This window comes from Chiloscyllium punctatum, chromosome 21 (genome assembly GCF_047496795.1).
Source record: "Chiloscyllium punctatum isolate Juve2018m chromosome 21, sChiPun1.3, whole genome shotgun sequence".
Classification (NCBI taxonomy): domain Eukaryota; kingdom Metazoa; phylum Chordata; class Chondrichthyes; order Orectolobiformes; family Hemiscylliidae; genus Chiloscyllium; species Chiloscyllium punctatum.
Window position 1 is genome coordinate 25,489,417 of NC_092759.1, and position 144,179 is coordinate 25,633,595.

At 47.3% G+C, this 144,179-nt stretch overlaps 4 protein-coding genes and 2 non-coding genes across 11 annotated transcripts in view; 3 read left to right on the forward strand and 3 right to left on the reverse strand.

Moving 5' to 3' along the window:
- The window catches only part of LOC140492664 (E3 ubiquitin-protein ligase RNF167-like), a 125,811-nt gene extending 123,819 nt beyond the window's left edge, over nt 1-1,992 (reverse strand). For 5 of the 6 annotated variants that reach the window (XM_072591707.1, XM_072591703.1, XM_072591706.1 and 2 more), the window contains exon 1: nt 1,936-1,992. The gene's annotated coding sequence lies outside the window, so the exon portion shown is untranslated. The other variant, XM_072591705.1, reaches the window with a different exon arrangement.
- A 22,809-nt stretch (nt 1,993-24,801) lies between these two features.
- Nucleotides 24,802-58,993, reverse strand: LOC140492487 (uncharacterized). Its single transcript, XM_072591376.1, has 6 exons — nt 58,988-58,993; nt 55,507-55,667; nt 46,364-46,440; nt 43,179-43,276; nt 41,140-41,289; nt 24,802-28,076 (listed from the first exon to the last, which is right to left on the reverse strand). The coding sequence occupies exons 1-6, from the start codon at nt 58,991-58,993 to the stop codon at nt 27,495-27,497; spliced, it is 1,074 nt and encodes a 357-aa protein (XP_072447477.1). The 3' UTR covers nt 24,802-27,494.
- A 5,039-nt stretch (nt 58,994-64,032) lies between these two features.
- On the forward strand, nt 64,033-98,968 carry LOC140492666 (uncharacterized). The gene is made up of 5 exons (XM_072591708.1): nt 64,033-64,433; nt 70,415-70,543; nt 72,548-72,801; nt 96,492-96,593; nt 98,105-98,968. The coding sequence occupies exons 1-5, from the start codon at nt 64,259-64,261 to the stop codon at nt 98,528-98,530; spliced, it is 1,086 nt and encodes a 361-aa protein (XP_072447809.1). The 5' UTR covers nt 64,033-64,258; the 3' UTR covers nt 98,531-98,968.
- Nucleotides 98,969-106,281: 7,313 nt separating this feature from the next.
- On the forward strand, nt 106,282-116,917 carry LOC140492488 (uncharacterized). The gene is made up of 4 exons (XM_072591377.1): nt 106,282-106,423; nt 106,873-107,066; nt 107,729-107,836; nt 115,646-116,917. Exons 1-4 carry the CDS (start codon nt 106,282-106,284, stop codon nt 116,294-116,296), a joined length of 1,095 nt encoding a protein of 364 aa, XP_072447478.1. The 3' UTR covers nt 116,297-116,917.
- Nucleotides 116,918-136,158: 19,241 nt separating this feature from the next.
- Nucleotides 136,159-136,240, forward strand: trnal-aag (transfer RNA leucine (anticodon AAG)). Its single transcript has one exon. It is a non-coding gene; the product is annotated as a tRNA-Leu (tRNA).
- A 1,713-nt stretch (nt 136,241-137,953) lies between these two features.
- On the reverse strand, nt 137,954-138,035 carry trnal-uag (transfer RNA leucine (anticodon UAG)). Its single transcript has one exon. It is a non-coding gene; the product is annotated as a tRNA-Leu (tRNA).
- Between the last annotated feature and the right edge of the window lie 6,144 nt (nt 138,036-144,179).

The following is a 144,179-nucleotide window of genomic DNA, read 5'->3' on the forward strand; positions in this document are numbered from 1 at the left end:
CCCCAACCCCCACACTCACCCCCCCCCACCCCCCACACTCACCCCCCCCCACCCTCACCTCCCCCCCACCCCCACACTCACCTCCCCCCACCCCCCACTCAATCCCCCACCCCCCCACCCCGCACACTCACCCCCCACACTCACCCCCCCCACCCCCCCCCCACCCCCCACACTCACCCCCCAAACCCCCCACCCACACTCACCCCCCCACCCCCCACTCACACTCACCCCCCCACCCCCCACTCAAACCCCCACCCCCCCCACCCCCCACACTCACCCCCCAAACCCCCCACTCACACTCACCCCCCCACCCCCCACTCAAACCCCCACCCCCCACACTTACCGCCCCACCCCCCACACTCACCCCCCACACACTCACCCCCCCCACCCCCGTTACAATCACCCCCCCACACTCACCCCCCACCCCCACCCCCCCCCCCCACCCCACCCCACCCCCCCCACCCCACCCACCCCCCACCCCACCCCCCACCCACCCACACCCCACCCCCCCCCACCCCCCACCCCACCCCCCACCCACCCACACCCCACCCCCCCCCCACCCCCCCCACCCACCCACCCCCACCCCCCCCCCCACCCCCCACCACCCCACACCCCCCACCACCCCACACCCCCCACCACCCCACACCCCCCACCCACCCCCACCCCCCCCCCCACCCACCACCCCACACCCCCCACCACCCCACACCCCCACCACCCCACACCCCCCACCACCCCACACACACCCCCCACCCACACCCCCCACACCCCCCACCACCCCACACCCCCCCACACCCCCCACCACCCCACACCCCCCACCACCCCACACCCCCCACCACCCCACACACACCCCCCACCCACCCCACCCACCCCCCCCACCCCCACCCCCCACCCACCCACACCCCCCACACCCCCCACCCCCCACCACCCCCCACCCCCCACCACCCCACACCCCCCACCACCACCCCCCCACCCACCCACACCCCCCACCACCCCACACCCCCCACCACCCCACACACACCCCCCCCCCCACAACCCCACACACACCCCCCCCCACAACCCTCACCCCCCCACCCACCCACCCCCACACCCACACCCCCTACCCACCCTACCCACACCCCCCAACCCCCCCACACCCACCCCCCCACCCGCACCTCCCCCCCACCCCCACCCTCACCCACACCCCCCACCCACCCCCACCCGCACCCCCCATCCACCCCACCCCGCACCCCCCACCTCCACCCCACCCACACCCCCCACCCGCCCCACCCCCCCACCCCACCCCTCCACCCCCCCCTCCCCCACCCACACCCCCCCACACAACCCCCACCGACCCCAACCCACCCCCCCACACCCCCCACCCACCCCACCCACACAACCCCCACCGACCCCAACCCACCCCCCCACACCCCCCACCCACACCTCCACACCCCCCCACCCACACCCCCACACCCCCCCCACCCACACCCCACCCCTCCTCACCCCCCCACCCTCCCCCACCCCACCCACACCCCCACACCCCACCCCCCCCCACCCACACCCCACCCTACCCACACCCCCCACCCACCCCCCACCCTAACCACACCCCCCCACCCACAACCCCCCCACACACACCCGCACCCCCCCATCCACACCCGCACCCCCCCACACCCGCACCCCCACCCCCCCACCCACCCACCCACACCCCCCACACCCCCCCACCCACACCCCCCACCCACCCCCAACCCACGTCCACCCTACCCCCACCCCCCACCACCCCCAGCCACATCCACCCTACACACACCCCACACCCCCCACCCTCAGATACCCCCCCAAATCCAGCCCCAGAAATCCCCCACGTCACCTTCACCCACCACATACCAACCATCCCCTCACCCCCCCATACCCCTCCCCCCTCCCCCTTCCCGGCCCCTCCCACCGTCCCCTCGCGGTGCTCACACGGTCACTCCGCTCACGACACGATCAAGATGGCGCCGCAATGGCCTCGGCTTCGGCCCCGCCCCTTAAGGTCGCTCACCGCCGCCTGCACGCAGGACACACCCACCGTTTCCCCAACCACGCCCATTGAGGTCAAGGTCACGCCCACAGATCACTGTCATTTTCTCCCCACCCCCGAGGCCGCCCATCGATCAAACGGACCGTCCCCTGGAGCAGACCGCCGCCATTTTAGATCCTGGGTTGGGGGTCAAAGGTGGGTGGTGCTGGAGGGTGTGGGTGGGGAGCTCGGGGATGGGTGGGGTTGGGTTGTTGGGGGTGGAGGGGGTGGGTGGGGAGCTGAGGGATGGGTGGGGTTGGGTTGTTGGGGGTGGAGGGTGTGGGTGGGGAGCTCAGGGATGGGTGGGGTTGGAGGGTGTGGGTGGGGAGCTCGGGGTTGGGTTGTTGGGGGTGGAGGGTGTGGGTGGGGAGCTGAGGGATGGGTGGGGTTGGGTTGTTGGGGGTGGAGGGTGTGGGTGGGGAGCTCGGGGTTGGGTTGTTGGGGGTGGAGGGGGTGGGTGGGGAGCTCGGGGATGGGTGGGGAGCTCGGGGTTGGGTTGTTGGGGGTGGAGGCTGTGGGTGGGGAGCTCGGGGTTGGGTTGTTGGGGGTGGAGGGTGTGGGTGGGGAGCTCGGGGTTGGGTGGGGTTGGGTTGTTGGGGGTGGAGGGTGTGGGTGGGGAGCTGAGGGATGGGTGGGGTTGGGTTGTTGGGGGTGGAGGGGATGGATGGGTGGGGTTGGGTTGTTGGGGGTGGAGGGGATGGATGGGTGGGGTTGGGTTGTTGGGGGTGGAGGGGATGGATGGGTGGGGTTGGGTTGTTGGGGGTGGAGGGTGTTGGTGGGGAGCTCGGGGTTGGGTTGTTGGGGGTGGAGGGTGTGGTTGGGGAGCTCGGGGATGGATGGGGTTGGGTTGTTGGGGGTGGAGGGGGTGGGTGGGGAGATGAGGGATGGGTGGGGTTGGGTTGTTGGGGGTGGAGTGTGTGGGTGGGGAGCTCGGGGTTGGGTTGTTGGGGGTGGAGGGGGTGGGTGGGGAGCTCGGGGATGGATGGGGTTGGGTTGTTGGGGGTGGAGGGGGTGGGTGGTGAGCTGAGGGATGGGTGGGGTTGGGTTGTTGGGGGTGGAGGGGGTGGGTGGGGAGCTCAGGGATGGGTGGGGTTGGGTTGTTGGGGGTGGAGGGTGTGGGTGGGGAGCTCGGGGTTGGGTTGTTGGGGGTGGAGGGGGTGGGTGGGGAGCTCGGGGATGGGTGGGGAGCTCGGGGTTGGGTTGTTGGGGGTGGAGGGTGTGGGTGGGGAGCTCGGGGTTGGGTTGTTGGGGGTGGAGGGTGTGGGTGGGGAGCTCGGGGTTGGGTGGGGTTGGGTTGTTGGGGGTGGAGGGTGTGGGTGGGGAGCTGAGGGATGGGTGGGGTTGGGTTGTTGGGGGTGGAGGGGATGGATGGGTGGGGTTGGGTTGTTGGGGGTGGAGGGGATGGATGGGTGGGGTTGGGTTGTTGGGGCTGGAGGGTGTTGGTGGGGAGCTCGGGGTTGGGTTGTTGGTGGTGGGTGTGGTTGGGGAGCTCGGGGATGGATGGGGTTGGGGGTGGAGGGGGTGGGTGGGGAGATGAGGGATGGGTGGGGTTGGGTTGTTGGGGGTGGAGGGTGTGGGTGGGGAGCTGAGGGATGGGTGGGGTTGGGTTGTTGGGGGTGGAGGGTGTGGGTGGGGAGCTCGTGGGGAGCTCGGGGTTGGGTTGTTGGGGGTGGAGGGGGTGGGTGGGGAGCTCGGGGATGGATGGGGTTGGGTTGTTGGGGGTGGAGGGGATGGATGGGTGGGGTTGGGTTGTTGGGGGTGGAGGGGATGGATGGGTGGGGTTGGAGGGTGTGGGTGGGGAGCTCGGGGTTGGGTTGTTGTGGGTGGAGGGTGTGGATGGGGAGCTCGGGGTTGGGTTGTTGGGGGTGGAGGGTGTGGGTGGGGGAGCTCGGGGTTGGGTGGGGTTGGGTTGTTGGGGGTGGAGGGTGTGGGGTGGGGAGCTCGGTGTTGGGTGGGGTTGGGTTGTTGGGGGTGGAGGGTGTGGGTGGGGAGCTGAGGGATGGGTGGGGTTGGGTTGTTGGGGGGTGGAGGGTGTGGGTGGGGAGCTCGGGGTTGGGTTGTTGGGGGTGGAGGGTGTGGGTGGGGAGCTCGGGGTTGGGTGGGGTTGGGTTGTTGGGGGTGGAGGGTGTGGGTGGGGAGCTCGGGGTTGGGTGGGGTTGGGTTGTTGGGGGTGGAGGGTGTGGGTGGGGAGCTGAGGGATGGGTGGGGTTGGGTTGTTGGGGGTGGAGGGGATGGATGGGTGGGGTTGGGTTGTTGGGGGTGGAGAGTGTTGGTGGGGAGCTCGGGGTTGGGTTGTTGGGGGTGGAGGGTGTGGTTGGGGAGCTCGGGGATGGATGGGGTTGGGTTGTTGGGGGTGGAGGGGGTGGGTGGGGAGATGAGGGATGGGTGGAGTTGGGTTGTTGGGGGTGGAGGGTGTGGGTGGGGAGCTGAGGGATGGGTGGGGTTGGGTTGTTGGGGGTGGAGGGTGTGGGTGGGGAGCTCGGGGTTGGGTTGTTGGGGGTGGAGGAGGTGGGTGGGGAGCTCGGGGATGGATGGGGTTGGGTTGTTGGGGGTGGAGGGGGTGGGTGGGGAGCTGAGGGATGGGTGGGGTTGGGTTGTTGGGGGTGCAGGGTGTGGGTGGGGAGCTGAGGGATGGGTGGGGTTGGGTTGTTGGGGGTGGAGGGGGTGGGTGGGAGCTCAGGGATGGGTGGGGTTGGAGGGTGTGGGTGGGGAGCTCGGGGTTGGGTTGTTGGGGGTGGAGGGTGTGGATGGGGAGCTCGGGGTTGGGTGGGGTTGGGTTGTTGGGGGTGGAGGGTGTGGGTGGGGAGCTCGGGGTTTGGTGGGGTTGGGTTGTTGGGGGTGGAGGGTGTGGGTGGGGAGCTGAGGGATGGGTGGGGGTTGGGTTGTTGGGGGGTGGAGGGTGTGGGTGGGGAGCTCGGGGTTGGGTTGTTGGGGGTGGAGGGTGTGGGTGGGGAGCTCGGGGATGGATGGGGTTGGGTTGTTGGGGGTGGAGGGGGTGGGTGGGGAGCTCGGGGATGGATGGGGTTGGGTTGTTGGGGGTGGAGGGGGTGGGTGGGGAGCTCGGGGATGGATGGGGTTGGGTTGTTGGGGGTATAGGGTGTGGGTGGGGAGCTGAGGGATGGGTGGGGTTGGGTTGTTGGGGGTGGAGGGGGTGGGTGGGGAGCTCGGGGATGGGTGGGGTTGGAGGGTGTGGGTGGGGAGCTCGGGGTTGGGTTGTTGGGGGTCGAGGGGGGTGGGTGGGGAGCTCGGGGATGGGTGGGGTTGGAGGGGTGTGGGTGGGGAGCTCGGGGTTGGGTTGTTGGGGGTGGAGGGTGTGGGTGGGGAGCTGAGGGATGGGTGGGGGTTGGTTTGTTGGGGGTGGAGGGTGTGGGTGGGGAGCTCGGGGTTGGGTGGGGTTGTGTTGTTGGGGGTGGAGGGTGTGGGTGGGGAGCTGAGGGATGGGTGGGGTTGGGTTGTTGGGGGTGGAGGGTGTGGGTGGGGAGCTCGGGGTTGGGTTGTTGTGGGTGGAGGGTGTGGGTGGGGAGCTCGGGGATGGATGGGGTTGGGTTGTTGGGGGTGGAGGGGGTGGGTGGGGAGCTCGGGGATGGATGAGGTTGGGTTGTTGGGGGTGGAGGGGGTGGGTGGGGGAGCTGAGGGATGGGTGGGGTTGGGTTGTTGGGGGTGGAGGGTGTGGGTGGGGAGCTCGGGGATGGGTGGGGTTGGGTTGTTGGGGGTGGAGGGTGTGGGTGGGGAGCTCGGGGATGGGTGGGGTTGGGTTGTTGGGGGTGGAGGGTGTGGGTGGGGAGCTGAGGGATGGGTGGGGTTGGGTTGTTGGGGGTGGAGGGGATGGATGGGTGGGGTTGGGTTGTTGGGGGTGGAGGGTGTGGGTGGGGAGCTCGGGATGGGTGGGGGTTAGTGTTATTGGAGGTGTTGGGTGTGAGAGGCCCTTGTGAAGGTTGTTGTTTCTGCAGAATTCACAAGACTGAGTCATGGGGTGGGGGTGTATGTTACGCTAGATATGCTTGCACAGACAGTTACAAGTAACTGTATCTTGATTCTGCAAAAATCGCAAGGTGGAATCATGACGGTATATACCAAGAAATAACTAAATGAAAACGGAGGGTGATCAACTGGTAGAAACAGAATTGATATAGTTAAAAAATCACACAACTCCAGGTTATAGTCCAACAGGTTTAATTGGAAGCACACTAGCTTTTGGAGCGACACTTCTTCATCAGGTAATAGTCACCTGATGAAGGAGCGTCACTCCGAAAGCTAGTGCTTCCAGTTAAACCTGTTGGACTATAACCTGGAGTTGTGTGATTTTTAACTTTGTAAACCCCAGTCCCAACACCGGCATCTCCAAATCATGTATTGATACGATAGTTGCAATTGTCACACAAATAGGGAGTTAGTATGAACCAGATAACCAAATAAGACCCAGTGTTTCATCAGCAAAAGTAATAAAACCCAGCTATCAAGGTGAGGGGGGTGGGGTGGGGGTAGGGGTGAGGGGGTGAGGGGTGGGGGTGGGGTGAGGGGGGTAGGGTGAGGGGGGTAGGGGTGGGGTAGGGGTGAGGGGGGTAGGGGTGGGGGTGAGGGGGATTGGGGGGGGTGGGGGGTGTTGGACGCCAACAACAGCCCGCACACAGATGTGGTAAGCCGATTAGATTAGCTGCTGCCCAGAGCAATACAACTATCAGATATGAAGTAAAAGGGGAGTACTGAGAGACTCAACTGAACTGTATAAATTGTAATATACAGGCCCTTCAGCCCTCCATGTAGTACTCACCTGTGAAACCAATCTGAAGCCTATTTATCCCACCCTATTCCATTATCATCCATATGTTTATCCAATGATCATTTAAATCCCCTTAAAGTTGCCGACTGTTACTGTTGCAGGCAGTGTGTTCCACGCCCTCCTACTCTCTGACGTCTGTCCTATATCTATCACTGTCAATTTAAAGCTGTGTCCCCTCGTGCTAGCCATCACCATCCGAGGATAAAGGGTCTCCCTGTCCACCCCATGTAATCCTCTGATTACATGGTGAGGACCAGTGGGAGGCGTGGTAGTAGTTTGGCGCACCGACCTTTACATCGCTGAGGCTAAACGCCAGCTCGCAGACACTTCCTCCTACTGCCCCCTTGACCATGACCCCAGCTCCCACCACCAAACCATCATCTCCCAGACCATCCCCAGGACAGAACCCCACTGGTCCTCACCTACCACCCCACCAACCTCCATGTCCAGCGTATCATCCGCCGTCATTTCTGCCACCTCCAAATGGACCCCACCACCAGGGACATATTTCCCTCCCTCCCCTATCAGCGTTCCGAAAAGACCACTCCCTCCGTGACTCCCTCGTCAGGTCCACACCCCCCACCAACCCAACCTCCACTCCCGGCACCTTCCCCTGCAACCGCAAGAAATGCAAAACTTGCGTCCACACCTCTCCACTTACCTCCCTCCAAGGCCCCAAGGGATCCTTCTATATCCGCCACAAATTCACCTGCACCTTCACACACATCTATTGCAACCGCTGCACCCGATGTGGCCTCCTCTATATTGGGGAGACAGGCTGCCTACTTGCGGAACGTTTCAGAGAACACCTCTGGGACACCCGGACCAACCAACCCAACCATCCCGTGGCTCAACACTTCAACTCCCCCTCCCACTTCGCCAAGGATATGCAGGTCCTTGGACTCCTCCATCGCCAGACCATGGCAACACGACGGTTGGAGGAAGAGCGCCTCATCTTCCGCCTGGGAACCCTCCAACCATAAGGGATGAACTCAGATTTCTCCAGTTTCCTCATTTCCCCTCCCCCCACCTTGTCCCAGTCAAATCCCTCGAACTCAGCACCGCCTTCCTAACCTGCAATCTTCTTCCTGACCTCTCCGCCCCCACCCCACTCTGGCCTATCACCCTCACCTTGACCTCCCTCCACCTATCGCATTCCCAACGCCCCTCCCCCAAGTCCCTCCTCCCTACCTTTTATCTTAGCCTGCTGGACACACTTTCCTCATTCCTGAAGAAGGGCTGATGCCCGAAATGTCGATTCTCCTGTTCCTTGGATGCTGCCTGACCTGCTGCGCTTTTCCAGCAACACATTTTCAGCTCTGATCTCCAGCATCTGCAGTCCTCACTTTCTCCTCTAACGAAAACAGTGTCAAGTTCCTCAGCCTTTCCTCAGAAGACTTACCCTCCTTACCAGGCAACATGCTGGTAAATCTCTTCTGCACCCTTTCCAATGCTTCCACATCTTATAATGCGTCAACTAGAACTGGATACAATACTCCACGTACAGCTGCACCAGAGTTTTGTACAGCTGCAACATAACCTCATGGTTACGAAACTCAATCCCTCTACTGATAAAAGCTAACCCACCGTATGCCTTCTTAACAACCCTATCAACTTGGGTGGCAACTTTAAGGGATCTATGTACATGGACACCTAGATCTCTCTGCTCATCCACACTACCAAGAATCTTAGCATTAGCCTAGTACTCTGTATTCCTGTTACTCCTTCCAACTGAATCACTGCACGTTTCCATATTAAACTCGATTTGCCACCTCTCAGCCCAGCTCCAAAGCTTATCTACGTCCCTCTGTAACCTGCAACATCCTTTGGCACTGTTCACAACTCCACAAACCTTCGAGTCATTTGTAAATTTACTAACCCATCCTTCTACACCCTCGTTCAGGTCATTTATAAAAATGACAAACAGCAGAGGCCCCAAAACGGATCCTTGCGGTACCCCACTAGTAACTGAACACCAGGATGAACCTTTCCCATTAACCACGACCCTCTATCTTCTTTCAGCTAGCCAATTTCTGATCCAAACTGCTAAATCATTCTCAATCCCATGCCTCCACATTTTCTGCAATAGCCTAACATGGGGAACCTGATCAAATGATTGCTGTGCCCCTTGCTGAGATATTTGTATCATCGATAGTCAGGTGAGGTGCCAGAAGACTGGAGGTTGGCTAACGTGTTACCAGTATTTAGGAAAGATGGTAAGGACAAGCCAGGGAACTGTAGACCAGTGAGCCTGATGTCAGTGGTGGGCATGTTGTTGGAGGGAATCCTGAGGGACAGTATTTGTACAACTTTGGAAAGTAAACATGGCTTTGTGCGTGGGAAATCAAGCCTCACAAACTCGATTGAATTTTTTTGAACAAGTAACAAAGAGGATTGATGAGGGCAGAGCGGTGGACGTGATCTCTATGGCATTTGACAAGGTTCCCCATGGGAAACTGGTTAGCAAAGTTAGATCTCATGGAATACGGGGAGAATTGACCATTTGGATGCAGAACTGGCTCGAAGGTAGAAGACAGAGGGTGGTGGTGGAGGGTTGTTTCTCAGACTGGAGGCCTGTGACCGGTGGAGTGCTGCAAGGATCGGTGCTGGGTCCACTACTTTTAATCATTAATATAAATGATTTGGATGTGAATATAGGTGGTATGGTTAGGAAGTTTGCAGATGATACCAAAATTGGAGGTATAGTGGACAGCAAAGAAGGTTACCCCAGATTATAACAGGATCTTGATCACATGGGCCAATGAGCTGAGGAGTGGCTTTTGGAAATTAATTTAGATAAATGCGAGGTGTTGCATTTTGGGAAAGCAAATCTTCGCAGGACTTGTACACAAGATCCTGAACAAAGAGACCTTGGAGTGCATGTTCATAGCTCATTGAAAGTAGAGTCGCTGGTAGATAGGATAGTGAAGAAGACGTTTGGTGTGCTTTCCTTTATTGGTCAGAGTATTGAGTACAGGAGTTGGTTTGGCTACCTTTGGAATATTGCGTGCAATTATGGTCTCCTTCCTATCCGGAGGATGTTGTGAAACTTGAAAGGGTTCAGGAAAGATTTCGAACATAGAACATAACAGCGCAGTACAGGCCCTTCAGCCCTTGATGTTGTGCCGACCTCTGAAAATAATCTGATGCCCATCTAACCTACACCATTACATCATTATCCATATGGATGTCCAATGACCATTAAACGCCCTTAACTTCGACAAGTCTACTGCTGTTGCAGGCAGGCAGTTCCACGTCCCTACTACCCTAATATCTGTCCTATATCCATCATCCCTCAATTTAAAGCTATGTCCCCTCGTGTTCACCTTCAACTACTGAGGAAAAAGGCTCTCACTGTCCACCCTATCTAATTCTCTGATTATCTTATACATCTTGATTAAGTCACCTCTTAATTTTCTTCTCTCTAATGAAAACAGCCTCAGTTCCCTCAGCCTTTCCTCGTAAGACCTTCCTTCTATACCAGGCAACATCCTAGTAAATCTCCTCTGAACCCTTTCCAAAGCTTCCACATTCTTCCTGTAATGCGGTGACCAGAACTGTACACAATACTCCAAGTGTGGCTGCAACAGAGTTTTGTACAGCTGAAGCATGACCTCATGGCTCCGAAAATCAATCCCCCTACCAATGAACGCCAACACATCATAAGCCTTCTTAACAACCTTATCAACCTGGGTGGCACCTTATAGGGATTTGTGCACCGAGATCTCTCTGTTCATCCACACTGCCAAGAACTTTAGCATTAGCCCAGTAGTCTGCATTCCTGTTACTTCTTCCGAAGTGAACTACCTCACACTTTTCTGCATTAAACTCCATTTGCCACTTCTCAGCCCAGCTCTGCATCTTATCTGCGTTCTTCTGTAACCCACAACATCTTTCAACACTATCCACAATTCTGCCTACCTTAGTGTCATCCAAAAATTTACTAACCCATCGTTCTACGCCCACATCCAGATCATTTAGAAAAATGACAAACAGCAGTGGCTCCAAAACACATCCTTGCGGCATACCACTGGTAACTGAGCTCCAGGTTGAACATATCCTAACAACCACCACCCTCTGTCTTCTTTCAGTTAGCCACTTTCTGATTCAAACTGCTAAATTACCTTCAATCCCAAAACTCCGTATTTTGTGCAATAGTCTACTGTGTGGAACCTTATCAAAGTCATAGAGGTGTACAGCATGGAAACAGACCCTTCAGTCCAACCCGTCCATGCCGACCAGATATCCCAACCCAATCTAGTCACACCTGCCAGCACCCGGCCCATATCCCTCCAAACCCTTCCTATTCATATACCCATCCAGATGCCTCTTAAATGCTGTCATTGTACCAGCCTCCACCACATCCTCTGGCAGCTCATTCCATACCCATACCACCCTCTGCGTGAAAATGTTGCCCCTTAGGTCTCTTTTATATCTTTCCCCTCTCACCCTAAACCTATGCACTCTAGTTCTGGACTCCCCGATCCCAGGGAAAAGACTTTGCCCATTTATCCTATCCATGCCCTTCATAATTTTGTAAACCTCTATTAGGTCACCCCTCAGCCTCCGACACTCCAGGGAAAACAACCCCAGCCTGTTTAGCCTCTCCCTGTAGCTCAGATCCTCCAACCCTGGCAACATCCTTGTAAATCTTTTCTGAACCCTTTCACGTTTCACAACATCTTTCCGATAGGAAGGAGACCAGAAATGCACGCAATATTCCAACAGTGGCCTAACCAATGTCCTGTACAGCCGCAACATGACCTCCCAACTCCTGTACTCAATACTCTGACCAATAAAGGAAAGCATACCAAACGCCACCTTCACTATCCTATCTACCTGCGACTCCACTTTCAAGGAGCTATGAACCTGCACTCCAAGGTCGCTTTGTTCAGCAACACTCCCTAGGACCTCACCATTAAGTGTATAAGTCCTGTGAAGATTTGCTTTCCCAAAATGCAGCACCTCGTGTTTATCTGAATGAAATTCCATCTGCTACTTCTCAGCCCATTGGCCCATCTGGTCCAGATCCTGTTGTAATCCGAGGTAACCCTCTTCGTTGTCCACTACACCTCCAATTTTGGTGTCATCTGCAAACTTACTAACTGTACCTGTTATGCTCGCATTCAAATCATTTATGTAAATGACAAAAAGTAGAGGGCCCAGCACTGATCCTTGTGGCACTCCACTGGTCACAGGCCTCCAGTCTGAAAAACAACTCTCCACCACCACCCTCTGTCTTCTACCTTTGAGTCGGTTCTGTATCCAAATGGCTGGTTCTCCCTGTATTCCATGAGATCTAACCTTGCTAATCAGTCTCCCATGGGGAACCTTGTTGAATGCCTTACTGAAGTCCATATAGATCACATCTACTGCTCTGCCCTCATCAATCTTCTTTGTTACTTCATCAAAAAACTCAATCAAGTTTGTGAGACATGATTTCCCATACACAAAGCTATGTTGACTATCCCGAATCAGTCCTTGCCTTTCCAAATACATGTACATCCTGTCCCTCAGGATTCCCTCCAACAACTTGCCCCCACCACTGAAGTCGGACTCACTGGTCTATAGTTCCCTGGCTTGTCCTTACCACCCTTCTTAAACAGTGGCACCATGTTTGCCAACCTCCAGTCTTCCGGCACCTCACCTGTGACTATCGATGATACAAATATCTCAGCAAAAGGCCCAGCAATCACTTCTCTAGCTTCCCACAAAGTTCTCGGGTACACCTGATCAGGTCCTGGGGATTTATCCACCTTTAACCGTTTCAAGACATCCAGCAGTTCCTCCTTTGTAATCTGGACATTTTGCAAGATGTCACATCTATTTCCCTACAGTCTATATCTTCCATATCCTTTTCCACAGTAAATACTGATGCAAACTATTCATTTAGTATCTCCCCCATTTTCTGTGGCTCCACACAAACGCCGTCTTGCTGATCTTTGAGGGGCTCTATTCTCTCCCTCGTTACCCTTTTGTCCTTAATATATTTGTAAAACCCCTTTGGATTCTCCTTAATTCTATTTGCCAAAGCTATCTCATGTTCCCTTTTTGCCCTCCTGATTTCCCTCTTAAGTATACTCCTACTTTCTCTATACTCTTCTAAGGATTCACTCGATCTATCCTGTCTATACCTGACATATGCTTCCTTCTTTTTCTTAACCAAACCCTCAATTTCTTTAGTCATCCAGCATTCCCTATACCTACCAGCCTTCCCTTTCATCCTGACAGGAATATACTTTCTCTGGATTCTTGTTATCTCATTTCTGAAGGCTTCCCATTTTCCAGCCGTCCCTTTACCTGCGAACATCTGCCTCTAATCAGCTTTTGAAAGTTCTTGCCTAATACCGTCAAAATTGGCCTTTCTCCAATTTAGAACTTCAACTTTTAGATCTGGTCTATCCTTTTCCATCACTATTTTAAAATGAATAGAATTATGGTCACTGGCCCCAAAGTGCTCCCCCACTGACACCTCAGTCACCTGCCCTGTCTTATTTCCCAAGAGTAGGTCAAGTTTTGCACCTTCTCTAGTAGGTACATCCACATACTGAATCAGAAAATTGTCTTGTGCACACTTAAGAAATTCATCTCCATCTAAACCTTTAACACAATGGCAGTCCCAGTTGATGTTTGGAAAGTTAAACTCCCCTATTATTCTTACAGATAGCTGAGATCTCCTTACAAGTTTGCTTCTCAATTTCCCTCTGACTATTGGGGATCTATAATACAATCCCAATAAGGTGATTATCCCTTTCTTATTTCTCAGTTCCACCCAAATAACTTCCCTGGATGTATTTCCGGGAATATCCTCCCTTAGCATAGGTGTAATACTATCCCTTATCAAAAATGCCACTCCCCTTCCTCTTCTGCCTCCCTTTCTATCCGTCCTGTAGCATTTGTATCCTGGAACATTCAGCTGCCAGTCCTGCCCATCCCTGAACCATGTTTCTGTAATTGCTATGATATCCCAGTCCCATGTTACGGGCTTAACTGAGTCCGTACACTCCACATCAACCGCTTTACCTTCATCCACCTGCTTTGTAACCTCCTCAATGAACTCAATAAGGTTGGTGAGGCACGACCTACCCTTCACAAAACCGTGTTGACAATCCCTAATCAAATTATTCCTTTCCAGATGATTATAAATCCTATCTCTTATTCCTTTCCAAACACCCTACTCACAACCGAAGTAAGGCTCAATGGCCTATAATACCAGGGTTGTCACGGTCCCCCTTCTTAAACAGGGGAACAACATTGGCTATCCTCCAGTCTTCTGGCATTACTCTTGTCAACAATAATGACATAAAGATCAAAGCCAAAGGCTCTGCAATCTCCGCCCTGGCTTCCTAGAGAATCAGAGGATAAATCCCATCTGGCCCGAGGTCTTATCTATTTTCAGATATTCCAAAATTGCTAAAACTTCCTCTTGTTAACCACAATCCCATCTAACCTTGTAGCCTGTACCTCTGTATTCTCACTAACATTGCCCTTTTCCAATGTGAATACTTAGGAAAAGTATTCAAAAAGTGCTTCCCCTATGTCCTCAGATTCCACACACAACTTTCCACTACTATCTTTGATTGGCCCTAATCTTACTCTAAGGAGCAGGAGAATCGATGTTTCAGGCATGAGCCCTTCTTCATCGATTCTTCTGCTCCTTGGATGCTGCCTGACCTGCTGCGCTTTTCCAGCAACACATTTTCAGCTCTGATCTCCAGCATCTACAGTCCTCACTTTCTCCTAATCTTACTCTAGTCATTCTTTTATTCCTGATATACCTATAGAAGGCCTTGGAGTTTTCCTTGATCCTATCTGCCAACAACTTCTCATGTCCCCTTTTGGCCCTCCTTAGTCCTCTCTTCAGATCTTTTCTGACTAACATATAACTCTCAATCCCCTTAACCTCATCCTCACATAAGCTGCCTTTTTCCTTTTGACAAGAGCATCAACTTCTTTAGTAAACCATGGCTCCCTCTCTTGACAACTACTTCCTTGCCTGATAGGTAGATACTTATCAAGGAGCCGTAGTTGCTGTTCGTTGAATAAGCTCCACATTTCAAGTGTATTCATCCTCTGCAGTTTCCTTCCCCATCCTCTACATCCTAAATCTTGCCTAGTCGCATCATAATTGCCTTTCCCCTAGTTATACCTCTTTCCCTCCGGTATATACCTATCCCTGCCCATTGCTATTGTAAACATAACTGAATTGTGGTCATTATCGCCAAAGTGCTCACCTACCTCCAAATTTAATCCCTTGCCGGGTTCATTCCCCAGTACCAAATCTAATGTGGCATCTCCCCTTGGCCTGTCTACATACTGTGTCAGAAAACTTCCTGCACACATTGAACAAAAACTGATCCATCTAAACTACTTAAACTAAAATATTCCCAGTCAATATTGGAGAAGTTAAAGTCCTCCATAACAACTACCCTGCTACTCTTGCTCCTATCGAGAAATCTTTGCTATCCTTTTCTGGAACAATTCGGAGGCCTATTAAAAAAAGAACTCCCAACAGGGTGACCCCCTTTCCTGTTTCTAACCTCAGCCAAAACTACCTCAGTGGATGAATCCTCGAATGTTCTGCCGTAATAACAATGCCACAGTTTCCATGCCCCTGTTTTACCATCTTCTCTGTTCTTGCTGTAACATCGAAATCCCAGGTACCAAGTCAAACTGCAAGTTCACCCACTTTATTCCGGATGCTCCTGTCATTGAAGTACACACATTTCAAACCAACACCTGATTGCCAGTGCCCTCTCATGACCTTGTAAACCTATCCCTGACCTCACTACCCTCCACCTCTTGTACACTGGAACGACCATTCAGGTTCCCATCCCCCTGCTGCATTCCCCCCACCCCAAGAGCATTCGCAAGTATTCCCCCCCCCCCCCCCCCCCCCCCCCCCCCAGGATATTGGTACCCTTCTGGTTCAGCACAGCAGGTCAGGCAGTATCCGAGGAGCAGGAGAATTGATGTTCCAGCATAAGCCTTTCATCAGGAATGAGGCTTGTGGGCCGGGGGCTGAGAGATAAAAGGTAGGTGGTGAGGTTGGGGGAAGGTAGCTGAGAAAGCAATAGGTGGATGAAGGTGAGGGAGAACTTGATAGGTCAGAGGAAACAATCCGCAAGAAGGCATCCTGTCTCCCTGATGTAGAGGAGACCACATCTGGTGCAACAAATGAAGTAGATGACATTGGTAGAGGTACAGGTAAGTTTCTGACTGATGTGGAAGTATCCCTTGGGGCCTTGGATGGAGGTGAGGAGAGTGGTGTGGGCGCAGGTTTTGCACTTCCTGCAGTGGCAGGGAAAGATGCCAGGTGTAGGGTGCGGGCTGTCGGGGGGCGTGGACCTGACGAGTGAATCATGGAGAGAATGGGTCCCTTTGGAATGCTGGTAGGGGTGGGGAGGGAAATATATCTGTAGTGATGGGGTCCGTTTGGAGGTGGCAGAAGTGGCGGAGGATGATGCAATGTATGCAGAGGTTTGTTGGGGGGTGGAAGGCGAGGACCAGGGGGTTTCTGTCCTTAATGGGAGGGTGGGGTTCAAGGGCGATGGTGCGGGAAGTAGAGGAGATACGCTGGAGGGCATCTAACCATGTGGGAAGGGAAGATGCGATCTTGGCAGAAGGAGACCATCTGGGATTTTCTGAGGTGGAATTGGTCATCCTGGAAACAGATGTGGTGGAATCGGAGGAATTGGGAATAAGGCTAGCATTTTTACAGGAGGTAGGGTGGGAAATGGTGTAGTCTAGATAGCTGTAGGACTCTATGGGCTTGTAGTAGATGTCCAATCAGTCACGGAGATGATGATGGAGAGGTCCAGGGAGGGGAGGGAGGTGTCCACAACTTTATCAATACCTTCCACCCCAACCTAAAATTGACCTGGACCATCTCGGACACGTCCCTCCCCTTCCTGGTCTCCTCTACCTTGGAGAGACAGGGCACCTTGTGTATCGTTTCAGAGAACATCTCTGGGACACCCACACCCACCAACTCCACCATCCCGTGGCTGAACACTTAAACTCCCCCTCCCATTCCATCAAGGACATGCGGGTCCTGGGCCTCCTCCACCGCCAAACCATTACCACCTGACACCTGGAGGAAGAACACCTCATATTCCACCTTGGGACCCTGCAACCATATGGGATAACTGTGGATTTCACCAGCTTCCTCAATTCCCCTCCCTCCACATTATCCCGGTCTCAAACCTCCAACTTGGTACCGCCCTCCTGAGCTGTCCATCACTCCTCCCTCTGACCTATCACCTTCTCTCTCACCTTCATTCACTTATTGCTTTCTCAGCTACCTTCCCCCCCCAACCCCACCCCCTTCCTTTTATCTCTCAGCCCCCGACCACAAGCCTCATTCCCAATGAAGAGCTTATGCCTGAAATGTCGATTCTCCTGCTCCTCGGATGCTGCATGACCTGCTGTGCTTTCCCAGCAACACACTCTCGACTCTGATTTCCAGCATCTGCAGTCCTCACTTTCTTCCACTTACCCCTGTGGTTCAGGTGAAGACCATCCTGTTTGTAGAGATCCCACCTTCCCAGAAAGAGCTCCAATTAACCAAAAATCCAAAACCCTTCCTCCCTGCACCATCCCTACAGCTATGTATTCAGCTCCACTCTCCCACTGTTCCTCGCTTCACTAGCGTGTGGCACGGGAAACAAACCAGAGATAAAAACTCTTTGTTCTAGCTCTAAACCTCCATCCTAGCTCCCTGAATTTCTGCCTTAGAGCCCCACCTTTCTTCCTGTGTATGTCATTGGTGCCTATTTGGACCACAACTTGGGACTGCTCCCCCCTCCAAGGATCCTGAAACACGATTAGAGACATCACGAACCCTGGCACCTGGGAGGCACACACCAATTGTGAGTCTCTCTCGTTCCCACAAAACCTCCTATCTGTCCCCCTTACTATGCAATCCCCAATGACCAAAGCTCTGCTTCTCTTCCCTCTTCCTTCTAAGCAACAGGGACAGACTCTGCACCAGAGACCTGTGCCGCATTGCTTATCCTGGTAAGTCCTCCTTCCCCCAATACTATCCAAAACAGTATACTTCTTGTTGAGAGGAACCACCACAGGAGAGTCCTGCACTGCCTGCCAGTTCCCTTTCCTACTCTTGACGATAACCAATCTACCTTCGTCATCTGGCTGTAGAGTAACTACCTCCCTGTAAGTCCTCTCAATAATCCTGTCCGCCTCCTGAATGATCCAAAGTTCATCCAGCTCCAGTTCCCTAACACAGTTCTCAAGGAGCTTGAGTTAGTTGCACTTCCCCCAGACACAGTCAGCAGGGACATGAGAGGTAACCGTTACCTCCCACATTCTGCAGGAGGAACATTCAACTGCCCTAACCTCCATTCCCACTATTCTAAATTCCCAAATAGACCACTGAAATAGTGAAACATGAAAGAAAACACTTATCACCTTACTGACGGACCTACAGAACTTTCTTTTTGGTTAGAGGAGGAGAATGTTGCCAGGGTTGGAGGGTTTGAGCTACAGGGAGAGGCTGAACAGGCTGGGGCTGTTTTCCCTGGAGCGTCAGAGGCTGAGGGGTGACCTTATAGAGGTTTACAAAATTATGAGGGGCATGGATAGGGTAAATAGACAAAGTCTTTTCCCTGGGGTGGGGGAGTCTGGAACTAGAGGGCATAGTTTTAGGGTGAGAGGGGAAAGATATCAAAGAGACCTAAGAGGCAACTGTTTCACACAGAGGGTGGTACATGTATGGAATGAGCTGCCAGAGGATGTGGTGGAGGCTGGTACAATTGCAACATTTAAAAGGCATCTGGATGGGTATATGAATAGGAAGGGTTTGGAGGGATATGGGACGGGTGCACGCAGGTGGGACTTGATTAAGTTGGAATATGTTGTCGGCATGGAAGAGTTGGACCGAAAAATCTGTTTCTGTGCTGTACATCTCTATGAGGCTCTGATGAAATGCTTTACTGAAATGCATATATTTCACATCAATCACGTTACCCTCATCCACGTGTTTAGTCATCCTACCAAAGAACTCAATAAAATTTGAGGCACAATCTAGAGAGAGAGCAAGGACCGGGGGTTGGGGGTGAATAGTGTGGGTGGTTTTGGGGTGTGGACGGTGGTGGGGATGGATAGTATGGTTGGTGTTGGGGGTGTGGGTGGTGTTGAGGGTGTTGGAGATCTGTAAGAGGTGTGGGTAGCGTGGGTGGTGGTGGGGGTGGGTAGCGTGGGTGGTGGTGGGGGTGGGTAGTGTGGGTGAGGGTGTGTAGTGTGGGTGGTGGTGGAGGTGGGTAGTGTGGGTGGTGGTGGAGGTGGGTAGTGTGGGTGGGGGTGGGGTGGGTAGTGTGGGTGGTGGTGAGGGTGTGTAGTGTGGGTGGTGGTGAGGGTGTGTAGTGTGGGTGGTGGTGGGGTGGGTAGTGTGGGTGGTGGTGGGGTGGGTAGTGTGGGTGGTGGTGGGGTGTGTAGTGTGGGTGGTGGTGAGGGTGTGTAGTGTGGGTGGGGGTGGGGTGGGTAGTGTGCGTGGTGGTGAGGGTGCGTAGTGTGGGTGGTGGTGAGGGTGCGTAGTGTGGGTGGTGGTGAGGGTGCGTAGTGTGGGTGGTGGTGAGGGTGTGTAGTGTGGGTGGTGGTGGGGTGGGTAGTGTGGGTGGTGGTGGGGTGTGTAGTGTGGGTGGTGGTGGGGTGGGTAGTGTGGGTGGTGGTGGGGTGGGTAGTGTGGGTGGTGGTGGGGTGGGTAGTGTGCGTGGTGGTGGGGTGTGTAGTGTGGGTGGTGGTGAGGGTGTGTAGTGTGGGTGGGGGTGGGGTGGGTAGTGTGCGTGGTGGTGAGGGTGCGTAGTGTGGGTGGTGGTGAGGGTGTGTAGTGTGGGTGGTGGTGGGGTGGGTAGTGTGGGTGGTGGTGGGGTGTGTAGTGTGGGTGGTGGTGGGGTGGGTAGTGTGGGTGGTGGTGAGGGTGTGTAGTGTGGGTGGTGGTGGGGTGGGTAGTGTGGGTGGGGGTGGGGTGGGTAGTGGTGAGGGTGTGTAGTGTGGGTGGTGGTGAGGGTGTGTAGTGTGGGGGGTAGTGGGGGTGGGGGTGAGGGTGGGTAGTGTGGGTGGGGGTGGGGTGGGTAGTATGGGTGGGGAGTGTGGGTGGTGGTGGGGAGTGTGGGTGGGGAGTGGGGGTGGGGGTGGGGAGGGTGGGTAGTGGGGGTGGGGAGTGGGGGTGGGGAGTGTGGGTGGTGGTGGTGGGGGTGGGGAGTGTGGGTGGGGGTGGGGAGTGTGGGTGGTGGGGGTGGGGAGTGTGGGTGGGGGTGGGGAGTGGGGGTGGGGAGTGTGGGTGGGGGTGGGGAGTGTGGGTGGTGGTGGTGGGGGTGGGGAGTGTGGGTGGGGGTGGGGTGTGAAGTGTGGTGGTGGGGGTGGGTAGTGTGGGTGGTGGGGGTGGGGAGTGTGGGTGGTGGGGGTGGGGAGTGTGGGTGGGGGTGGGGAGTGGGGGTGGGGAGTGTGGGTGGGGGTGGGGAGTGGGGGTGGGGGTGGGGAGTGTGGGTGGTGGGGGTGGGGGTGGGGAGTGTGGGTGGGGGTGGGGTGTGAAGTGTGGTGGTGGGGGTGGGTAGTGTGTCTGGTAGTGGGGGTGGATAGTGGGGGTGGATGGTGGTGGGTGTGGGTGGTGGTGGGGGTGGATAGTGAGGGTGGTGGGGGTGGGGGTGGATAGTGTGGGGGGTGGGTGGATGGTGGTGGGGGTGGGTAGTGTGTCTGGTGGTGGGGGTGGATAGTGTGGGTGGTGGGTGGGTGGATAGTGTGGGTGGTTGTGGGGGTGGATAGTGTGGGGGGTGGGTAGTGTGGGCGGTGGTGGGGGTGGACAGTGTGGGGGGTGGGTAGTGTGGGCGGGGGTGGGGGTGGATAGTGGTGGGGGTGGATAGTGGTGGGGGTGGACAGTGTGGGGGGTGGGTAGTGTGGGCGGGGGTGGGGGTGGACAGTGTGGGGGGTGGGTAGTGTGGGCGGGGGTGGGGGTGGATAGTGTGGGCGGTGGGTAGTGTGGGCGGTGGTGGAGGTGGACAGTGTGGGGGGTGGTGGGGGTGGACAGTGTGGGGGGTGGTGGGGGTGGACAGTGTGGGCGGTGGTGGGGGTGGACAGTGTGGGGGGTGGGTAGTGTGGGCGGGGGTGGGGGTGGACAGTGTGGGTGGTGGTGGGGGTGGACAGTGTGGGCGGTGGTGGGGGTGGATAGTGTGGGGGGTGGGTAGTGTGGGCGGGGGTGGGGGTGGATAGTGTGGGGGGTGGGTAGTGTGGGCGGGGGTGGGGGTGGATAGTGTGGGGGGTGGGTAGTGTGGGCGGGGGTGGGGGTGGATAGTGTGGGGGGTGGGTAGTGTGGGCGGTGGTGGAGGTGGACAGTGTGGGGGGTGGGTAGTGTGGGCGGGGGTGGGGGTGGATAGTGTGGGCGGTGGTGGAGGTGGACAGTGTGGGGGGTGGGTAGTGTGGGCGGGGGTGGGGGTGGATAGTGTGGGGGGTGGGTAGTGTGGGCGGTGGTGGAGGTGGACAGTGTGGGGGGTGGGTAGTGTGGGCGGGGGTGGGGGTGGATAGTGTGGGGGGTGGGTAGTGTGGGCGGTGGTGGAGGTGGACAGTGTGGGGGGTGGGTAGTGTGGGCGGGGGTGGGGGTGGATAGTGTGGGGGGTGGGTAGTGTGGGCGGTGGTGGAGGTGGACAGTGTAGGGGGTGGGTAGTGTGGGCGGGGGTGTGGGTGGATAGTGTGGGGGGTGGGTAGTGTGGGCGGTGGTGGGGGTGGACAGTGTGGGGGGTGGGTAGTGTGGGCGGGGGTGTGGGTGGATAGTGTGGGGGGTGGGTAGTGTGGGCGGTGGTGGGGGTGGACAGTGTGGGGGGTGGGTAGTGTGGGCGGTGGTGGGGGTGGATAGTGTGGGGGGTGGGTAGTGTGGGTGGTGCTGGTGGATAGAATGGGTGGTGGGTAGTGTGCGTGGTGGTGGGGTGGATAGTGTGGGTGGTTAGTAGTGTTGGTGGGGGTGGTGTGGGGTGGCTAGTGTGGGTGGTGGTGTGGGATCTGGGTAGTGTTGGGTTAGATAGTGTGGCTGGTGGTGGGTGTGTGTAGTGTTGAGGGTGGATAGTGTGGGTGGTGGGGTGTGGATAGTGTTGGGGGTGGAGGATGTGGGTGCTGGGGTGGGGTTAGTGTTGGGGGTGGAGAATGTGGGTGATGGAGTGTGGGTAGTGGTGGTGTGGTTAGTGTTGTGGGTGGAGGGTGTGGGTGGAAGGTGTGGGTGGGGGTGGAAGGTGTGGATGGTGGTGGGGTGTGAGTAGTGTTGGGGGTAGAGGGTGTGGATGGTCATGAGGTGTGGGTGGTGTTGGGGGTGGGTGTTGGTGGGGTGTATTGGGGGTGGAGGGTGTGGGTAGTGTTTGGGGTGAAGGGTGTGGGTGGTGGTGGGGTGTGGGTAGTGTTGGGGGTGCAGGATGTCGGTGGTAGTGGGGTGTGGGTGGTGTTGGGGGTGGAGAGTGTGGGGGTGGTGGGGTGTGGGTAGTGTTTGAGTATGGTTGATGGGGGGGTGTATGGTGTTCTGGGTGGATAGTATGGGTAGTGTTGGGGGTGGAGAGTGTGGGGGTTGTGGGGTGTGGGTAGTGTTGAGGGTGGATGGTATGGGTGGTGTTAGAGTGTGGCTGTTGTTTGGAGATGGGTGTTGGGTGTGTGTGGGGTGGTGTAGGTGGATAGTGTGGGTGGTGTTGAGGGTATGGTTGGTTTTGGAGATGTGTGTGGGGAGGGTGGATAATGTGGGTGGTGTGGGAAGATAGTGTGGGTGTTGTTGGAGATGTGTGTGGTGGGTTATGTTGAGAGTGTGGTTGGTGTTGGGTGTGTGTATGGTAGTGTAAGTGGATAGTGTGGGTGGTGTTGAGGGTGTGGTTGGTTTTGGAAATGTGTGTGGTGGGGTGGATAATGTGGGTGGTGTTGAGGGTGTGGATAGTATGGATGGTGTTGAAGATGTTGGATATGCGGTGGATAGTGTGGGTGGTGTTGAGGGTGTGGATAGTATGGATGGTGTTGAAGATGTTGGATATGGGGTGGATAATGTGGGTGGTGTTGAGGGTGTGGATAGTATGGATGGTGTTGAAGATGTTGGATATGGGGTGGATAGTGTGGGTGGTGTTGAGGGTGTGGATAGTATGGATGGTGTTGAAGATGTTGGATATGGGGTGGATAATGTGGGTGGTGTTGAGGGTGTGGATAGTATGGATGGTGTTGAAGATGTTGGATATGGGGTGGATAGTGTGGGTGGTGTTGAGGGTGTGGATAGTATGGATGGTGTTGAAGATGTTGGATATGGGGTGGATAGTGTGGGTGGTGTTGAGGGTGTGGATAGTATGGATGGTGTTGAAGATGTTGGATATGGGGTGGATAATGTGGGTGGTGTTGAGGGTGTGGATAGTATGGGTGGTGTTGAAGATGTTGGTTATGGGGTGGATAATGTGGGTGGTGTTGAGGGTGTGGATAGTATGGGTGGTGTTGAAGATGTTGGTTATGGGGTGGATAGTGTGGGTGGTGTTGGAGATGTGGGTGCTGGGGGTGAACAGTGTTTGGTCTCTGGATATTGAAGATACTGTGGCACTATATCTAAATCTTTCCCCTCTCACCTTAAACTTATGCCCTCTAGTTTTGGACTCACCCAACCTAAAAAAAACCTTGGCTATTCACTCTATTCATGTCCCTCATGATTTTATAAAACTATACGGTCATGCCTCAGGCTGTGATGCTTCAAGGAAAATACCCCAATTTATTCAACTTTTCCCTAGAACTCAACCCCCTGAGTCCTTGATCTTAACATCATTAACTCAAGGAAAAATCTTCGACTCAACCAGTGGTTGCTAAATGCATTATGTAAATACACCTCTTATTTCTTCTGCACTGATGTATCAGGATGGAGGGGCTGAATAGCCTTCCTGCACTCATTAACCAAAGAAATTCCAGGAATGGGAAACATATCTGGGTTTGTGCTCCTGATTGCCATATCCTATTATTCTCGCAACAAAGTGCAAACAGACATTAATTGAGGACAAGTGAAGATTAAAACATGGTTCTCGCTCCTGCGGACAAATTGGCTGGACCCATGTAAAGAATTATAACCTGGCCAAGATGGGACAAGACTTGTGTAGAATGGTACCTGTTCAGGATCCTATCCCTTTAACAGAGGAGGAGAAAAATTAAAAGAAACACATTACAAAAATGTATGTTAATTCCAACATAAAGTTTACTTCAGTATGTTGAAATAGTATGGCAGAATGACATTGCTCAAAATGTGCATTTCTCTTCGCCTTTATTGTTATAAATAAGAATACAAGAAATAGGAGTAGGAGCAGACCATTTAGCCCGTCAAGTATACTCTAGCTTTCACTGCAATCAGTAGTTAATCTTGGGCTTCAACTATTTGGGCTTTCACTTGATACTGTGAGAGACCAACAAACAAGTCTTAAATATATTCAAAAAATAAGCATCCACTTTGGGAAAGATTTATAAAGATTCATAACAACCCTTTTGAGGGAAGACATTTTTTTCTCATCTCTACTATGGTGCTTTACAAAACTATAGAGATGGCAGAGGATTGTGAAGCTGTTGAAAGTGTAGAGACTATGTTGTGAATTCGGTGGTAGACCTATAGGTAGGATACAGTGAAATAGATTATCTATCTCTGACAATAATTGATACACTTCAAAATTCATTTGTAATATGAATGCACATTAAGGATTGAGAGTTGCAATACATGAAAGTTTTAGCTTTTTGTTATTTCTGTCATTCTTGTTGGTTAGAGTCGGGTTGCCAATATTTGTGAAGGTAAGTGTTTAAATCAGTTCAGTGTCAAGAGTGTAATGCTGGAAAAGCACAGCAGGTCAGACAGCATCCAATGAGCAGGAGAATTGGCGTTTCGGGCAAAAGCCATTCATCAGGAATGAATCTGGGAACCTCGGGGGTAAGCGATAAATGGGAGGGGGGGTGGGGTTGGGGCTGGGGGAAGGTAGCTAAGAGTGTGATAGGTGGATGGAGGTGGGGGTAATGGTGATAGGTCGGAGGGGAGGGTGGAGCAGATAGGTGGGAAGGAAGGTAGACAAGTAGGGACAGGTCATGAGGGCACTGCTGAGCTGCAAGGTTGGAACTGGGATAAGGTGGGGGGAGGGGAAATAGGAAATTGGGGAGGAGAAATGAGGAAACTGGTGATATCCACATTGATGCCATGGGGTTGGAGAGTTCCAAGGCGGAAGAAGAAGTGTTCTTCCTTCAGACGTTGGGTGGTTAGGGAGTGGCAATGGAGGAGGCCCAGGGCAGAGTGGAAGAGGGAGTTGAAGTGTTCCACCACAGGGTGGTGGAGTTGGGTGCAGGTGTTCCGGAGATGTTCTCTGAAGCACTCTGCAAATAGGTGTCCTGTCTCCTCAATGTAGAGGAGATTGCATCGGGAGCAACGGATATAGTAAATGACATGTGGATGTGCAGGTGAAACTTTGATGGATGTGGAAGGTTCCTTTGGGACCTTGGGTTGGGGGGGGGGGGGAGGTTTGGGTGCAGGTTTTGCAATTCCTGCAATGGCAGGGGAATGTGGGTTGGGGGGAGCATGGACCTGACAAGGCAGTCGTGAAGGAAACATTCTTTACAGAAGGCGGATAGTGGTGGGGTCCGTTTGTAGGTGGCAGAAATGGTGGAGGATGATGCGATGTATACAGAAGTTGGTGGGATGGAAGTTGAGGACCAGGGGGGTTCTGTCCTTATTGTGGTTGGAGGGGTGGGGTTCGAGGGTGGAGATGTGGGAAGTGGATGAGATACTCTGGAAGGCATCATCAACTACGTGGGAGGGGAAATTGCGATCTTTAAAGAAGGAAGGCATCTGGTGTGTTTTGTGGTGTGACTGGTACTCCTAGGAACAGATGCGGCAGAGGAATTGGGAATAAGGCATAGCATTTTATAGGAGGCAGGGTGGGAAGAGATGTAATCCAGGTAGCTGTGGGAGTCAGCTGATTTGTAGAAATCAGTGTTGAGTCAGTCACCGTTGATGGAGAGGTCCAGGAAGTGGGGAGGTGTCTGAGATGGTCCAGGTGAACTTAAGTTTGGGGTGGAATGTGTTGGTGAAGTTGACAAACTGTTCAACCTCCTCATGGGAGCACAAGGTGGCGCTGATATGTCATCAATGTAGCGGAGGAAAAGGTGGGGAGTGGTGCCGGTGTAACTGCAGAAGATGGACTGTTCCACGTAACCAACAAAGAAACAGGCATAGCTGGGGCCCATGGCTACCCCTTTCATCTGGAGGAAGTGGGAGGATTTGAAGGAGAAATTGTTGAGGGTGAGGACCAGTTCCGCCAAATGAATGAGAGTAGTCAGTGGAAGGGTACTGATGGAAACGTCGGGAGAGGAAGAAACGGACGGCTTGGAGGTCCTGGTCATAGTGGATGGAGGTGTATAGGGGCTGGATGTCAATGGTGAAGATGAGGCATTGGGGGCAAGGGAAACGGAAGTCTTGTAGGAGGTTGAAGGCGTGGGTGTGGTCCTGAATGTGTGTGGGGAGTTCCTGGATCAGGCGGGAATAGGACAGTATCGAGAGATATGGAGAGAATTCAGTGGGGCAGGAGCAGGCTGAGATGATGGCTGGGCCAGGGTAGTCAGGCTTGGTGCAGGGTTCCCGAACTGAGGTTGAAAGCTGTGGGTAGGAGATCCCCTGAGATGATGAGATTATGTTCGGTCCGGGAGATGATGATTTGGTGATGGGAGGTGAGGTCATGGTCGAGGGGGCTGTAGGAGAAGATGTCTTCAAGTTGGTGCCTGGTTTCAGCAGTGTAGAGGTCAGTGCGCCAAACTACCACTGCAACCCCCCCCCCACATTTGTCCATTTGAAGGTAAGGTTGAGGTTGGAGAAGAGGGAGTGGAGGGCTGCGCATTGTGAGGGTGAGAGGTTGGAGTGGGTGAGAGGGGTGGACAGGTTGAGGCGGTCAATGTCCTAGCAGCAGTTGGAAATAAAGAGGTTGAGGGGGGTAACAGACCGACACGGAGTGTCCAGGTGGATAGAGTGTATTGGAGGCGGGTGAAGGGCTCCTTGGAAGGTGGGCAGGAGTCTTGATGGAAAAAGTAAGCTCAAGGTGGAGACAGTGGAAGAAGTGTTCACTGTCTCAACGAGTGTTGAATTTGTTGATCCGGGAGTAGAGGGGGATGAAGGTAAGGTGTTTGCTGAGGACTGTTCATTTATCCTCAGTAAGGGGGAGATGTGGGGGGAATGGTGAAAACTTGGCAGGGCTGGGAGCCATGACCTGGTGGAGCTGGGAGTGGGGGTGGAGACTCTAACTGGAGTGGAGTGGCGTGGCGTGGTAGTGATGTCATGTCCAGAAGTGACACTCACCCCAGGTGTGGGTGGGGGAGGAGATGGTGACTGTGGGATCTGCAGGGGGTGTGTCAGTGGTGTTCAGCTGAGTGGCGTGGGTAGGGGTGGAAGTGGTCGTGATTCAAAATGACCACTTTAAATCAGTTCATATCAAAGCTGTTCTGAGCACAGCTTTTCTTGTGACTTGACCAACACTGGAAAGAAGAGGATATTTTTAATCAACCTGTTCAGAGATGGTATAACACATCTCTGGAGCAGGTGGAACCTGAACCATGGCCTCCTGCCACACAGGTTGGGACATGACCACTGCATCAGAAGAACCTGACTGGGAGGAGGAGATTGAGTCTCTCATTCCTTACATCATGACTGTTTTGAGGTTAGCTGAATCGATAATTAAAATCACCTTCCACTTCACTATCTGTCAAATCCCTGTCCAGTTTGTAGTTTGGATTAATTTTATAGTTCTTTCTGCCAGTAATTTTCTGTCTTCCAGCTCTGATACACTCGCAGAAATCATTAAGATCTTCGTAAACTGAGTCATCATCATCATCATCATCATCATCATCATCATCCCTCAGTTCCACAAATTCAGCAAATTTACACCCTTCAATGCCCAGGCAACGATAACAGAATTCATAAAAACAGTTGGGACACATTACTTGTGGACAGCCCTGCTGACAGTGAGAAACTAAGGTCTCGCAATTGGGACAAGCCCTCACCACTGGGCACTGGTGTACCTCAATGTTGGGGGCCTCGATGAGTGGACAGGACAGCAGCATTGCGGTGATGCTGCAGGATTTGTTGCCGCAGTCAGTGTTCTGTGATGCTGGGTTATTCCACTCTCTCATACAATCCCAGCAGAACTGGTAGAGTTTCCCTTTCACGTTAGAACATGACAGGCACTCCACACACAGGTTGTCTGGATCCACTCTCTGCACAAGGTAATTGCAGTCAGGACACTAACATTAATAGAGAAAGAAAGAGAGAATTAATAGATATAATAACCATTTGTTGGTCCACAATTTGAGAATTATTGACAAAAAAGAAATAATGTTGAACCTTTCCACTTCCACATCAGGACAGAATTGCAACAACGCCCAATCTCAAAGGGAGCAACAATTTATGTTGAACAAGAAGCAAAGTGTCAATGGATTGGTAAATGGATTCTATTGACCAAGACATTTCTGTGGTATTCTTGGTTGGAAATTTGATATTCATGCATCTGTGCTGATGAATACAAAATTAAAATCTTTACAGAGTGTCTCCTTTACCCAGCTCTTCCTTAATTTTTCTGCTTACGCACCACCACACCCTGTCTCCAACTCAGCTTGAAGGCATAGCTTAAGGAGGAGTGTTGCTAATTCTGCTTGGTCAGTTGTGATGGCCTTGGTTGAGAAGCCATGCTAACAGTCCTTGCAGCATGATAGATAACTACTGCAGTGTTGTTCTGGAACTATATTCCAAGTAGGGGTCATGGTGGAAAGACGAGAAAGATAGTTATTCAAAGCAGAGGTTAATATCAGCAGAGATTTACAGAACATAATGTCAACGGTGTGACCACCAGCTACATTTCTGAGCTGGTGAAGGGTTATCATCATCAGCTTTAATTTATTTTCACTGTCACTTTAGTGGGACCATCAGTATTGTTGTGCCTCCCTGAGTTCATATCTCAGTGTTATCCACCCACCTGACATTTCCCTTTCTGTATCAGTTTAATGCTCAATCTCTCCATCAGCTTTTGCCAAGGTGGCCAATGGGTCTTTATTTCCAATAACTGAACTTGGCTATCTTTTGTCTCTAACTGTAGATAGCAACCCTTTTGATTCCTGAACTTCTGCTATTGATCAACACACCCATTGGTCCTAATGTCCATCCAAATAATTTGAAGCATCCTTCAACATGCCCCCATTTCAAAAGCTGTTGTACTCTGCCTAGAGTCCAACTCTTAGTTCAAGAGAGTGAAAAAATGCATCATATGAACCCAGATCATCACAAAGTGCTAAAAATACACAACAGGTCATGAGAATTTAAAGGAGGAAAGATCATATTGTGACAAAAGATGCCAAGTGCAACATTCATTTGCAGTTTTTCACACAGTTACTGATAAACAGCCTGACCTGTTCCAAAGCTTAACATGTTGCAGAGTTTCAGCCAGTGCAGTTTGAGATCCAGGTACAATATAGGTGGAAGTGAAGTCAATGCTTCTGAAGATACAAGGACATTCAATAAAGGTGCAGTTCAGTTGGTTTGACTGGAGGTACAGTCTGTGTGGGTGCTGATATATTTTATTTGACTGAAGATGCACTCAGTATGGATGTGGAGTCGATTTGTCTCAAGGTACAATCAGTTTAGCTGGAGGTACAATCAGTATGGGTTGAGGTATAGTTGATTTGATTGGAGATATTGTATGGGTGGAGATAGAACATAGAACATAGAAGAATACAGCGCAGTACAGGCCCTTCGGCCCTCGATGTTGCGCCGATCAAAGCCCACCTAACCTACACTAACCCACTATCCTCCATATACCTATCCAATGCCCGTTTAAATACCCATAAAGAGGGAGAGTCCACTACTGCTACTGGCAGGGCACTCCATGAGCTTAGTGAAGAACCTACCCCTAACATCAGTCCTATATCTACCCCCCCTTAATTTAAAGCTATGCCCCCTTGTAATAGCTGACTCCATACGTGGAAAAAGGTTCTCACTGTCAACCCTATCTAACCCCCTAATCATCTTGTACACCTCTATCAAGTCACCCCTAAACCTTCTTTTCTCCAATGAAAACAACCCCAAGTGCCTCAGCCTTTCCTCATAGGATCTTCCTACCATACCAGGCAACATCCTGGTAAACCTCCTCTGCACCCGTTCCAGTGCCTCCACATCCTTCCTATAGTATGGCGACCAAAACTGCACACAATACAGTCAGTGTGGATGTACAGCCGGTTTGACTGTATCATGTGGGTGGGGCTACAGACAGTGTGAATACAATCAGTTTGGGTAGAAATTGTGGGTGGAGTTATACATAGAACATAGAAAAGTACAGCACAACAAGCCAAGGTTTAATCCTAATGTAAAACATAGCAAATTAACCTACACAACCATCAACTCATTGCTCTCCATGTGCATGTCTAGCAGTCACTTGTCCCCAATGACTCTGCTTCCAACACCCACAGCTGACAACGCATTCCATGCATTCACAACTCTCTGCATAAAGAACCTACCTCTGACATCTCCTTTATACCTTCCTCCTAATATCTCCAAACCAATCCTCGTACCAATCAATCGTGCCCTGGGGAAACGTCTCTGGCTATTGATATCCAAGCCTCTCATTACCTTGTATACCTCGATCAGGTCTCCTCTCTTTCTCCTCCTCTCCAGAGAAAAAAGTCCAAGCTTATTCAACCTTTCTTCATAAGGCAAGCCCTCCAGTCCAGGCAGCATCCTGGTAAACCTTCTTTGCACCCTCTCCAAAGCCTCTGTATCTTTCCTATAATAGGGCAACCAGAACTGGACACAATATTCCAAGTGTGGTCTCACCAGGGACTTGTAGAGCTGCAGCAAAACCTCACGGTTCTTAAACTTGATCCCCCTGTTAATGAAAGCCAAAACACCACATTCTTTCTTAACAATCCTATCCACTTGGGTGGCAACATTGAGGGATCTATGTACATGCACACCCTGATCCCCGTGTTCTTCCACACTGGCAAGAATCCTGTCTTTAATCCTATATTCAGTATTCGAGTTCAACCTTTAAAAATGCATCACTTTGCATTTATCCAGGTTGAACTCCATCTGCCATTTCTCAGCCCAGCTCTGCATCCTGTCTATGTCGCACTGCAGCCTGCAACAGCCCTCTATACTATCGGCGACGCCACCAACCTTTGTGTCATCTGTAAATTTACTAACCCACCCCGCAACCACCTCATCCAAGTCATTTATAAAACCTACAAACAGCAGAGGCCCAAGAACAGAGCCCTGTGGGACCCCAGTCAACACTGACCTCCAGGCAGAAAACTTCCCATCTACAACCACTCCCTGCCTTCTGTCAGCCAGCCAATTCTGAATCCTGATAGCCAAATCTCCCTGTATCCCACACTTCCTGACTTTAGGAATGAGCCTACCATGGGAACCTTATCAAATGTCTTGCAGAAGTCTGCATACACCACATCCACTGCTCGACCGTCATCGACCTGTCTTGACACCTCCTCAAAGAACTCAATAAAATTTGTAAGGCATGAACTGCCCCTCACAAAGCCATGCTGACTGCCTTTAATCACACTATGCTTTGCCAAATAGTCATAAATCCTATCACTCAGAATTCTTTCCAAAACTTTGCTGACCACAGACATAAGACTGACTGGTCTGTAATTGCCAGGGATTTCCCTACTCCCCTTCTTGAAAAGAGGAACAACATTCACCTCCTTCCAATCCTCCGGTACAACTCCCGTGGAGAGTGAGGAGGCAAATATCCTCGCCAGCAGTTTAGCAATCTCATTTGTCGCTTCCTGGAGCAGCTTAGAATAAATCTGGTCTGGCCCTGGGGACTTATCAATCTTAATGTTTTCCAAAATTTCTTGCATGTCAACTTCATCAATCTTGATCTGGTCAAGACTGTATCCCAGTTCCTCTAAGTTTTTATTTACAACAAGTTCCCTTTCCTTGGTGAAAACCAAAGCAAAAAACTCATTTCGGGCTTCCCCTATCTGCTCAGATTCCACTCTCAACTTCCCTTCGCTATCCCTGATCAGCCCCACCTTCTCCCTGATCATTCTCTTATTCCTCACGTATGAGTAAAATGCCTAAGGGTTCTCCCTGATCCTTCTTGCCAAGCCTTTTTCGTGCCCCCTCCTGGCTCTCCTCAGTCCATTTCTGAGCTCCTTTCTAGCAAGCCTGTAATCCTCTAAAGCTGTGCTAGATCCTTGCTTCCTCCACCTTATGTAAGCTGCCTTTTGACAAGAAGTTCCTCTGTTCTCGTCATCCAAAGTTCCTTAATCTTACCCCTTCTTACCTGTCTCACAGTTGATAGATATACAATTGGTCTTGGTTACATACTGTGGGTATGTGTATATGTTGGTGCAGGTTATTATAAAATCAGTACAAGTTGAAATACAGTAAGTGTGGTTGGAAGTACAGTTATGCGATCATTTACAGTTGGTGAAGTGGAGGTACACAGCATGAAGTCAATATTTCATAGCTGCTCTCTACTCCACATGCCCCCTTCATTTCCTTGACAGGAGTTGGTATTTAAAACCAGTTGTCATTTGGACCAAGGCCACGCTGGTCAACATTCATCTCTCAGTCAAGAACATTTTCTGCAGCCAATCATCTCACTTGCTACCGACAGGACTTGGCTGGTACAATCGTGAATATAACAAGTTCGTTATTGCACACCTTTTTAAATGCAATGTGAAGCATTTTCAGATCTGATATGTATTGTGTTACTGCAAGTTTGTTCTTTCATTGTCCTTCCCAAACTGGTTGACAGTGCTCATTTCAGAGGAGGAATATGTTAGCAGGTGATATTTCATGTTGCAGTACCATGTGAAAGCAGGAAGTGATCAAGCAGAAGACTTACAAGGATGTTGCCAGGGTTGGAGGGTTTGAGCTATTGGGAATGGCTGAATAGGCTGGGGCTATTTTCCCTGGAGCATCGGAGGATAAGGGGTGACTTTACAGAGGTTGATAAAATCATGAAGGGCATGGATAGGATAAATAGGCAAGATATTTTCCCTGGGGTGGGGGATTCCAGAGCTGGAGGGCATAGGTTTATGGTAAGAGGGGAAAGATTTAAAATCAGAGACCTAAGGGGCAACTTTTTCAGGCAGAGGGCAGTGCACATGTGGAATGAGCTGCCAGAGGAAGTGGTGGAGGCTGGTAGAAATACAGCACTTAAAAGGCAGCTCGATAGGTATATGAATAGGAAGGATTAGAGGGAAATGGGCCAAGTGCTGGCAAATGGGACTAGATTGGGTTAGGATATCTGGTCGGCATGGATGAGTTGGACAGAAGGGTCTATTTCTGCGCTGTACATCTCTGTGACATTATGATATGGGAATTGGACAATTTCATACAGAGAGGATGGGGGTTTTGGCTGTTGCAGGGTGACTTCTAGGTCAACGGTTCATAAAGTCACACAGCATAGTAACAGACCCCTCAGCCCAACTCGTTCCATGCTGACCGGGTTTCTTAAACTTAAACTAGTTCCACTTGCCTGCGTTTGTCCCATCGCCTTTTGAACCTTTCCTCTTCATGTACCTGTCCAAATGTCTTTTCAGTGTTGTATGTGTCCCTGCATCTAAAACTTCCTCTGGCAATACTGCCACATAAATACCATCCTCTGTGTGAAAACCTTGCCTCTCAGGTCCCTTTTAAATATTTCTCGTCCCATTTTAAAATTATATCTCCTAGTTTTCAGTTCCACTTTGCTATTCACCTTATCTACGTCCGTCATAATATTAAAAACCTCCAAAGGTCACCCCTCAACCTCCTACTCTCTAGGGAAAGAAGTCCCAGCCTATCCAGCTTCTCCTTAAAAATCAAACCCTGTAGTCCTGGTAACTTCTTTGTAAGTATTTTCTCCACCCTTTCCAATTTGATAATATCCTTCCTATAGCAGGATGCCTAGAACTCCAAACGTGGCCTCACCAGTGTTCTGTACAGCTGCAACAGGACTCATATGCATTAGGACTTTGGCTCATGCAAAGCTTAAATATGTCCCGATCGAGAAGGAAGGGTTGGCAGTCAAATTTGGAGTCAGGAAGTTCCACCAATACCTTCATGGATAATAATAATAATGGACCACAAATCCCTGTTAGGTTTAATTAAAGAAGATAAGGCAGTGCAGCCCATAGCTTCAGGTGGAACTCAGTGGTGTGCTCTAATACTAAATGCATAAAATTACAAGTTGGAACACCAATGAAGAGGCCAAGTAGCAAATGCAGATGCATTCCCGTTGGTAGATACACCATTAGTGGTACCGCCACTGGAAGAGTTTGCAATGGTTTTAAATATTCTGGACACACTTCCAGTTGCAGCTGACAATATCAGATTTTGGATGCAGAAGGTTCCGGTCCTGGCAAAACTGAAATAGTTGGTGGCGATGGGGGAAAGCAAAAGGCATTCAAAACCAGAATGGAAACCTTTTCAGGCCTGGAGAGACCAGATCACAGTAGGAGAATGGCATATTGTGATAAGGATCAAGAGTGAATGGCCTGAGTAAAAGTCATCGCTACGTACTGGCTGAACTCCGTCAGAGCCATCCAGGGGTCTCCAAAATGAAGGTGTTGGCCAGAAGTTATGTCTGGTGGCCAGGATTAGCTGTGTTGGTGATGCAGTGCCGAGAGTGGCAACCGGGACAAACATTTATGCCAGCAGCTCCCCTCTGTTCTTGGGAATGGAACAGTAAACTCTGGACTCAGTACCCTGTCGACTATGCAGAACTTTTCATGAAGAGGAGGATGAATTTCTTCTGACGTGCTCTGGGTGTGAGAGGTGGGTTACTGTACACCGCCCGTACCTGAGGCAGAGTCAGAGGAACCTGACCTGGTGCTAAAATGGCCAAGGAGTTACTATAACAAAAATAATTAGCCTGTGTCCTCGGACTCCGGGGGTGGCGGGGGGGGGGGGGGGGGGGGGGTAGTGATGTAGTGATGTAGTGAATGTGACAAGGTCAGCCAGATGGAACTCACAGAATGTGAGTTCCCTGATTGGGGTAGTTAACCAGGGCCAATCAGGGAGCCCTAGCTGACATAAGAACAGGAGTGTCAGAATCCTGGTCACTCCAAGAGCTAACTCTGAGGGAACTGGATCAGTGTCAAGGACCCTGCACTTGTGTAAGGGGATTGACTCTGAGCTGGCTGGCCAGCCACATCTAGTGCGTGTCACTGTTGGTTTCCAACTGTTTGGAGAAACCAGATTCCTGAACTGGCTGATTCTACCAAGCCAGTTTGTTAACTGGTATTCCTTTTTTATTCAGGACTTATTTCTAAACTGCCTGATTTATACAGACAATGTGTTACAGGTTTATTTCAGTTCTCATTAGGGAACTGTTGTTTCACTGGCTGGTTACAGCCTGTCTGTTACTCTATTCTCTTTTGTTTTGAGAAAAGGACCTTGCTGATTTTGTGGCAGGGCTTGGACCTTGCACTTTGGTTTCTTTATTTTTTGTTGAAAAATGTGGTGCTGGAAAAGCACAGGAGGTCAGGCAGCATCAGAGGAGCAGGAGAATCGACGTTTCGGGCATAAGCCCTTCTTCAGGAATGAGGCTGGTGTGCCAGGCGGGCTGAGATAAAAGGTGGGGGGGAGGGAATTTGGGGGAGGGGCGCTGGGAATACGATAGATGGAAGGAGGTGAGGGCGAGGGTGAGGGTGATAGGCCGGAGAGGGGGTGGGGGCGGAGGCGGAGAGGTCGGGAATAAGATTGCAGGTCAAGAGGGCGGTGCTGAATCCAGGGGTTGGGACTGAGATAAGGTGGGGGGGCAGGGGAAATGAGGAAGCTGGAGAAATCTACATTCATCCCGTGTGGTTGGAGGGTTCCTAGGCGGAAGATGAAGCGCTCTTCCTCCAGGTGTCATGTGGTCAGGGTCTGGCGATGGAGGAGGCAAGTACCTGCATGTCCTTGGCGGAGTGGGAGGGGGAGTTAAAGTGTTGAGCCACGGGTTGGTTGGTCCGGGTGTCCCAGAGGTGTTCTCTGAAACGTTCCACAAGTAGGCGGCCTGTCTCCCCAATATAGAGGAGACCACATCGGGTGCAACGGATACAGTAAATAATGTGTGTGGAGGTGCAGGTGAATTTGCGATGGATATGGAAGGATCCATTGGAGCCTTGGAGGGAAGTAAGGGGAGAGGTGTGGGCACAAGTTTTGCATTTCTTGCGGTTGCAGGGGAAGGTGCCGGGAGTAGAGGTTGGGTTGGTGGGGGGTGTGGACCTGACGAGGGAGTCACGGAGGGAGTGGTCTCTCTGGAACGCTGATAGGGGTGGGGAGGGAAATATATCCTTGGTGGTGGGGTCTGTTTGGAGGTGGTGGAAATGACAGAGGATGATATGATGTATCTGGAGGTTGGTGGGGTGGAAGGTGAGGACCAGTGGGGTTCTGTCGTGGTGGTGATTGGAGGGGCGGGGCTCAAAGGCGGAGGAGCGGGAAGTGGAGGAGATGCGGTGGAGAGCATCGTCGACCACGTCGGAGGGAAAATTGCGGTCTTTGAAGAAGGATGTTCGGTATTGGAACTGGTCCTCCTGGGAGCAGATGCGGCGGAGACAAAGGAATTGGGAATATGGGATGGCGTTTTTACAGGGGGCAGGGTGGGAGGAGGTGTAATCTAGGTAGCTATGGGAGTCGGTCGGTTTGCAGTAAATGTCTGTGTTGAGTCAGTCGCCCGAGATAGAAATGGAGAGGTCTAGGAAAGGGACGGAGGAATCTGAGACGGTCCAGGTAAATTTGAGGTCGGGGTGGAAGGTGTTAGTAAAGTGGATGAACTGTTCAACTTCCTCGTGGGAGCACGAGGTAGCGCCAATACAATCATCGATGTAGCGGAGGAAAAGGTGGGGTGTGGTGCCAGTGTAGCTGTGGAAGATGGACTGTTCCACATATCCAACGAAGTGGTAGACATAGCGGGGGCCCATACGGGTGCCCACACCAAACCAAAGGAGTAGCCCCGGATTCAGCACCGCCCTCTTGACCTGCAATCTTCTTCCCGACCTCTCCGCCCCACCCCCTCACCTCCTTCCACTTATCATATTCCCAGCCCCCCACCCCCACCCCCCCCCCCCCACCCCCCCCCCCCAACCTTTTATCTCAGCCCGCCTGGCACACCAGCCTCATTCCTGAAGAAGGGCTTATGCTCGAAACGTCGATTCTCCTGCTCCTCGGATGCTGCCTGGCCTGCTGTGTTTTTACAGCACCACATTTTTCAACTCTGATCTCCAGCATCTGCAGTCCTCACTTTCTCCTTCTTTATTTTTTGCATGTGTTTTCACTTTCTGTTTGGTGTTTGGACTGAGGCTCTGTGAAATAATGCACCTTTCCACATAAACTGTTCCTCTGAGGGTAGGCCTGGCCGATTTGTGGTTGGACTAGGCTTCTGTAAACACTGAACACCTGTGTAGGTGCTGGGAGGTGAGCATTTGCTGCCTTCAGGAGTGGACTCTGTCCTCGGTTATGGACTCTGTTTTTGGCTCTGCATGTTGGAGTGGACTCTTATTTCTGACGATGCATTTTGTATACTGGAGTATACTGTGCTCCTGGGAATTGATTCTGTATTCTGAAGAGAACCGTTTACGGTAATGGACTCTGTGCACCAGAAAGGACTTTGTTTGTTGGTAATTGACTCTATCTTGTTGCCTTTTGCACTGTCTTGTGTGTCCCTTACTGTGAGCTGGGACGCTCATAGGTCATCCTGAAAGCTGTCACCCTGAGAGCTGGAGGGTGGGTAGGCTGTTGTGTGAATCTGAAGGTAGGTTGGCTGACCTGAAAACCAGAAGATGGGTAGGCCACCCCGATGCCAGTCGCCCCAGAGAGTCGGTAGGCCATTCTGAGCGCTGTCGTCCCGAGAAGGGGTAATTGGGATGGGCTGTCCTAGAGGTGGCCGGAAGGTGTGTCAGAGCAGCCGAGAGCCAGAAGGTGCGTAGGGGCAGGCTAAGATCAGATGGCTTGTGGGCTGCCCTGTGCACTATTGTCCCAGGGAAGAGGACAGGCTGTCCTAGAGGTGGCTGGAATCGGTGTTGGGGCAGTCCACAAGCCGGATGGTGCATCAGGGTGGGCAAGAACTAGATGGTATTTAGGGGCAGACCGAGAGCCAGAAGGTGGATAGGCCGTCCTCAGCATTGTCACCCCAGGCAGGCTGTCCTAGAAATGGCCAGAAGCTGTGTTAGAGCAGCTGTGAGCCAGAAGGCATATAGAGGCAGGCTGAGATCCAGAAGGCTTGTGGGCTGCCCTGTGTACCATCGTCCCAAGGAAGGGGTCAGGCTGTCCTAGAGGTGGCTGGCAGGTGTGAAAGGGCAGTTAAGGAAGCTGGAAAGTGGTAGGCTGTCCTGTCGTCAGTGGCGGGGGGGACGGACAGAGATGTAGATGTGTCAAGGTGGACGGAGAGCTGGAAGGGACATGGGGTGGACCAAGAACCGGAGAGAGTGTAGGTGTGGGCTGCCTTTGAGTAGCTGGAAGGTGGGAGGGACAGGTGGCATGCTGAGTGTGTGTTATTAGCACTGTCTTATTGTTTGGTTTATCTATCTGTCTGTACGTGATGGTGTTTACTGTTTCCTTCTTGATTAATGTAAGGTGGGATTCGAGGTTCATCCTTGTATTCCTGTGAACAGCTTGTACAGTGGGATTTGGGGTCTGGCTTTGCTGCCCCTTTCCCCCATAAATTGCTGTTTCTTGTATACAGCTGTTATGTAAAACGTTTGTTTGTAATTTGTATTGGTTAACAAAATAAAATAAACAGGACTGTCATTCTGGGAGCTGGATCAGTGAAGGACTCTCTGTTTGTGTCAGGGGACTGGCTCTGAGTTGGCTGACCACATCCAGTTGCCATTGGTTTCTGTATTTTTAGGGGGAACCCTGATTCTTAAACTGTCTGAATTATATAACCGGTTTGTTCATTGGTTTCCTTTTTATTGAGGACTGATCTCGAAACTGGCTGATTTACACAGTCAATGTGTTTCAGATGAATTCCTAAAGGGAACTGTTTTTGATTAGATTACTTACAGTGTGGAAACAGGCCCTTTGGTCCAACGAGTCCCCACTGACCCTCCGAAGACCAACCCGCCCAGACCCATTCCCCTGCATTTACCCCTTCACCTAAGGTTACGGGCAATTTAGTGTGGCCAATTCACCTAACCAGGACATCTTTGGACTGTGGGAGGAAACTGGAGCACCCGGAGGAAATCCACACAGACATGGGGAGAATGTGCAAACTCCACACAGACAGTTGCCTGAGGTGGGAATTGAACCTGGGTCTCTGGCACTGTGAGGCAGCAGTGCTAACCACTGTGCCACCGTGCCACCCTTGTTTCACTACCTGACTACAATCTGTGTGTACTCCTTTCTTTTATTTTGAGAAATGTACAATGCTGATTTTTGTGGCAGGGTTTAGCCTTGACACTGTTTATTTTTTTTGCATGTGTTTTCATTTTTTTGGTGTTTGGATTGAGCCCCTGTAAGAAAAAGCACCTTTCCAGATGAACTGTTTCTCCATGGGTAGTAGGCCTGACCCTCTGGGTGGACTAGCCCTCTGTAAAGACTGAATACCTGTGTGTGCTAAGAGGTGATCATCTGCTGCCTTTGAGAGTGGACCAGACCTCTGTGAGTTAACTGCACCTTTACAATGCGCTATGTTCCTGTAAGTGGGCCTGGATCTGTATGGATGGACCAGGCCTTTGTGGAGACTGAACACTTGTATGTGTGTGCTATGGGGTGTGCATTTGCTGCCTTCAGGAGTGGACTCTGCTTTTGGCAGTGGACTCTATTTCTGACAATGCACTTTGTATACTGGAGTGGACTCTGTTCCTGGGAATGGACTTTGCATCTTAAATAGGATTGTTTCTGAAAATGGACTCTGTTTGTTGGTAATTGACTCTATCTTGTTGCTTGTTGGGTTTATCACTGGCACTGTCTTGTGTGTCCCTAGTCCCTTACTTTGAGCTGGGAGGCTCAGACGTCATCCTGAAAGCTGGAGGGTGGGTAGGCCGTCCTGTGAACCGGAAGGTGGGTAAGCAGTCCTGAACGCTGGAAGGTGAGTAGGCTGTTCTGAGTGTTGTCGTCCCAAGAATGGGCTGTCCTAGAGGTGGTCGGAAGGTGTCTCAGAGCGGCTAAGAGCCAGAAGGTGCGTAGGGGCAGGCTGAGATTCAGACTGCTTGTTGGCTGCCCTGTATATTGGCATCCCAGGCGAACGGGACGAACTGTCCAAGAGGTGGCCAAAAGATGTGTCAGGGCAGTCCACAGGCCAGATGGTGCATCAGGGTGAGCAAGAGCCAGATAGTACAGGCAGGCCAAGAGCTGGAAGGCAGGTAGGCTGTCCTCAGTGCTGTGACCTGGGCAGTTATCAGGACAGACTGTCCTAGAGGTGGCTTGAAGGCACGGAAGGGTGGTTAGGGAAGCTGGAAGGTGGGTAGGCCATCCTAATTGCTGGTGAGTAGTGGGAAAACAGGACAGGCTGTCCTAGAGGTGGCCGGAAGATTTGTCTGGGTGGACTGAGAGCCGAAAAGGGCGTAGGTGTGGTCTGCCTTTGAGTGGAAGGAAGGTGGGAGGGATGGGTGGCTTGCTGGGTTGCCAGGGGTATCTGTGTTATATGCACTGTTTTCTTGTTCAGTTTATCAATCTGTCTGTATGTGATGGTGTTTACTGTTTTCTTCTTGATTAATGTAAAGTAGGATTTGAGGTTTGTCCTCCTTTCCCTGTGAACAGCTTGTACGGTGGGGTTTGGGGTCTGGTTTTGCCACTCCTTTCCCCCATGAATTGATGGTTCTTGTATACAGCTGTTAATGTAAAATGTTTGTTTGTAATTTGTACTGGTTAATAAAGTAAAAAAAAGAACAGGAGTGTCAGACATCCTGTTCATTCTGAGAGCTGCGTCTGAGGGAGCTGAATCAGTGTCAAGGACTTTCCACATATAAATAAAGGGGGGCTTAATGATAAGATACCAGCCTCTGGAGTTATTTTACAGACCTCAGTGCAATTCATGTGAAAATGCCACTCGCTCGGTCTCTGAGCAAGTAGCTAGCTGTCCTGGTGTGTTCTTTTGCTGTAAGTGCTGTGTGTCATTACATCCTGGTCCCCCAGAGCCACCTGACTATAAACCTATTCGCAACAAACATGCAATAGGAGGTTCTCATTTCACGGCTTTCTAGTTACTCCTAACTGCCTTCAAACAAAGGCTATGATGGGCTATACGTTTTAAAAAAAGCTTGTATAAACATGCATCTTCATTGACGTTAATATTCTTGAATGTGATATATCGCTACTTTAGCTCATTAGACCATTCAAACACTTTATCTTTCTGTCCAATTCTCATTGTATTTTGCCCATTACCTTTTTGTAGGAAGCAGTGTCATCTTTGGTTAGTTCCACCAATTTTTTCTCATAACAATCCCTCTCCTCTTCTGTGAAGAGTGATAATTTGCACACCTCCTGCCAGACCCACTCCTTCTTACAGGTCTGACATGGAAAAGAATGGATTCCCTGAGGAGAGACAATCTGTGTGTCACTGCCGGAATAAAGAACACATAATAGGATGACATTTGAATGGTCAGGTGGGAGGCAGCCTACTTGCAATTCCAGGTGAGGCAGGTTTTGAAGAAAGCTAGTCTGGGAATGAGGTTTTACACAGTAATTGCAATTTCATATCCCATTCAAACCCAGACAAGGGACAGTATTCTGGAAATAAGAGTTTATTTCATAGAATCGCTACAGTGTGGAAACAGGCCATTTGGCCCAACAAGTCCACACTGACTCTCCAAAGAGTATCCCACCCAGACCCATTCCCCTACTCTATTGCTCTACAATTCCCCGATCTACTGTATCTAACCTAAACACAATGGGCAATTTAGCATGGTCACCCCACCCTACCCTGAACATCTTTGGACTGTGGGAGGAAACTGGAGCACCCGGAGAAAATCCATGCAGACACAGGGAGAATGTGCAACCTTCATACACACAGTTGCCCGAGGTGATAATGACCATGCTGATTGTCAGGCAGAACATAGAACATAGAAAAATACAGCACAGAACAGGCCCTTTGGCTCATGATGTTGTGCCGAAGATTAATCCTAATGTAAAATAAAATAACTTAACCTACACACCCCTCAATGCACTGCTCTCCATGTGCATGTCCAGCACTCCCTTGAATGTCCCTAATGACTCTGCTTCCACCACCACCGCTGGCAACGTATTCCATGCATTCACAACTCTCTACGTAAAGAACCTACCTCTGATATCCCCTCTATGCCTTTCTCCTAATATCTTAAAACTATGACTCTTTGTGCCCGTCAATCCTGCCCTGGAGAAATGTCTCTGGCTATTGACTCTATCTATTCCACTCACTATCTTGTATACCTCGATCAGGTCTCCTCTCTTCCTCCTCTCTAGAGAGAAACGTCCGAGCTTAGTCAACCTCTCTTCATAAGACAAGCCCTCCAGTCCAGGCAGCATCCTGGTAAACCTTCTTTGCACCCTGTCCAAAGCCTCTGTATCTTTCCTATAGTAGGGCAACCAGAACTGGACACAATATTCCAAGTGTGGTCTCACCAGGGACTTGTAGAGCTGCAGCAAAACCTCATGGCTCTTAAAATCGATTCCCCTGTTAATGAAAGCCGAAACACCATATGCTTTCTTAACAACTCTATCTACTTGGTTGGTACTTGAAAACCAAGTTCCTTCTGTTTCTCCACACTGCCAAGAATCCTGTCTTTAATCCTATATTCAGCATTTGAGTTCGACCTTCCAAAATGCATCACTTTGCATTTATCCAGCTTGAACTCCATAAAACTCCATTAAAATGGTTTACCAATTTCCTTTAGGAAGAGAAACTGCCATCCTTATCTGATCTGGCCTGCAGCAATGTGATTGATTCTTCACTTCCCTATGGGGAGTAATGACCTACTGGTATGTATCACTGGTCTATTAATACATACACCCGGCTAATGTTGTGGGGATTTGGGTTCAAATCCTGCCATGGCAGATGGTAGAATTTGAATTCAGTTTAAAACTATTTGGAATTAATAGTGACCATGAAGCCAATATTGATTGTTGGGAAAATCTCTTCTGGCTTGCTAATGTCCTTTAAGAAAGAAAATCTGCATCCTTACCTGATCTGGCCTACATATCACTCCAGACTCAGGTAATGTGGTTGACTCTTAGGGATGGGCAATAAATGCTGGTTCAACCTGTGATGTCAAATCCCATGAGTGAATATTTAAAAAAAAGACACAGTGAATCCCAAACTCAGCCTGGCCTTTTGGTCATTGAATTGAGGAACTGACCAGTGTCCAAGGGGAGAACTTGTGAGACAGGTCAATACCAGAGATCATGGATGTGTAAACAGCACAGCAAAGACAAAGAGACAAACTCACTGTGTCTATCCGAGACTTAGCCCAGGCTTTTAGACTCAGGGGTTCTGCGATATGTCCACATGAAGCCTTGATTCGGAGGCTGCTGCAGGGTCTAGTGTCTGGAGACAGAGTCAGTGAATTAAGTCATAGAGATGTACACCATGGAAACAGGCCCTTTAGTCCAACCCGTCCATGCTAACCAGATATCCTAAATTAAGTGAGTGGGCAAAGGTCTGGCAGATGGAATACAATGTTAATAAATGTGAAGTCATCCATTTCAGTAGGAGTTACTCGCATGGTAAAAAGTTGCAGCATGCTGCTGTGCAAAGGGACTTGGGTGTCCTTGTGCATGAATCACAACGTTGGTCTGCAGGTACAACAAGTAATTAGGAAGGCAAATGGAATGTTATCCTTCATTGCTAAAAGCAGGGAGGTTACGTTGCAGGGTGTTAGTGAGGTCACACCTGGAGTACTGTGTACAGTTCTGGTCTCCTGACTTGAGGAAAGATGTACTGGCACTGGAGGGGGTGCAGGGGAATTTCACTAGGTTGGTTGTGGGGTTAAAATCAACAAGGTGTGGGGTTGGCTAATGAAGAAAGACTGAGTAGACTGAGATTATATTCATTGGTATTTAGAAGAATGGGGGGAGGGAATCTCATAGAAACATAAAATTATGAATGGAATAGAGAAGATAGAAGTAGAGAGGATACTTCCACTGGCAGGTGAAACTAGGACAAGAGGGCGTTGCCTCAAGATTAGAGGGAGCAAATTTAGGACTGAATTGAGAAGGAACTTCTTCACCCAGAGGGTTGTTAATCTATGGAATTTCTTGCCCAATTAAGTAGTTGGTGCTACTTCAGTAAACATTTTTAAAGCTAAAATAGATAGTTTTTGAACTGTAAAAGAAATAAGAAATACGGGGGTGGAGGTGGGGGGGGTGGGGGGAGTGCAGGTAAGTGGATCTGAGTCCATGAAAGGATCAGCCATGACCTTATTGAATGGTGGAGCAGGCTCGAAGGGCCAGATAGCCTACTCCTGCTCCTGGTTCTTATGTTCTAATCTAGTCCTGTTTGCCAGCATTTGGCCCATATCCCTGTAAACCCTTCCAATTCACATAACCATCCAGTAGCCTTTTAAAGTTGTAACTGTACCAGTCACCAACACATCCTCTTGGCAGCTCACTCCTTACATGCACCATTTAAGCGTGAATAGGTTGCCCCTTAGGCCCCATTTAAATTTTTCCCCTCTCATCTTAAACCTATGCCCACCTTGTTCTGGACTCCCCTACTCTGGGGAAAGGGATCTTGACTATTTAGCCTTTCCATGCACCTCATGATTTTATAAACTTCCAATAAGGTCATCCCTCAGCCTCCAATACTCCATGGAAAACAGCCTCAGCCTACTCAACCTCTCCCTATAGCTCAAACCCTCCAAACCTGGCAACATGCTTATAAATATTTTCCGAACCATTTCAAGTTCAACAACATCTTTCCTGTTGGAGGGAGACCAGAATTGAATTCAGTGTTCCAAAAGAGGTCTAACCAATGTCCTGTACAGCGACAACATGACCTCCCAACTCCTATACTAACTGATTAAAGGCAAGCATACCAAATGCCTTCTTCACTGTCCTATCCAACTGCAACTTCATTTTCAAAGAAATGTGAAACTGCACTCCAAGGTCTCTTTGTTCAGCACCACTCCCCAGGATCTAACTATTAAGGTTAAGTCCTGTCTTGATTTGCTGTACCGAAATGCACCTCGCATTTATCTAGATTAAACTCTATCTGTCATTGTACTCTGAGATAATCTCCTTCGCTGTCCATGACACCACCAATTTTGGTGTTATTTACAAACTTTCTAACCATACCTCCTATATTCACATTTGAATCATTTATATAAATGACAAAAAGCAGTGGACCCAGCCCCAAAACTTGCAGCATACCACTGGTCATAATTCTCCTATGCAAAAAGCAATCCTCCACCACCACTCTCTGTCTCCTACTTTTGAGGCAATTTTGTATCCAAATGGCTCGTTCTCCCTGTACTCCATGTGATCTACCTTTGTTAACCAGCCTACCATGTGGAACTTTGTTGAATGCCTTAATTAAGTTTCACTAATCATTGTGTTAATCGGTCATGCTGCAAGATAAAGCCATGAGTTTGTATGCACGGAAAGGAAAGACAGCAGGAGCACCATGCTTTTCAATTCATTTCATTCAGTCGGTCTGAAAGTATTGAGCAGCCCCAACACGTACGTTGAATGAGATTAATTTACATTTAAATATCTATTTCACAAGTTGATTACTTTATCTTCTGTTACTTTTGTTGCATTCCTCTGCTATATTAACTGTCAAAATGACAGACTCCATATTGTTCATTTAAACAGGGAAAACTAGGTGAAACTCTTTAAAAACCAGGAGTCACACGTTTAAAATAGAGAGGTGAATTTTTTTTCCGAGTGTCTTGAGTCTTTGAATTCCTCTCTGAAAAGGTGGTTTTCCCTGGAGCATAGGAGGATAAGGGGGTGACCTTATAGACAATTATAAACTCATGAAGGGCATGGATAGGATAAATAATCAAGGCCTTTTCCCGAGGGTGGGATTGTCCAAAACTAGAAGAGATAGGGGAAAGATTTAAAAGGGGCCTGAGGGGCAATTTTTCATACAGAGGGTGGAATGAGCAGCCAGAGAAAGTCATAGAGGATGGTACAATTACAGCATTGAAGAGGCAGATACGCAGATAGGAAAGGTTTAGAGGGATATGGGCCAAATGCAGGCAATTAGGACTAGTTCAGTTTCGAAACCCTGGTCAGCTTGAACAAGTTGGACTGACTGACAGGCCTGTTTCCGTGCTGTGTGACTTAATGGTGAAGACAGAGTCCTGGAATTTTTTTTAAGACAGAGAGGGATAGACTTTTATTAATCAAGAGCATTGCATCATTTCAGCGTAGACAGGATGGTGGATTTGAGGTTATAATGAAATCAGCCATCATCTTATTGAATGGTGGAGCAAGCTCAAAGGGAATGGTCTGCTCATGCCCCTTGTTTGTCTGTTTTTCCTTTTTGTTCTTTATTCTAATATATGTGAGCTATGTTCACCCTTTGCTACTGGACACTCTGTAAACAGCACCACTGACTGTGCTCCTTTTATCTTCAACATTCATTACAATGCAAAACCCAGCCAGACTGAATCTCTTGCAGTACGACCTGAGTTGCAATGTTTTCGGTTGAAATTCCTCGTCACCCAATCGAAGGAGGCATTTTCCCTCAGAGTAGGGATGGAACTAAAATCAATGAGATTACAATACTGATTATATTCACACAATGTCTCAGGAAAACCACAGTTTCAGAATGTGGCGATTGAACAGGATGCGTGCAGACACTAATTACACTTTCAAAAAGAGTATGGCTAAGGATCAGGATGAAATTAAAGATGAGACATACATACAGAATATGGGGGAAATAAGCAAACTAAACTAAAGAATTCAGAGCTTCCTCGAAGTTTATAGTCACGCGTCTTTTTTGAGACCTGCTGTTCATCATTATCTGTCAATAATTTGGGTGTAATAAAAATAATAACCACATCTGCAAATGATATGACAATAGGTGGCCAAATAAATAAATATTTTGATCTCATTATGGTGAAATATGTTGTGGGATGATGGAGCAAGACTTGTCAGATTGCTCATGGTGTAGCCAGATTTTGAGACAGAGGCTTTTTGAGGTTTTCGATCCTTATCAGGTGCATGTATACAATTTTTTCGAGACTTTAATCCTGTAATTTTAAATGATAGGTGTAATCTCCTCGTAGATACATATATGTTAGTTCAACATAAACCCATGTTCTGGATATTCTCTATCAGTTGACTTAATTTGGCATATTTTAGGGATTGCTTGCATGTTGCATATTTCTGTGCTTATCTCACTATGTTGCTGAAATGCCACATAGTAGCTGACCATTGTTTTTCCAATGATACAGAGGACTCTTGTTTGCTATTGAGATTATTGTATTACCTTATTTGTGTCTAAGGAATAAGTCTATGAATAGTTCCAAATTTAATAGTTTGTATTTTGTTGACCAGAGTTGCTCTGTGGAACTCTCCATGCTAAAATGGCTTTCCTGATTAGGCAAAACTTAATCCGTGTTCATTGTAATCCATTACTTTAAAGGCCAGTAGAATTGTCAGGCAAGAAAATCTTTAAACATGCTTAATCCATACTTACTGTTAGAAAAGACCAGCAAGTATCAGAAACTAGTTGCATTACCTTCTTTTCTAAGTGATCTTCTTGTCTAACCCCTTACATCTGGTCCTTATTCTTAGTCCCATAGGAAGGATACTGTGAAACTTGAAAAGGCACAGAAAGGATTTACAAGGATGTTGCCGAGACTGGAGGGTTTGAACTGCAGGGAGAGGTTCAAAGGCCTGGGGCTGTTTTTACCTGGAATGTCAGATGCCGAGGGAGTGACCTTATAGAGATTTATAAAATCATGAGAGACATGAATAGGGTGAATAGCTGAGGTCTTTTTCTTCAGGTGGTGGTGTCCAAAGCTAGAGGACATAGGTTTAAGGACATGAGGGGTAACGTTTTCACGTAGAGGGTGGTGCATGTCTGCAACAAGCTGCCAGAGGATGTGGTGGAGGCATTTAAAAGGCACCTAGTTGGGAGTGGAGTTTAGAAGGATATATAGGTCAAATGCTGGCAAATGGCACTAGGTCAGATTGTGATATCTGGTCAGTGTGGACAAGTTGGTTCAAAGGGTCTGTTCCTGTGTTGTATTACTCGATAAGGAAGTTGCAAAGGGATATGGATCAGGATAGAAACACTGTTTTTTGTCTTTTTCACAAACTTAAGACACCTTGAAGCACTGTATATTATTCATGCACTTCTGAAGTACAATCACTGTAGAAATCGCAGCAGCCAATCAATTCATGCAAGTAGCATTGCTCCTGCAAGTAACACTGTGATAAATCCATCCCAGATCTAACCTCAGCTCTGCAGTGCTGTCGCATCCAGCTGTGAATAGTGGTGGACAACTAAGCAATGCACTGGAGGAGGCTCCACAAATATCCCTATCCTCAATGATGGAAGAGCTCAGCACATCAGTGCAAAAGATAACACTGATGCTTGTACAGCAATCTTCAGCCAGAAGGGCCAAGTAAACGATCCATCTCGACCTCCTCCAGTGGTCCCCAGCATCACAAATACCAGTCTTCAGCCAATTCAATTTACTCCAGATGATATCAAGAAGCAGTTTGAGCAAGACGGTAACTAGGGAAAGGGTTGACCCACTCAAGGACAAAGGAGGAAAGATACATGTGGAGTCAGAGAAAATGGGTGAGATTATTAATGAGTACTTGGCATCGGTATTCACCAAGGAGAGGGACATGGCGGATGTTGAGATTAGGGATGGATCTTTGATTACTCTAGGTCAAGTCAGCATAAGGAGGGAGGAGTGTTGTGTATTTGAACAGGCATTAAGGTGGACAAGTCTCCAGATCCGGATGGGATCTATCCCAGGTTACTGAGGAAGCGAGAGAGGACATAGCTGGGGCTTTAAAAGATATCTTTGCAGCATCCTTGAACACGGGGAAGTCCCAGAGGACTGGAGAATTGCTAATGGTGTCCCCTTGTTTAAGAAGGGTGGTAGGGATAATCCAGGTAATTACAGACCGGTGAGCCTGCCATCAGTGGTATGGAAGCTGCCGGATAAGATACTGAGGGATAGGATATATACCCATTTGGAAGAAAATGGGCTCATCAGCGATGGTTTGTGCCAGGAAGTTCATGTCTTACAAACCTAATAGAATTCTTTGAAGAGGTGACAAAGTTGCTTGAGGAAAGGGATGTAGATGTTATATACATGGACTTTAGTAAGGCGTTTGATAAGATTCCACATGATAGGCTGATGATGAAGGTGAAGTCGCATGGGGTCCAGGGTGTTCTAGCTAGATGGATAGAGAACTGGCTGGACAACAGGAGACAGAGAGTAGTAGTGGAAGGGGATTTCTCAAAATGGAGACCTGTGACCAGTGATGTTCCACAGGGATCAGTGCTGGGACCACTGTTGTTTGTGATATACATAAATGATCTGGAGGAAGGTTGTAGTTTGTCTCATTAGCAAGTTTGCAGATGACACTAAGATTGGTGGAGCAGCAGATAGTGAAGGGGCTTTCAGAGAATACAGCAGAATATAGATAGATTGGAGAGTTGGACAGAGAAATGGCAGATGGAGTTCAATCCGGACAAATGCCAGGTGATGCATTTTGAAAGATGCAATTCCAGAGCAAACTATACAGTAAATGGAAAAATCCTAGGGAAAATTGATGTACAGAAGATCTGGGTGTTCAGGTCCATTGTTCCCTGAAGGTGGCAACGCAAGTCAGTAAAGTGGTGAAGGCGGCATATGGCATGCTTTCCTACATTCAGCGGATTATTGAATACAAGAGTTGACAGGTCATGTTACAATTGTATAAAACTTTGGTTCGGCTGCATTTGGAATACTGCATACAATTCTGGTTGCCACATTACCAAAAGGATGTGGCAGCTTTGGAGAGGGTGCAGAGGAAGTTCACCAGGATGTTGCTTGGTATGGAGGGCGCTAGCTATGAGGAGAGATTGAATAGATTAGGATTATTTTCATTGGAAAGGAGGAGGTTGAGGGGGGACCTGATTGAGGCCTACAAAATCATGAGAGGTGCAGACAGGGTGGATAGCAAGAAGCTTTTTCTCAGAGTGGGGGACTCAATTATTAGGGGTCACGAGAGGGGAAATGTTTAGGGGAGATATACGTGGAAAATTCTTTACACAGAGGGTGGTGGGTGCCTGGAATGCGATGCCAGCAGAAGTGGTAGGGGTGAGAACAATAGTGTCATTTAAGATGTATCTAGACAGATACATGAATGGGCAGGGAGCAAAGGGATACAGACGTTAGAAAATAGGCATCAGGTTTAGATAGAGGATAGAGGCACAGGCTTGGAGCGCTGAAGGGCCTGTTCCTACGCTGGAATGTTCTTTGTTATTTGACACTGAATAATGCAAAAGCAATGAGCCCTGACAGCATTCCGGCAACAGAACTGAAGACGTGCTCCAGAACTTGCCGCGCCCCTAACCAAACTTTTCTAGTAGAGTTACAACATTGGCATCTACCCGACAATGGAGAAAACTGCCCAGGTATGTCTTGTGCATAAAAAGCAGAACAGATCCAACCTGGCCAATTATCACCCCATCAGTCTACTCTCGATCATCAGTAAAGTGATGGAAGGGGTCATCAACAGCGCTATCAAGCAGCACCTGCTCAACAATAACCTGCTCAGTGACACCAAGTTTGGGGTTTGACTGGGTCACTCAGCTCCAGACCTTATTATCACCTTAGTTCAAATACTGACAAAAACAGCTGAATTGCAGAGGGGAGGTGAGAGTGACAGCTCTTAACATTAAGGCTGCATTTGAACAACTTTGGCAATTGGAGCCCGAGCAAAACTGGAATCAAAGAGTAATCGGGGGAGGGGAACTCGCTAGTGGTTAAAGTCATACCTGACACATTGGAAGATGGCTGTGGTTGTTAGCGGTCAGTCATTTCAGCTCCAGACCATCTCTGCAGGAGTTCCTCAGGGGAGTGTCCTCGGCCCAACCATCTTCAGCTGCTTCATCAATGACCTTCCATCGTAAGGTCAGAAGTGGGGGGATGTATGCACAATGTTCATTATTATTCATGACCCCTCAGATACTGAAGCAGTCCATGTTCAAATGCAGCAAGATCAGGACAATGTCCAGGCTTGGGCTGACAAGTGTCAAGTAACATTCACGCCACACAAATGGCAAGCTATGACTATCAGAAATAAGAGACATTCTAACCACCGCCCCTCAGCATTCAATGATGTTACCATCACTGAATTGCTGCACTATCAACATCCTGGGGGTTATCATTGAGCAGAAACTCAATTGGACTCATCACATAAACAGTGGCAACAAGATCAGGTCAGAAGCTAGGAATACTGCGGCAAGTAACTTACCTCTTGATTCCTCAAAGCCAGTCCACCATCCACAAGGCACAAGTCAGGGGATGGAATACTCCCATTTGCCAAGATGAGTGCAACCCCAACAACACTTGACACCATCCAGAATAAAGCAGCCCCCGTTTGATTGACACTACACTCATAAGCATTCACTTCCTCCACCACTGACACTCAGTAGCTGCAGTGTGTATTATCTCCGAGATACACTGCAGAAATTCATCAAGGTCCTCAGGCAGCACCTTCCAAACCCACAACCTCTTCCACCTAGAAGGACCAGGCAAAAGATTTATGGGAATACCACCACCTTCAAGCTTCCCTGCAAGCCACAAAGCTATCCTGACTTGGAAATATATTGCCATTCCTTCACTGTCGCTGGGTTAAAATCCCGGAATTCCCTCCCTCATGGCATTGTGGGTCAACCCACAGCAGGTGGACTGCGGCGATTCAAGAAGGCAGCTCAGCACCACCTTCTCAAGGGGTAAATGGGGATGGGCTATCAATGCTGGCCAGCCAGCAATGCCCATATCCCACAAAATGAATTTTTAAACTAAAGTCCAGATCATTCATTTAGAGAGATGTTGCTCAGGAGGTTGTTATTTCCTAGAACACTGATTGAGTTTTTTGAAGAAGTAACAAAGAAGATTGATGAGGGCAGAGCAGTAGATGTGATCTATATGGACTTCAGTAAGGCGTTCGACAAGGTTCCCCATGGGAGACTGATTAGCAAGGTTAGATCTCATGGAACACAGGGAGAACTAACCATTTGGATACAGAACTGGCTCAAAGGTAGAAGACAGAGGGTGGTGGTGGAGGGTTGTTTTTCAGACTGGAGGCCTGTGACCAGTGGGGTGCCACAAGGATCGGTGCTGGGCCCTCTACTTTTTGTCATTTACATAAATGATTTGGATGCGAGCATAAGAGGTACAGTTAGTAAGTTTGCAGATGACACCAAAATTGGAGGTATAGTGGACAGCGAAGAGGGTTACCTCAGATTACAACAGGATCTGGACCAGATGGGCCAATGGGCTGAGCAGTGGCAGATGGAGTTTAATTCAGGTAAATGCGAGGTGCTGCATTTTAGGAAAACAAATCTTATCAGGACTTATACACTTAATGGTAAGGTCCTAGGGAGTGTTGCTGAACAAAGAGACCTTGGAGTGCAGGTTCATAGCTCCTTGAAAGTGGAGTCACAGGTAGATAGGATAGTGAAGAAGGCATTTGGTATGCTTTCCTTTATTGGTCAGAGTATTGAGTACAGGAGTTGGGAGGTCATGTTGCAGCTGTACAGGACATTGGTTAGGCCACTGTTGGAATATTGCATGCAATTCTGGTCTCCTTCCTATCGGAAAAATGTTGTGAAATTTGAAAGGGTTCAGAAAAGATTTACAAGGATGTTGCCAGGGTTGGAGGATTTGAGCTATAGAGAGAGGTTTAACAGGCTGGGGCTGTTTTCCCTGGAGCGTCAGAGGATGAGGGGTGACCTTATAGAGGTTTATAAAATTATGAGGGGCATGGATAGGATAAATAGACAAAATCTTTTCCCTGGGTTCGGGGAGTCCAGAACTAGAGGGCATAGGTTTAGGGTGAGAGTGGAAAGATATAAAAGAGACCTGAGGGGCAACTTATTCACGCAGAGGGTGGTACGTATATGGAATGAGCTGCCAGAGGAAGTGGTGGAGGCTGGTACAATTGCGACATTTAAGAGGCATTTGGATGGGTATATGAATAGGAAGGATTTGGAGGGATATGGGACGGGTGCTGGCAGGTGGGACTATATTGGGTTGGGATATCTGGTCGGCATGGACAGGTTGGACCGAAGGGTCTGTTTCCATGCTGTACATCTCTATGATTCTATGACTCTAACACTGGGAAGAATTGTGGTTGAGAGTGATTTGGTGGTTTGGATCAGAAATATTCTAGCTGAAAGAAGACAGGATGGTGGCTGATGGGAAATATTCATCCTGGAGCTCAGTTATTACTAGTGTACCATAAGGATCTGTTTTGTGACTATTTTTATATATGACCTGGCTGAGGGTGTAGAAGGATGGGTTAGTAACTTTGCAGATGACACGAAGGTCGGTGGAGTTGTGGACAGTGCCAAAGGATGTTGCAGGTTACGGAGGGATATAGATGAGCTGCAGAGCTGGGTTGAGAGGTAGCAAATGGAGGTTAATGTGGAAAAGTGAGGTGATTCACTTTGGAATGAGCAACTGGAATAAAGAGTACTGGACTAATGGTTAGATTCTTGGTAGTGTAGATGAACAGAGAGATCTGTGTCCATGTACGTAGATCCCTGAAAGTTGCCACCCAGGTTGATATGGTTGTTAAGAAGGCATACGGTGTGTTAGCTTTTATTGGTAGAGGGATTGAGTTTCAGAACCATGAGGTCATGCTGCAGCTGTAAAAAACCCTGATGCAGACGCACTTAAGAGTATTACATACAATTCTAGTCACCGCATTATAGGAAGGATGTGGAAGCTTTGGAAATGGTGCAGAGGTGATTTACTAGTACGTTGCCTGGTCTGGAGGGATGGTCTTGGAAGGAAAGGCTGAGGGACTCCAGGCAGTTTTTATTAGAAAAAAGGTTGAGAGGTGATTTAATTGAGACAAATAAGATAATCAGAGGATTAGATAGGGTAAACAGTGAGAACCTATTTTCCTGGGGTAGTGATGGTTAGCACAAAAGGACATAGCTTTAAATTGATGGGTGCTAGATATAGGACGGATGTCAGAGGCAGTTTCTTTACTCAGGGAGTAGTAGGGGTGTGGAACACCCTACCTGCAACAGTAGTAGACTCGGCAGCTTAAAGGGCATTTAAACGTCATTGAATAAACATGTGGATGAAAACGGAATAGTGTAGGTTAGATGGACTTCAGACCGGTGCAACATGAGGACCGAAGGACCTGTACTGCGCTGGAATGGTCTATGTTCTGGGTTCTAAATACCCTGCTCTTTTTCAAAATAGTACTGTAGGATCTCTTACAGATACTGGTAGTCATAAAGGGTCACTGTTTAATATTGCCATTTGAAATTCAGGACCCTCTACCAGTTCAATATTCCATCAGTACTGACCCTCCAACACAATGCAGCACTCCCACAGACCCTCCCTCAGACCCACTCCTACAGGCTCTCCCTCAGTACTGAAGAGGGCTATTGAGGCTGGGTCATTAAGTATATTGAAGGCTGAGATAGATTTTTAATCACTATGGGAACTTAGGGTTTACTGGAAAGTGGAGTTGAGGATGATAATAATGGTGAAAGGGGTTCCTGCAGATGCTGGAGATTAGACCAGTGCTGGAAAAGCACAGCAGGTCAGGCAGCATCCGAGGAGCAGGAAAATTGACATTTCGGGCAAAAGCCCTTCATCAGGAATCATCAGGATGATAATAATGAATAAAAACTTAAAGAACTGCAGATGCTGCAAATCAGAAACAAAACCAGAAGTTGCTGTAAAGCTCAGCAGGTCGGACAGTGTCTGTGCAGAGAAATCCAAGTGAATGTTTGGGGTCCAGTGACCCGTACTCTACTTGTGATTGCCTGAATGGCCTACTTCTACTTCTGTGTATAATAACAGGAGAAGGAAAGGGGAGAATGGGATCCGAGGAGCAGGATGGGGACAGGAGTTTCATTTGTATGGAGCACAGAGAACAGGGACAGCATGAGTTGAACAGTCTCTCGTCTGGTTTCTGTAAATCAATGATGTGGAGGTACCAGTGTTGGACTAGGGTGGACAAAGTCAAAAGTCCCATGGTATCAGGTTATAGTCCAACAGATTTATTTAAAATCGCAACTCTCGGGGCACTGTCCCTTTGTCATGTGAAGGAGCAGTGTTCTAAAAGATTGTGATTTTAAATATACAGTTCGAATATAACCTGGTATTGTGGGACTTTTGACTTTGTTCGTTAATGAAAGCACTTTTAACATGGAGGTTCAGCAAGACAGCGAGAATGAAAAGGTTGCACAGAATCTAAGTTAAAAATTGCACAACACCAGGTTATAGTCCAACAGGTTTAATTGGAAGCACTAACTTTTGGAGTGCTGCTGCTTCATCAGCACAAAATCTAAGCAGTGCCAACTGGAGACTTCTAAACAGAAAATAAATTCTGCTAAAATATCAAACTGCCTTCTCTTTAGACATCAACTTGTTACTGCTACAGGCATTGATGGATTTGTTGCTAATTTACAATATTTTCTGTCCTTAATAAAACTGAAAGGTTTTACTGGAACTAGCACACAATATGAAACAGAAAGAGAGGGCGTTTAGTGTCTACAACACGGTCATCTCCCTCTCTCCCTCTCTCTCCCGACTTCTGACCCATCCCTGGTTTTACCTGTAACTTGACGGCCCACGTGGGTGGCCACGGGCAGCTCCTTTACAGATTTCATGGTTGGAAATTAAAACCTTCCTCAGGATGGGTGCCGGAATCAGTAACGATGCTTGCGATCTCTCTCTCGCTGCCAAAGTTGACAGGCTGCCTTTTACTTTTACTTCCTGGCAGACGTTAGTGTCTGATGTTTAGTGATTGGCTGGTGTTGCTGCATTTCCACAGCGTGCCTCCTGTAGGGAGTGAATGACTCACAGGCACTATGAGCAGGGAAGTAGAAATGTTTGTGGGGGAATAAACAAAACATGCCAGGAATGGAAAAGTAGATTCACATTCAGGAGGTTGTCCTCCTTTAGAGCTCTACTGGGGGAAAACTGGAGGGAGATTGAAACCAGAGTGGGGGATTCCAGGCCACTATTAAAATCAAGAGAGGTGCCACAGAAGAGGCAGAGATGAGTGGCTACTGCTTGATCAGAAGGAACTAGGAAGGAACTGATAATTGTCTTAAGTGATCTTTTTAAGTCGACACAAATTTGGGTTTTGTGGGATTCAGCTGGGGTCTGCAAGATGAGATTTTGAAGTTTTAAAAAACTGATAAATAAAAAAACTTAAGTATTGTAAAGTGCGAGGAGGATAGTGGGGAGCAGAAGAAAGGGTATAGACAAGCTGGTTGAGTTGGGGGATTACTGTACTTAGCTGAAAATGTGTTGCTGGAAAAGCGCAGCAGGTCAGGATGCTGCCTGACCTGCTGCGCTTTTCCAGCAACACATTTTCAGCTCTGATCTCCAGCATCTGCAGTCCTCACTTTCTCCTCGAGGATTACTGAACTTACCATTGGAGAGGAGTGCAGAGGAAAACAAAATGATTCACTGAGGAAGAAAGAATGCGGGCAACAATTAGAACTACCTGAGGCATGGTACATTGGGGAAAACGAGCAAAGGCTACGACAATGGATGAATGGGCACCGCACAACAATCAACAGACAGGAGGGTTCCCTCCCAGTTGGGGAACACTTCAGTGATCCAGGACATTCAACCTCGGATCTTTGGGTGACCACCCTCCAAGGCAGACTTCAGGACAGGCAGCAGCAAAAAGTGGCCGAGCAGAGGCTGATAGCTAAGTTTGGTACCCATAGGAAGGGCCTCAACCAGGTCCTTGGGTTCATGTCGCATTACAGGTGACCACCATTGCACTATACACACACACAGACACTCCTACACGCACGCACACACAGGCATTCCTATACATAGACATGCACACAGACACTCACACACACACTCCTCCAGACACACAGACTCACACATGCATCCTCTTACAAATTTAAACCACTTTACACTCACACACACACACACACACATATACATTCTCTCTCACAGACACTCACAAACCCCCATCCCAGACAAACACACACACACACACATGCACGCACACATATACATATACGTTTGTGGGGTGAATTTGTACTTGCAGAGTTACATTGTACTTTGCTCAAAAACTGCATGAATCCATGTAAGACTCAACTCATTTTTTAGATTAGAATCAGTCTAAACATTATGGCACAGACAGGGAACGCAGAGGGCTAACACCTTCAATGTCTCAACATCTTATCTGGGCTGAACACCAATTGTTACAAATAACCTGAGAATGTAACTTTTAAAAAAGTTTTGTGATTTACACATGAAAGAAGTGAAACTATCATGGTCATTCTAACAGATGAGAGACTCAACAAACAATGTATAATTTCAGTAACATCACACAGTAAACTTTTGCTATAAATTCTGTGTCTTACAATTGTGTCCTCCACAACCACCTGATAAAGGAGCTGTGCTCCGGAAAGCTAGTGTGCTTCCAATTAAACCTGGTGGACTATAACCTGGTGTTGTGTGATTTTTAACTTGGTCCACCCCAGTCCAACACCCCAGCATCTCCAAATTATTAGAATTAAGGAGACTGTGTTAAGAGAGGAATCAAGACAAAAGAACCTGGGTGAAAGTGCATCTAAGTCACTGAATGTGGCAGGATGGGGTTGAGACAGCAGTTTAAAAACCTGTAGTATCCTAGGCATCATTAATAGGGACACAGAGTACAAGAGGAATAAAGTGCTGCTGAATTTATATGGAGGGTCTATCTTAGGAGGAGAGGTTGCACAGGAGGGCCTATATTGATTGGAATTTGGAAGAATGAGTGGCAACCTTTAGTGAAACATACAAAATTCTGAGTGAACTTGACAGGGAAAATGGTTTCCCGTTGTGAGAGAGTCTAGGACCAAAGGGCAACATGTCAGAATAAGTGACTACCCATTTAAGACAAAAAAAGGAATTTCCTCTCTGTGAATCTGTTATATTTCCCCATAGTTTTGAAATCCCCCAGTTTAGGGAAAAGACCCTTATTTTCTATTCACCATATCTGTGCTCATGTTCATGCTCAACCTCCTACAGTCCAGTCAAGACTGGCATATTGTTATAACTTTATAGTCCCTTTCCGGCAACATCCTGGTAAATCTTTGCTGAACTCTGTCCAATGTAATTATATCCTTCCTATAGCAGGGCAATCAGGATTGCATACAGTTCTCCAGAAGAGGCCTCCCTGTATTTACCCAGTCTAAAAACATAGAAAATAAGAGCAGGAGGAGGCCATTCAGCTCTCCACTTTAATCATGGCTAATCATCCAACTCAATAGCCCTGTTCTCATTTTTCCCCCATATCCTTTGATTGTTTTAGCACCAAGAGCTCAATCCAACTCCGTACATGGAAACATTGAAGCTAAGAGCAGGGGTAGGCCATTCTACCTCTCAAGACTGCCCAGTCATTCAATTACAGATACCAGTCTTCAGCCAATTTGATTCACCCCATGTAATGTCAAGAAACAGGGAGACATTGGACACTATAAAGTCTATAGGACCTGACAACATTCCAGCAAGAGTACCAAAGATTTGAGCTCCAGAACTTCCCACTCCCCGAGCCAAGCTGTTCCAGTACAGTTACAACACTGGGATCTACACAATGCGGAAAATTGCCCAGGTATACCCCGAACATGAAAAGCAGGATGAATCCAACCCAGCCAATTATCCATCAATTATTCTCGATCATCGGTGAAGTGATGGAAGGTGTCATTTACAGTACTATCAAGCAGCACCTGCTCAGCAATAACCTGCTTAGTGATGCCCAGTTTGGGTTCCTGCAGGGTCACTCAGCTCCTGAGCTCATTGCAGCCTTGGTTCAAACATGGACAAAAGAATTGAATTCCATTGGGGAGGGGAGAGCGACAGCCCTTAACATCAAGGCCTGCATTTGACTGAGTGCAGAATCAAGGAGCCTTGGAACACTGGAATCAATGGGTTTCGGGGGCAAACTCTATGGTGATTGGAATCATACCTGACACATAAGAAAACAGTAGTGATTTTTGAAGGTCAGTCATCTCTGCAGGAATTCCTCAAGACAGTATCCTAGGCCCAACCATCTCCAACTGCTTCTTCAATGATCTTACCTCCATCATAAGGTCAGACAAAGTACCAGGCCATGCACTCTCAGCATGCGCAGATCAACTGGCAGAGGTCTTCTTGGACATCTTCAACCTCTCCCTGCAGCAGGCCCCTGTCCCTGCCTGTTTAAAGAGGGCCAACATCATCCCTGTACCTAAGAAGGCTCATGCAGCCTGTCTCTATGACGACCGCCCAGTGGCCCTAACTTCAGTGGTCAGGAAGTGCTTTGAAAGGCTGGTCATGGCGTTAATCAACTCCAGCCTCCCCATTACTCTTGACCCACTCCAATTTGCCTATCGGACCAACAGATCCACGTCAGATAGGATAGTGAAGAAGGCGTTTGGTATGCTTTCCTTTATTGGCCAGAGTATTGAGTACAGGAGTTGGGAGGTCATTTTTTGACTGTACAGGACATTGGTGAGGCCACTGTTGGAATATTGTGTGCAATTCTGGGCTCCCTCCTATCGGAAGGATGCTGTGAAACTTGAAAGGGTTCAGAAAGGATTTACAAGGATGTTGCCAGGGTTGGAGGGTTTGAGCTATAGGGAGAGGCTGAACAGGCTGGGGCTGTTTTCCCTGGAGCGTCAGAGGCTGAGGGGTGACCTTATAGAGGTTTACAAAATTATGAGGGGCATGGATAGGATAAATAGGCAAAGTCTTTTCCCTGGGGTTGGGGAGTCCAGAACTAGAGGGCATAGGTTTAGGGTAAGAGGGGAAAGTTATAAAAGAGACCAAAGGGGCAACTTTTTCACGTAGAGGGTGGTACGTGTATGGAATGAGCTGCCAGAGGAAGTGGTGGAGGCTGGTACAATTGCAACATTTAAGAGGCATCTGGATGGGTATATGAATAGGAAGGGTTTGGAGGGATATGGGCTAGATGCTGACAGGTGGGACTAGATTGGGTTGAGATATCTGGTCGGCATGAACAGGTTGGACCGAAGGGTCTGTTTCCGTGCTGTATATCTCTATGACTTGCCCTTCACTCCTCCCTAAAACATCTTGACACCAAGAACAGCGACATAAGAATCCCACTCATTGACTACAGTTCAGCCTCCAACACAATTATTCCCTTGAAACTGATTACTAAACTTAGTGATCTCGGACTAAGCCCCACTCTCCGCAACTGGATCCTCAGTTTCCTGACCCACAGGCCACAATCAGTGAAGATTAGGGACACTATTTCATCCTCACTAACTCTCAACATGGAGTCCCCCCAGGGGTGAATATTCAGTCCCCTATTGTACTTACTGATTACCCATGACTGCGTCGCCAAATGCTAGGCTAATGCCATTTACAAGTTTGCTGACATAGTCGGTCGAATCTCAGATGGCAACGAAACAGACTACTGATGGGAGGTGGACGACCTGGAAAAATGGTGCACTGAGAACAACCTAGCTCTCAATACCAGCACAACCAAGGAACTCATTATTGACTTTCGGCAGGATGTTACTCATGCCCCCCCCCCTCTACACATTAAGAGCAAAGAGGTGGAACAAGTGGGGAATGTCAAGCTCTGGGGAGTGATCATCCACAACAAACTTTCTTGGACTCTTCATGTGGACACACTGGTTACAAAGGCCCAACAACGTCTCTTCCTTCGGCAGCTGAGGAAATTTGGCATGATGGCGAATACCCTCGACAACTTTTAGAATGCTCTCGATGTCGCACCTATGTCTGGATGTATCACTACCTGGTATGGCAACTGTACCATTCAAGATCGGAGATGGTTATAAAGAGTGGTGAATTTGGCCCGGACAATCACAAAGGCCAACCTCTCATCTATAGAATCCATCTACCAGGTCCGCTGTCAAGGAAAGGCCACCAGCATTCTCAAAGATCCATCCCACCCTGGCAATGTTTTTCTACAACCTCTACCGTTGGGGAGAAGGTACAGAAGCCTGAACACACACACACCAGCTGGTTTGGAAACAGTGTCTACCCTACTGTTGTTAGAGTACTCACAAACTCTTAACATTCGCCTGTACCTGTGTTTTTGTTTTTGTCAATATTTATGTATTATTTTCTTAACTATGCTACTTAACTCTGTGATCTGCCTGTATTGCTTGCAAGACAAAGCTTTTCACTGTGCGTCGGTACACAATACCGAGGCACAATAAATTCAGAAGCAGGTATGTTCGTTCACCAATAATTGCACAGTATTCATGAAGCAGTCCATGTCAAATATAACAAGATATGATCAATATCCATCTCACCAATAATCTAACCAACCCACACTCTTTGGTATTCAATGGTGTTACCATCATTGAACTCCCCACTATCAAACATCCTGGGATTATTGTTGACCAGAAACCCAATTGGACTGATCACGTAAATACAGTCACTACAACAGCAAGCTAGGAAAAGGGATATGGGCCAAATGTTAGTAAATAGAATTAGATTAATTTAAGATATCTGGTCAGCATAGGCAAGTTGGACCGAAGGATCTGTTTCCATGCTGTACAGCTTAGAATCTTAGAATCCCTACAGCCCTTGGCCCAACAAGTCCACACCGACCCTCCAAAGAGCATCCCACACAAACCCAATCCCCACTACTCTACATTTACCCCTGACTAATGCACCTAACCTATGCATCCCTGAACACTATGGGCAATTTAGCGCAGTCAATCCACTGAATCAGCACATCTTTGGATTGTGGGAGGAAACCCATGCAGACACAGGTGAATGTGCAAACTCCACACAGTCACTGAGGCTGGAATTGAACCAGGGTTCCTGGCGCTCTGAGGCAGCAGTCTAATCACAGAGCCACCATGCTTCCCCCCCACCCGCCCCCCACTATGATTTTATGAATAATGTGGTGAGTAACCCACAACCTGATTCCCCAAAGCTTGTCCACTATCTACAAGGCACAAGCCAGGAGTGTGATGGAATATCTCCCCCTTGCCTGGATGAGTGCAGCCCCAACAATACTTGAGAAGTTTGATATCACCCAGAACAAAGTAACCCACTTGCTTTGCACTGACGCTCAATAGCAGCAGTGTGTACTATTTCCAAGACACATTGCAGAAATTTACCAAAGATCTTCATACGCATTTTATAAGCCCATGACCTCTTCTAGAAAAACAAGGGCAGCTGATACGTGGGAACACCATCCCCTGCACTATCCTAACTTGGAAATATATGGCTGTTCTTTCACTGTTGCTGGGTCAGGATCCTGGAATTCCCTCCCTAATGGCATTCCATGTCACCCACAACAGGTGGACTGCAGCAGTTCAGGAAGTCAACTCATCACCACATTTTCAAGGGCAACTAGGGACAGGCGATAAGGACTGGCCGGCCAGAATCGCTCACATCCCACAAATGATTTTTCTTCTAAAGATCACCGAACTCAATACCCTAATCCTACCCCAGCCCCCTCTATCACTTTAGCCACAGGAGTGATATCTACCTCCTTCTTGAAAACTCAATGATTTGGTATCAACCATCTTCTGTGGTTGTGAATTCCACAGGCTAAGCATTCTGGGTGAAGGAAACTCTCTTCACCTCTGATAAGTTTACCCCTTATCCATGAATATCCTGGCGCCTGGAGGAAGAACGCCTCATCTTCTGTCTCAGGAGCCTCTAACCCCAGGGCACCAGTGTGGATTTCATCAGTTTCATCATTTTGTCTCCCCCCACCCTACCCCGGTTCAACCTTCCAGCTCAGTTCTGTTCTCATGACCTGTCCTACCTGTCCTTCTTCCTTCCCACCTATCCGTTTCACTCTCCCCTCCAACCTATCACCTTTACCCCCACCTCCATCCACCTATCGCACTCTCAGCTACATTTCACCCCCCCCCCCGCACCCCCCCAGCTCCCTTCCCATTTATCTCTCCACCCCTGAGCCTCCCAGCCTCATTCCTGATGAAGGGCTTTTGCCCGAAATGTTGATTGTCCTGCTTCTCAGTTGCTGCCTGACCTACTGTGCTTTTCCAACACCACACTCTCCAGCATTTGCAAAACTCACTTTCGCCCACATAAAAATAAACTATTCCCACTGGTAGGGGAATCTAGAACAAGGATCTGAGACTTAGATTAGATTAGATTCCCTACAGTGTGGAAATAGGCGCTTCAGCCCAACCAGTCCACACCAACCCTCTGAAGAGTAACCCACTTCCCTCTGACTAATGCACCTAACACTATGGGCAATTTAAAATGGCCAATTAACCTGTATGGGAGGAAACCAGAGTGCCTGGAGGAAACCCACGCAGACACGGGGAGAATGTGCAAACTCCGCACAGACAATTGCCCAAGTTGGGAATTCAACCCGGGTCCCTGGCACTGTGAGGCAGCAATGCTAACCACTGAGTCACCCTGATTATTCAGCAGGGATGTTGGAAAGTGCGTCGACATACGAAGGATGATAGAGGTTTGGAACTCTGTTTCATAAACAGCAGTGGATGCTGGATTAGTTCTTAACTTTAAACCTGAGATAGATTTTTGTTAAGCAAAAGTATTAAGGGGTATGGACCAAAGGTAGTTATGTGGAGTTAGGCCACAGACCAGCCATGATCTCATTGAATGATGGAACCGGCTTTATGGGCTGAATGGTCTACACTTGTATGGTAGGCATCCTTGTAAGAGGATTCACAGTAAGGTTAAAATCAACTAGGCGAAAGTGAGGACTGCAGATACTGGAAACCAGAGTCTAGATTAGAGCGGTGCTGAAAAAGCACAGCAGGTCAGGTAGCATCCAGGGACCAGGAACATCGACGTTTCGGGCAAAAGCCCTCCATCCTGATCCAGCATTTGCAGTCTTCACTTTCGCCTATCCTTGTGTGGTCATACATTTGCCCCCTCACTCAGCCGGTCCAAATCACACTGAAAACTCTCTGCATCCTCCTCATGGTTCACCCTTCCACCAGCTGTGTGTCACCTGCACACTTGGAAATATTACATTCAGTTCCTTCGTCTAAATCATGAACATTAATCCTGACACTCTCTGGGGCAGAGATTGCCACAGGCTCCTCCACCCAGTCTTGGCCGGAAATGGTTTTCCAGTCGCTCTGACACTTGCTGAGAAACAGTCTGCTGTGATTTAAACCTTCCTTGGGATCGAATAATTAATGAATTATCTCGCAAATGTAGGATGGCAGTTTCGCTGTAAATTGACGATACTGTTGCCCATGGAATGCCCAAACAGATTTCCATGACTAAAGCTGTAATTAGCGTCTAATTCACACATCGTCCGAGTCCATCGCCACAGGAGGCTGGGGAATGGGGAGTTTAACTGCACAGGGAGAATTCCTGCTTCTTTCTCTGTTGTCCAAGACCGCTGCATGGACCAACTTTCTCTGAATTTCCACTTCCAAACCAAGCCATCTGAGAAGATGGAGGATTGCTGCTTCGGTTACCGAAGGAAGGGTGCCTTCAGCTGTGACCAGGCTCCCGTCACCCCGAGAGACTTCTTGGAAAGTCCACGCCAACACGTGGAGGGCGAGCCTTGGAACCCAGGTAAGGGGCAGAGTGATAACCGGGCTCGGGGGCTGAAACCCTGGATCCAGGGGGGTGCCCCACACAACACGGCTCCCGACTGGAAGCAGGTACTTTCAAAAAGGGGGGTTCGGAAAAATGAACCTCCTCTTCCAGCTGCCTCGGCTGTTTGAAAGGGGACGGCATAGTCACGATGGGCCGAATAGCTGTATTCTGTGGATATGAGGATGCGGTTGGATGTGTTAGTCTGGTAAATAATACCTCTGTTGTCCTGCTGGAATTTACTGGGCTTTACCTGGATCAAACCGAGAACAGCTTCCTGCTGCTCCCATCCCCACCCTAACCCCTGCCGGCTCGTCCCTGTATTGGGCACAGCTCAATCCCCTGCTGCTGACATGTTGGGCCTGAGCACGGAGGGAGCTGCGAATTGTAGCAGATTCAAGAAGTGTGACGCTGGAGAAGCACAAGCTCTTCTCACCGTCTGTGTTTTTCCAGCGCCACCCTTTTTGACTCTGATTTCCAGCTTCTTCAGATCTCACTTTCTCTGAATTGTAGCAGACTGGCTGGGCAGTACACTGGTGGCTCTCGGTGTCTAACTCCTATTGCTGAGAGTCAGTGTGGACAGAATTCATAGGGACCCTGTGTGTGTGTGTGTGTGTGTGTGTGTGTGAGAGAGAGCGAACTTTGGTGACGAACTTCTGAACCACACAGCAATCTCTACATTCAGAGAACTCGGACTTCCACATGTTCAAAAGATGTAATGATCTCACTGGTTAGAATAAAGATGCTGTTTCGCACACATTTCTCTCATAGAGTCAGAGAGATGTACAGCACGGAAACAGACCCTTTGGTCCAACCCATCCGTACCAACCAGATATCTTAACCCAATCTAGTCCCATCTGCCAGCACCCGGCCCATATCCCTCCAAACCCTTCCTATTCATAAACCCATTCGGATGCCTTTTAAATGTTGTAATTGTATCAGCCTCCACCACTTCCTCCGGCAGCTCATTCCATACACACACCACCCTCTGTGTGAAAAAGTTGCCCCTTCGGTCTCTTTTATATCTTTCCACTCTCACATTAAACCTCTAGTTCTGGACTCCGTGATCCCATGGAAAAGACTTTATCTATTTATCCTATCTGTGCCCCTCATAATTTTATAAACCACTATAAGATCACCCCTCAGCCTCCGACGCTCCAGGGAAAACAGCCCCAGCCTGTTCAGCCTCTCCCTGTCGCTCAAATCCTCCAACCCTGGCAGCGTCCTTGTAAATCTTTACTGAACCCTTTCAAGTTTCACAACAACTTTCCAATAGGAAGGAGACCCTCTGAATGAAGGCACTGCTAATTGGGGAGAGACGGGCCAGTGTTGGACTGGGATGGACAAAGTTAAAAATCACACAACACCAGGATATAGTCCAACAGGTTTATTTGGAAGCACTAGCTTTCAGAGCAAACCACCTGATGAAGGAGCAGTGCTCCGAAAGCTAATGTTCCCGAATAAACTTGTTGCACTGTAACCTGGTCTAGTGTGATTTTTAACTTTGACAATTTGGAGAAAGTAATAGGCAATACATGCTTCCACAGCTCCATCAGAGATATGTCATTTTGTCTGTTGGATCTTCTTGGTCTCCATAGCCATTAGAGTCAAAGTTATGGTGCAGAAAGAGGCCACTCTGCCCATTGGGTCTGTACTAGCTGACAAAGCAGCCTGATCCCACTTCCCCCTGCAGGTTACAGGGTTCAAGGGTCATGTCCTGATGCCCTTTTAAATTGATTTCAGACCCTGCAGCCATTTCATGCACAGAGTTCCAGCTGCTGAACACCCTCGGAATTCAAAACGTGTTCCTCATTGGTCACTTTCAAATCTGTGCTTCTCTCCCTCCCCAGTCACTGAGCCCTCTGCTAGGGGGAAACAGTGCCTTCCCCATCCACTCTGTCCATGCCCCTGACACTTTTGCACATCTCAATCAATCCGGCCATCTGCCTCTCTCTTCCCAAGGGAAGACCCTCAGCCTGTCGCATTTTTCTCAGCTATGTGACATGCAAAGAGGCCCATTGGCATATCATGTCTGTGCCAGTCACAAGTATCCAACCAACCTAGTCCCATTTTCCAGCATTGTATGCTGCAGCATTTCAACTGTTCATCTAACCAATTGACTGTTGTAATGGTTTTTGTCTCTGTCACCCTTTCAGACAATGAGCTCTGGATATTCACCAACCTGTGCGTTTTTTAAAAGTTCATTCTTCGCCTGCCCTTTACCTTGAATCTATGGCCCTGGTTATTGAAGTCCATATTATAGGGAGAAATTTCTTCCTATTTACTCTATGTATTACCCTCAATTTTGTATACCTCAATTGGATCCCCCTCAGGTTTTTCTACTTTAACGCAAACAACTGTCACTTGCTGTTCGTAGTTGAGTCACTCCAACTCAGGTTACATCCTGGCCAATCTCCTCTACATCTTGTCTAATGCAATCACACATTGCCTTTGGTGTGGCACCTGAAACTGTATTGCAGCAGTGGCCTTACTAATGTTATATTCAGATCCATCATAACCTCCGGCTCTTGTATTCTATGCCTCAACTAATAAAGGTAACTATCCCGTAGCTTTCTTAATCACCCTATCAACCTTCCTTGTTGTCGTCGAGGACCTATAGACATACACACCAAATTTCCTTCAATCCTCAGTACTTCACAGGCTCCTACCATGCTGTATGACTCTGACTCAAAGGAAGATCCTTCATTGTTTGGGAGAAGATTTGGAGCTCGGGTGCTCGTTGTTGTGGTTCTGTTCGCCAAGCTGGGAATTTGTGTTGCAAATGTTTCGTCCCCTGTCTAGGTGACATCCTCGGTGCTTGGGAGCCTCCTGTGAAGTGCTTCTGTGATCTTTCCTCCGGCATTTATAGTGGTTTGTCTCTGCCGCTTCCGGTTGTCAGTTCCAGCTGTCCGTTGGATCTTCTTGGTCTCCATAGCCATTAGAGTCAGAAAGAGGCCACTCTGCCCATTAGGTCTGGAACTGACAACCGGAAGCAGCAGAGACAAACCACTATAAATGCCGGAGGAAAGATCACAGACGTGCTTCACAGGAGGCTCCCAAACACTGAGGATGTCACCTAGACAGGGGACGAAACGTTTGCAACACAAATTCCCAGCTCGGCTAACAGAACCATAACAAGATCCTTCATTTCATAGAATCCCTATAGTTTGGAAACAGACCCTTTGGCCCAACAAGTCCCCACCAACCTTCCAAACAGTAACCCACCCAGACCCATTCCCCTACCCTAATATCCTATATTTGCCCCTGAGCAATCCACCCTAACCTACACATACCTGGACACTATGGGACAATTTCTCATGGCGAAAGTGAGTACTGCAGATGCTGGAGATTAGAGCCAAGAGTGTGTTACTGGTAAAGCACAGTCAGTCAGGCAGCATCCAAGGAGCAAGAAAATCAACATTTCGGACAAAAGCCCTTCATGAAGGGCTTTTGCCTAAAACGACAATTTCTCATGGCCAATCCATCCTAACCTGCACATCCCTGAACACTATGGGACAATTTCTCATGGCTAATCCACCTTAACCTGCACATCTTTGGATTGTGGAAGGAAACAAGAGCACCCAGAGGAAACCCATGCAGACACGGGGAGAACGTGCAACTCCACAGTCACCCAAGTTGGAATCGAACGTGGGTCCCTGGAGATGTGAGGCAGTGCTAACCACTCAGACACTGTGCCACTCCCAAATGAATTCAAATTTCACTGCTACAGCTGGATTCAAACTCAGGTCCCCAGAACATTATCTCAGTCTCTGGTTAATAGTCTAGTGATAATATGATGAAGTCATCATGTCCCCTCAATGTACAACGACTGATTTTCCCATTAATTGTGTTCCATTAGCCTTGTTTGACCTCCCCTAATGCACCTCTCCCCTCCCACTTCATCAGATTAATTCAATGTGTCACTTTTCTACCCATATGACTGATTCATTGACATCTTGCAGCAGTCTCCGGCCATTTTTATGACTAACTAAGCAGCAAGGTTTTGTGTTGTCTACAAATATCCCACTGGAAATAATTTTCCAGTTACAAAGGCACTATCATCATTTGCCATGTCTGGTCTCTATTTCAAATCCTGGTAGTTCTCTCTTTAAAGAATAGCACTGTCGAGCTGACTACTGATAGAATCCTAGATAGTCATGGTGTGGAAAGAGGTCAGAAGAGGTCACCACATCACTAGATTGGTCATTAAGAGTTCTAATGTTGTTGGGACATGACTTTGAAACCCAGCATGTCAGATAATGAAATTTGAATTCAGTAAAAATAAAATCGGGAATTAAAAGCTGCTTCTAATGGTGACCATGGTGTAACCACAGTCAATCATAAAAACCTATCTGGTTCACTAATGCTCTTTAGGAAAGTGAATCTGCTCATCTAGATGTGACTCCAGAACCACAGCAATATTGCTGACCCATAACTGCCCTCTGAAGTGGCCTTGCTAGCTGATCAGGACAAAAAGGATTGGTAATAAATACTGCTTCAGACCATTTGATGCTGATGTACCATGACCAACAAGAAATATTTCCAATAATGCAATAATTTTCCTGACACTCTATTCAAGTTTAATTACAATTCCAATTTGGCCCTTAGTCACTGACTTGCCAGTGGTCTTTCTCTGTCCATTCTGTCAACAAATAATTAACAAACATCTCCTGGCCTTCTTCATTGCCCTTTATAGCTATTGTTTCTCGTTAGCAGCATCATCCCGGAATAATCCCATACTATCTGTTAGTTTTGATGTTGGGTTTTAATTAAAACCGTATCCAGTACAATAACTGGCCTCAATACTTTCTTTATTTCTAAATTGTAAGCACTGATCTTACATGTTTAAGTATCTGTAGGGAAGTGAATGTTTGAATCCTTCTCCCATTGCACTCTAAGAAAGGTCTTGGGGAACCAGCACCATAATTACAAGGCTGTTTTCCTTTTTGAATACGCTGCTCAATTTTCTCTTCAACCTTCTACCTGACTTTTTATTCTTGGGATACATAATGAAAATGTATCCTGAAAATCTAAGTAGATCTATCGGACATTCTTTATTAATTGTTGGTGAAGATCCTGTCCTATTTTTCCAATGGTGCCATGAACTATCAACATCTCTCATAAAAGATAACACCTAATAGTGCAGCACTTCCTTAATTTGCCTGGATTCAAGCCACCCTGCAGGGCAAAGGGTTAGGAACATAAACAGAAATTGTTAGGAAAACTAGCGAGTTTGCAGTTTCCCCAGCAATTTTTGTTTGTTTTTGTTTCATAACTCCAGCATCTGCAAAACTTTGCTTGATCCAAGGGGTTAGGAGTTGGATAGTTTGAGGCATTTCCAATCAAGCCACTGAGGAGCACCATTGGGTACTTATTATTTTTCTCCACTGTGAAATTTTCCTGTTGATGACAAAATAATTAGCTGAAGGAACCCCCAAATCCCACAATTGTATCATTGCATTGTAAAATAAGTTGATGGTGAAGCACTGGGTCTTTAACACACTGATCACAACCTCCAAGTGTAATCTGGGCAGAAAGTAGTAGGTAGGTGCAAACTCGATGGGCTTTTCCCCTGTATGACTTGGTGCCCAAGGGTAATGAGGACAAGTTATTAAATGTTGCTATCTGGTTGCCTCTACCACAGAGTGTGTAGACTTATTATCTTGCTGACTCTCATTGTCACTTTGAGTGACCAGACGACAACAAATTATACATATCTAATCTTTGTAACCATATTAAATATCTCAAGGTCCTTCAACCCAGCTACCTCACTCATTGCCCAACCCCACTTCTCATTGCCAGAAGAAAAAGAGCAAATTACAGTAGTAGTTAAAATATTTGCCTGAATGAAAATGAGGTAGAGATACAAAAGGACCCATGTGTTGGGCAGCATTCGGGAATTTTGATATTGCTGCCTAAGTATGTTAGATCAAGACAAATGTATGTCATGTTTTGTGCAGCTGGTGCATTTCCTGGATCTGTCGGAGGTTATGGATACGAATATTCTTCAGTACAAAGAGACTTTGCTGAGACCAGTGACATGGGTTTTGTGGTGAAAGAAGTAATGACAGGAACCTTTGCATCTGTGGGTAAGGAACATATGAAATCCATGAGCCTGAGTTCTGCACATTGTATATTCTGGACTGTACTGCTTTTGAGAGCAGGTCTGATCAGAAAGATACCACGGGCCAAGGCTAGTAAATCTGAAAACACCATTCTGCTGAAAACTTGAAGATTGTAGTACTAGAGTCACAAATGTTTCTAACAGAACAGTTACCTTTTAGCCTATTATTTCTGCACTGGTCATTGAACATTCATCTACTCTAATCCCATGTTCCAGCACTTGGCATATAACCGTGTAGGTTTTTAACTCAGGTGCAAGGTTCTTTTGCTACCTTCCTTCAGTTTTCTCAATTCTGTCCCAAGGACAGTGATTAACTACAGTGTGGTCCCAGGTTCCTGCCTTGCTCAATGACCCTACATTGAGAGTAAGGCTACTCAATTTTAGAAGCCATCACTTTTGATCTCCCTACTTTTGTTATAAAATTTGTGATCTGAGAATGAAGTTAATCATAATTTCAGTTTAGGTTGGCAAGTGCAGCTGGTGGAGATAAAGTGTGTAAACAGGCCTTGGCATGGACTCAGCTATGGGCAGCAGTATTTTGCTTGAGTGCAGATGGAAAGAGGGTAGATAGAATGGTACAAAATCTCCTGTGCAAAATATTGGAAATGTCGAGTGTAGAGGTAACATGGGAAACAAGTGAATGAGGGTTTCAGCTAGAGAAAGAACTGAAACAGATCCAAAGACAGGGGATGTTATGGAACTGATTGAAGGCATACTTGGTGATGAAGTGAATATAGGGTTAGGAAATTGGCTTATGAACATTTGACACCCAATAATAAACAGCCTGGATCATCCTCAAGATAATTCTCTTGAGAGAGAGTTGGAGTCTCTCAGTGAAGAAGGTTACTTCTGAATAATACAGGACCTTGATCGACTAGGGCCAGCGAGCTGAGAAATGGCAGGTGGAGCTTAATTCAGATAAATCTAAGGTGTTGCATTTTTATAAGAGAAACTACAGCAGGACTTACACAATTAATCGTAGGGACCTAGAGAGTGTTATTGAACAGAGAGACCTAGAGATGCAGGTACATAATTCCTGGAAGGTGGCTTTAAAGGTAGCGTGGTGAAGAAGACATCTGACTGCTTACCTTCATCAGTCAAAGCATTGAGTGCAGGAGTTGTTAAAGCTGTACAAGACATTGGTATTCTGGATTAGTGGTGCTGGAAGAGCACAGCAGTTCAGGCAGCATCTGAGCAGTAAAATTGACGTTTCGGCTTTTGCCCGAAATGTCGATTTCGCTGCTCCTCGGATGCTGCCTGAACTGCTGTGCTCTTCCAGCACCACTAATCCAGAATCTGGTTTCCAGCATCTGCAGTCATTGTTTTTATCTAAGACATTGGTAGGGCCACATGTGGAGTACTGCGTACAGTCTGATTGCTCTGCGATGGGAAGGATGATATTAAATTGGAAAGGATGTGAAAAAACATTAACAAGGATGTGGCTGAGATTAGAAGCTTGTAAGAAGAGTCTGGAGAAACTGAGACTTTTTTCCCTGGACCATAGGAAGCTGAAGGTTGAGAGCATAGTTTTAAGGTGACAGGGGTAAAATTTAAAAGGGTCCTGTGTGGCAACTTTTTCACACAGAGAGTGGAGTGTATATGCCACAGGCAGTGGTGGAGACAGGTACAATGACAACATTTAAAATACATTTGGCTCGGTAGATGAATAGGAAAGGCTTAGAGGGTTCAGAACCAAATCATAATTCAGTCTAGTTCAATTTTGGAACCTTGGTTGGCATGGATGAGTTGAACTGAAGGGCCTGTTTCTGTGCTTTATGACACTGAAGCATGCAGCTTTTCCAACATTTACTGCTCATAGTTTTTGTATCGCTTGTCCAGTAATGGATGTTGAACAAGCAGCTCAACAGTTCAGAGCAGATGGGAAAGAACCTTGCATTTAACTTTGAAGGTGCGTTCTCTGCTTCAATTTAGAAACAGTTTTCAAAGAGTTTATCTTTGTTGATTCCAGCCTCCAACACTACCCTATCTGAGGCAGATTCCCAGGATAATTTGGAAAGGCTCAAGGCCCATGGAGACTCCTGGTTAGATTCTGTAGAGGAGAGAGAATTGACTGAGGAATCCATATCAAAGAAATACAAAGGTCGGACAATCTTCAGTGCTGAGCAGCTGCGGGTTCTCCAACAACGTTTCCAGCTGCAGCGATATCTCACTGCTTCCCAGCAACAAGAACTGGGAAATGCAATAGGACTGACCAGTCAGCAGGTAATGTGTACCCTCAGAGGAACCAAACTTCTCATTCTTTACATCATGTGAATATATGAATTGGCAGAAAAACAAGCTAGGTAAAAACAATGACTGCAGATGCTGGAATAAGCTGTTCAGCCCCTCAGGCCTGCCCTAGCATTTGACAAAGTCATGTTTGTCCTGCCCAACCTCTAATACCCTTTAACTGTCTTATTGGTCAAGTGCCTAGATATATCTTTCTTAAAAAAAATGATGACTCTGCCTCCACTTTCTAGAGGAGAGAGTTTCAAAGACTCAAAGAAACAATTTATTTTCACTTTGTCTTATTGGCGTCACGTTATTTTTTTCAAACTGCATTGCCTAGTGCTGGCCCCTCCACATCCTCTGTGTCCAACCTATCAAATCCCTTCAGGATCTTGTATGGTTCAATAAAATAACCTCTTGTGATTGCAAACTCTCAAGTGATAATGGACCCAGCTTGTCCCACTGTTAATCGAAAAAAGACCCCACTCCATGCCCCCATCTACCCCTTGCTCCCTACCCCATACCCTCCCCACTCACTACTACAATACCTTTCCACCACGATAATGGCATATGCAAACAGAAGCCAATGTGTGACACATTGATCAGCTTGTAAGGAACCTCCCAGTGGTTACACATCCTAGAGGGACCATTGGCCCACAATCCTCTACTCCCAATCAAGTGAACTACCTCAAATGTGGAGGTGCCAGTGTTGAACTGGGGTGGACTAAGTTAAAAATCACACAACACCAGGTTATAGTCCAACAGGTTTATTTGAAAGTACTAGTTTTCAGAGCGCTGCTCCTTCATCAGGCAACTGTTGGGGCAGGATCTTAAAACACAATTTATAACAAAAGATCACAGTGTGATCCATGCACACACCCTCTCACAGACTTATACTCTCACACTCATGCACACATTCTATCAAGCATTCACATATGCAAACATACACACTCACACTTTCTCTCTCTCGCCCTCACAAGCACACACATAAGTCTATCGGGTGAATTTGCATTTTCAGAATTGTATTTATAGTTACATTTTATTTTTGCTCAAAAAGCACACAACCTGCAGGCAGTCAATCCATATAACATTTTATAAATTCCTACTTCGGAAACAGAATCAGTCTGACTCAAGATGGAATATAGACAAACTCTAACCTCACCCCTTTAATACATTGTCTGAGCTGAGGTGTCACCTTTTTTTATATAAAATCTTAAGTTATTTTGAGAATGTGATTTACATTTTAATGAACCAAAACCTGCAACCCATTTTTAAAAATGAAAGACTTAACAACAATCTAGATTTGTTCAATATGTCGTTTTAATTGCATGACACTGTGATCTTTTGCTATAAATTCTTATGTCTTATGATCCTGCCATGCTAGATACCTGATGAAGGAGCAGGACTCTGAAAGCTAGTGCTTCCAAATAAACCTACTGGACTATAACCGCAATTTCCCCCCAGACGTGGTCGACGATAACCTCCACCGCATCTCTTCCACGTCCCGCTCCTCCGCCCTTGAGCCCCGCCCCTCCAACCGCCACCAGGATAGAACCCCACTGGTCCTCACCTACCACCCCACCAACCTCCATGTACAGCGTATCATCCTCCGTCATTTCCGCCACCTCTAAACGGACCCCACCACCAGGGATATATTTCCCTTCCCTCCCCTATCAGCGTTCCGAAAAGACCACTCCCTCCGTGACTTTTATTGGTAGAGGAATTGAGTTCCGGAGTCCTGAGGTCATGCTGCAGTTGTATAAGACTCTGGTGCGGCCGCATCTGGAATATTGTGTGCAGTTTTGGTCGCCATACTATAGGAAGGATGTGGAGGCACTGGAACGGGTGCAGAGGAAGTTTACCAGGATGTTGCCTGGTATGGTAGGAAGATCCTATGAGGAAAGGCTGAGGCACTTGGGGTTGTTTTCATTGGAGAAAAGAAGGTTTAGGGGTGACTTGATAGAGGTGTACAAGATGATTAGGGGGTTAGATAGGGTTGACAGCGAGAACCTTTTTCCATGTATGGAGTCAGCTATTACAAGGGGGCATAGCTTTAAATTAAGGGGGTAGATATAGGACTGATGTTAGAGGTAGGTTCTTCACTCAGCGAGTCGTAAGTTCATGGAATGCCCTGCCAGTAGCAGTGGTGGACTCTCCCTCTTTATGGGTATTTAAGCGGGCATTGGATAGGCATATGGAGGATAGTGGGTTAGTGTAGGTTAGGTGGGCTTTGATCGGCGCAACATCGAGGGCCGAAGGGCCTGTACTGCGCTGTATTCTTCTATGTTCTATATTCTATGTTCTATGACTCCCTCGTCAGGTCCACACCCCCCCACCAACCCAACCTCCACTCCCAGCACCTTCCCCTGCAACCGCAAGAAATGCAAAACTTGCGCCCACACCTCCCCCCTTACTTCCCTCCAAGGCCCCAAGGGATCCTTCCATATCCCCCACAAATTCACCTGCACCTCCACACACATCATTTACTGCATCCGCTGCACCCGATGTGGCCTCCTCTATATTGGGGAGACAGGCCGCCTACTTGCGGAACGTTTCAGAGAACACCTCTGGGACACCCGGATCAACCAACCAACCACCCCGTGGCTCAACACTTCAACTCCCCCTCCCACTCCACCAAGGACATGCAGGTCCTTGGACTCCTCCATCGCCAGACCATAGCAACACCATAGTTGGAGGAAGAGCGCCTCATCTTCCACCTGGGAACCGTCCAACCATAAGGGATGGACTCAGATTTCTCCAGTTTCCTCATTTCCCCTCCCCTCACCTTGTCTCAGTCAAATCCCTCGAACTCAGCACCACCTTCCTAACCCACAATCTTCTTCCTGACCTGTCCGCCCCCACCCCCACTCCGGCCTATCACCCTCACCTTAACCTCCTTCCACCTATCTCATTTCCAACACCCCTCCCCCAAGTCCCTCCTCCCTACTTTTTATCTTAGCCTGCTGGACACACTTTCCTCATTCCTGAAGAAGGGCTTATGCCCGAAACGTCGGTTCTCCTGCTCCTTGGATGCTGCCTGACCTGCTGCGCTTTTCCAGCAACACATTTTCAGCTCTGATCTCCAGCATCTGCAGTCCTCACTTTCTCCTTGAAGACTATAACCTAGTATTGTGTGATTTTTAACTTTACCTCAAATGTGATTTTTTTTTGTTAAAAAAGCATTGAGATTTTGCTGCTGATCCTAAATGTCTGTCTTGTGTGGGGGCTTCATTTAGATTTTTAAATTGTTTTTAACTATGCAGACATGTGATCACTTCATAGAAAGTTAAAGATAACTGGTAATTGGTCAGCAACGTTTTGTGTGGGAGCTGTGATGTGGAAAAGACATTACTAGATGATTCAATCCTGCAGAGAGCTGGCACAAATACAATGGACAAAATAGCTTTCATCGGGCAATTAAAGAGTCAACCACTTTGCTGTGGGTCTGGACTTGTATGTAGACTGATCATGTAAAGATTTGTATGTTTCAATCAAGTCACCTTTTAAACTCCATGTCTGCTCCACTATTGAGATCATTGCTAACCTGATAAACCTCAATTCCATTTTCCTGCATTTCCCATAACTCTTGATTCCCTTACTGATTAAAAATCTGTCTCTCAGCCTTGAATATGCTTAATAACCCAACCGTGACAGTCTATTGTCATAAAGAATCCCACAGATTTGCTACCGTCTGAGAGAAGGAATTCCTCCTCATCTCTGTTTTACATAGGCATCCTCTTACTCCGAGATTATAGACTCCTAGACTCTCTCACAACAGCAAACAGCGTTCCCACTTCCAACCTAAGAATCTTGTAAGTTCGATAAGCTTGCCTCTTGTTTTTCTAAACTCCAATTAATACAGACTACTCTACCCAACCTCTCCTTGTAAGATGGTCTCTCCATACCTGAGATCAGCCCTAGTGATCCTCCTCTGGACTATCTCCAATGCCAGCGTATCTTTTCTTAAATAAGAGGCCCAGAGCTGATCTCAGTAATCCAGGTGCATTCCAAATAGTTGCATAGTTTGGCAAAACCTCACCATTCTCTTGTGCCATTCCTTTTGAAATAAAGGCCAACATTCCATTTCAAAGAGTGTGGTGATGGGAAAGCACAGCCGGTCAGGCAGCATCCAAGAAGTAGGAGAATCGACCCTCGGGTTTGAGCCTGAAACGTCGATTCTCCTGCTCCTTGGGTGCGACCTGACCGGCTGTGCTTTCCCATCACCACACTCTTTGACTCTGATCTACACCATCTGTAGTCCTCACTTTCTCCAATGTTCCATTTGCCTTCCTTATTGCCTATTAATCTTGGATGATTCTTTTTGTGATTCATTCTTGTGATTCCAAATCCCTGTTCTTTAGGGATTTTTACAGTCTGTCTTTATTGAAATAATATTTGGCTCTTCTATTCTTCCTCCTAAAGTGCATAACCTCACATTTCTCCACATTATATTCCATTTCTGCAATCTTTCCTCATAAGAATCCACCCTCCCCATTTCACATTTTACTTCAATCAACCTTCTCTGAAGAGCCTGTAACATGTTTATATCCATACCTTTGTAAGGTGACCAGTCATGTTAGTCCAGATCGTCCACAGTACGCCAGACATAGTCTCAACAGTGCCCTCTATAGCTGGAACATACCCTCCCTATTTCTGTATTTCATCCAACTTTCAATAAATAACATTCTATTACCTTCCCTAATTCCTTGCTGGACTTCGATACTACCGTTTTGTGATTTGTGCGTGAGGATTCTCTGAGCCAAATGAATAGGAAGACTTGAGAGAGATATGGGCCAAGTGCTGGCAAATTTTCTCCCACAGTCCTAGGATGTGCAGGTTAGAAAGATTGGCCATACGAAATTGCATATATTGTCCAGGGACGTGCAAGGAAGTGGGTTAGTCACAGGGAATATGGTCGGGATGGGGATTGGGGGGGGGGCAGCGGGTGGAGAATATTAGTCACAGGGATATGGTTGGGCTGGGTGGGGGCGGGGGGTGAAGGCAAGAGGTCTGGATGAGATGCTTTTCGGAGGGTCACTGTAGACTCGATAAGTTCGAATGGCCTGTTTCCACACTATAGGGATTCTATGATTAATTCAAGGATATCTGATTGACATGGATCAAAGTGTCTTTTTCAGTGCTGTACATCTCGATGACTCTAAATGGCGTAATTCTGCCCCTGTATCTTATAGTCTTATTGCCCTCCTTTTCAATTTCTGGGATGTTACTTATATCATGTATGTTGAAGGCTGACCCAAAATATCAGTTCAATTCATTTGCTTTTCATTCCTTACTTTTCAGGTTCATTTTTTATTGGATCAAGACTCACTTTTAAATTCTTTTTTCCTTTTGTTTTAAATGGCTGTAGAAGCTGGGGTTTCCTGTCATGATACTTTGATTCAGCTTTTACAATACTCCTTTCCCTTTCCACACCAGCCTTTGAGACAATCTTTCCTTTTAAAAAAAATTGTCCAATTGTCTGACTCCCAGCCAGTTTATATTTTAACATTTTGAGTTGATCATGGATGATGGGTTATACAGTCATAGAGATGTACAGCACAGAAACAGACCCTTCAGCCCAAACCGTCCATGCTGACCAGATATCCTAATTTAATCTAGTCCCACCTGCCCATATCCCTCCAAACCCTTCCTATTCACATACCCATCCAGATGCCTCTTAAATGCTGTAACTGTACCAGCTTCCACCACATCCTCTGGCAGCTCATTCTATTCATGCACCACCCTTTGTGTAAAAAATTGCCCTTGGGTCCTTTTTAAATGTTTCCCCTCTCACGCTAAACCTGTGCCCTCTAGTGTTGGACACCCCATCCCATGGAAAAGAACATGTTTATTTACCCTATGTCCCTCATGATTGTGTAAACCTCTATAAGGGCACCCCTCAGCCTCTGACACTCCAAGGAAAGCAGCCTGAGCCTATTCAGTCTCTCCCTGTAGCTCAAGTCCTTCAACCCTGGCAACATCCTTGTAAATCTTTGTTGAACCATTTCAAGTTTCACAACATCCTTTCTATAGGAAGGAGACCAGAATTACACGCAATATTGGGTTCCTCCCATTGGCATCTTTCTTGTTTGAATGCATCTATTCTGTGTCGGAGAGTTTGGTGCTGGAAAAGCACAGCCGGTCAGGCAGTATTCGAGGGGCAGAAGGATCGACGTTTAGGGCATAAGCTCTTCATCCTCTGGCTACCACAGCCACATCTCCCTCCCCTGGCTACCACAGTCACATCTCCTTCCCCTCGCTACCACAGTCACATCTCCTTCCTCGCTACCACAGTCACATCTCTTTCCCCTCGCTACCACAGTCACATCTCCTTCCCCTCGTTACCACAGTCACATCTCCTTCCCCTCACTGCCACAGTCACATCTCCTTCCCCTCACTACCACAGTCACATCTCCTTCCCTTCATTACCACAGTCACATCTCCTTCCCCTCACTACCACAGTCACATCTCCTTCCCCTCGTTACCACAGTCACATCTCCTTCCCCTCGCTACCACAGTCACATCTCCTTCCCCTCGCTACCACAGTCACATCTCCTTCCTCGCTACCACAGTCACATCTCCCTCCCCTGGCTACCGCAATCACATAGAACATTACAGCACAGTACAGGCCTTCAGCCCTCGATGTTGCGCCACCCTGTCATACCAATCTGAAGCCCATCTAACCTACACTATTCCATGTTCGTCCATATGCTTGTCCAATGACAACTTAAATGTACTTAAAGTTGGCGAATCTACTAATGTTGCAGGCAAAGCATTCTATATCCTTACTACTCTCTGAGTAAAGAAACTTACCTCTGACATCTGTCCTATATCTATCACCCCTCAATTTAAAGCTATGCCCCATCGTGCTCGCCGTCCCCATACTTGGAAAAAGGCTCTCCCTGTCCACCCTATCTAACCCTCTGATTATCTTATATGTCTCTATTAAGTCACCTCTCAACCTTCTTCTCTCCAATGAAAACAACCTCAAGTTCCTCACCCTTTCCTCATAAGACCTTCCCTCCAGACCAGGCAACATCCTCGTAAATCTCCTCTGCACCCTTTCCAAAGCTTCCACATCCTTCTTATAATGCGGTGACCAGAACTGTACACAATACTCCAAGTGCGGCCGTACCAGAGCTTTGTACAGCTGCAGCATAACCTCCTTGTTCCGGAACTCAATCCCTCTATTAATAAAGGCCAAAACACTGTATGCCTTCTTAAACCCTGTCAACCTGGGTGGCAACTTTCAAGGATCTGTGTACCTGGACACCGAGATCTCTCTGCTCATCTACAGTATCAAGAATCTTACCATTAGCCCAGTACTCTGCAATCTGGTTACTCCGACCAAAGTGTATCACCTCACACTTGTCCACATTGAACTCCATTTGCCACCTCTCAGCCCAGCTCTGCATCCTATCTATGTCTCTCTGCAACCTACTACATCCTTCGCCACTATCCACAACTCCACCAACCTTAGTGTCATCCGTAAATTTACTAACCCACCCTTCTACGCCCTCATCCAGGTCATTTATAAAAATGATGAACAGCAGTGGACCCAACACCGACCCTTGCGGTACACCACTGGTAACCGGGCACCAGATGAACATTTCCCATAAACCACCACCCTTCTTCCTTCAGCAAGCCAATTACTGATCCAAACTGCTGTATCTCTCACAATCCCATTCCTCCGCATTTTGTACAATAGTCTATTGTGGGGAACCTTATCGAACGCCTTGCTGAAATCCATATACACCACATCAACCGGTTTACTCTCATCTACCTGTTTGGTCACCTTCTCAAAGAACTCAATAAGATTTGTGAGGCACGACCTACCCTTCACAAAACCATGCTGACTATCCCTAATCAAATTATTCTTTTCTAGATGATTATAAATCCTATCTCTTATAACCTTTTCCAACACCTGAAGTAAGACTCACTGGTCTATAATTACCAGGGTTGTCTCTACTCCCTTTCTTGAACAGGGGAACCACATTTGCTATCCTCCAGTCTTCTGGCACAATTCCTGTAGACAATGATGATTTAAAGATCAATGCCAAAGGTTTGGCAATCTCCTCCCTGGCTTCCCAGAGGATCCTAGGATAAATCCCATCCGGCCCAGGGGACATATCTATTTTCACACTCTGCAGGATTTCTAATACCTCCTCCTTGTGAATCTCAATCACACCTAGTCTAGTAGCCTGTATCTCAGTATTCTCCTCAACAACATTGTCGTTTTCTAGAGTGAATACTGTTGAAAAATATTCATTTAGTGCTTCCTCTATCTCCTCTGACTCCACACACAACTTCCCACTACTATCCTTGATTGGCCCTAATCTTACTCTCGTCATTCTTTTATTCCTTAAATACCTATAGAAAGCCTTAGAGTTTACCCTGATCCTATCCGCCAACAACTTCTCGTGTCTCCTCCTGGCTCTTCTGAGCGCTCTCTTTAGGTCGTTCCTGGCTACCTTGTAACCCTCAAGCGCCCTAACTGAGTTTTCATATCTCATCCTAACATAAGCCGCCTTCTTCCTCTTGACCAGAGATTCCACTACCTTCGTAAACCACGACTCCCGTGCTCTACAGCTTCCTCCCTGCCTGACAGGTACATACTTATCTAGGACACCTTTCCTTGAATAAGCTCCACATTTCTAATGTGCCTATCCCCTGCAGTTTCCTTCCCCATCCCATGCTTCCTAAATCTTGCCGAATCGCATCAGAATTGCCTTTCCCCCAGCTGTAACTCTTGCCCAGTGGTATACACCTATCCCTTTCTATCACTAAAGTAAACATAACAGAATTGTGATCGCTATCACCTAAGTGCTCACCTACTTCCAAGTCTAACACCTGGCCAGGCTCATTACCCAGTATCAAATCTAATGTGGCTTCACCCCTTGTTGGCCTGTCTACATACTGTGTCAGGAAGCCCTCCTGCACACACTGGATAAAAACTGACCCATCTATAATACTCGTACTATAGTGTTTCCAGTCAATATTTGGAAAGTTGAAGTCCCCCTTGACAACTACCCTGTCTCTCTCACTCCTGTCGAGAATCATCTTTGCTATCCTTTCCTCTACATCTCTGGAACTATTCCGAGGCCTATAGAAAACTCCCAACAGGGTGACCTCTCCTTTCCTGTTTCTAACCTCAGCCCATACTACCTCAGTTGATGAGTCCCTAAACATCCTTCCTGCCACTGTAATACTGTCCTTGACCAACAATGCCACACCTCCCCCTCTTTTAGCATCTTCTCTGTTCTTACTGAAACATCTAAATCCTGGAACCTGCAACAACTATCCCTGTCCCTGCTCTATCCATGTCTCCAAAACGGCCACAACAAAGTCCCGGGTACCAACCCATACTGCAAGTTCACCTACCTTATTCTGGATGCACTTCAAATCAACTTCTTGCTTGCCAGTGCCATCTTGTGTCCCTGAAACTTGATTTCGGACCTCCCTACTCTCAACCTTTTCTATACACGAACTACAATTTTGGTTCCCATCCCCCCGCTGGATTAGTTTAAACCCACCCCAATAGCCTTAGCGAAGGCCCCCTCCCCAGGATATTGGTAACCCTCTGGTTCAGATGAAGTCCAACCTGCTTATAGAGGTCCCACCTGCCCCAGAAAGAGCCCCAATTATCCAAGAATGCAAAACACTCCCGCCCGCACCATCCTTGCAGCCACATGTTCAACTCCTCTCTCTCCCTATTCCTCATTCCTCTCGCTACCACAGTCACATCTCCGTCCCCTCGCTACCACAGTCACATCTCCCACCCCTGGATACCACACTCGCATCTAGTTCCTCGCTACCATAGTCACATCTCTTTCCCCTGGATACCACAGTCACATCTCCTTCCCCTGGCTACCACTGTCACATCTCCTTCCCCTCCCTACCACAGTCACATCTCTGTCCCCTCTTTGCCACAGTCGCATCTCATTCCTCGCTACCACAGTCACATCTCCTTCCTCGCTACCACAGTCACATCTCCTTCCCCTGGCTACCACAGTCACATCTCCTTCCTCTCGCTACCACAGTCACATCTCCTTCCTCACGATCACAGTCACATCTCAGTCCCCTCGCTGCCACAGTCATACCTCTTTCCCCTGCCTGTCAGAGCCACATCTCCTTCCTCGCTACCATAGTCACACCTCCAACCTCTCGCTACCAAAGTCACATCTCCGTCCCCTCACGACCACAGACACATCTCAGTCCCCTCACTACCACAGTCACATCGTCTTCCTCTCTCTACCACAGCCACACCTCCCTCCTCGCTACCACAGCTGCATCTCCTTCCATTCGCTACTACAGACACATCTCTTCCCCCTGGCTACCATAATTACATCCCCTTCGCCTCACTACCACTGTGATATCTCCTTCCTCTGGCTACCACAGTCAGATCTCCCTCGTCTGGCTACTGTAGTCAATCTCCTTCCCTGGCTACCACAGCCACATCTCCTTCCCCTCACTACCACAGTCACACCTCGTTCCCTTCGCTACCACAGCCACATCTCCTTCCCCTGGCTACCACAGTCACATCTCCTTCCCCTGGCTACCACAGTCACATCTCCTTCCCCTCGCTACCACAGTCACATCTCCTTCCCTTCGCTACCACAGCCACATCTCCTTCCCTTCGGTACCACAGTCACATCTCCTTCCCCTCGCTACCACAGTCAGATCTCCTTCCCTTTGCTACCACAGCCACATCTCCTTCCCCTCACTACCACAGTCACACCTCGTTCCCTTCGCTACCACAGCCACATCTCCTTCCCCTCGCTACCACAGTCACATCTCCTTCCCCTGGCTACCACAGTCACATCTCCTTCCCTTCGGTACCACAGTCACATCTCCTTCCCCTCGCTACCACAGTCACATCTCCTTCCCCTCGCTACCACAGTCAGATCTCCTTCCCTTTGCTACCACAGTCACATCTCCTTCCCCTCGTTACCACAGTCACATCTCCTTCCCCTGGCTACCACAGTCACATCTCCTTCCCCTGGCTACCACAGTCACATCTCCTTCCCCTCGCTACCACAGTCACATCTCCTTCCCCTCACTACCACAGTCACATCTCCTTCCCCTCGCTACCACAGTCACATCTCCTTCCCCTCGCTACCACAGTCACATCTCCTTCCCCTCGCTACCACAGTCACATCTCCTTCCCCTCACTACCACAGTCACATCTCCTTCCCCTCACTACCACAGTCACATCTCCTTCACCTCGCTACTACAGTCACATCTCCATCCCCTCGCTACCACAGTCACATCTCCTTCCCCTCACTACCACAGTCACATCTCCTTCCTCACTACCACAGTCACATCTCCTTCCTCACTACCACAGTCACATCTCCTTCCCCTCGCTACCACAGTCACATCTCCTTCCTCACTACCACAGTCACATCTCCTTCCCCTCGCTACCACAGTCACATCTCCTTCCCCTGGCTACCACAGTCACATCTCCTTCCCCTCGTTACCACAGTCACATCTCCTTCCCCTGGCTACCACAGTCACATCTCCTTCCCCTCGTTACCACAGTCACATCTCCTTCCCCTGGCTACCACAGTCACATCTCCTTCCCCTCGTTACCACAGTCACATCTCCTTCCCCTGGCTACCACAGTCACATCTCCTTCCCCTGGCTACCACAGTCACATCTCCTTCCCCTCACTACCACAGTCACATCTCCTTCCCCTCACTACCACAGTCACATCTCCTTCCTCTGGCTACCACAGTCACATCTCCTTCCCCTCACTGCCACAGTCACATCTCCTTCACCTCGCTACCACAGTCACATCTCCTTCCCCTGGCTACCACAGTCACATCTCCTTCCCCTCACTGCCACAGTCACATCTCCTTCCCCTCGTTACCACAGTCACATCTCCTTCCCCTCGTTACCACAGTCACATCTCCTTCCCCTCACTACCACAGTCACATCTCCTTCACCTCGCTACCACAGTCACATCTCCTTCCCCTCGTTACCACAGTCACATCTCCTTCCCCTCACTACCACAGTCACATCTCCTTCACCTCGCTACCACAGTCACATCTCCTTCCCCTGGCTACCACAGTCACATCTCCTTCCCCTCACTACCACAGTCACATCTCCTTCCCCTCACTACCACAGTCACATCTCCTTCCCCTCGCTACCACAGTCACATCTCCTTCCCCTGGCTACCACAGTCACATCTCCTTCCCCTCGTTACCACAGTCACATCTCCTTCCCCTCACTACCACAGTCACATCTCCTTCCCCTCACTACCACAGTCACATCTCCTTCCTCTCGCTACTACAGTCACATCTCCATCCCCTCGCTACCACAGTCACATCTCCTTCACCTCGCTACCACAGTCACATCTCCTTCCCCTCGCTACCACAGTCACATCTCCTTCCCCTCGCTACCACAGTCACATCTCCTTCCCCTCGCTACCACAGTCACATCTCCTTCCCCTCGTTACCACAGTCACATCTCCTTCACCTCGCTACCACAGTCACATCTCCTTCACCTCGCTACCACAGTCACATCTCCTTCCCCTCGCTACCACAGTCACATCTCCTTCCCCTCACTACCACAGTCACATCTCCTTCCCCTCACTGCCACAGTCACATCTCCTTCCCCTCACTACCACAGTCACATCTCCTTCACCTCGCTACCACAGTCACATCTCCTTCCCCTCGCTACCACAGTCACATCTCCTTCCCCTCACTACCACAGTCACATCTCCTTCACCTCGCTACCACAGTCACATCTCCTTCCCCTCGCTACCACAGTCACATCTCCTTCCCCTCACTACCACAGTCACATCTCCTTCACCTCGCTACCACAGTCACATCTCCTTCCCCTCGCTACCACAGTCACATCTCCTTCCCCTCACTACCACAGTCACATCTCCTTCCCCTCACTACCACAGTCACATCTCCTTCCCCTCGCTACCACAGTCACATCTCCTTCACCTCGCTACCACAGTCACATCTCCTTCCCCTCACTACCACAGTCACATCTCCTTCACCTCGCTACCACAGTCACATCTCCTTCCCCTCGCTACCACAGTCACATCTCCTTCCCCTCACTACCACAGTCACATCTCCTTCCCCTCACTACCACAGTCACATCTCCTTCCCCTCGCTACCACAGTCACATCTCCTTCACCTCGCTACCACAGTCACATCTCCTTCCCCTCACTACCACAGTCACATCTCCTTCCCCTCACTACCACAGTCACATCTCCTTCCCCTGGCTACCACAGTCACATCTCCTTCCCCTCACTACCACAATCACATCTCCTTCACCTCGCTACCACAGTCACATCTCCTTCCCCTCACTACCACAGCCACATCTCCTTCCCCTCACTACCACAGTCACATCTCCTTCCCCTCGCTACCACAGCCACATCTCCTTCCCCTCGCTACCACAGTCACATCTCCTTCACCTCGCTACCACAGTCACATCTCCTTCACCTCGCTACCACAGTCACATCTCCTTCCCCTCACTACCACAGTCACATCTCCTTCCCCTCGCTACCACAGCCACATCTCCTTCCCCTCGCTACCACAGTCACATCTCCTTCACCTCGCTACCACAGTCACATCTCCTTCCCCTCGTTACCACAGTCACATCTTTGTGGGCGGCACGGTGGCACAGTGGTTAGCACTGCTCACTCACAACGCCGGAGATCCGGGTTCAATTCCCACCTCAGGCGACTGACTGTGTGGAGTTTGCACATTCTCCCCGTGTCTGTGTGGGTTTCCTCCGGGTGCTCCGGTTTCCTCCCACAATCCAAAAATGTGCAGGTCAGGTGAATCGGCCATGCTAAATTGTCCCGTAGTGTTAGGTAAGGGGTTGATGTAGATGTAGATGTAGGGGTATGGGTGGGTACGCTTCGGCGGGGCGGTGTGGACTTGTTGGGCCGAAGGGCCTGTTTCCACACTGTAAGTAATCTAATCTAATCTCCTTTCCCTCGCTACCACAGCTACATCTCCCTCCCTTTGCTACCACAGCCACATCTCCTTCCCCAGGCTACCACAGTCACATCTCCTTCCCCTCACTACCACAGCCACATCTCCTTCCCCTCGTTACCACAGTCACATCTCCCTCCTCTCGCTACCACAGTCACATCTCCTTCCTCGCTACCACAGTCACATCTCCTTCCCCTCGTTACCACAGTCACATCTCCCTCCTCTCGCTACCACAGCCACATCTCCTTCCTCGCTACCACAGTCACATCTCCTTCCCCTGGCTACCACAGTCACATCTCCTTCCCCTGGCTACCACAGTCACATCTCCTTCCCCTCGCTACCACAGTCACATCTCCTTCCCCTGGCCACCACAGTCACATCTCCTTCCCCTCGTTAGCACAGTCACATCTCCCTCCTCTCGCTACCACAGTCACATCTCCTTCCTCGCTACCACAGCCACATCTCCTTCCCCTCACTACCACAGTCACATCTCCTTCCCCTCACTACCACAGTCACATCTCCTTCCCCTCGCTACCACAGTCACATCTCCTTCCCCTCGCTACCACAGTCACATCTCCTTCCCCTCACTACCACAGTCACATCTCCTTCCCCTCGCTACCACAGTCACATCTCCTTCCCCCCACTACCACAGTCACATCTCCTTCCCCTCGCTACCACAGCCACACCTCCTTCCCCTCACTATCACAGTCACATCTCCTTCCCCTCACTAACACAGTCACATCTCCATCCTCGCTATCACATCCACATCTGTTTCCATTGGCTACCAAAGCCTCATCTCCTTCCCCTGGCTACCACATTCACATCTCCTTCCCCTGGCTACCACAGTCACATCTCCTTCCCCTCCCTACCACATTCACATCTCCTTCCCCTGGCTACCACAGTCACATCTCCTTCCCCTCCCTACCACAGCCACATCTCCTTCCCCTCGCTACCACAGCCACATCTCCTTCCCCTCGCTACCACAGCCACATCTCCTTCCCCTCACGACCACAGTCACATCTCCCTCCTCGCTATCACAGCCACATCTCCCTCCTCGCTATCACAATCACATCTCCTTCCCCTCACTACCACAGTCACATCTGCTTCCCCTCCCTACCACAGCCGCATTCCTTCCACTTGCTACTACAGACACATCTCTTTCCCCTGGTTACCACAATTACATCCCCTTCGCCTCACTACCACTGTGACATCTCCTTCCTCTGGTTACCAAGTCACATCTCCTTCCCCTCGCTACCACAGTCACATCGCCCTCCCCTCACTACCACAGTCACATCTCCTTCCTCACTGCCACAGTCACATCTCCTTCCCCTCACTACCACAGTCACATCTCCTTCCCCTCGTTACCACAGTCACATCTCCTTCCCCTCACCACCACAGTCACATCTCCTTCCCCTCGTTACCACAGTCACATCTCCTTCCCCAGGCTACCACAGTCACACCTCGTTCCCTTCGCTACCACAGTCACATCTCCTTCCCCTCGTTACCACAGTCACATCTCCTTCCCCAGGCTACTACAGTCACATCTCCTTCCCCTCACCACCACAGTCACATCTCCTTCCCCTCGTTACCACAGTCACATCTCCTTCCCCAGGCTACCACAGTCACACCTCGTTCCCTTCGCTACCACAGTCACATCTCCTTCCCCTCGTTACCACAGTCACATCTCCTTCCCCAGGCTACCACAGTCACATCTCCTTCCCCTCGTTACCACAGTCACATCTCCTTCCCCAGGCTACCACAGTCACATCTCCTTCCCCTCGCTACCACAGTCACATCTCCTTCCCCTCACTACCACAGTCACATCTCCTTCCCCTCACTACCACAGTCACATCTCCTTCCCCTCACTGCCACAGTCACATCTCCTTCCCCTCACTACCACAGTCACATCTCCTTCCCCTCACTACCACAGTCACATCTCCTTCCCCTCACTACCACAGTCACATCTCCTTCCCCTCACCACCACAGTCACATCTCCTTCCCCTCGCTACCACAGTCACATCTCCTTCCCCAGGCTACCACAGTCACACCTCGTTCCCTTCGCTACCACAGTCACATCTCCTTCCCCTCACTACCACAGCCACATCTCCTTCCCCTCACTACCACAGTCACAACTCCTTCCCCTCGTTACCACAGTCACATCTCCTTCCCCTCACTACCACAGCCACATCTCCTTCCCCTCACTACCACAGTCACATCTCCTTCACCTCGCTACCACAGTCACATCTCCTTCCCCTCGTTACCACAGTCACATCTCCTTCCCCTCACTACCACAGTCACATCTCCTTCACCTCGCTACCACAGTCACATCTCCTTCCCCTGGCTACCACAGTCACATCTCCTTCCCCTCACTACCACAGTCACATCTCCTTCCCCTCACTACCACAGTCACATCTCCTTCCCCTCGCTACCACAGTCACATCTCCTTCCCCTGGCTACCACAGTCACATCTCCTTCCCCTCGTTACCACAGTCACATCTCCTTCCCCTCACTACCACAGTCACATCTCCTTCCCCTCACTACCACAGTCACATCTCCTTCCTCTCGCTACTACAGTCACATCTCCATCCCCTCGCTACCACAGTCACATCTCCTTCACCTCGCTACCACAGTCACATCTCCTTCCCCTCGCTACCACAGTCACATCTCCTTCCCCTCGCTACCACAGTCACATCTCCTTCCCCTCGTTACCACAGTCACATCTCCTTCACCTCGCTACCACAGTCACATCTCCTTCACCTCGCTACCACAGTCACATCTCCTTCCCCTCGCTACCACAGTCACATCTCCTTCCCCTCACTACCACAGTCACATCTCCTTCCCCTCACTGCCACAGTCACATCTCCTTCCCCTCACTACCACAGTCACATCTCCTTCACCTCGCTACCACAGTCACATCTCCTTCCCCTCGCTACCACAGTCACATCTCCTTCCCCTCACTACCACAGTCACATCTCCTTCACCTCGCTACCACAGTCACATCTCCTTCCCCTCGCTACCACAGTCACATCTCCTTCCCCTCACTACCACAGTCACATCTCCTTCACCTCGCTACCACAGTCACATCTCCTTCCCCTCGCTACCACAGTCACATCTCCTTCCCCTCACTACCACAGTCACATCTCCTTCCCCTCACTACCACAGTCACATCTCCTTCCCCTCGCTACCACAGTCACATCTCCTTCACCTCGCTACCACAGTCACATCTCCTTCCCCTCACTACCACAGTCACATCTCCTTCCCCTCACTACCACAGTCACATCTCCTTCCCCTGGCTACCACAGTCACATCTCCTTCCCCTCACTACCACAATCACATCTCCTTCACCTCGCTACCACAGTCACATCTCCTTCCCCTCACTACCACAGCCACATCTCCTTCCCCTCACTACCACAGTCACATCTCCTTCCCCTCGCTACCACAGCCACATCTCCTTCCCCTCGCTACCACAGTCACATCTCCTTCACCTCGCTACCACAGTCACATCTCCTTCACCTCGCTACCACAGTCACATCTCCTTCCCCTCACTACCACAGTCACATCTCCTTCCCCTCGCTACCACAGCCACATCTCCTTCCCCTCGCTACCACAGTCACATCTCCTTCACCTCGCTACCACAGTCACATCTCCTTCCCCTCGTTACCACAGTCACATCTTTGTGGGCGGCACGGTGGCACAGTGGTTAGCACTGCTCACTCACAACGCCGGAGATCCGGGTTCAATTCCCACCTCAGGCGACTGACTGTGTGGAGTTTGCACATTCTCCCCGTGTCTGTGTGGGTTTCCTCCGGGTGCTCCGGTTTCCTCCCACAATCCAAAAATGTGCAGGTCAGGTGAATCGGCCATGCTAAATTGTCCCGTAGTGTTAGGTAAGGGGTTGGTGTAGATGTAGATGTAGGGGTATGGGTGGGTACGCTTCGGCGGGGCGGTGTGGACTTGTTGGGCCGAAGGGCCTGTTTCCACACTGTAAGTAATCTAATCTAATCTCCTTTCCCTCGCTACCACAGCTACATCTCCCTCCCTTTGCTACCACAGCCACATCTCCTTCCCCAGGCTACCACATTCACATCTCCTTCCCCTCGCTACCACAGTCACATCTCCTTCACCTCGCTACCACAGTCACATCTCCTTCCCCTCACTACCACAGTCACATCTCCTTCCCCTCGCTACCACAGCCACATCTCCTTCCCCTCGCTACCACAGTCACATCTCCTTCACCTCGCTACCACAGTCACATCTCCTTCCCCTCGTTACCACAGTCACATCTTTGTGGGCGGCACGGTGGCACAGTGGTTAGCACTGCTCACTCACAACGCCGGAGATCCGGGTTCAATTCCCACCTCAGGCGACTGACTGTGTGGAGTTTGCACATTCTCCCCGTGTCTGTGTGGGTTTCCTCCGGGTGCTCCGGTTTCCTCCCACAATCCAAAAATGTGCAGGTCAGGTGAATCGGCCATGCTAAATTGTCCCGTAGTGTTAGGTAAGGGGTTGATGTAGATGTAGATGTAGGGGTATGGGTGGGTACGCTTCGGCGGGGCGGTGTGGACTTGTTGGGCCGAAGGGCCTGTTTCCACACTGTAAGTAATCTAATCTAATCTCCTTTCCCTCGCTACCACAGCTACATCTCCCTCCCTTTGCTACCACAGCCACATCTCCTTCCCCAGGCTACCACATTCACATCTCCTTCCCCTCGCTACCACAGTCACATCTCCTTCCCCTCGCTACCACAGTCACATCTCCTTCCCCTCGCTACCACAGTCACATCTCCTTCCCCTCACTACCACAGCCACATCTCCTTCCCCTCGCTACCACAGTCACATCTCCTTCCCCTCGTTACCACAGTCACATCTCCCTCCTCTCGCTACCACAGTCACATCTCCTTCCTCGCTACCACAGTCACATCTCCTTCCCCTGGCTACCACAGTCACATCTCCTTCCCCTGGCTACCACAGTCACATCTCCTTCCCCTCGCTACCACAGTCACATCTCCTTCCCCTGGCCACCACAGTCACATCTCCTTCCCCTCGTTAGCACAGTCACATCTCCCTCCTCTCGCTACCACAGTCACATCTCCTTCCTCGCTACCACAGCCACATCTCCTTCCCCTCACTACCACAGTCACATCTCCTTCCCCTCACTACCACAGTCACATCTCCTTCCCCTGGCTACCACAGTCACATCTCCTTCCCCTGGCTACCACAGTCACATCTCCTTCCCCTCGCTACCACAGTCACATCTCCTTCCCCTCGCTACCACAGTCACATCTCCTTCCCCTCACTACCACAGTCACATCTCCTTCCCCTCGCTACCACAGTCACATCTCCTTCCCCCCACTACCACAGTCACATCTCCTTCCCCTCGCTACCACAGCCACACCTCCTTCCCCTCACTATCACAGTCACATCTCCTTCCCCTCACTAACACAGTCACATCTCCATCCTCGCTATCACATCCACATCTGTTTCCATTGGCTACCAAAGCCTCATCTCCTTCCCCTGGCTACCACATTCACATCTCCTTCCCCTGGCTACCACAGTCACATCTCCTTCCCCTCCCTACCACAGCCACATCTCCTTCCCCTCGCTACCACAGCCACATCTCCTTCCCCTCGCTACCACAGCCACATCTCCTTCCCCTCACGACCACAGTCACATCTCCCTCCTCGCTATCACAGCCACATCTCCCTCCTCGCTATCACAATCACATCTCCTTCCCCTCACTACCACAGTCACATCTGCTTCCCCTCCCTACCACAGCCGCATTCCTTCCACTTGCTACTACAGACACATCTCTTTCCCCTGGTTACCACAATTACATCCCCTTCGCCTCACTACCACTGTGACATCTCCTTCCTCTGGTTACCAAGTCACATCTCCTTCCCCTCGCTACCACAGTCACATCGCCCTCCCCTCACTACCACAGTCACATCTCCTTCCTCACTGCCACAGTCACATCTCCTTCCCCTCACTACCACAGTCACATCTCCTTCCCCTCGTTACCACAGTCACATCTCCTTCCCCTCACCACCACAGTCACATCTCCTTCCCCTCGTTACCACAGTCACATCTCCTTCCCCAGGCTACCACAGTCACACCTCGTTCCCTTCGCTACCACAGTCACATCTCCTTCCCCTCGTTACCACAGTCACATCTCCTTCCCCAGGCTACTACAGTCACATCTCCTTCCCCTCACCACCACAGTCACATCTCCTTCCCCTCGTTACCACAGTCACATCTCCTTCCCCAGGCTACCACAGTCACACCTCGTTCCCTTCGCTACCACAGTCACATCTCCTTCCCCTCGTTACCACAGTCACATCTCCTTCCCCAGGCTACCACAGTCACATCTCCTTCCCCTCGTTACCACAGTCACATCTCCTTCCCCAGGCTACCACAGTCACATCTCCTTCCCCTCGCTACCACAGTCACATCTCCTTCCCCTCACTACCACAGTCACATCTCCTTCCCCTCACTACCACAGTCACATCTCCTTCCCCTCACTGCCACAGTCACATCTCCTTCCCCTCACTACCACAGTCACATCTCCTTCCCCTCACTACCACAGTCACATCTCCTTCCCCTCACTACCACAGTCACATCTCCTTCCCCTCACCACCACAGTCACATCTCCTTCCCCTCGCTACCACAGTCACATCTCCTTCCCCAGGCTACCACAGTCACACCTCGTTCCCTTCGCTACCACAGTCACATCTCCTTCCCCTCACTACCACAGCCACATCTCCTTCCCCTCACTACCACAGTCACAACTCCTTCCCCTCGTTACCACAGTCACATCTCCTTCCCCTCACTACCACAGCCACATCTCCTTCCCCTCACTACCACAGTCACAACTCCTTCCCCTCGTTACCACAGTCACATCTCCTTCCCCTCACTACCACAGTCACATCTCCTTCACCTCGCTACCACAGTCACATCTCCTTCCCCTCGCTACCACAGTCACATCTCCTTCCCCTGGCTACCATGGTCACATCTCCTTCCCCTCACTACCACAGTCACATCTTCTTCCCCTCGTTACCACAGTCACATCTCCTTCCCCTCACTACCACAGTCACAACTCCTTCCTCACTGCCACAGTCACATCTCTTTCCGCAACATCTGCATGTGGAACTGACTGATCCTGCCAGGACATCTTCTCTGCATTCTGAAATAAAATTTGCCATCATCCTGGATGACCAAACGGTTACTGTCTCGTTAGAGTTTAAACTTAGGGTTACCATACTTCAGGTGAGGGTAGTGGTTGAGAACTAGATTCCTTCATGGTAATTAATCCCGAAAATGTTCACCATTTTGTCTGTTTGGCCTGTCCCTTGACCTGGATGATCAGTTTCTTTTAGCTAGCTCCACTTTCAAGCCCTCTGGTTACCTCTATTTAAGATAGACTTAGACCCACTTTTCTCTTGATCAACATGCGAGTAAACCTCCTTACAATGATGAGAGTGTGGTGCTGGAAAAGTACAGTAGTTCACACAATCTCAAGTCTGATCTCCAGCATCTGCAGTCCGCACTTTTTCCATCCTATGATGGCTATTTGGGAGTGACTGAACTTCCAAGAAATTCTATCTCCCACTTATTTCGCTCACCCAACTTGGTCTTTTTGCAGTTCATTTCCAGAATCCACAGCCTTTTGATTTTGCTTGCCTCCAGTAGCCTTTGCATAATGAGCAGGTACTGCTTGGCTTGTTGAATTTTTTCTGTTTTTGTAAAAATGCTGAGCCCATTAAGGAGAACAATGCCATGTAACTGAGCAAGAGGCAAAAGTTTCTAGAATGTGGCTTTTTGTGATTTGATGCATTATTCTGACTCATCCTTATTATTATGTGGACTTTGTACTCAGGCTGTGATACATGAAAACTTGTTTTTGTAATGTACTCCAGGTTAAAGATGTATAAATGGAGTGTTAATGGCAAAACCCTGTGAATAGTGCAGCTGTGACTGTTCAAATCTTTCACACCTTTCTCCAGCCAGACCTGCTGGAGCCGCTGCTGCCTTTGTTCTGGTAATGAACTGCTGGGGACCTTGGGGCCTGCACTGAGAGCTTCCCCTCCTTAAGGTGATTGAGTTGACCATAGACTTTGCAAACCACTGCCTAAAAGGAATAGCTTTGAGTCCCAACCCCACTGTAGAATTGAACCACTACTCCAGTCAGAGCTCAGTGCTGCATCACTGGAGATGCTGTCTTGCAGATAAAGCCCGAAAATAAAATTCCTCTTGCGGATTTATAAAAAATAGTGCATCATGCTGTTTTCAATTCCTAGTTTTTTCTCTAGTTTTGCTGAACGTCAGCTGAAATTACCTTTGAAATTGAATGTCAAGTTTTAGATGGCTCCTGAGGTGGGTGACTCTAGAAATTTTACACGTGAGAAAATAGTCTGTTAGCTCAAAAGGTTCAGGGTTAACTTCCTCATCAAGTGGGTCTGACCTGTACACTTTCAGTTGTGCTGCCTGTCATCTGTGGTAGTACTCAGCACTTTTAGGGAGATTTGCTCTATGTCGGAGAACGAAGGATAATCTCATTGAAACAATTGAAAAACACAGCTGGTCAGGCAGCATCTGAAGAACAGGAGAGTCGACTTTGAGGATGAGCTCTGCTGAAGACCTTATGCTCAAAACATCAACTGTCCTGCCCCTTAGATGCTGCCTGACCTGCTGTGTTTTTCCAGTGCCACATATCTTAACTCTGATCTCCAGCATCTGCAGTCCTCACTTTCTCCTAATGGGGTAGATGCTGAGGGGCTAGTTCTCTCAGCTGTGGAGTCAAAGAACTGGCTGTGGGGCAGTGGGAGTCATAGAGTTATGCTGCACAGGAAGGCCCTTCAGCCCATCAAGTCTGGGCAGAGGGCAGAATCAGGATGCAGGTGAGTATCATCTCAAATGGACTAGTCATTCCAAAGTGGAAAGAGGAGACATTTCTTTTCTCAGAGGCTTGTGTGTATGTGATTAGCTACGCTCAGAATATGATTGATTGCCTGTTAAGTTTATTTAAACAGGATGTTGAGATTTCTCCTGAGGGATAAGTCGACTCCGTGTCAAACTTCAGACACAATCTTGTTGAATGCTAGGTAGACTTGAAATATCAAAATACCTGTCCTTAATCCTTCTAGATGCCTCCCCCTTGTGTGCTCTGTTGTAACCATTCTTTTATTCTCTACAAACAAATAAGGCCATTTGGCCTGTTGTATCACTGTAAGAGTGCACCTCTCGCCCAGGCTTTCCTCTACCTTGTGTAGTATTTATTGTTATTTTGTTTTCCCTTCTGTGTAGTGTTTGCACATTCTCCCTGTGTCTGCATGGATTTCCTCTGGGTGCTCCAGTTTCATCCCACAATCCAAAGGTGTGCAGATTAGGTGAATTTCCATGCGAAATTGTCCACAGTGTTCAGGAATGTGTAGGTTGGGTGCATTAGTTGGGGGTTAATCATAGGGGAATGGGTCTGGGTAGGCTACTCTTTGGAGTGTAGGTGTGGACCTGTTTCCACACTGTAGGGATTCTAATTCTAATTCTTGTTCTTTTTAGCAACATGCATCCCCTCGGTGTTGTTCTCACTGGGGGTATTTAACCAGTGTTTTAATGTTCCTCCCTGCCCTAGAATGACTGAGCTGTGACTATGTACCAACTAATACAGGGTTTCTGACCCCTGGAGGTGCTCTGAAGCACTAAGACTTTATGTTTAAAAATACATCTTTCTCTTTAGGTGAAGACCTGGTTTCAGAACCGTCGCATGAAGGTGAAACGTCTTCTTAAGGAACCAACTGCTGGTCCTCAAATTGGCTTCCTTCAAGCAGACCTGTCTCAGGTGATAATAGTAGTTAGTGATAACATGGTCAGGCATTCTAAGTTGCTGCATCAAGACTATTTTCTTGGGGCTGAAAGTTTAAATCCCACTGTTGTCATCAGGTAATCTTATTGAGATGAGATGAGCATATGGATTCGTATGTTCGTCTGCACTAACTGAGTTCACCAGGCACTTTATGTTTCACTGGAAGGTTGTGTTTTGGGGAGCAGGTCTTTGCTCTTTCAATCCCATCTTCCTTCTGTATAATTTGTGAACGTGACCAAAAAATGTAAATTGCTCAGCAGTTTGTGAACATCGGAGATAAACTTGTGCATATTAAAGTCTATCCAATAATAATGCCCAAGTATTCGATAAGGTTCAAAGTGAAACCTGGTAGCACATTTGAAAGCATTGCACAGTAATTGCAATGAAATGCAGTAGTTGGTCCCACCAAGTTTTAGTCTTCCACAGAAATAAATGTCTTGATTCCAAATCCTGCCCCCACATTTCTTTATTTACCCCCACTACTAAATATTGGAATCTAAACAGGAAATACTTACCAGGTCAGGCTTACAGCGAGAGAAACAGATCCTGTACCACACCGATCTGTTGACTGATACAGAGGGAGTAAATTACTGTAGATTCTGGAATCTGAACTGAACACAAAAAATGTTGAAGATCACAGCAGGTCAGGTAGTATCCATGGAGAGAAAGCAAGCTAATGTTTTAATGACAGGATGAACTATCAATATCCTTTTTCCCCCTGTACTGCAACCCCTCCTCTATAAATGCTGTCCCTTCCATTCTTCACTTTAGCTCTGATGAAGAGTCATCTAGATTCAAAACATTAGCTTGCTTCCTCACCATGAATGCTGCCAAGACCGGCTGTAATCTCTAGCACTTTTCGTATTGAATGATACAGTTTGATTCAATCTCCATGAACTCCAGAAACTATAAAAAGCATTTTTTCTGATAGATCCTAATGTTATTCTAAACAGCAGCTGATAATTCCTTCACAGCTATTTTTTCTCAATCATGACTTTCCCAACAGCTGTGAAATATGAACCACCCTTTCCTCAAATTTTAAATTATTCTAACAAACCAGCCCAAAATCTCTCTTGGCAAGTGTGCTCAAGAGCAAGCAAGTAATCATGAATTAAAAGAGACAATGCTTTGAATGACTCTAGTCTGGCAGAATCTGATAACATTTTCAGATCTGTGCCCCAGGGAAATGTTTGTGTAGATTTTAAGCGAGAGTCAAACTCCAATGTTTGTCTGTTCCATCATACGCTACTGTCCTGGATCAAACTGCTTTAGTAACTATGTATATAAAGATATTTTTATGAATAAATTATATTTTTGAAATTAAAAAAATTAAGCAAGTGAAAGATGGGAGATTGGAAGCAAGAACAAAACCAAATTGAGTTCTGGGACAGAGTTAGATTAGAGGATAGATTTTAAAAAGTGCAGTAAGGCAAATTATATTTGAAGTCTGTTGTATTTACACTAGTTTTCGTTCTTGCTTTTCACAGAATAACTCTATGGTGTACGGGAAACCAAAGGATTACATGAAGCAACAGTTTAACAGCTATCCCCTGCCACATCTGTTGCCCAGACAGATGATGTCATCTTCTGACAAGCACTGGTCCAGTCCAGGCTCTGTGTATCCAAATTTGGGTAAATTCCAGTCCACAGTTATCAAAAGCAAATTGCAGTACACCAATCAGTCTGTCAACTTTTCCATTAAGAAACAAGCTATTGCACTCTCTTCTCGGCCAGAGCTGAAACCAATGAAGCTCCCAGTGACATCCTACAGTCACACTATGCCAGTGCAACACTTTGATTTCTCACTGCAGCAAGCCTTGCCCAAGCCTCGATACCTCCAGCAGAGCCTCCCATATGAGATGCACAAACCTGCAGGGGATGAACTTCATTATGAAGAAGTTATCATTTCCTAGAGCCGCTATTGGCAATTTGGCTGAAGAAATTAACCTTTTGATTGCCACATTCCCAGTAAACAGAGTCATAGGCTGCAGAGGTGAATTCTTGCAATCCAGAAAGCAGCTCTCTCTGCACATTGTGACTCAGCCTGCTTCCTTTCATTGCAGACTCTATGGACAGACTCTTCCCTTGACCCCCAGGAGCTATGCTCTGTGTTCCCTGCCATACTTGACACTGATGCCAAAGATTTCTCAAAGCTTAGTCCTACAATTCTGAAAGGGATTTCATTTGTGTTTTAATCTAATTATATTTTTACATTCTGAACAAAATTGCCAAAAGCAAACTTTTATGAAAGATAATTTAGTTTGTAATCAGGTTGTCCTTCTTTTAAAGTATATTCCTCTGGTCAGTGATCACTGAGTTCACTGGGTCTGCCTGGCTGCTTATAACTTGAGAGCTACTGATAGTCACTCATTCCTGGCACCAACCAGTCTGGCCTTCTGAGCTTGTAACTTTGTGTTGGGTGGAGGGAGTGTGGAAATTCCCATCAGCTGGCACTGGCACTGGCTTCATGGCATCTCCAGGTGAATTTCTATAACTGACTGTGAAAGTGTTATTGTTCCAATCTGACCTATCATCACTTGGCACAGTCTGGCACAGCAAGAGGCATCTGTTGTAATTGTCAACTTGAGTTTGATTATTTGTTAACAAAATGGTGGTTAAAGACTTCAATAAAGCTGAAAGATTCTATCTGAGTCATTGTGTAACTCTGATTAAATTGCCTGAACAGTCAAACACCAAAGAGTCTTTGGAAATTTCCATTGCTGTAGCACCTTCCATTACCTCAGCATGTCCCAGTTTGCTTCACAGCCCATGAACTACTTTGACGTAATGTAGGAACTGCAATTCCCAGCTGTCCAATCTGTTTGAACATTTAAAAAATGTAAAGACTCGACTCTCGACAATGTACATGGAGGGAGAACCAGAATTAAGATTTCCTCAGAGTTGGAAAAAGTTAGGTATTTTGAGTTTTAAGCAACGCAGGGAAGTGAGGTTGGGAAAGAAAAACGTAGATTGGTGAGGTGGTGGAGGCAGAGATATTGCAGAGATGATATACAATAGAAAGCAATGTTAATGGAGCAAATGAAGAGAAAGGAATGGGTCTGGGGGTGCTGTAAACATTGGATATGTTTCCAACATAGCTCTGAAGGGTACTGGAGCAATTGCCATGATCTAGATGAAGGGCTTTTGCCCAAAACATCGATTTTCCTGCTTCTCAGATACTGCCTGAACTCCTGTGCTTTTCCAGCACCACTCTAACCTATGATCTAGAATTGAACTCATCTTGCCAAGGAAGCTCTAAAATGCCTAATTCAAAATAAGACATGATGTTTCAATAGCTTCTGATAGCCATGATGTAGAAGTACTGGTGTTGGACTGGGTGGAAAAAGTCAGTTGTCACAAGATCAGGTTTATTTGAAATCTCAAACTTTCAGAGTGCTGCTCCTTTGTCAGGTGAAGTCTTCACTCGATGATGGACCATCGCTCTGAAAGCATGGGATTAGCATCACTGGAAGAGCATAAAGGAGACTGTGAAATGGAGTGTGCTGGAGAATTACAATGATGAACCTCAATGAGCTCAGGGTTAACTTCAGAACTGGATGCACATATGCTGACTGATTACAGGACAACCACGATTATCTAAATGACACAGGCAGAGAGTATTATGTTCGGATCAACGTTTAGCTAAGCATTGGGACCTTGAAGCGTAAAAATGCGTTGCTGGAAAAGCGCAGCCTGCGCTTTTCCAGCTTGATGCTGCCTGACCTGCTGCGCTTTTCCAGCAACACATTTTTAAGCTCTGATCTCCAGCATCTGCAGTCCTCACTTTCTTCTATTGGGACTTTGAAGTCTTGTTTGGATAATCCAATTTTTGGATAATCGAGGGTGCCACGTAATTGGCTTCACAACCAATTCAGTGAGGAGTTTATGATGGATCTAACAACCAACCCTACCCTGATGCTTGGACAAGATGTTGAATCTTCGAGGGAATATTTTGCTGCAGGTTAGACAATAAGACATAGGAACAGAAGTTGACCTTTTAGCCCATTGATTCAGGTCCACCACTCAGTAAGATTGGGGTGATCTGGGTATCCTGAACTCCACTTTCCTGCCTTTTCCCTATAACCCTTGACTCCCTTAATGATTAGAGTTCTGTTATCCTACAAGAAAAGTTATTTTTTTTGAACAGTAACCTCTATAGAGGAAGTGATGAAATACTTAAAGAGGAGATGTTTCATTTGGGGAAGACCAGGCAGTCAGACGAATCAGACAGATCTTCCAAAGAGCATGCATGGGTTGAATGATGTCCTGTGTTGTATTCTTTTAACTTTTTTACCGGGGAGTCAGAATGATCTGATAATTTTCAGTTCTAATGAATCTAAGCTTGTCAGAATCTCAACTGCAAATTCAACAATTCTATCCTGTGACAAACCTTACCCTGAGCTTCACCAGCCATCACTTAGAATATTCATACTCTTAATATTTTCCCCCGTCTTGATTGATCAGAAATATGAACCTGGTTTCCTCCTTCACAGATATTAATATAGCAGCTGAGTGCTTTCAGCCTTCTTTGTTTTTATTGTAAATTCATATTGATTCAGAAGAGGCCAGCTCTCTTGTTTTCTCTACGCAGATGTTGGCTAATCTGCTGAATTTACCAGCTTTATTTCTTACTGCAAGTTTAGGACAATTTGACAGAAGTGCCAAATGTGAAAAATACCTTGAGTGACAGGTAGAAGAAAAAGAGCAAGCTAGATCCCTGACCATAGTGTTACATATTGGCACTAACGATATAGGAGAAAGTGAGGACTGCAGATGCTGGAGATCAGAGCTGAAAATGTGTTGCTGGAAAAGCGCAGCAGGTCAGGCAGCATCCAAGGAGCAGGAGAATCGACGTTTCGGGCATGAGCCTGAAGAAGGGCTGATGTCCGAAACGTCGATTCTCCTGCTCCTTGGATACTGCCTGACCTGCTGCGCTTTTCCAGCAACACATTTTCAGCACAAATGATATAGCCAGGAAAAGGATCGATGGTATAAAAAGTGATTTCAGGGAGTTAGGATGGAAGCTGCAAAGCAGGACAAACAAAGTAGTGTTCTCTAGTTTACTACCAGTGCCACGAGATAGCGAGGCGAGGAACAGGGAGCAGACGCAGCTTAACACGTGGCTGCGCAACTGATGTAGGAGGGAGGGCTTCAGATATGTAGATAATTGGGATGCCTTCTGGGGAAGGTGGGACCTGTACAAGAAGGACGGGTTGCATCTGAACTGGAAGGGGACCAATGTCCTGGGTGGAAGGTTTGCTCGAGTAGTTTGAGAGGGTTTAAACTAGTATGGCAGGGGGATGGGAACCTGAGCTGTATACCGGAGGTGAGAGCTGATGCAGATGAGGCAATAGCACGATGTAGACCAGCTAGTGGGAAGGATTTTCCTGGGAAGGAACCAAGGGATCAGTCAAAGTGTGTTTGCTTTAACGAAAGGAGTATCAGGAATAAAAGTGATGAGCTTAGAGCATGGATCAGAACCTGGTGCTATGATGTGGTGGCCATATCAGAGACATGGGTTTCTCAGGGGCAGGAATGGTTGCTGGATGTTCCAGGGTTTAGAACATTTAAAAAGAATAGGGAGGGGGAAAGAGGAGGGGGTGTAGCACTACTAATCAGAGAGGGTATTACAGCTACAGAAGCTTCCATTGTTGAGGAAGATCTGCCTACCGAGTCAGTATGGGTGGGAATTAGGAACAGCAAGGGAGCAGTCACCTCTTTAGGGGTTTACTACAGGCCCCCCAATAGCAGCAGGGAGATGGAAGAAAGCATAGGTCAGCAGATTTTGGAAAAGTAGGGTTGTTGTAATGGGTGACTTTAACTTTCCCAATATTGATTGGAACCTCCATTGAGCAGAAGATTTGAATGGAGCTGTTTTTGTAAGGTGTGTTCAGGAGGGTTTCCTAACTCAGTACGTTGACAGGCCGATGAGGGGAGAGGCCATTCTAGACTTGGTGCTCGGAAACGAGCCGGGGCAGGTATCAGATCTTGTGGTGGGAGAACATTTTGGTGATAGTGACCACAACTGCCTCACATTCTACATAGCTATGGAGAAGGAGAGGATTAGGCAAAATGGGAGGATATTTAATTGGGGAAGAGGAAACTATGATGCAATTAGACATAAGTTACTGGGAGCAATTGTTCCATGGAAAAGGCACTATAGACATGTGGAGACTGTTTAAGGAACAGTTGTGGCAAGTGATGAATAAATATGTCCCTCTGAGACAGGCAAGAAGGGGTAAGATAAAGGAACCTTGGATGACGAGAGCGGTGGAGCTTCTCGCCAAAAGGAAAAAGGTAGCTTACATAAGGTGGAGGAAGCTAGGGTCAAGCTCAGCTCTAGAGGATTACAGGCAGGCGAGGAAGGAGCTCAAAAATGGTCTGAGGAGAGCCAGGAGGGGGCACGAGAAAGGCTTGGCAGAACGGATTAAAGAGAACACAAAGGCATTTTACACTTTTTGTGAGGAATAAGAGAATGGTCAAAGAAAGAGTAGGGCCGATCAGGAATAGCATAGGGAATTTGTGTGTGGAGTCTGAGGAGGTAAGGGAAGCCCTAAATGAGTTTTTTGCTTCTGTCTTTACGAAAGAAACGAACTTTGTAGTGAATGAAACCTTTGAAGAGCAGGTGTGCATGCTGGAATGGATAGAGACAGAGGAAGCTGGTGTGCTGAAAATTTTGTCAAACATTAAGATTGACAAGTCACCAGGCCCGGACCAGATTTGTTCACGGCTGCTTTGGGAAACGAGAAATGTAATTGCTTCACCACTTGCGAAGATCTTTGCATCCTCGCTCTCCACTGGAGTCGTACCTGAGGACTGGAGAGAGGCAAATGTAATTCCTCTCTTCAAGAAAGGAAATAGGGAAATCCCTGGCAATTACAGACCAGTAAGTCTCACGTCTGTCGTCTGCAAGGTGTTAGAAAGGATTCTGAGGGATAGGATTTATGACCATCTGGAAGAGCATGGCTTGATTAAATGCAGTCAACACGGCTTTGTGAGGGGCAGGTCATGCCTCACAAACCTTATCGAGTTCTTTGAGGATGTGACTAGAAAAGTTGATGAGGGTCGAGCTGTGGATGTGGTGTATATGGACTTCAGCAAGGCATTTGATAAGGTTCCCCATGGTAGGCTCATTCAGAAGGTCAGGAAAAATGGGATACAGGGGAACTTAGCTGTCTGGATACAGAATTGGCTGGCCAACAGAAGACAGCGAGTGGTAGTAGAAGGAAGATATTCTGCCTGGAAGTCAGTGGTGAGTGGCGTTCCACAGGGCTTTGTCCTTGGGCCTCTACTGTTTGTAATTTTTATTAATGACTTGGATGAGGGGATTGAAGGATGGGTCAGCAAGTTTGCAGACAACACAAAGGTTGGAGGTGTCGTTGACAGTATAGAAGGCTGTTGTAGGCTGCAGCAGGACATTGACAGGATGCAGAGATGGGCTGAAAGGTGGCAGATGGAGTTCAACCTGGATAAATGTGAGGTGATGCATTTTGGAAGGTCGAATTTGAAAGCTGAGTACAGGATTAAGTATAGGATTCTTGGCAGTGTGGAGGAACAGAGGGATCTTGGTGTGCAGGTACATTGATCCCTTAAAATGGCCACCCAAGTGGACAGGGTTGTTAAGAAAGCATATGGTGTTTTGGCTTTCATTAACAGGGCGATTGAGTTTAAGAGTCGTGAGATCTTGTTGCAACTCTATAAAACTTTGGTTAGACAGCACTTGGAATACTGCGTCCAGTTCTGGTCACCCTATTATACGAAAAACATGGATGGTTTGGAGAGGGTTCAGAGGAGGTTTACCAGGATGCTGCCTGGACTGGAGGGCTTATCTTATGAACAGAGATTGACTGAGCTTGGACTTTTTTCATTGGAGAAAAGGAGGAGGAGAAGGGACATAATTGAGGTATACAAGATAATAAGAGGCATAGATAGAGTCGATAGCCAGAGACTATTTCCCAGGGCAGAAATGACTAACACGAGGGGTCATAGTTTTAAGCTGGTTGGGGGAAAGTATAGAGGGGATGTCAGAGGCGGGTTCTTTACACAGAGAGTTGTGAGAGCAGAGAATTCATTGCCAGCAGCAGTTGTGGAAGCAAGGTCATTGGGGACATCTAAGAGACTACTGGACATGCATATGGTCACAGAAATTTGAGGGTGCATACATGAGGATCAGTGGTCAGCACAGCATCGTGGGCTGAAGGGCTTGTTCTGTGCTGTATTGTTCTATGTTCTATGTTCTATAGCATGACTCAGTCACACACCATTGAAAGAACCACAACATACCAAAAGGATCACAACACTAATTAAACTGCAGAAGCTGAAAATCAGAAACAAAAATGGAAATTAGTGGAAAAACTCAGCAGGTCTGGCAGCATCCATAGAGAGAAACAGTTAATATTTTGGGTCCAGTGACTCTTATTAATAAATACATAAGTTGGCATTTTGACATGCCAAGAAGAAATTTATTTTGAAACAAAACAGATTGTATTCTTGGCTTTAAAAATCCTGACCTAGATTACAGAAATAAATGATGTGAAGGAACCCTCTCCAAACACTGGGTTTTTGGAGATCCTCCCCCTGCAGGCAGTCCAGAAGACAAAGGAGCAGACGTTGGCCATTCAGCCCATCAAATCTGCACAATCAATGAGATCATGGTTGATCTGATCATCCTGAACTCAACTATCCTGCCCTATTCTCAAAACCTTTGATTCCCCTCTTAGTGATGAAACTTCTGTTTCCCTCATGGAGAAATTATTCTTTGGCACTGGTTGCTGGGGCTAAGATTGGCTCTTGTCTGTATTCCTGAAATAGGGCCACTGGATCTGAAACATTTATTCTGATTTCTCTCCACTGCCAGACCTGCTGAGTTTATTTTCAGAAATTTCTGTTTTTGTGCCAGAAAGAGTATTGTAATTTCATTATATAAATAACAAGTACCATATCACACTGAACCAAGAACTAAAAGGTAGGATTACCTGTTGGGCACCTTGTTGGTCGGCATGACGGCAGTGGGCTGAATGGCCTCGTTATTTGCTCCATATTCCTACCATCAGCGTGTGAGATCAGCCAGAGTGTTGGTGAGTCTGTGTAAGACACGAGCTGACGTTAGCTCCAGCAGGCCAGTGCTAAAGAACAACAACTTCTGGAGGGCAACAGAACCTTAATCAGTGAAAGGGGAATCGGGGTCATAGGGGAAAGGCAGGATAGTGGAATTAACGATGATCAGATCAACCATGATCTCATTGAATGGTGGTGCAGACTTGAAGGGCTGAATGGCCTACCTCTGCTACTTGTTTTCCACTGTGCCCCTAGAAGGACCAACAATGAAGGCTGGAACCCAGTGTTCAGAGTGGCCTTCCACCTCGCCGCTTGTCTTTCCAATCAGTAAAGCAACAGTACATGCAATCCGTTTTCTCACTGTCAAAAGGCCTAATTATGCACTTCAAATTTCGGTAAAAACTAACTGGAATGTAGGAGTTGGAGATTTGAAGAGATTAATGTAAACATTCAGAACCTCCTGATACCTGAAGCAGATGTCACACCTTTGCCGCCGCTCATTTGCATTTGAATGGACTGGGGCAGTGAGGCGTGAAAACCAGGGCGATAAAACCCGAGCTCCTCAAACAGGCAGGACCGTGAGCCTGCACTCAGACCCCCCAATGCAATGGAGCAGCAATACACCCAGTTCCTACAGGATTTACAGGAGGATGCCTACAGCAGTCAGTTCCTCACCTACAACCGGATTGATTATGAGTTCGGCCCGTCCGGCAGCGAGAAGGTGCAGGAACAATATCCAAATCCTCAGTGTGAGTGAGATCCTCCGGGAGAGGGAAGGGAGAGGAATGGGAAAGAGGGAGGTGGAAGGGGACAGGCATGTCCAGCAGTTGTATAGACGCTGTTAGCAGGATTGGAATGGGATGTAGTGAGTAACTGTTGGTGTCCTCCACGCCTGTCGTGGCACTACCGTGAGATCTCCCCGGACCCTCAGAGATTCCAGGGCAGGAGACTGGAATTCTCCAGGTGAGCAGTGACCGAGATCCAACCCGGGAGTATGTCCGGTGTTGGACTCTTTGGTGGCGCGGATAGTTTCACCAGAGAAACTGTTCCTAATAAATGAAGCCCAGCCCAGACAAGAAGAGAAATGAATAGCCGAGGAACGGATAATTCCTGGTGGGTGGGCGTGTGTGACAGAGACTGTCTGCCTGTGTGTGTGTTTTGAGTTCTCACTGTCTGTGTTTGCACGGTTCACATGTAGTGCTCCCAAACCCCGTGACCAGCACCGACCAGCCACAGGACCCAAAGAAGACGGACTCCTCCAGGGGCCGAGCGCGAACAGTGTTCAGCGAGGAGCAGAAAAGGAAACTGATGCAACGGTTTCACAGGCAGAAATATATTTCTCCACAAGAGAGGACAGAGCTCGCCACCGCCCTCGGACTGAATTGTAAACAGGTCAGAGGAACCTTACTCCAACCAGGTTACTGTCCTGATCACGCTCAGCAGGAGCAGCGAGTGAGATTTCTCTCCGAAAGTACTGGGGGCTTGGGAGAAGGCACTTCCTAGTGGTAACAGATGGGCTGAACGGCCTCCTTCTGCAGGGACAGCTTAGTGATTGGTTGGAGAGACTGCAAATTCTAGTCTCCTCTAGGTCACGTTTCAGAGACACTAAAACTAAAGGAAGAGAATCGTACAAATGGGGAAGGGGGTGTTGGTGAAGAAAGGTAGTTGGTGGGGTGGGGGTGGGGTAGGGTAGGGTAGGGCAGGAGGAAGGAAAGGGGTGATTGGGTAGGAGATACCTAATCTTGAAGAAGGTAGTTCTAAACAAGAGTCACTTGGAAACCTTTTAACTCTGTTTCTCTCTCAACAAATGTTGCTAGACTTCCTGAGTTTCTCCAGCAATTGTTATTTCATTTCCGATTTCCAACATCTGCAGGAAGGGAGGAACTTGATTTAATTGTACTTTGGAAAGGGGTATTAGTGAAATGTTTCAGGGTCAAGGGAATTGGGAACAGTTTGCACTTTCAAAGAAGCCAGCACAGGTTTTGGAAAAAGGAAAGCAATGAACATGTTGTGAAATTTCAACCAGGTGAGCCCCTTGGTCATTCTCATTTCAGGTCAAGACATGGTATCAGAATAGGAGGATGAAGCTGAAACGCAGTCAGTGTATCCAAACCCCAGGAACCTCTTGGGATCAACCCAGTTTCAATCCTGTTTCATCCCAGGTAAGAATGCACTAACTCTGGGAATACTAAGTTCTCTCCACGTGCCTGTCTTGAACTGCCTTGCTCAAATTTATGTAGTGATTATTGTGTTAAATGTAGATTAATGTTTTCTTCCTTAGGAGAAAAACACTGATACAGTTCTCTCATAGCCTTCCTGCTGTTGGATCCTGTGCCTCATTTAATAAATGAAGTATCCCTTGTGCCTTCTGAACACCAATGTACCTGTCCTATTACCTGCAGAGGTCGGTGTGGGTGCATATCAGTGTCTCTCTGATTATCTCTACTTCCCAGGTCCCTAACTGTTCATAAGGTGGGTGTGCTGGTGTTGGACTGGGGTGAACAAAGTTTAAAAATCACACAACTAGTCCCAACAGATTTATTTTAAAGTACAAGTTTTCAGAGCACAGCTCCTTTGCCAGGCAGCTATCTGACAAAGGAGTGGCACTCTGAAAGCTAGTGCTTCCAAATAAACCTGTTGGATTATAATCTGGTGTTGTGATTTTTGACATAATAGTTTACCCTGTTAATTCTCTCCAAATGTACTTCCTCCATTTTCTAGATTGAATTCCATTTCCCACTCTGCCCAGCTGACAAGTCTGTTGATATCCACTCAGTTTACAGCTACCCTCCTCACTATTTACTATTTTCAATTTTCATGTCATCCAGGCCCAAAAACATTAACCCCAACATTCAAATCCAAATCATTAATGTACACCTCAAACTGCATGGACACTAAGACTGAGCTCTGAGGAACCACACTGGAAACAGGTTTCCAGGCAGAAAATCTTCTCTCTGCCATCATCCTCTGCTATGTCTCTCAGCAAGTTTTAGATCCAATGTGCCACATTGCCTTGCATCCCATGGGATCTTTCTTTCTTGAACAGTCTGCCGTGGAGGGATCATTAAATCCCATCCAATGCACTATCTTGATTAACACTTGTCGTTACATCCTTGAAATTTGACCATATTTGTCAAACATGATCATTCATTTAAAAAAAATCCATTTTGTAAATTCCTGAATACTCCATAACTGTCAGGTGTAGATGTACTTTCTCTCTTCTTTCTAACGATTTTCCTATCACAGATTAGGTTGTTCTGGCCAGTAATTGTATAGTTTATCTCTGCCTCCCTTTTTTTTTAAATGAGACAGTTCGCTGTCTTCTAGTCCTCTGGCACCTCATCTCTGGCCAGGGAAGACTTGAAAATGATGGCCAATATCTCTGATATCTCTTCCTTGGTCTCCCTCAACAGTTTGGGATACATCTCATCCAGGTCAGTGTTTTAAGGCTGTTAAACCCCTCCACATATTCTTGTTCACTGTTAATTTCTTCTATATTTTGCAGTACTCCACCATAATATTTTTGTCTTGTTTGTTGTTTGTGGTTTATAGTTCACACCTATGTGTGTTTGCCCCCCTTCGTATTTCTACCTATATAGTCTCATCTGATGGTCTTTCCAAGATTAACCCCCCCCCCCCCCTCCCCACCCCAGCTATCTTTGAATTCTTGATCAATATCGTGGACTCTCCATTACAGCTGCCCCCTTGGTGTCAGGTCATAATATTCTACAAGTTAGAAATATTGAGCTGCCAATTCTACTCATCAGCCAAATCCTGGTCATGACTATGATACCATATTCCCATATAGTCTGCTCTATCTTTGTATTCTTGTACTCACTACTGCACGGGACCAGGAATATTCCAGAGATTGCTACCTTTTTTCAATTTCTTACCAAGCTTCCTAAAATCTGTCTCTTAACTGTCCTCCCAGCAATTAGGGCTGGGCAATACTTGCTGGGGGGGGGACCAAGCCAGTGACTTCCACATCCCATGAATATCCCATTTTTAAAAAATCCTTCTCTGTCTGCACTTCCTAAAGATAGTGAACCTTCACTGTACAGACAGCAATGCAAATATAATCTTCCACTGTATGCAATTTTCCAAATGAGGCTGCATTAAAACCCTGCATTACTGTAGCATTTCTTGTAATCCAATGTCTCTACAACATAGGCCCACTCCCTTCCTGATTTTCCCATTGACATTTATCACAATCGAAACATGTAGGAATTAGGAGCCATTCAGCTTTTGCAGCCTTTTCTGCCATTGATTAGCCAGTTTCTGCTTTTCCCTCTATTTATTTGATCCCTTTTGACCCAAGTACAATCTCCAATATCTTCTTGAAGTCATTCAATGTTTTGACCTCAAGTACCATCTGTGGTACTGAATTCCACAGGCTCACCACTCTGGGTGAAGACATCCCTTCTCCTCCTACTCCTCCTCCTCCTCCTCCTCCTCCTCTGTCCTAAATAGCATACCCATAGATTGTGACCCTTGATTCTGGAGTCCTTGGTCATTGGAGACATCCTGTTTGCCCTGTTTACTCTTGTTAGAATGTAATAGATTTTTATATCCTCCCCTTCTCCACCCCTATCCTCAATCCCCCAATTCTTATAAACTCTAACAAATATATTCCTAACCAATCCAACCCCTCCTCATACATAAGTTCTTTAAACCAGGCGTCAGTCTGGTAAGCTTTCAATGCACTCCCTCTATAGTTTTTCATTCTGTGTTCCACCAAAAGAACAGGTACACCAAAGTCCATCCAAACATCAGCATTGAAAGGTACTCACCTTCCCAAAACTATTCTGCTTTTTAGCTTCATAGTTCCCCCACCGTATAATCCATCTGCCATTCTCTTGCCCATCCACATAGCCTGGATACAGCTGTTCTAGTTCCTTTGACAATTACTTTCATTATCTTCATGAATATCCAGCAAATGATTCTGATGGACCCTGGTGTTTTTCTGTACTGATTTACTTAAATGTTCTTTTTATCCATCACAACTCATCCTCAACTGCCTCAGAATTCATTTCTGGTTAAGATTCATTCTACAAAGGGTTTGCAGAGGAGAAGGGGCACTACTCAGAATTTTGTGATTTAGATCTAGAGAGAGATTTAGTTGCTTTCTCTTTCACAGATAATGTTTCTCCTGCATTGTCCAAACTCAAAGTTACTGCCCAGGAACCAGTCAGAGTTCTTTCTATGCCAGGCAGTCCTGACCAGCACCCACAGAGCTGCGGTGTCTGGCATATTCCCCTTCTCTACCCCTACACTCAAATAATGCAGCATTGCAGATCCAAGTCTCCTTGCATTCTGGTAACTCCTATTTTAAAAAGAAGACTGCAGAATCTTCTTCCATGTGCCATTGGTTTAAAGCAATGACTTTCCTATTGGTTATTCCAAAGCATAAGAGGCACCTTAGCTATTTTTTCATCAGGTTCAGACTCACCTGGCGTTCTGCGCAAAACTGCGGGCACTGGACTTTAGGAAGAATATGAAGATTTTATTCTAATGATGAGAAACTAGAGAGAGGTTAAAGAATCTGAGGTTGTTTGGAAAGGAGATTTGGTAGAGGTGTTCAAAATCATTCTAGCAGTCTAGTCTGAACAACATAGAACAGCACAGTACAGTACAGGCCCTTCAACTCTCTATGTTGTGCTGGTCTTTTATCCTACTAAGATCAGACAAACCCACATTCGCTTCATTTTACAATCATCCAATTGCCTATCTGAGTTGCTTAAATGTCCCTAACGTACTTGACTCTTCCCACTGCTGGCAGTGCAATCCATGCACCCAGCACTCTGTGTAAAGATCCTACCTCTGGCATCTCCCCTAAACCTTCCTCTAATTACCTTTAAAATGATGTCCCCTTATGATAGACATTTCCACCAAGGGAAAGAGTCTCTGGCTATCCACTCAATCTATGCCTCAACATCTTCTACATCTCTATCAAGTCACCTCTCATCATTCTTTGTTCCAATGAGAAAAACCCTAGCTTCCTCAACCTTTCTTCATAAGACACACCCTCCAATCCAGGTAGTATCCAGGGAAATCTCCTCTGCACCCTCCAAATCTTCCACGCCCTTCTTATAATGAGGTGACCAGAACAGAACACAATATTCCAAATATGGTCTAACCAGGGCTCTTAACCCTAACCCCGTTAATGAAAGGCAACACACAATAAACATTCTGAACAACTGTATCAACTTGGGTGGCAACTTTGAGGGATCTATGGACATGGACCCCAAGATCTATTCTGTTCCTCCACACTGTCAAGAATCCTGCCTTTAACCCTGTACTCTGCATCCAAATTCTAGTCTACAGGATTCTTAAGGGGAAGGGAGAGCAGCCAGAAGTCGTGGTACACATTGGTACCAATGGCATAGGTAGGGAAAGGGAGGAGGAGCTGAAAAGAGAATATAGGGAGTCCGGTTGGAAGCAGGAAGGTAGGAGAAGCAGAGTAATAATCTCAAGATTGCTACTGGTGCCATGTGCTAGTGAGGCTAGGAACAGAGAGTGAGTGTAGATAAACATGTGGCTACAGGGCTGGTGTGGGAGGAAGTGGATGGATCTGTACTTGGAACTATTAATGTTGTGGTCATTACAGAACGTTAGCTATCACAGGGGCAGGAATGGTTGTTTTAATGGTACAGGGTTTAGATGTTTCAAAAGTAACAGTTGGGGGGGGGGGGGGGTGGGAAAGAGGTGGAGGAGTGGCATTGCTAATCAGGGATAGTATCCTAGCTGCAGAAAGGGAGGTCGTTGGGGAGGGTTTGTCTACAGAGTCCGTATGGGTGCAAGTCAGAAACGGGAGAGGAGCAGTCACTTTGAGTGTTTTCTACAGATCACCCGATAGCAACTGAGACACGGAGGAGCAGATTGGGAGGCAGATTTTGGAAAGGTGCAGAAGTAATGGGGTTGTTGTCACTGGTGGCTTTAATTTTCCTAACATTGATTGGACCTTACTTAGTTCAAGTAACACAATACCAGGTTATAGTCCAACAGGTCTATTTGAAGGTACTAGCTTTCAAAGTGCTGCTTCTTGGTCAATCACCTGATGAAGCAGTGCATTGAAAGCTAGTGCCTTCAATGTGTTTGGAATATAACAAGGTATTGTGATTTTTAACTTTGTCCACCCCAGTCCAACACTGGCTCCTCCTAAATTAAGTCCAAATAGTTTGGATGGAATAGGTTTTGTCAGGTGTGTCCAGGAAGGGTTCCTGATGCGATATATAGAATAGGCTGACAAGAGAGGAGGCCATATTGGATTTGACGCTTGGCAACGAACCATGCCAGAGGTCAGATCTATCGGGAGAGCATTTTGATAATAGTGATCACAACTCCCTGATCTTTACTATTGTCAGGGAGAGGGCTAGGAGCAGATGGTATGGGAAAGTATTTAACTGAGGCATGGGGAATTACAATGCTATTAGGCAGGAACTGAGGTGCCTAAACTGGGGACAGATGTTCTCAGGAAAATGCACAATAGAAATGACGGTTGTTTTGGGAGCACTTGCTGCAAGTGCTAGATAGGTTTGTCCCACTGAGGCAAGGAAGGGATGATAGGTTGAAGGAACCTTGGGTGACCAGGAATGTGGAACATCTCTTCAAGAGGAAGAAGGAAACTTGTGTAAGCTTGAGGTGGCAAGAATCAGACAGGGCTTTAGAGGGTTACAAGGTAGCCAGGAAGGAACTGAAAATTGACTTGGGAGAGCTAGAAGGGAATGTGGAAAAAGCTTTAGCAGGTAGAATTAAGGAAAATCCCAAGGTGTTCTACACTTCTATGAGGAACCAGAGGATGGCCAGAGTGAGGGTAGGGCCAATCAGGGATAGTAGAGGGAACTTGTGCCTGGAATCGGAGGAGCTAAGTGAGGTCGTTAATGAATACTTTGCTTCAGTATTCACTGCTGAGAGGAACTATGATGTTTCTGAGGACAGCATGAAACAGACTCGAACAGGTTGATGTTCGGAAGGACCATGTACCGAAAAGTTTGAAAAATGTAAGGATAGATAAATTCCTGTGCAGACGGGATATACCCAAGGTTACTACAGGAAGTGAGGGAAGAGATTGCAGCGCCAAAGGCGCTGATCTTTGCATCCTCATTGTCCACTGGAATAGTGCCAGATGATTGGAAGGTGGCAAATGTTGTTGTTCCCTTATTCAAGGAAGGGGATAGGGATAATTCTGGGAATACAGACCAGTCAGTCTTGTGTCCATGGTGGGCAAAGTATTGAAGAGGATTCTGAGAAACAGGATTTACTATTTCTTGGAAAACTATTTGATTAGAGGTAGTCAGCATGGCCTTGAGGGGTGGGTCATGTCTCTCAAACCTTTTTAATGAGTTCTTTGAGGATGAGACAATACATTGAAGGTAGAGCAGTGCATGTGGTGTATATGGATTTTAGCAAGGCATTTCATAAGGTTCCCCATGGTAGGTTCATTCAGAAAGTAAGGAGGCTTGGGATACAGGGAAACTTGTCTGTCTGGATACAGAATTGGCTGGTCCATAGAAGACAGAGGGTGGTGGTAGATGGAAAGTATTCAGCCTGGAGCTTGGTGACCAGTGGTGTTCCATGGGGATTAGTTCTGGGATCTCTGCTCTTTGTGCTTTATAAAAATGACTTTGAGAAAGTGGCAGGGGGGAGTTAGTAAGTTTGCCGATGAGATGAAGGTTGGTGGAGTTGTGGATATTGTGGAGGGTAGAGTCACTGTTTCTTGTTGGCGGAAGTGTTGAGAAAGATGTAATTTATTTATGGTAAATATAGAACAAAACATTTTCAGAGTTTTAATTAGTTTAAAAAAAAATTGAGGGTTATGGGGAAAATGCAGGAAAGTAAAATTGAAGATTATCCAATCAGCCACAATCTCATTGAATGATGAAGTAGATTCAATGCGATTTGGTTGCTCCTTCATCTTCTAGCCTGCATAACAAGTCATAGCGTCCAACCCGTCCACGCCGAGCAGATATCTCAACCTAATCTAGTGTCACTTGCCAACACCCGGCCCATGTCCCTCTAAACACTTCCTATTCATATACCCATCCAGATGCTTTTGGATGTTGTAATTGTACCGGCCTTGACCACTTCCTCTGGCAACTCATACCATACATGCACAACCCTCTACGTGAAAATGTTGGTCCTTAGGTCCCTCTTATATCTTTCCCCTCTTGCCCTAAACCTATGACCTCTAGTTTTGTATTCCCACACCCCTGGAAAAAGACTGTCTATTTATCCTATCCATGCCCCTCATGATTTTAAAAACCTCTAAGGTCACCCTTCAGGGTCTGATGCTCCACAGAAAACAGCCCCAGCCTATTCAGCCTCTCCCTCTAGCTCAAATCCTCCAACCCTGGCAACATCTTTGTAACTTTTTTTATTTTCTGAACCCTTTTAAGTTTCACAACTTCCAGTAGGAAGGAGACCAGAATTGCATGCAATATTCCAAAAGTGGCCTAACCACTTTTCTCTAGCCGCAAAATGACATTCCCAACTCCTATACTCAACGAGGTGTTTAGGATCAAGAATCAACTGTGTATGTGGTGGGGGATCCAATTTAAATCTCCGCTTTCAAAACTGAATGAGAAAACCACCTGAATGCCAAAACATTTGCATGGTTGGGTAGATTACGTGAGTTCCCTTTGCAGAGATAGGTGAAGTGGCTTCCAACACAGAATATGACTTGTGTTCCAACCATTCTATGATTAAACATCCTACGGTTGGTTCATAATTTTTTTTTATTCTTATTCACTTGTGGCATGGGTGTCATTGGCTCAGCCAATGTATATTCCCATCCCTTGGCCTTGAAGGTGGTGAGTTGCTTTCTTGAACCATTATTTACAGTGGATGATTGATTGACTTCTTATAGGGTCCCAACTCACTTAAACTATTCCCTTTATACTACTGTTTCCCATTGTCTATGGCATTTAACTAGCTCTACAGACACACAATTGATGTCTTGTTTCTCATTCCAGACCTGCCCCCTGACTCGAGGACTAACACCTACTGTAACAAAGCCCCATCTTATCAGCTCCCAGCAACAGTCTGTTTTCTCCAGTGGCCAAGCTATATCGTATAGGAGGCATCGAACCTCCATGGAGCATCCGATTGTGGACATTGTACAGTCTTCTCCAATCCGTAGAGATCTTCAATATCCACCTGTTTCTTCATATTTCCAGAACTTTCCACCAGCTCAATGCTCAGACCCCAATTTTGGCAACTTTCACAAAGAATGCCTTATGATCCCTGGCACACAGTCTTTGAGTTTCCGGAATCAGATTTCGAGATCAGGAATGGGATTCCCAGCTGTCAGAATTCACCAATCTCCATCAATCAAGGAGGACATTCAATGCATTGCTACATCCACAAGTTACCCTCCCTCAGAATGTCACCAAGTTTCATCTTCTTTTAACATGGGGACAGTTGGGAGAGAACTGATTGTTTCTACTCAGGACTTCCAAATGAACCCAAATAACTGGAATCCAGTACAAAATGATGTATCTTTGCCAGATTATCTGACACTTGCACCAGTGTTTGGTTCTTATGAAATGCAACAGTCTGGATCAGCTGATCTGTTCAGTGAAGGCCATCCTGTGACTTTGAGTGGTGCTCAATGCAATATGTGAATTTGGGAGAAGAATGTGTGAATGTTGTTCTCAGAGTGTTTTGGCCTTAAGATTTCTAAGAAATCTTTAGAATTAAATGATACTTTCATTTAACTGGGAGCATGATAAGTGGAAATGTCTGATTTCAATATCAAGCTGAATTAAGGGTCATGTTTGATATTTGGAAATTCATTAACTTGCGTTAGCAAGTTGGCCTGAGTCGTGCCTTATTGTTTCAATGGGTGCTCAAATACTTTCTAAACCAGATTATGTTTGAGTGGATGGGATAAGGATACATGGTTTTATTTCTAGTTTGGAGTGCAGTTTGGAGGGACTGGTGACTGTAACAGATATGGATGTTTCATTCAGTCCAAACAGAAAGGCATTACTTTTGAAAATCATTTGTAAAGTAGGTAAAATGACATCTATTGAGCCATTGTGGGGATCCACAAACATTCTGCTTTCCTTCTGATATGTTTAACTTAATATTTTTAGTTTGGGGTTATTGTGCAGAATATATGCTTCGATGAGAATTATGAATTGGTGACAGAATAACTCCAACTGTTGAAGCTTTCATGTTTACTGAATAATGTTTTTATGATGTCTTTTTGGATTCACTGTACAAAATTGATCAAGATGCCTTTGCACCTTTGCAGACAAAGAAATGTGTTCTGAATGTAATCTGCTTTCTGTTATCTTCACTTGATCATTTTGAAATAAATGTTCTACAAAATATAATTAAGATATGGTTCTTTTTGTAAGATGTAAGTTGCACTGTTAACTTTATGCCAGTGGCTATACAATCACACATCTGATTATATAAAACAATGATGCATATTTCATAAATGTCAGATGAAATTGACCCAAAACTGTGGATCATATCTGTTTCAAATAATTGGCTGTTTACTCCTTACCCCCCAACCAGGATGACACACTGGCTCAGTGTTTAGCATTGCTGCCTCACAGTGCCAGGTATGAATCCCAGCCATAGGTGTGAATCTCTGTCTGTCTCTCGACAAGATATTGGCTTTGGTGTGAAGAGTAAATATAGATAGCTGAGGTAGTCAAGGATCAAGAGAGACAAAGCTGAAAATGCATTGCTGGAAAAGCGCAGCAGGTCAGGCAGCATCCAAGGAGCAGGAGAATCGACGTTTCGGGCATGAGCCCTTCTTCAGGAATGAGGAGAGTGTGTCCAGCAGGCTAAGATAAAAGGTAGGGAGGAGGGACTTGGGGGAGGGGCATTGGGAATGCGATAGGTGGAAGAAGGTCAAGGTGAGGGTGATAAGCTGGAGTGGGGTGGGGGCGGAGAGGTCTGGAAGAAGATTGCAGGTTAGGAAGGCGGTGCTGAGTTCGAGGGATTTGACTGAGACAAGGTGGGGGGAGGGGAAATGAGGAAACGAGAAATCTGAGTTCATCCCTTGTGGTTGTATCATCCTTTGTATCATCAGCAAATTTGCTAATGTTATTGCTGATACCATCTTCTATATCTTTGAAGGTTGCCACTCAGGTGGATAGAGTTTGTAAGAAGGCCTATGGAGTATTATCGTTCATTAGCAGAGGGATTGAATTCAAGAGTCGTGAAGTGATGTTGCAGCTGTACAGGACTTTGGTTAGACCACAGTTGGAGTACTGTGTACAGTTCTGGTCACCTCACTTTAGGAAAGATGTGGAAGCTTTGGAGAGGGTGCAGAGAAGATTTACCAGGATGTTGCCTGGAATGGAGAGTAGGTCGTACGAGGATAGGTTGAGAGTTCTCGGCCTTTTCTCGTTGGAACGGCGAAGGATGAGGGGTGACTTGATAGAGGTTTATAAGATGATCAGAGGAATAGATAGAGTAGACAGTCAGAAACTTTTTCCCCGGGTACAACAGAGTGTTACAAGGGGACATAAATTTAAGGTGAAGGGTGGAAGGTATAGGGGAGATGTCAGGGGTGGGTTCTTTACCCAGAGAGTGTGGGGGCATGGAATGTGCTGCCCGTGGGAGTGGTAGAGTCAGAATCATTGGCGACCTTTAAGCGGCATTTGGATGGGTGCTTAATCTAGGATAGAAGTTCGGCACAACATCGTGGGCTGAAGGGCCTGTTCTGTGCTGTATTGTTCTATGTTCTATGTTCTATGTTCTATATCATTAACATATATTGTAAAAAGCTGCGGTCCCAGCACGGATCCCTGCAGTACCCCACTGGTCACTGCCTGCCATTCCGAAATGGAGCCGTTTATCACTACTCTTTTGTTTCCTATCAGCCAACTAATTTTCAATCCAATCTAGTACTTTGCCCCCCAATACCATGCAACCTAATTTTACTCACTAACCTCCTGTGTGGGACTTGTATCAAATGCTTTCTGAAAGTCCAGGTACACTACATCTACTGGATCTCCCTCATCCATCTTCAGAGTTACATCCTCAAAAAATTCAAGAAGATTAGTCGAGCATGATTTCCCCTTCATAAATCCATGCCGACTCTGTCCTATCCTGTTACTACTATCCAGATGTACTCCCCCAAGTCTCTCCTCTCTACCTTTTATCTTAGCCTGCTGGACACACTTTCCTTATTCCTGAAGAAAGGCTGATGCCCGAAACGTCGATTCTCCTGCTCCTTGGATGCTGCCTGACCTGCTGTGCTTTTCCAGCAACACATTTTTAGCTCTGATCTCCAGCATCTGCACTCCTCACTTTCTCCTCAAGAGAGACAAAGGCTAGCCAGATTCCCTTTCACTGTGCTGCTGTTGCTGGAAGGAAAGGAAAGTAGTTTGCTCTTTTTGGCGCCATCTTGCCTCCACCAATACCCTGCCATTATCAATCCATGCTGAACCTCACCAATTCAGATATTGCACCAGCCCAATCTCTATTCTGCTTCCCATGATGAGTTCACTTCACGCCCACCTCACCAAAGCAGCTGCTGCCAGGTCCTGTATTGGGCCCAAACTTGGCTCCAATGCCCCCTCCATGAATTTGTGCTGGATGCAGACACTACCAGAAACCCAAACGTCTTCCCAAAGCAGCAACCTCCAGGAGCCCAACCTCCCTTCCACTGCTGCCATGCATCTGCGCTGCTGGGCCCACTCACTGCTGTCAATGCTGAGACCAAGCTCTTCACCATGAGATAAGTGAAATTAAATAAAAGATTTTAAAGAAGAGGGGCAAAAAGAAGAAAGGAAACCAAAAGAAAACTAGCCAGCCCTGGTCTCAGAAGCCCCATTCCATCACCTTCTTAGAGTCATAGAGATGTACAGCATGGAAACAGACCTTTCAGTGCTGTATTTTCATCCTTTATAATAGACTCCAGCATCTTTCCCACCACTGAGGTCAGACTAACTGGTCTATAATTTCCTGCTTTCTCTCTCCCACCTTTCTTAAAAAGTGGTATAACACTAGCCACCCTCCAATCCTCAGGAACCGACCCAGAATCTTATCGAACTCTGGAAAATAATCACCAACACATCCACGATTTCCCGAGCCACCTCCTTCAGTACCCTGGGATGTAGACCATCAGGACTTATCAACCTTCAGACCTAACTGTCTCTCCAACACCAAATCCTGGCAAATATAAATTCCCGTAAGTTCAGGTCCTTCAGCCACTGTTACCTCAGGGAGATTGCTTGTGTCTTCCCCAGTGAACACAGATCTGAAGTACCCATTTAATTCTTCTGCCATTTCTTTGTTCCCCATAATATATTCCCCTGGTTAATAAAGAACAAAGAAAATTACAGCACAGGAACACACTCTTCAGCTGTCCAAGCCTGCACCGATCCAGATCCTCTATCTAAACCTGTTTCCTATTTTCTAAGGATCTGTATCCCTTTGCTCCCTGTCCATTCATGTATCTGTCTAGATACATCTTAATTGATGCTATCGTGCCCACCTCTGCTGGCAATGCATTCCAGGCACCCACCAATCTCTGCATAAAGAATTTTCCACATATATCTCTTCTAGACTTTTCCCCTCTCACTAAAACTTGTGACCCCTAGTAATCGAGTACCCACTCTGGGAAAAAGCTTCTTGCTATCCCACCCTGTTTACACCTTTCATGATTTTATAGGCCTCAATCAGGTCCCCCCTCAATCTTTGTCTTTCTGATGAAAATAATCCTAATCTGTTTAACCTCTCTTCAAATCAAATGCCGTCCATACCAGGCAACATCCTGGTGAACCTCCTCTGTACCCTCTCCAATGCATCCACATTGTTTTGGTAATGTGGCACCAGAACTATACGCAGTTTTCCAAACGTGGCTGAACCAAAGAGGATGGCACGGTGGCTCAGTGATTAGCACTGCTGCCTCACACCACCAGGGTCCCAGGTTCGATTCCAGCCTTGGGTGACTGTGTGGAGTTTACACATTCTCCCTGTGTCTGCATGGGATTTACCTGGGTGCTCTGGTTTCCTCACACAGTCGAAAGATGTGCAGGTCAGGTGAATTGACAATGCTAAATTGTCCATAGTGTTAGTCATGTCCATAGTGTTAGTCAGAGGGAAATGGGTCTGGGTGGGTTACTCTTCAGAGGATCAGTGTGGACTTGTTGGGCTGAAGGGCTGTTTCCACACTGTAGGGAATCTAATCTAATCTAATCAAAAACTGTAACATGACCTCCTCTTGTACTCGATACCCCATTCAATGAAGGAAAGCATGCCGTATGCCTTCTTGACCACTCAATTGATCTGCATTGCCACCTTCAGGGAACAATGGATCTGAACACTTAGACCTCTCTGTGCATCATTTTACCCCAAGACTTTTCCGTTTACTGTGTAGTTCGCTCTTGAATTGGATATTCTAAGATGCATGATCTCGCATTTGTTCTGATTGAACTCTATCAGCCATTACTCTGCCCAACTCGCCAATCTATCTATATTCTGCTGTATTCACTGACAGCCCCCTTCACTATCTGTTACTCCACCAATCTTAGTGTCATTTGCAAACTGGCTAATCAGATCACCTATGCCTTCCTTCAAATCATTTATGTATACAAAAACAACAGTGGTCCCAGCACGGATCCCTGTGGAACATCACTGGTCGCAGGACTTCATTTTGAGAAACTCCCTTCCACTACTACTCTCTGTCTCCTGCTAAATGCCAGTTCTCTATCCATCTCACCAGTACCCCATGAACCCCATGCAACTTCACCTTCTCCATCAGTCTGCCAGGGAACCTTATCAAAAGCCTTACTGGAGTTCATGTATATGATATCTACAGCCCTTCCCTCATCAATCAACTTTGTCAATTCCTCAAAGAATTCTACTAAGTTGGTAAGACATGACCTTCCCTGCTCAAAGTCATGCTGCCTATCACTGATAAGCCCATTTTCTTCCAGATGGGAATAAATCCTATCCCTCAGTATCTTCTCCAGCAGCTTCCCTACCACAGGCTCACTGGTCTATAAGTAACTGGAGTATCCCTGCTGCCCTTCTTAAACAAGGGGATGACATCAGCAATTTTCCAGTTGTCTGGGACCTCATCCATGTTCAAGGATGCTGCAAAGATATCTGTTAATGACCCAGCTATTTCCACTCTCACTCCCCTCAGTAACCTGGGATAGATCCCATCTGGACTAGGGACTTGTCCATCTTAATGCGTTTTAGAACAACCAACTATTCCTCCCTCCTTATGCTGACTTGACCTAGAGTAATCAAACATCTATCCCTAATCTCAACATCCGTCATGTCCCTCTCCTCGGTGAATACCGATGCAAAGTACTCGTTAAGAATCTCACCCATTTTCTCTGATTCCATGCATAACTTTCCTCCTTTGTCCCTGAGTGGGTCAACCCTTTCTCTAGTTACCCTCTTGCTGCTTATATATGAAAAAAAGGCTTTGGGATTTTCCCTAATCCTGTTTGCTAAATATATTTCTTGACTCCTTTTAGCCTTCTTAATTTGTCATTTCAGATTGGTCCTACATTCCTGATTAGTGCATATTATCCTGTCACCAAGGGAGTAGAAAGGTGGGCAGTGCAGAAACAGCAGTCCCTTTCCATTGTGGTAAAGAAGCTCAATTGTTGTTGGACATGGTACAGATCTGGCTTCAGCATTCTGAGGATCACCCTCACCATGTTTTACTTTGTCTGGACAACCTGTCAGGGAGATGCTACATCTACCTCCAGACAAAGAGGTAAATGTCATCCTCATTCTGATGGTCAGCTTTGGGTGCAAGTGGGGGATTTGCATCAAGCTGGCCATAGACCCAGAGTCTACAAACACTCAGTCTCACCATGTGCTACCCATCCCTAGTATTGTGAAGGATGAATCTAGCCATGTTGTAGCAGAACAAGCCATGAATTTGAACTGTGTTATTCCACCTAACCCTTGCAGAGAAAAAAACATCTTTGACCACAAATCCACAAGGCATTAGTTTTCATTTCATGTTCTCCGTATCTTGGGAGTTAAAGGAGATGGTGGATCCTGTAACATGGTTCTGTGAGCAGAAAGTCAAAGTCATTTGTCAGAAAGCCTTATCAGATTTTGGAAACAAGAACCAGAATCTAGTTTGGCTGGACATAGGAAGTCCTATTTTTCCAAATGTGAGGCCATTCACTCTACAGGTTGCCCTTGAGGTGATTCAGAAACCTTTATCCACATTGTTCTGCAACATGCCTCTGCAAAGCCAGCCTGGAGAAAGGTACAATACTGTTCATTTATTGTAATCATCTTCATGATGCAAGGCTCTGTGCTATGTGGGATATTCCCAGGGGGCGACATCAAGATGACCGGATGGATGATTATTAAATCAAGAATTATTCTATGTGATCTGTCAAAAACCGAGAGTAATGAGCTGTCCACAATTGGATTTTGCTGACTGGCACATTCCCAAGTCCAGGATTTCACGTTTAGGGATGGACTGGAGTCTGGGACAACAATTAGGAAAGAACACTCTTTAAAGCCCTTCAGAACTTGTACGTTGTGGTTGGAAGCTGTGAACTCTTGAGTTGTATGTTTAACATGTAATGAACATTGCAAGTATTGACTGTAATTGTAAATGTAGTCAGTTACATAAATAATCTGATTAAACTGATTCATTTTGCACTTTCTCTGATGTCAACTTTGGTTATATGATGTACTTTTTAAAAACTTGAATATAGTTTTAAGACCATAAGACATAGGAGCAGAAATTAGACCATTCAGCCCATTGAGTTTGCTCTGCCATTCAATCATGGCTGATAAGTTTCTCAACTCCATTCCTCTGCGTTCTCCCTGTAACCTTTTAGGGAAAGGTCAGTTGTGGTTTTACTAAACATACTAATCAGTCAGACAGTGCTGATAGTAAATGAAATGCTGAAAAATACTTCTAACCACAAATCCATCAGGCAGTGAGAAGCACATCCTTCCTCACTGTGATCATTGTCTCCTCACTAGCTAGGAAAGAGAGCATTTTCAATCTTCTACCTCACTGTGTTTTTGCAAAGTCAGTCTAGTAAACAAAGCTCCATCATACAGGACTCTGTGTGGCCTTCCAAAGGGGAGACACCACAGACTAGAATCCCTTTGGCCTAACAAGTCCACACCGACCCTCAAAAGAGTAACCTGCCCAGACCCATTCCCCTACCCTATTATCCTATATTTACCCCTGGCTAATGCACCTACCTACACTATGGGCAACATAGCATGGCCAATTCACCTAAGCTGCACATCTTTGGACTGTGGGAGGAAACCCACGCAGACAAGGGGAGATTGCGCACCGACTTGACACCAACATTTATTACAAACCCACCGACTCCCACAGCTACCTGGATTACACCTCTTCCCACCCTACCTCTTGCAAAAATGCCATCCCGTACTCCCAATTCCTCCGCCTCCGCCGTATCTGCTCCCAGGAGGACCAGTTCCACCACAGAACACACCAGATGGCCTCCTTCTTTAGAGACCACAATTTCCCTTCCCATGTGGTTAAAGATGCCCTCCAATGCATCTCATCCACATCCTGCACCTCCGCCCTCAGACCCCACCCATCCAACTGTAACAAGGGCAGAACCCCCCTGGGGCTCACCTTCCACGCTACCAACCTTCGCATAAACCAAACCATCCAACGACATTTCTGCCATCTCCAAACGGACCCCAACACCAGGGATATAGTTACCTCCCCACCCCTTTCCGCCTTCCGCAAAGACCGTTCCCTCCGTGACTACCTGATCAGGTCCACACCCCCCAACAACCCACCCTCCCTTCCTGGCACCTTCCCCTGCCACCGCAGGAACTGTAAAACCTGTGCCCACACCTCCTCCCTCACCTCCATCCAAGGCCCCAAAGGAGCCTTCCACCTCCATCAAAGTTTTACCTGCACATCCACCAATATAATTTATTGTAACCGTTGCTCCCGATGCAGTCTCCTCTACATTGGGGAGACTGGACCCCTTCTAGCAGAGCGCTTTAGGGAACATCTCTGGGACACTCACACCAATCAACCACACCGCCCTGTGGCCCAACATTTCAACTCCCCCTCCCACTCTGCCGAGGACATGCAGGTCCTGGGCCTCCTTCACCGCCGCTCCCTCACCACCAGACGCCTGGAGGAAGAACGCCTCATCTTCCACCTCGGAACACTTCAACCCCAGGGCATCAGTGTGGACTTCACCAGTTTCCTCATTTCCCCTTCCTCCATCTCACCCCAGTTCCAAACTTCCAGCTCAGCACTGTCCCCATGACTTGCCCTACCTGTCTATCTTCATTTCCACCAATCCACTCCACCTTCCTCTCTGACCTATCACCTTCATTCCCACCCCCATTCTCCCATTGTACTCTTTGCTACCTTCCCCCACTCTCCTCTCTGACCTATCACCCTCATCCCCTCCCCCACTCACCTATTGTACTCTATGCTACTTTCTCCCCACCCCACCCCCCTCTCATTTATCTCTCCACCCTTCAGGCACTCTGCCTTATTCCTGATGAAGGGCTTTTGCCCAAAACGTCGATTTTCCTGCTCCTCGGATGCTGACTGAACTGCTGTGCTTTTCCAGCACCACTCTACTCCAGAATCTGGTTTCCAGCATCTGCAGTCATTGTTTTTCCAAACACCACACAGACACCCGAGGCTGGAATCAAACCTGGTTCTCTGGTGCTGTGAGGCAGCAGTGCGAATCACTGGGTCACCCAAGGTAGTATTCACTAGTTTGGATTGAGATCTGCTCAATGAAAGATGTGGTTTGGCTTATCTGAAACCCACTGCTCTTTGGGTGTACAAAACTCTTGATGTGTCTGGCTCATTGCAAGGTTCAAGAGGGAAAATCCGCTGTCTAAGATGCTTCTGTGGTATAGTGGGGTAGCACGTAAAATGCTCACTGGAAGTGGATATAGTGGCTGTCCTTGTGAGTGTGGAGAGGAATCTCCGATAACTCAGAGTTTGCACTGTATGTCACGTCTAATTTGAACTGTTAGTTAAGGTATCTTCCTAAATGTTATGAATAAAGTTTAGTTCTGGGAAATGGAATGAGCCAGTCTTTGATTTAATGACAGCCACAAGCAGCAAGTAAGTCTAAGGACCACTCAGTACATTTTTAAAAATGTCAGCCAGCTTCAGCTCAGAATTTCTCAAAGCATTTAATGGTTAATTATGTTTATGTTTATGTGCAGTTCCTAACATCATAAGGAAAGCAGCCGGCTATTCTGTCCCTCGAGGTTTTTCGTCATTCAATAAGATGGTGACTGATCTGATTTTCGTTTAACACCCACTGTCATAGCTTTTGACTTTTGATCATCAAAAGTTCATGATATTTGAATGTACAACATGTTGTACTGAGGGATAAATACTGGTCAGGACACTGGGGAGAACTGCCCAGGTCTGTTCCATTGACTGCAACAGCACCGAGTCTCGCTTTGAACGTTTCCAATTCAACTCCTTAAACTCTTTCTCGGTTTACAGTCGACCTCTGTCGAGTCGTTTATGAACCTCATCTCTTTTTTTAAAATAAAATTGTTTCTGGTTTGTAGCCAGAAAATCGCCAGCAATTTCGCATTTACTCCAGTGATCTGTGGCTTTCGGTTTATAACACTCAAAATGACGCTGTTGTAAAGGCCAAGCCCATAAAGTCAACATCCTCCCCGATTTATATTTCACCCCCACCTGTTGCCCCGGAAACAGCGGGAGATTCTATCTACCTTTTACTTGCCTTATCGCACTCCGTTTACAGAGTTAAAGAGCCGGTGGAATCTGATTGGAGAGGCGGCTTTGACGATGATCTATGAGTACCTCACCTGGAGCTGAGAGAAACCTTCATATGTTACACAGACTGAGGACTGTCCTGCTGATGAGCTGAGTGACAACCTGGAAGCGGCTGCAGCTAGCTGGGTTCACTCCCTTGGACAATGTTCACAGGGTTTGCCAGCCAGGTCGTCAAGAGAGACTTTATCCCGTTACCAAATACCCAAGAGACTGGACGAGTACAGGACAGTGTTGCGGTGCTTCTGCAGCTTTGAACAGCTTTCTAACCCCTCCTCCTTCTTAGATCGCCAAGATTCCCAAAACAGAAAAACAGAAAAATGATTCCTGGATTACCAGAACAGGCAGTTTAGTCTCTTTCAAAGTCAGGATTTCCATCAATTAAGGGCAATAAACCCCATATCATATTTCACCAAATGTTTTGTTTGGCTACTTTCCAAAATCAATTGACTTTCTGTAATCAACAGTGCCACTTACCCTCTTGACCTTATTTCCACAAAGACGTAGTAAAAATCTGTTTTAAAACAGAAATTTTTACCACTTTAATACCTTCACATTCTCCACACAATCCCTTAATATATGTTATATTCCCAAAAGCAGACTACTCCACATCACTCCATTTCACTCCCAAATTCTTTCTCAATTTGAGGCAACACAAATCTTTCAAGTTTAAAATTCCTTTTTCCCCCAAATTCGTGCATATCTCAGTCACCTCCTCCAGCCCCGACATTTTTCCTACCTCTGTAACCTCCTCCAGCTCTGAATAGGAGCAAGAGTAACAGGGTAGTTGCTATGGGGGGTCTTTAACTTTCCAAATATTGACTGGAAATACTATAATTTGAGTACTTTAGATGGGTCAGTTTTTGTCCAATGTGTGCAGGATGGTTTCCTGACAAGAATCGAGAGTGGGGTGCTGGAAAAGCACAGCAGGTCAGGCTGCATCTGAGGAGCAGGAGAATTGACATTTTGGGCAAGAGCCCTTCAGGAGGCTTGTGAGTGGAGGGGGTGGAGAGATAAATGGAGGTGGGGATTGGGGCTGGGGGAAAGGTAGCTGAGAGTGCAATAGGTAGATGAAGGTGGGGGCAATGGTGATAGGTCAGAGAGGAGGGTGGAGCAGATGGGTGGGAAGGAAGATGGACAGGTCAGACAGTTCAAGAGGGTTGTGCCAAGTTGTAAGGTTGGAACTGTAATAAAGTGGGGCTGGGGAAATGAGGAAACCGGTGAAATTCACATTGATGCTGTGTAGTTGGAAGGTTCCAAGGCAGAAGATGAGGCATTGTTCCTCCAGGCATCGGGTGGTGAGGGGATGGTGATGGAGGAGACCCAGGACTTGGCGGAGTGGGAGGAGTAGTCGAAGTGTTCTCAACTGAAAGTCCTCACTTTCTCACTGTATGCAGATAAGACAACAAGGGGCAAGGCCACATTGGATTTGGTATTGGGTAATGAACCTGGCCAGGTGTTAAGATTTGGAGGTAGTTGAGCACTTCGGTGATAGTGACCACAATTTAGTTATGTTTACTTTAGTGATAGAAAGGGATAGTTATATATCACAGAGCAAGAGTTATAGCTGGGGAAAAGGCAATTATGATGTGATTAGGCAAGATTTAGGGTGCATAGGATGGGGAAGGAAACTGCAGGGAATGGGCACAATTGAAATGTGGAGCTTATTCAAGGAACAGCTACTGCATCTCCTTGATAAGTATGTACCTGTCAGGCAGGGAGGAAGTAGCCAAGCGAGGGAGCCATTGTTTCATAAAGAGGTTGAATCTTTTGTCAAGAGGAAGAAGAAAGCTTATTTCCAGATGAGATGTGAAGGCTCAGTTAGGGCACTTGAGAGTTACAAGTTAGCCAGGAAAGACCTAAAGAGAGAGCTAAGAAGAGCCAGAAGATGACATGAGAAGTCTTTGGCAGGTAGGATCAATGAAAACCCTAAAGTTTTCTATAGATATTATCAGGAATAAAAGAATGACCAGAGAAAGATTAGAGCCAATCAAGGACAGGAGTGGGAAGTCGTGCATAGTGTTAGAGGAGATCGGGGATATGCTAAATGAATATTTTACGTCAGTATTCACACTTGAAAAGGACAATGTTGTCAAGGACAATACTGAGGTACAGGCTACTAGACTAGATAGGATTGAGGTTCACAAGGAGGAGGTGTTAGCAATTTTGGAAAGTGTGAAAATAGCTAAGTCCCCTGGGCCAGATGGGATTTATCCTAAGATCCCCTGGGAAGCCAGGGAGGAGATCGCAAAGCCTTTGGCTTTGATCTTTATGTTGTCAATAGAGCCAGAAGACTGGAGGATAGCAAATGTTGTCCCTTGTTCAAGAAAGGGAGTAGAGACAATCCTGGCAATGATGGACCAGTAAGCCTTAATTCGGCTGTGGGTAAGGTGTTGGAAAAGATTATAAGATATAGGGTTTCTAATTGTCCAGAGAAGAATAAGTTGATTAAGTCAACATGGTTTTGTGAAGGGTAGGTCATGCCTCACAAACCTTATTGAGTTCTTTGAGATGGTGACCAAACAGGTGGATGAGGGTAAAGCAGTTGATGTGGTGTATATGGATTTCAGTAAGGCATTTGATAAGGTGACACATGGTAGACTATTGCATCATGGAGGCATAGGATTGAGGGTGATTTAGTGGTTTGGATCAGAAATTGGCTAACTGTAAGAAGACAAAGGGTGAAGGGTTCATCCTGGAGTCTAGTTACTAGTGGTGTACTGCAAGGATCTGTTTTGGGGGCACTGCTGTTTGTCATTTTTATAAATGACCTGGATGAGGGTGTAGAAAGATGGGCTAGTAAATTTGTGGATGACACGAAGGTCAGTGGAGTTGTGGATTTTGCACATTATAGAGGGACATAGATAAGCTGCAGAGCTGGGCGAGAGATGGCAAATGGAGTTTAGTGTGGAAAAGTGTGAGGTGATTCACTTTGAAAGGAGTAACAGGAATGCAGAGTACTGGGCTAATGGTATGATTCTTGGTAGTGTATATGAGCTGAGAGATCTCAGTGTCCATGTGCACAGATCCCTGAAAATTGCCATCCAGGTTGATAGGGTTATTAGAAGGTATACGGTGTGTTAGCTTTTATTGGTAGAAGGATTGAGTTTTGGAGCCATGAGGTTATGTTGCGGCTGTACCAAACTCTGATGCGGCAGCACTTGGAGTATTGCGTACATTTCTGGTCACTGCATTATAGGAAGATGTGGAAGCTTTGGAAAGGGTGCAGAGGAGAGTTACCAGGATGTTGCCTGGTATGGAGGGAAGTCTTGCAAGGAAAGGCTGAGGGACTTGAGGCTGTTTTTGTTAGAGAGAAGATTGAGAGGTAACTTTATTGAGACATATAAAATAATCAGAGGGTTAGATAGGGTGAACAGTGAAAGCCTTTTTCCTCGGATGGTGATGGCTAGCACAAGGGGACGTATCTTTAAATTAAGGGGGAGTGATAGATATAGGACCAATGTCAGTGGTAGTTTCTTTACTCAGAGAGCACTGGGTGCGAGGAATGCCCTGCTTGCATTTAAGGGCATTTAAACAGTCATTGGATAAACATATGGATGAAAATGGAATAGTGTAGGCTTCACATTGGTTCCACTGGTCAGCGCAACATCGGGGGCTGCATGGTAATGTTCTATGTTCTAACTCGTTCATCCCTCCCTATCTCTGCAACCTCCTCCAGTCCCTACACCCTCCCTATCTCTGTAATCCCATCTAGCCTTCCATATACTATTCACACTCAATGTATGTCTGCCCTTCTCTCTATTTCTGGCTCTGCCTATGCACCACTGTTGAGCACTCACTATCCCTCTCTGCGCAGAGCTCAAAGTTATCTCTGAAATTAATCCTGGCTTTCAGGAGCCTCCTGTGTCCCTTCTGGGCGGGAGGCGAGACAGTTCTCTTTGAGATATAATTAAATTCCCATGTTATAACTGGGTGCTGCAGTGGTGCGGCCACCCCCTGCTGCCGGCGACCCTGGGCCAAGTTACAGTCTGTGCTCCTGCTTCAAACTCACGGATTAACCGCGTCGAATGAGTCTCCAAAGAGCCAGAATCGGATTTGGCTCCTTTTAACTTTTATTGCTTTTTTAATCTGCCGCCCTCTCACAAAAGAGACAGCAGCATTCGCTCACTTTCCTGGATGTCTGACCACCGCGATGGGGAAGCGCTCATTGGAAAGGATTAGGGTCTGAATTGGAAGAGTTTCATTTCCGTATACAACCGGCTTAGCCAGGAGCGAACTTCCGCTTAAACAAGGGCCTGTATTATTTTTAGAATAATATTATTTCTCGAACAATTAGAAACTGCGCAATTGAACCTGTAACTTTGAAATGTGTTATGTTCCAGTTCAGAAGAAAATACCGAGAGATACTCCTTCCCAATGGTTTAAAGTTTAGAGTTTATCTTGGCGAAATCTCTTACTGTTTTATTTTCTTTATAAAAAGTTCACCTTTGATTTGTGACAAGCCTCACCACCCCCTCCCCGTAAATCTCGGTCAGTTCTCGGGGAGAGGATTACTCGGATCAGTGGTCCATTGATAATTAACGCTCGTTCTAAACTGGGCGATTTTAATAACGGGAGGGCGCCGTTTTAAAATGATAAAGGTTTTTCTTTTTAAAAAAACATATGGCGTTAATTAGAAGGAACTGGTACAATAGGCGGGATGCCCGGAACCAGAGGGAACTAAACAGTCCAGGGAGTTGGAGGTGGGGAAACTGGAGAGGGATGGGTTATATCACGGATAGGGCGGGCCGACTGGCATTCGCCAGCCACCCCCCCCCCCCGGACCAAGCTCTCACTATCTCTCTCTCTTTACACCCTCCTCTATCTCTTTATCTTCCATTTTCTTTCTCTGTTCTTTTATTTGCCGTGTTCTCTTTCCATTTTATCTCTCTTCATATCTTTTTAAATTTCTTTCTTCATATCTTCTATTTACATTTTGCAGCCACATCTGGATACATTTTTCTGACCCATTCAAGACAGGAGTCTCAGCTGCAGACGTATTCCCCGCTCCACATCACGCAGGAGCGAGATCTGGAATCCAATGCTGTCCAGTGTCTGCTTGTCACATCAGCAAGATGTACTACTCACGCTGCACCCGTGAGCTGTTTCCAGGAGACACTGACTCAGACACCATCAATCCCCCTTGTAGAAAAAGAGTGAAAGCAGCTTAGTTTGAAACCACTAAATCCCACCTTTAGAGTTGTACAACATGGAAAACAGACCCTTCGGTATAACTCGTCCATGCCAACCAGATATCCCAACCCAATCTAGTCCCATTTGCCAGCACTTGGCCCATATCCCTCTAAACCCTTCCTATTCATGTCTCCATCCAGATGTATTTGAAATGTTATCATTGTATCAACCTCCACCACTTCCTCTGGCAGCTCACTACATACACACATCTTGTCTGTGTGAGAGTTGTTTCTTAGGTCCCTTTTAAAATCTTTCCCCTCTTTCCTTCTGGATTGGACACTGCTACACTGGGGAAAGACCTTGTCTCTCCTTACCCCTCATGATTTTATAAACCTCTATAAATTCACTCACCTCTATAAAATCAACAACCCATCAGCCTCCGATGCTCCAGGGAAACAGCCCCAGACCATTCAGCCTCTCCCTGTAGCTCAAACCCTCCAACCCTGGCAACATCTTTGTAAATCTTTTCTGAGCCCTTTCAAGTTTGACATCTTTCCTACTCCCCCAGCCTTGGAGGCATTTGAAATGATTTTGAGACAGCAAATTAAACCAGTCTTGTAGCACGTAACCCTTCCTGATTCCTTGGTTTCATCAATATTGAAAAAGAGATAAGCAGCAACTTTCAGAAAATGGAGCAAAGCTCCAAGATTGCAACATGGTACTATTGTCCTTGTGAAACAGTTTGTCACCAGTTCTTGAGAAAGAATGAAGAGATGGCTTGATGAAAAGTGATACAAAGAAAGTCACTGACGGAAGGGAGTTTTCTTTGGTGTTATGGGAACCCTGGAGAGGGTTAAAGGACTAAATCACAGTGAACTGTCTGTTGAGCAGAACTATGGGTAGAGTAACACCCAGAACTATGAATGTAGTGATTTTTTTCCCACAAGTAAAACACTGGGACATTGGATTTCCAGCTGTTAGGGAGGAACGGGCCTTTATTTGAATGTTGGAAGCTCTAATTCTACAGCAAACTATTCTGTAAATGGAAGAGCCTTGAGAAAAGTTAATGAGCAGAAAGATCTGGGAGTTCAGGTCCATTGTATCCTGAAGGTGGCTGCACAGGTGGATAGAGTGGTCAAGAAGGAATATGGTATGCTTGCCTTCATCGGATGGGGTATTGAGTATAAGAGCTGACAGGTCATATTAAAATTGTACAAGGCTTTGGTTCGGTTGCATTTAGAATACTGTGTACAGTTCTGTTCGCCACATTACCAAAAGGATGTGGATAATTTGGAGAGGGTGCAGAGAAGGTTTTTGAGGATGTTGCCTGGTATGGAAGATGCTAGCTATGAAGGGAAGTTGAGTAGGTTAGGTTTGTTTTCACTAGAAGAAAGGAGATTGAGGGAGGACCTGATTGAGGTTTACAAAATCATGAAGGGTATAGACAGGGTGGGTAGAGATAAGGTTTCTCCCAGGGTGAAGGATTCAATCATGTGTTCAAGTCGCGATGAGAAAAGGTTAAGGTGGAATACATGCAGAAAGTACTTTACACAGAGGTTGGTAGGTGCCTGGAACGTGTTGCCAGCAAGGTAGTATAGGCAGGCCCGGTAGATTCATTTAAGGGATGTGTGGACAGATGCATAAGCAGGTAGGAGCAAAGGGATGCTGATCCTTAAGAATTGGGTGATAGGTTTTGACGATGGATTTGGATTGGCATAGGCTTGAAGGGCTGAAGAGCATGTTCCTAGGCTGTAAATTTTCTTTCTTCTTTGTTTTTTTGTTCTTTGAAAATAATTGTTTCTGACAGTATTCTTTATCAATACAACAGTATAATGCTGGCGCAATTGACTTTTGAAATACATGCATAGCAGGTATACAAAGGACTAATTGCCCTAATTCTGTGGTTCGATGTCCTATTGCTCTTGAAATCACTGCCAACTGCAGGTCTGACATATAGCCAATCCCAAATCTACCCCCAAATAGGATCAAATCTCCAATTAGCATTCTTTCATGGGATGCCAGTGTTGCCAGCTGGAGCAGCATTCATTGCTGTCCCTAATTTCCCCCTATAAAAGTGGTAGTGTACTGGTTTTTGAACAACTGCAGTCTGTGGGGTGTAATACATCCACAAGGCTGTTATGAGAATGAGTTCCAGGATTTTGACCCAGAGACCCTGAAAGAATAGGAATGTATTTGCAAATCAGAATGGTGCGTGGCTTGGGGGGACCGTGCAGGGGGTGGTGTTTCCATATATATGCTGTCCTTGTCCCTTCTAGATGGAAATGGTTGTGGGTTTGGAAGGTATTACTAAGGAGGCTTCGTGAGTCTTTGCAGTGCATCTTGTAGATAGTATACACTGCTGCCACCTTGTGTCAGTGGTGGAGGGTATGGGTGATTGTGAATGTAGTGCTAATCTAGTGGGTTGCTTTGTCCTGGATGGTGTTGAGCTACTTGCGTGGTTGCAACTGCAACCAACTGGTGGGCATGGGGAGAAGGGGTGGGGGTGTGTTATTCCATCACATGTCTTGTAGATAATGGTCAAGGATTTGAGAAATCAGGAGGTGAGTTACTTGCTCAAGATTCCTCTGACCTGCTCTTGTAGCCACTGGATTTATGTGACTGGTCCAGTTCACTTTCTGGTCAATGGTAACCCTTAGATGTTGATTGTGGGGGAATTTAGTGATGGAAAGGTCATAGGGCGATACTTAGATTTTCTCTTTTTGGCAATAGATATTGCTTGTCATCTGTGTGGGAAAGGTGATAATGTTACTAAACTAGTAAACTGGACTAATGATCTCGGAGTATGATCTGAAATCTCATTGTGGTGTTTGTTTTCTCCCCCCATCTATGCAACGATGATACTGACACTGGGGGTAGACCAGAGAAGATTTGTTCAGGTGATCCTGCATATGAAGGGAGTGTTTTCTGAGGAGAGGTTGTGCAATTTTGGTCTGTACTCTTTGGAGTTTAGAAGAGCGACCTTATTGAAAAGTACAAACTTTTTAGGGGGCAAGGCAGGGTGATGAGACTAGGGGACATAATCTCTCATAATAAGGGATGGCCCACTTAAAACAGAGATGGCGATAATTTCTTTTCTGTCAGAGAGTAGTGAGTTTGTGGAACTCTTCACCGCAGAGAGCTGTCAAGACTGTGTCATCAAGTATATTCAAAGCTGAGAGACAGATTTTTAATCAATAAGGGGAATCCGAGGTTGTAGGGAAAAAGGCAGGAAAGTAGAGGATGATCAGATCAGCCATTATCCTATTGAATGATGGAGCAGACTCAATGGGCTGAATGGCCTATTTTTGCTCTTACATTTTATGGATATCACATTTAAAAGCTGGCATCAATCTGGTACACACGCGCCCTTACAGAAGGGCCGTGACAATGATGGCACCACAAACAGATTGTGTCAGGCTCTCTGCTCTAAACTAACAGCTTCCATACCCTTATGTTAAATAAAATGCTGCTGCTGTCTGCTCCTCGCTATCCTGTCCCCTTTCCCTCATCGAACAAAACCGAGTAATTTTCTGGGGATGGTGGAGTAATGTTTGAAGGAACGAATCACTGAGAATCGTTTGATTCAACTACCACTTTTTACTGTAATTCAAACATATACATTAAAACATAAAAACTAGGAGCGGGAGTAGCCCCTTCGAACCTGCTCTGCCATTCAATAAGATCATGGCTGACCTTTTTGTGGACAACAACTCCACTTACCCACGCTCTCACCATACCCCTTAATTCTTTTATTGTTCAAAAAATATCTATCATAGCTTTAAAAACATTTATTGAAGTGGCACCAACTACTTCACTGGGCAAGGAATTCCATAGTTTAACAACCCCATGGGTGAAGAACTTCCTTCTCAATTTGGTCTTAAATCTGCTCCCCCAACTCCATCCACCTATTGCACTCTCAGCTACCTTCCCTTCAGACTCACCCCTCCTACCATTTATCTCTCCACCCCCTGGGCTCACCAGCCTCATTCCTGATGAAGGGCTTTTGCCCAAAACGTCGATTCTCTTGACCCTTGCACCTGACCTGCTGTACTTTTCCAGCGTCACACTCTAGGCTGGGATTATATGTGTTGGAATTTAGAAGAAAGAGGGGAGATCGTATGGAAACATATAATATTATGAATGGAATAGAGAAGATAGAAGTAGAGAGGATACTTCCACTGGCAGGTGAAACTAGGACAAGAGGGCATAGCCTCAAGATTAGAGGGAGCAAATTTAGGACTGAATTGAGAAGGAACTTCTTCACCCAGAGGGTTGTTAATCTATGGAATTCCCTGCCAAGTGAAATATTTGATGTTACTTCAATTAAGCTAACACCGCCCCCATTCCCCCTCCCATTTATCTCTCCACCCCGGGCTCACAAGCTTCTTTCTTGATGAAGGGCTTTTGACCGAAACGTTGATTCTTCTGCCCCTCGGATGTTGCCTGACCTGTTGTGTTTTTCCAACACCACATCCTTGACTTTGATCTCCAGGATCTGCAGTCCTCAGTTTCTCCTCGGAGATAATCCCAGTCTAGTCAGTCTGTCTCCATACAGATACTGAACATGCATTTCTCCAATGTTGAAACAGATACTCTTGTTTCTTATACGGTAGCGTGGCCGAGCGGTCTAAGGCGCTGGATTAAGGCTCCAGTCTCTTCGGGGGCGTGGGTTCGAATCCCACCGCTGCCAGTGTTGAGTTTTCCTAATGTGAACGTGGATTTCAGAAAAATATATTTTGCGTTCAGTTCGAAGCACAAACTCTTTCTTGGTATAAATAGCAGCTTGTATTATAGCCAGCATGAAAATTATAAACCTACATTAGTTACAAACACGCTATATGCCTGATCGGATACATTGAGCTGAAATTAGCTGCGCCCCATATTTAACGTCAGAGAACATTCAGGTCAAATAATGGGGACACAACCCCTTTCAAGGTATTGTCCGAGCTTGTACCGCTGATCTCAAATATACCAGCAGGAAGTAGGTCCCTCGACCCTACTCGCCCACTGAGGATAATCGCAGTTTTGATTGTCACCTCAAATCCATATCCCTCCATGCCCCTGAATACCTTTCAATGCCTTGTTTAAGAATGTATCCAACTCATCCTTAAAAGTTCAAAGATTCTGCATCCATTCCATCTTAAGGGAAACTCACGACCTCCGAAAGAGGGAGAAAAAAGTCACATTTGTTGTAAATGGTGGACTCCTTATTTTTGACCAGTGACCCCTATGTCTCCGTTCTCCCACAAGTAGAAACATTCTTTGCATATCCGTCTGGTTAATACCCCTCGGGATCTCACATGATTCAATTAAATCGTCTCTTGTCTTCTAAACTCCAGCAGAGAATGTCGAGGGGCCAGTGTTGGGGCTGGGGTGGACAAGGTTAGAGGCCACTCGGTACCAGGTTATAGTTCAGCAGGTTTATGTGAAATCACAAGCTTTAAGAAGAGCTGCTCCTTCGTCACCTGACTTCTGACTTTGGACCCATTGATCATAGAGACAAGCTGGAGAAGTACCTCCAACCAGTTTGAACAAAAACAGAATTGCTGAAGAATCTCAGCAGGTCTGGCAGCAGGGCGGAAGTGAAGACTGCAAATGCTGGAGATCAGAGTCAAGATCAGAGTGGTGCTGGAAGAGCACAGCAGGTCAGACAGCATCCGAGGAGCAGGAGAATCGACGTTTCGAGCAAAAACCCTTCATTAGGTCTGGCAGCAGAGTTAACTTTTCGAGTTAGTGACTCCAAACGTCAACTTTCCCTTCTCTCCGCAGGTGCTGAGTTCCTCCGGCAATTGCTATTTTTGCTTCTTATCTTAAGCACTCGCAGTTTTTTGTTTTATTTAATACCTTTTATTTGGTCTAGGGCTTAGACAGAAATCGACAAACAGGAAGTATTGAAAATGTGTTGCTGGCAATGCACGGCAGGTCAGGCAGCATCCAGGGAGCAGGAGAATCGACGTTTCGGGCATGAGCCCTTCTTCAGGAATCCCCGAAACGTCGATTCTCCTGTTCCTTGGATGCTGCCTGATCTGCTGCACTTTTCCAGCAACCCTTTTTCAGCTCTGATCTCCAGCATCTGCAGTCCTCACTTTCTCCAAGCAGGAAGTATTGTTGACCTGTAAGTTGCCACTGGGGAGTCACTAGGATGAAGATCCAGGCCGATCTCGACAACTTGGAAATCATTCCAGCACCACTGTCGCTGCCCCAGCAGAGAGCAGCAAATTCAGATCGGAACAGGGGGTTACAAACCAGTAGTTCATTGACAGCTAAGGAAGCCGTTTCAGTAACTAATTTTAGTTTCAATGGAAGTAAAATGAATACGACACAGTGTCTCTCGCAAAAGTGATACAAATAATAAACTTCAGTTCTAAGCTGCAGAACAACAGTAATTGCAGAAAATGCCGGCTGGCAGCGGTGGGATTCGAACCCACGCCTCCGAAGAGACTGGAGCCTAAATCCAGCGCCTTAGACCGCTCGGCCACGCTACCGCTACAACCGCCTTATGTCAGTATACATCACAGTATTCAGTTGTTCATCTTGAAATGGGTTTATAGTTCAATTCGTTGGTTTAATTGTAATTGTCAGAATGTGATTTGTGCTCCACTTATGTTTGCCTCCATTATCTGGCCTGGATTCAGCGACTAACTCATTTCCTCACTTCGTCAGCTTGTCTTCTGTTCTGCCTTACTGTCCGCATCTGCTGGTCTACCTATCATTTTAATTCCCCCCCCAACCCCCACAGCCACTCTGTGTGTGTCTCTCTCTCTGGGCTCTGTCTCCACCTCTCCGCTCACTTCTTCCCTCCCCCTTCTCCTCCGAAATCACCCCACTCCCAACTTCAGCTTCAGTATAAAGACAATTTTTTCGTATTTAATAACAGTTCGGACGAACAGTTTGAGTTCCTTCAGTATTACCTGATTTTGTTTCAGATCTCCAGCATCCGCAGTTCTTTTCTTTGTTGATATTATTTTATATTCTACTTTTCGCTTGAGGAAAATTCAGATAATTGAATCAAAGAGCAGGTGGAACACAGGAGGCCATTCGGCCTGTAGTGAGCGTACTGGTTCTCTACAATGGCGATTCGCCTAACCCTACTCCTTACAAGTAGTTTTAATCAGCTAATTCCCATTGAAGAAACTCGATTGAATCCTGCCTCTACCGCACTCTCAGGAAATACCAACAAGGAACCAGCGTAGGTCATTCGGCCCATTCGAGACTTACACCGCCATTCAATAACATCATAGGTGATCTAATTTCACTCTCAACTCTTCTATTCTGCATAATTCCTGACAATCCTTTTTGTCCTTGGTAATTAAGAGTCTATCTACTTCTGCTAACTTACAAAACCTGTGGGAAATTATTCAACCTCTGCCAACTTCAACCCTAAACCAAAGTTACCCCTACCCAGTGTCATGGATATGCAGTTGCAATGAAGCTTGTGTATGTCAATCTCAGAGACCTTACTCCAGCCATCCATAGCACCTTTACCAGGCATGTGAGAGCATGGGTCTCACTTTGAATATCCTCAAGATGAAAGTCCTTCATCAACCTGGTCTGGCATTGTGAAGTAAATCCCCAACCATCAAGGTCCACAGGGAGGCCTTAGAGAATGTTGACCACTCCCAGTGCCTCAGTAATATCCTGTTGTCCAAAGCAGCTATTAATGAAGACATTCAGCACCACCTCCAGTGTGATAGTGCAGCCTTCATCCCCCTGAGGAAAATGATGTTTGAGGGCAATAATATCAGATTCTCCGTGATTCCCACCCTGCTATAGGCTCTGAGATGTGAGCTGTCTACAATAGACACTTCAAGGTGCTGGAGCAGTATAACCAATGCTGCCATTGCAAGATCCTGTTAATTCACTGGGAAGACAGATGAACCAACACCTTCGCCCTTGACCAGACTAACATCCTCAGCATTGAGGCACTGACATGCCTTGATAGCTGTGACAGGCTGGGCATGTCTTCTGCATGACCAACAGGAGACTCATAAGCCTCATTCCTGATGAAAGGCTTATGCCTGAAACATTGGATACTGCCTGACCTGCTGTGCTTTTCCAATACCACATTCTCAACAGGAGACTCCCCAATCAAGTGATACATTCCCAGCTTTTAAATGGCAGGCAAGTCCCAGATTGACAGAGTGATATCCTCAAGGCCTCACTGTCAAACTGCAGAATTCTCAAAGACACCTGGGAATCAGTGGCCTAAGATTGTCCAAAGTGGAGAATGAAGCATCCGGAAAGGCACAAGCACCTCTACATTTGCCGTTAGGGAAAACAGGGGGAAGCCACGGGGAAACCGCGAAAGGAGCACCTTGCCACACCAACACTCAACTCACCCAGCCCATGGCCACCACCTGTCCCTTCGGTCTGTGCATCCACCTACAGACTCACCCTGCAAGTGGAAGAGAATCAACCTCATCTGTGAGAGACCAATGATGATGATGATCTCGGCCTTAAAAAATACTTAATGATTTTGCATCCACTATCTTTTGGGGAAGAGAATTCCAAAGAGTCTCCAGAGAGAAAAAAAATTGTTTCCACATCTCTGACTGACTGAACTAGGCTCCCTCTTATTGATGAACAATGACCTCTAGTTCTGGATAAGATAAGGATAAATTCCTTTACCAAGAGCTTGTGGAATTATCTGACAAGGAAAGTATTGAGCCCAAAACATAAAACATTTTCAAGAAAGATTTAGATATAGTTTAAGGTGAAAAGAACCAAAAGATATAGTGCAAGAGTTACAACAGGGGGAAAGGCAATTATGATGTGATTAGGCAAGATTTACGATGCATAGGATAGAGAAGGAAACTTCAGGGGATGGGCACAATAGAAACGTGGTGTTATTCAAGGAATAGCTACTACAGGCAAGGAGGAACTGTTCGAGCGAGGGAGCGGTGCTTTACTAAAGAAGTTGAATCTCTTGTCAAGTGAAATTAAAACGCTTATGTTAAGATGAGGTGTGAAGGCTCAGTTAGGGTGCTTGAGAGTTACAAGTTACTCATGAAAGATCTAAAGCAAGATCTAAGAAGGGCCAGGAGAGGACATGAGAAGTCGTTAGCAGGTAGGATCAAGGAAAACCCTAAAGCTTTCTATAAGAATATCAGGAATAAAAGAATGACCAGAGAAAGATTAGGGCCAATCATGGATAGTCGTGGGAAGTGGTGTGTGGAGTCAGAGGAGATAGAAGCGCTAAATGAATATTTTTCATCAATATTTACATTAGAAAAAGACAATGTTGTTGAGGAGAATACTGAGACATAGGCTACTAGACTAGATGGGATTAAGGTTCACAAAGAGGAGGTGTTAGCAATTCTGGAAAGTGTGAAAATAGTTAAATCCCCTGGGCTGAATGGGATTTATCCTAGGATTCTCTGGAAAGCCAGAGAGGAGATTGCAGACCCTTTGGCTTTGATCTTTATGTCATCATTGTCTAGACAGCAAATGTTGTCTCCTTGTTCAAGAAGGGGAGTAGAGACAATCCTGGTAATTAGAGACTAGGGAGCCTTACTTCGGTTGTGGGTAAAGTGTTGGAAAAGGCTAGAAGAGAAAGATTTATAATCATCGAGAAAGGAATAATTTGATTGGGGATAGTCAACATGGTTTTGTGAAAGGTAGGCCGTGGCTAGCAAACCTTATTGAATTCTTTGAGGAGGTGACAACACTGGTAGATGAGGGTAAAGTGGTTGATGTGGTGTATATGGATTTCAGTAAGGCATTTGATAAAGTTCCCCACAATATACTATTGCACAAAATACAGAGGCATGGGATTGAAGGTAATTTAATAGTTTGGATCAGAAATTGGCAAGCTGAAAGAAGACAGAAAATTGTGGTGGACAGGAAATGTCCATCCTGGAGTTCAGTTACTAGTGGTATATCACAAGGATCTGGTTTGGGGTCACTGCTGTTTGTCATTTTTATAAATGACCTGGATGAGGGTGTAAAAGGATGGGTTAGTAAATTTGTGGGTGACACTAAAGTCAGTGGAGTTGTGGGTAGTGTTGAAGAATGTTGCAGGTTACAGAGGGATATAAAAAAGTTGCAGAGCTGGGCTGAGAGGTGACAAATGGAGTTTAATGCGGAAAAGTGTGAGGTGATTTATTTTTGAAAGAGTAACAGGAATAAAGAGTACTGGGCTAATGGTAAGATTCTTGGTAGTGTAAATGAACAGAGAGATCTCAGTGGCCATGTACATAGATTCCTGAAAGTTGCCACCCAGGTTGATAGGGTTATTAAGAAGGATCATGGTATGTTAGCTTTTATTGGTAGAGGGATTAAGATTTGGAGCCATGAGGTCATTCTGCATCTGCACTTGAGGTATTGAGTACAGTTCTGGTTTCCACATTATAGAAAGGATAGGAAGCTTTGGAAAGGGTGCAGAGGAGATTTATTAGGATGTTGCCTGGTCCGGAGGGAAGGTCTTATGAGAAAAGGTTGAGGGACTTGAGGTTGTTCTCGTTAGAGAGAAGGAGGTTGAGGGGTGACTTTATTGAGACATATAAAATAATCAGAGGATTAGATAGGGTAGACAGTGAGACCCTTTTTCCACAGATGGTGATGGCTAGCAAGAGGGGTTTAAATTGATGAGTGATAGATATAGGACAGATATCAGAGGTATTTTCTGTACTCAGAGAGTAATAAGGGCATGGAATGTCCTGCCTGCAACAATAGTAGACTTGCCAAGTTTAAGGACATTTAAATTGTCATTGGATAAACATATGGATTAAAATGGAATAGTGTAAGTTAGATGGGCTTCAGATTAGTTCCACTGGTTGGTGCAACATCGAGGGCCAAAGGACCTGTGCTGTGCTATAATGTTCTGTATGGGAAGAAAGCGGGAATAGGACCATGCTTTGGATGATCATATTGAATGGTGGAGCTGGCTCAAAGGGCCAAATTGCCTACTCCTGATCCTAGTTTTGATGTTTTTATATTTCAGCCTCTGGGAGGAAAGAATTGAGGAGGATGTTCACAGTGACCTTCCTCCTAGCAGACATTAAGGACGCCTCTCTGTAGTTACATTTCCTGTAAGTTCTCCAACTGCTGCATTTATGTCTGAGGTCCTTGACTTCTGATTTTGATTTTATTGTCATGTATACTCAAGTACAAAAGTGAAAAGTGTAGGATGTCACCACACAAGATGCCATCTTAGGCACAAATCACTGAGTAGAAAATCTTCAGAACAAGGTAGAAAAAAAAATAAAAGTTAACCATTGCAGTAATTATAGTACAGTGATACCTTCTTAGTTTTGAGTAGAAAATAAAGAAATAAAGCTGAAAGTTCAAACATTATAATCTTTCTTAAGTGCTTATCTATAGTGGGATCACACTTTGAGGTAACATCTCAAGATCAGAAGTACATGCTGAGGCTTTGCCAGGTAGAGAGACCATTATGTACTGCCAAAAGATCACCCTGTAGGGCTGAGAGATTGCCAGGCTGGGCACAAAGAGTTTACCATGTCAGGCCAAGACACCACAAAGCCCAATGGCACAGGCTGTGGATTCTGGAGCTGAGTGCATTGCCACCTCATTGGCTGTCAGAGCAGATGCCTTCCTTCTTTCAGATGAGCGAGATGAGATAATGTATTAATATCTAGGGAACTTTGCTGGATTTCAGTGAAGATTCCATCTCCACTGGTAGCCTAGTTAGTTCTTAGCTGTTGCAAAGTCACAAATTTTTTTTAATTTGTGTTATTTCTTTAGTGCCTTCATCCAAAATACTTATATGAATTGAAAAGAGTTGAGGCCCTAGCACTGATCTCTGTGGCACACTATTTGTTACATTATGGAGGAGAAAGTGAGGACTGCAGATGTTGGAGATCAGAGCTGAAAAATGTGTTGCTGGAAAAGTGCAGCAGGTCAGGCAGCATCCAAGGAGCAGGAGAATCGACGTTTCGGGCATGAGCCCTTCTTCCTGAAAAAGGGCTTATGCCTGAAACGTCGATTCTCCTGCTCCTTGGATGCTGCCTACCTGCTGTGCTTTTCCACCACACATTTTTCAGCTCATTTGTTATATTATGCTAACAAGAAAATGACCAATAAAGTTTAATTGATTTCAGCCAGCCAGTCTTCTATCTATGCCAATACATTATCCCATGAAAGACACTCATGGGATGTGAACCAGCATGCAACAGTCATTCTTGAGAAAGTGGTGGCCAGCTGTTTTCTTAAACAGCTGCACTCCAATTGGTGTAGGTAGATCAACAATGCCACTAGGAAGGGAATTTTGATCCATGTGCATGAATAACGTTAAGCTTTGGTCTACTGGCCAACATTTCAAAATTTGCAGATGATATAAAACTTAGAAGTATTAGGAAATGTGAAGAGGACAGTGTGGAACATAGACAAGTTGGCAGAGTGGTCAGACAGGTGACAGATTAAGCATAGAAATGTGAAGTAATTAATTTTGGTTGAAAAAACAAAGTTAGACAATATAAAATAAAGGATATCGTTGTACAGGAGTCACCATACCACCCCAGGTGCAGCATACACAATAATGCCCATGGGGTGGTATGGTGACTCAGTGGTTAGTCCTGCTGTCTCACAGTACCAGAGACCTGGGTTTGATTCCAGCCTCAGGTGACTGTCTATTTGGAGTTGGCACGTTCTCCCCGTGTCTGTGTGGG

What these genes read in the sequence shown, in the direction of transcription:
- LOC140492487 (XM_072591376.1), bottom strand. An exon ending in CGTGGGCCGTCAAGTTACAG is followed by an intron (nt 46,441 to 55,506) that starts GTAAAACCAGGG and finishes CATTGATTTTAG; the next exon opens with TTCCATCCCTACTCTGAGGG. An exon ending in CTAAGTCTCGGATAGACACA is followed by an intron (nt 41,290 to 43,178) that starts GTGAGTTTGTCT and finishes GTCTCTCCTCAG; the next exon opens with GGAATCCATTCTTTTCCATG.
- LOC140492666 (XM_072591708.1), top strand. Translation starts at nt 64,259, where the DNA reads ATGGACCAACTTTCTCTGAATTTCCACTTCCAAACCAAGCCATCTGAG. An exon ending in GGGCGAGCCTTGGAACCCAG is followed by an intron (nt 64,434 to 70,414) that starts GTAAGGGGCAGA and finishes TGTTTTGTGCAG; the next exon opens with CTGGTGCATTTCCTGGATCT. An exon ending in AGGAACCTTTGCATCTGTGG is followed by an intron (nt 70,544 to 72,547) that starts GTAAGGAACATA and finishes TGTTGATTCCAG; the next exon opens with CCTCCAACACTACCCTATCT.
- LOC140492488 (XM_072591377.1), top strand. Translation starts at nt 106,282, where the DNA reads ATGGAGCAGCAATACACCCAGTTCCTACAGGATTTACAGGAGGATGCC. An exon ending in ACAATATCCAAATCCTCAGT is followed by an intron (nt 106,424 to 106,872) that starts GTGAGTGAGATC and finishes GTTCACATGTAG; the next exon opens with TGCTCCCAAACCCCGTGACC. An exon ending in TCAATCCTGTTTCATCCCAG is followed by an intron (nt 107,837 to 115,645) that starts GTAAGAATGCAC and finishes TTCTCATTCCAG; the next exon opens with ACCTGCCCCCTGACTCGAGG.